Source organism: Leptosomus discolor, chromosome 19 (genome assembly GCF_034619465.1).
Source record: "Leptosomus discolor isolate bLepDis1 chromosome 19, bLepDis1.hap2, whole genome shotgun sequence".
Taxonomy (NCBI): domain Eukaryota; kingdom Metazoa; phylum Chordata; class Aves; order Leptosomiformes; family Leptosomidae; genus Leptosomus; species Leptosomus discolor.
In genome coordinates, this window is record NC_141409.1 from 12,446,108 (window position 1) to 12,587,157 (window position 141,050).

A 141,050-nucleotide genomic window follows, 5' to 3' on the forward strand; every position below is an offset into this window, starting at 1 on the left:
CTCCCTCACAGCAGTTTTTAGCCACGTAAGAACAGTTTACAGCCCACTCCCAAAGAGCCTACGGCGCAGCCAGGGAGTTAATTCTTAGTCACAATTTCAAGCTCACTTAAGATAAAAACTTTTACAACTAGAACTGCTTTGAGCTCACTAGTGCAGAATCACTTTATGCGTGTTCTCACTCACAGAGAATGAATTTTCTAACCATGATTCAGGAGTCTCACTCAGACAGCTCCATGAGGTTGATCTCCCAGTTATTGAAATTTAAGTTTCCAGTATTATTTGCATTATTTTAACAATGATTTATTTGAGCTGAAAAATGATCAATGTAATTTATCGAATTAAAACGTTCTGACCTTTATTCCTTTCCAGTCTTTCAGAGACAAGCTTCTATCAAAACCTGGAAGAAGAAATTTCAGATTATATTAGTTCAAATTCTCGAAGATAATCTCACAAAAACTTTTGCAGAAAGTTGGCACATTTAAATAATGGCAAGGAAGATAACCTAGAGAAAATGTAACCACCTTTACTGTTTAATAAAAAAGCTTACTCTCAAACAAAGAAAACATACTTTCTAAGTACTGAGACAGAACATATGAATGCTTAGTGCAGTCAGTGCTACAATTTCACAAATATCACTTCCAGACTAAGGAATAACACGTCAAAAGAAAGGTCTGCACATCTGTCATCTTTTCACCTGTCCACTGACCGCACTGGACATCTTCACAGAGGTCAACAGCATCCTGTTTGTACAGACAACACTGAAATGAGATGCTGACGCACTGATAAAGCGACTGTAACTACCCTAAAGATCCACCCTTTTCCCGGGTTAAATATTTTTTTAATGCAAAAATACCTTCTGCTAAGTAGAAATTACCAACAGCAGAATCCACCCTCTAAAGCTACTGACCGCGTCAGCACGTACGGGCTGTGTAAACGGCTCACAGCGGGAGAAGAGAAAGGTCAGGTGTTTCCAAGGGAGGGAAAGCTGAAGAACCAGGGAGCACCTTAAGAGTCTGGGGCTCGCTCTCCACTGACTCCTTCCACCACGATCCTCTAGAAGAGCTGTAGGTCGGATCTCATCCTGCCGGAGATGTAAAACGCCCAAGAATTACTGTTCTGTCCTGGGTGAGGGGTGAAGGCTGCAGACAGGGGCACCACTGGCGTCAGGGAAGTGGCTGATGGACCTGTGATGCACTACCTACGCCTGAATGTCCACAAAATTTCATTTAAAAAAAAAGCAATTTCAACCAAATCAGTTGATTTGGGCTCACATGTCATCCCGCAGGCTCTGCCAGCCACCCCCCGCAACGCACGGACACAGCGGGGCTCTGCTCCCCCCGCCACCCGCTGGCAGGTTCCGCAGGGGTTAAAACCAGACAACGCAGATGACGGAGGAGGTGGCCAGATGGCCCGGGATTACCGGGATTACCGCGATTACCTCTCAGGGCCCTGCAGAGCGACGCGGCAGAGCCGCCCCGACTCCAGGCGGGGACCCGCACGGCCGCGGCCCCGCCCGCCCCCGCAGGGCGCTACGCGCCGGCAGCCGCGGGCCCTCAGCCGGGCGGCGCTGAGGCAGGGAGCGAAGCGGCGCAACTTCAGCGGTAAAAGGGCAAAAAGCTCCGAACCCCCAGCGCCCCCCCCCACCCCCGCGGACCCACCGCCTCCTTCCCCGGCCCCCTCCCGCCGCCCAGCCCGGAGCCGCTGCCTTAGACCGCGCCCGCCGCCCTCAAGTCTGCCCCGGGCGGCGGCGGCGGCTCCGTGAGCGGGCGGGCCCCGCCATCCCCAGCGCGCCCTCCCGGCCCGGTCCCCCGCCGCCTCACCCGCTTCCCCGCCGCCTTCCGGGGCGGCCTCTCGCGGGGCGCGGCGGGAAGGAGGCGGCGCGGCGGGAGGAGAGACAACGGCGGCTGCCCCCGCCCCGCGTCCCGCCCCCGGTGGAAGGCAGAGAGGCGACGTTAAGGTGGACAAATAATTTTTATTCGTGCATGCAAATACATGTCAATACTGCAAACTTCTTCCATCACGTCTCTCAACACACGGAAAACCGGGATGCTCTACTCCGTGACCAGCCAAAGCTACAACCTCTTCACTTCAGTGCTACAGCAAACACACACGGCACCGCCCCGCCGCCGGGGCCCCCCTACCTCTAACACGAAGGGAAACATTACCAGTGGGAATCAAAACCGAAATAAACGGAATAGAATTTACTCCCCCATATATCCCCATTTCATTTTACAGATTATTTTTTTTTTTAAATTATAGTTTTAAATAGAAGCTGAGAATGCGCCATAAAAATGAGCATTAAATCCATCGTAGCGATGGTGCCTGCTTTATACATGATGGGTGTACACCATCTTTTATTTCATTTACATTTCAATCGAACAATAGATTTGCAAAGAAAATGTCTAATACAGACGTAAAAATATTCACACTAGAGCTTCACAATCGGTTGTACAATTGACAAACAGGCCTCTTTTCCCAAACTTTCCAGCTAAGCAAATTTATAAAATGTAATCAATGCAACAAGAAAAAAAAATTTTCTTTAAAACTTCCAGGGAAAAGAATACGCAGTAAACAGTATAAATGCGGACAGCAGATGCTGCAAGCTAACCACAATACTTCGGAGTGGCTGTACAGTGGGTATGTGCAGTACAAATAAAAGCCACATGTGTTGTATCACAACTACCGTATAATGTACTTGTTTGCCCAGCTAAGAAAATGCATGCATTTCCATGCCTTGGATTAACTGAGATCTACTCTGGATAAATCGATGGGCTATGTGCAAACGACCTTGGCTTTTGGCAGTAATAAATGCAGCCAGGCTCTGTTTTATTTCGGCTTTTACAGCAAAATCTTGAGTGATTAAAAGCTTCCACAAGCATCCTTCTTAAATAACGGGGTGCAGTATTATGTTGGGGCATTGGTCATTTTGATTATTAAGATTTGTTTCACCTCATCACTGACAGTTGTGGTTCGTCTTCTGTTTGTTTGTTGTTTTTTTTTTTTTTCCCCTTGTCGTGCTCCCTTGCCAGCAAAGAGATGCACGGTGATGACTACCGCCAAAGTCAGCTGTTCATTTACCCTGGAAAATTGGGTCATTTAAAAAAAAAAAAACAAACCACATTTATTGTGTTCTGCTTGCAGAAGAGGTCCCTCAATGAGAGGGAATTTCCTAACAAAGGGATTAAACTACAACATAAAGAATGGACTTTTACATACTATAGATAATCCGATCATTTCTCATTTTGTTACACTCAAATTCAACATCTTCCTTTAATAACAGTCTAATAGTGAAAAGTCTGTTCACAAATATGATCAAGGAGCTGCTGGCATACACTGTTTATGTACAGCAACAGGTACAACTTGACAACTTGTGCTTTAAAAAAGCAAACGAAAACAATGTTTGGAACTATTCTGAGTTTAGATCAAGTTATTTTAAGCATTCTTTCCTCAGCTGTTTCTGACCACTGTGCATTATTTTGTACCTCATCCAGCCTAGTACACTATTATACAAGAACAGCATTCAGCTCTTGAGTACAGGATAAATTAAAATTTCAATTGTGTTATCAAAGCACTAAAACCTTCCAAATTAGACTTCTACAAAGAGCAATTAAGAGCTTATTTAACATAATCTGCTGCGTACAACTTTTTTATTTTCCTAAATCAAACGTCAAACTTCAGTGTCCCTGTACTAGACTACCAAGAACCAACGCCAGTTTGCTTTGCAAAGAGTCTAACCTTTCCTTTGAAGGGTCTAGTATACATTCTACAATGCAAAATCTGCATAAACACTAAGATTCATTTCTTGTCACCTGTTTACAGGAACAAAATATCAGTAGCAGGGCAATCACTCTGCTATAAGTATATGTTAAGAATGTACAGATAATTACTTTCTCACACAAGCATTCTCCCAGCACAAGCATTAGTCTCTATTAAGACCTATGTGGGAAATGAGGCAAACCAAGGAATGAATCCAGGTAGTGAGGCAACACGATTAACTTAGATACTAATAATTCCTGTATCTCTTGCATGTGAAATCCCTGCTGTACCCCTAGTGGGGAAAAAAAAAATAAAATACCCAAACCAAAACAACCCAAAATGCTTGTCCAAGCAAAGCAAAAGAGCCAATCTCTTTCCCCAATCTGCAATGGGCCTTTTTTTCTGACAGCACAGGTAAGTTCAGCCAAAACCTAAGTGGGAATCACTGCTACGAACACACAAAGATAAGTCACTATATCTCAGTGTCAGAAAATAAGCCCTTACATAGCCCAAAGGCACCTGATTCACAACCAGACAAATGAATACATACTTGTTTGTATAGGGTCAAGGGCTGAAACTTCACCAAAGAAGAAAGCCAGAACTACGTTGCCACCTGCAGCTTCTCCTTGTCAGGGCACTGGAGGGCACAGTTTCATGGCAAAAACCACACAGTCAGTGTTAAAACCGTAGGACAAAGCTGGCATGCTGTTAAAACCCCCAGAGAATTCTTTCGCCTGTCATTCTAGATACTAAAAAAATTCAATTAAAAAAAAAACCCCAAACTAGCCTCAGTTAAGAACCAACTTTCCATATGAAGTGTATGGTCATCCTAGAGAACTGCTATATCATGGGACCTCCTGCTGCAGACAAGAGCATATAGATACATTTGTTCTTAAGTCGCCAATATGGTTGGCAGGAATATGTTAGGCTTATGTAATCTCACTGGACAAACAGGCAAATGTGTGTAAGCAGCTTATCCCAATCCCCCTCCAGCAGAGCACAACCAAGTTCTTAAAATTGCAATTTTAAAATTAAAAAGTTAAGGTAAATACACAATCAATTTATGTAGTATATATTCACCCTCAGATCATGCTGAAGATGTTCTGTGGAGTTCTGGTGCACAGAGGGCTCTTTCCCTGAGGGCAAATAAGGACTTCTCAAACCTTTATATTTTCTCTATTTTTGTAACAAAATAGCAATTTAAAATTTAAAAATCTTTTAAAAAAATTACATCACCTTCAACATGGAAGATCTCACTGTTTAAATATCCATGAAAGAGACATACTTGTTTGCATATCTGTTTTGGAATTACATTGTACAGCAAATAATAGTTTCTCAGAAGCATTTCAAAAGTAATATAAATTCGTATTTACAGAATGGTCTTGGTATAAAATATACAACAATCATATTTATGTCTAACATTCTAAGTTAAAGTTAACATCAATAGGAAATAAGTTAAGGTGACAAAGGTGGTCTGGTTCTTGTATCCATTCACTTCAAGTTGCGAGTGAAACGAAGCATCAGTCTAATGCTAGCTATGAGGTGGCACTGGCTATAAGGAAGGTACAGCAACAGCCAAAGGAAACTAAGAAAAGACTACTTGACTGCTTGTCTACATACATTCCTTTACATTTGAGTATTAAATAGATGCGTAAGATCTTCCATACTGACACCAGAATATCAAAACTAACCCTTGGATTTTCAGGTATATTTACAACATAATTATTTCATGGACAGGTTCATTAGGAGAGATATCAAACACCAATATTTACTTAGTCTAATCAGTAACCCTCAGGGAAATGCCAACCCCCACCCCCCAGAAGCGTGCACAAAACAGTTATCAAAATCTTACCCGACCACATAGCTGTGATTTTGTAAAATAACAACTCAGACGACCAGTAACATGATCCTCTTTAAGCATTTTGCTAGCAGGAAAAGCCCTTACATGCAGTACACCTGGTGAAAGATCAGCTTGGCTTAAAATATTCCAGTACAATTTTCAGAGTAAACAACTTCACAGAAGTTAATAAAAACATAAAAAAATGTAAAACTTGTCACAAAGAAAAGTAAGAGGACAAACAAGAAGATAGTAATCATCAGGAGGGAGAGTCTTGCTTTCTTTTTTTAAAAAAAAGTGGATTTTTAAGCTTCTCAAAAAAATATGCCCAGGGCTTTAGTTTGCGTGTGTTTATGAAAACGGATTTTCAGTTGGCATGTCTAACACGAGTCTCAATCACATCTCAACAGGGCATAAATTCATACACTTTTCAGTACTCTGAAGGTCAGATAATGCTATATTACTGTATTTTCAAGGTCTTTGAAAATAAGTTGCCACTGAACAAGCAAAAATTAAACCTGAATACAAAATCATGATTAACAACATTTAACAAAGGTAATACAACCACCTTAAATTCCCAATATTTAGTTTAAATTAAAAACAAAACAGTACAAAAAACAACAATACCATCTTGTTAGTCAGTGCAAACACTACATACAGGGTTTCCAAAGGAAAGCCAAGAGCACCTGATACTTTTTGCCAAGTCATCTGGATTCTATAATCTCCAAGTTGAGAACTATTAATAAAGAGAGAAAAAAACCCCAAAGACAGACCAAAATTGCAGTTACATTAGTGCATAACCTCTCAAAACGGTTGAAAATTGTTTCACGTATCACTTGGGGAAATCAATACCTAGTACATTAGCTGGAGGACTTAGGCACTTGGTTTACTTCTGATAACTTTACTTGGACAAGTAGCCTGTGTATGTGTACCTACAGTACTAAAGCAGAAACTGGCAGGGGGGGAATGGAAACAAAAAGCTGCAGCAAAGCACTGCACCACAGACCTGCAAATAACGTAACAGTGCAAAGCTAATGGTGTGTTAACCCTGTAAAAGTCTCAAGTCCAAATCTCCACCTCTCAGTCTTCAAACAGGAAACAATACTCCATGCGAAGTTCCACAACTAAAGAAAAAGCAGCTGCAACAAGACACAAGTTCTTCTCTCATGAAACAAAATAGAGACAAATAAGTTAGTCTTCCTTTCACTAGATGTATCATCGTAGGATCCTGCTAGTTTAAGTAACTGAGTTGTTAGTTTTCTACAGAAGCCATTTTAAACAAGAATGGCTCAGATACCGCACCGGATTGCTACAAACTCATAAAAAGCTGCTTTAAGCTTAAGTAAAACAATGTCCAAATTCCATTCATTTGTGGAAAGTGAACGCCTTACCCTAGTAAAGTAAGTTTTTTTTTTTTTCTTCAGAATGCTAATGCGAGAGGGGCTTGAAGTATCAAAGAGTCCACAGGAAATGCATGACCCCAATATTATTTTTTTTAAAAAAAATATACATTATATAATATATATTATATATATAAAAAGCTAGTGTAAATGCTTCCATAGTGTGGTCACAAGCTGGAAAGATGAATGCCTTTCAGCTGTTAACCATCCTGCCATTTGCAACAGGCTTTAAAAAGTCGTTTTTATCCTCAGACATAATGTGAGCAGTTTTCAAAATGAGGCTGCCAACACTGACTGATGTGCTGATGGGCAGGCAGCTTGCATTGCTAACAGATGTTGTGATCGGCTGACTGAAGCAAGAAGTTACGGGCAGGATTGTTTTCTGCTCCTCCCTGAGGAGAAAAATAAGTTACACAAATATTAAACAAGTACATGCACAAGTATCTGGAACTGAACTGTGTGCATTAAATAAATACTGACAAACTAATTTTTAGCAACAGGCTAAACATCTTACTACGGAACGGTACGCTCAAGATGTTAAATGTAGTCTGCCTCATTTTCAAAGGCTGCATTACACATTAAAGACTACAGAACATATAAACCTAAAATAGTGTATTTTAAAAACTACCTCTCTATGGAGATTTGTGCAAACAGTATGACATTTAACCTTTTGAAGTTTTTCTTAATTTCTGTTAACTATAAAAATACTTTTGCATTTTTTGCTTACTGAATGTGAAAGGTATTTTTAACAGCTGTGACATGGTTCGGTGTATACGATTACAACAACGCATATGAACAATGGTACCAGCCTGTGACCTTCGTATTTGTGACCTAATTCTATTTCTTAACAGGTTCTTCTCACTTCACCACGTATACACAATGCAGATGTCTAATCCCAGTCTGAGTAGGTACGTAGTTCATCCTTAAACAATCATGCTTCAACTATTCTGACGCTGCTCTTTGCCTAATACTGGCAGACACTGCTGTTTTGTCTAACACTCACAGAATCACAAGGTCTTCACCTAAACTTTGTCTCTTCTGTTCCATAGATTCTTTCTGGTGCTGCTTTAGCGGATGCCCATTCTCTACAGTTGTTCCATTGAGCAGCTGATCATCTTGAGAACTAATACCTAGCTGTATATCCAGAATCTCCTACAGGAGAAAAGGAGAAATGTCCATCAATATCGTCGCTCCCAGCTTTGCATTTTCCTATCATGTTCCACTACATAAAGCTGATGGAAACCCGAGTCATCATAAGACTATTTTTATTTCATACTATTGGAACGTCTACCACATTTTACTACAGGAAAAAGGAAAAAAAACCCAATTATTCAAAGATGGCAGTGAATGACAAACAGTGGTATAAACATCAGTTTCTAAAAAATGGTTTATCAGGTGAGATACGAAGGAGGCAATAAAGGCAGTGACAGCTGTTTTAGTAATTATGGGTAGAGGAAAGGCTAAAGTTAAAGGTCCTTCCACCCACGTAATGGTCATTCACAATTTGTACTACAGTGTGGCATTACATACCACAGGCAAAGCAAATAAAAGCTGTAGCCAGTACTGGAATGTATTACTGAATATGTTCCAGACAAGAACCTTCATTTCTTTTAAGTGTACGATGCTTTATAAAAAAAAAAAAGGGACCATTGATCCTAATGCTTGGAATTAGTACCAGAATGTTTTATGACTGCACAGCAAAGGAGGAAATAACATAGAAGAAACTGGGGCAGATGCACAGAATTACAAACAATGAAGCAGTAGTGGAAGCAAAAGAACACTGGATGACAATAATTTAAATGACTTTACTATTAGAATCAAATAAGCACAAAGTTTAAATTAAATGATCACATTTAAATGTAAACTTCAAGGTAAACCGTTCTTAACTATAGTTTCAACACTGGAGGGGAAGGGGAAAGGAACAGAGTGCCCATCATCACTAATGCTACCAAAAGATAAAGCCCAAAGAGCTGAAAGCTATGACAAAGAACACAATGAGCAGTTTTTAACTTTGACGATATAAACCACCAGATATCTGAACGAGAGAAGTACTGGACCCCTAGTGTTAAAATAAGGCAAGTGTCTGGTACCACTACAAAGACTAAAGGCGAAAGGCTTTGCTATCAACATAATCTCTTAACTCGCAAAGTGATTTTAGAAGTTTTTTAATAACTAATGAAAGGAGCCAGCGACCTCTTTAGACACACAGATTTTTGTACTTACTTCTATTTGTTCACCTTGCCCATCAGGTTCATCTGTATCAAGGGCTGACAGCTCTAATTCAATGTCTCGATCTGGCTTTGTGTCTGAGCAGTCTTCAGTATAATCAGTCTAAAAAATAATTAGTATGTTCCGTAAATACCACATCGGCTTTTCACCTGTTTCACACAACACTCAAGTATTCAAGTGAAAACAGAAGATGCATTTCTAGGACAACACAACACAAAATTTCTACAACACAAAAGAGCTAGTTAGACACAAATAGAACTTTGGCATCGACAATATCGGATACAAAGCTAAATACAATCACATTAAAGTACTGAAACACAGAGATAAAATGAATACTGAAGTAGAAATTTCTGTAGAGTTCACTGGCAGAATGTTTAAATTTCTAGCAGGTACAAAGAGAACAAAAAGTCACGCATGAAAATGGATCATCACATTCTTCCCATTTTGTAAATGGACGACTGGAGCAGCAGCATGGCTGGTGCTCCTACTTGATCTCAGGGAAACACCTAGGTGCAACAACAACACTGACTTAACGCGCACAGAATGTGCTATAAATATTTAGGAACATTAAAACTGAGAGTTTTAACTCTTAGTTGAAATGCATGCATCTATGTACATACAAAAAAACCCTCAAAGATTTGTTTCATCCCAATTACCCCTTTCTTTACCTCACCATTCCTCAAATCAATTTCCTTGCTTAAAAGATTTAAAGTAAGACGACTGCCTTCATCTAGAGAATTCCACTTCTGTTGCATGGCTAGTGCATTCGCCTCTCTCTGCAGTAATAATGAGTTACTTTTGGCCTAGGGAAAGAAACACATCAGTCACCAACAAGTAGACTTAAACCATGTATTGTCAAATGGCAAAATAAAGCAGCTTACAAAACCAACAGTTCTCTTGCTACACGGGTAACTATGTCTTCCTTTCATGCACAGCATCAGTTTTGTTCTGCATTTGCTGACACGTATCAGTTGTGGCGAAAATGGCCTTACTGATGTCAACGGAATAGCTCGTATTAGCAGCCTTTATGCATTGCAGTAACCTAAGTGTTGTAGGACTAGTACCTAGTTAACCCTTACTGATCATTTTGGCAATTGTTCGATTTTCTGCAGGCCACGCTAAGAAAATTTATTTTAAATCTGGTTTGTTTTTTTTTTTTGAAGTGAAAACCCCACATGGTATAGTATCTGATCTTACCTGCTGTAATTCAATGCTCAATAGATCTCCAGTGCTGGAATGCTTTCTGTGACCAGACAAATCTGTAACTATGAACCTGTCCCTTAAAGAGAAAGAAGGCAAAACTAGGAATTAAAAACAAGTTCTGTAAATCAAAGCTCCCCATAAACTTCAATAGTCTATCAAAGTTAGATTTTTGGACAGAAACTATGTGACTAAGATAACGTGCTCTTCATCTTCATTGGGGCTCACAATATCCCAAGGCTTTATGTGAAGCAAACATTTTTATTTTACATATGGGTAAGATGTGGCAAGAAAACTGGAGAAGAAACTTCTCAAGATCACAGATTTTGGCATGACAGCTTGGCAGTACCTGACCCCAATTCTTTGATTAGGTGTCTCAAGGGATACATCGCTAGTAATTGGGTATTGTTAGCTGCAGTACATATTAAAGACTTCACAAGTTTTAACCTAGTTTTTCCAAGACTTTTTGCTGGACAGGAAAAAACATTAAGAATGTCTGTTAATAGTTCCAGATATCCCACCCCCACCGGATTCAGAATTTCGAAGAACAGCAAGCTATAGAAAATGCTGTTAACCGAACACAGAAAAACCCTCCATACCGTTCTGCGTAACGTGCTGATGAAGTAGAATCTGATCCATAGGCACTCCACCTTGAGTCAACAGCATTGACATAAGGGACATAATCTGTAACAAATTAAGATACCACTCATTATCTCCTCCGGTCTTAAAGCGGGATAGACGGGTATTTTAGCTCTTTGCATCTTCACTGCTGCAGTAAGCACGAGCAGGATGAAAAGCGCACGATGTAAGCTATATTGTCACACGAAGTCTGTACTTGTACCTGATACGCTGATGGGCTTAGTAGCACTTCCTTGGGAAGCAGTGGCCTGAATAGGATCTGTCGTGTGATAACCTGTGCGGGATGACCTGGAGATTGCACCCCACTTGGAGATGATCGGTCCATCACTAAATGGGATTATAGGATCTTCTTCCTTTGCCCTTCTCTGAGTTTCAAATAAATGCACTCTCCTTTTAACATCCCCGCTGTCCAAATCCTATATATTTAGGAGACAGAAGACACATGGACTCACTTGAGGTCATTCAGATTCTTCAGTTGGCCAATAACTTTCTGATTATTGTTGCTGAATATAATGCTGAAAACTTCTCCTACTAGAGCGCCAAGATGGGCCTCAATGATTTAACTACTGCCCTTTAATGGCAAACTGACCACGAGAAAGCCATTACCAGTGCTAGAAGAAATAATTTTGCTTTTCCAAGCTTGTGCTTCCAGGCAGAAAGAGCTCCAGTATGCTTTAAGGTCCTTCAGTACCCTTTCCTCTACTTGAAGGAGGCAGCAAAGGCAGCTTGGGACGAGATTTGATTACACTTGTTTTGTAGAACAACCTGCTACACTATATAGCAGAAAGTCTCCAAAAAGCATGAGCTCTTACCCCTTCAGAGGTAAGCTGCATTCCATGACTCATAGTACGTATTTTTTGTTCCCTAAAGTCTTTGTTAAGTTTTTTTTCCCCCCCTTCATGGAAATTGGGTAATAAGAACCAAGTTGTATTTTATTTTCCCAGATTTGTTGCCATTAAACTATTTTAGAGGAGAATGTGCCTTCCAACCATGTAAGAGCTGTAGTCTAGGAAACTAGTTCATACGGATTCTCTGTGGGTACAAAGCAGCCAAGATTAAGTTCATGCTGATTATTCCGGGTCCATGGTGTCTCAAATTTTCTCTGTGAGTGTAAACTGCTCTTGGCATTAACTTCAAGTAAAGATTTTCTGAAACAATGGCAACATAAGAAACCGTAGAATCCCAAAAAGGCCAGTGATTCATTCAGACAGGACGGACTACCGTAAGCCAAGTAGGAAATGTGTTTCTGCGATGGAAACACCTGCTCTGAACTAGCCACAGTGACCCTGTAACAACCAGTCAAGCCTGTCACTACAATGTGTTCTGAGACTACTTTAGATGCCTCAGAAATTGTAAGGATGTATGTGTCCACATATGCATTTATGTAAGAACTCTGAAAAGAGACAAAATTAAGAAGTAAAAAAATTTGTATCCCACTAACAATCAAAGAACACATTTAAAATTAATGAATTCTTCTCAGTTTGCAGGGCATCTACTCAAAATATTTTGGCTACAAAATTTGATTTTCAGAGATCTGTTATTAAAATAGCTGTTTCTGACATCTGAGAATTTTATTCATGGCGCTACATTTGGTCACTGAAGTAAACACATTGTTTATTTACAAAACTGGGAAAAGATCTTCCAAATAACCTCAAATGGGCAGAACTACTTTAAAATACTAAGAACAGAAGCTATCAACTTTAAAATTAGAAGAAAAAAAGGCTCGTTTAACCAAACAGAAGACACTTCAGCATGTAAGTACTGTTACACTAGTGAGATAACATGCAGAAAACCCCTACCATTAACACGGCATTTGAATTGGCAATCACATCCTTGGGCTCTGAGTCGATAGCATTTATACAAGAGCCAATAGTGCCACAAGACCACGGTGAATAGTGAGAGAGATGGTCTTCCTCAAATTTAGTTCCACTCAAATCACTGACACTCTCTGAGAACTATGGAAAAGGGAATAAATAAGCAGTGAATAATAAAAACAGGGAATTCAGTCTTAAAATAAGAAAGACATTTACTGCTATTTAATTATCTCAGAAGTAAATCAAGGAGTTCTAGCTGTATTCAAGACTTGACTCAGGGACAACATGAGCCATTCTGTCAAATTTTAAACCAGTGCAGCTGACAGCTGGCAAAGAAGGGCAGGCTTTGCCACTACAAATAACTGCCCGGCCTGCCAAGATGCGAGACTGAAATCAGTGTCGCTGTATCAGTGGCAGGTTTCTTCAGGCAAATACCTACAGTAATTACACCGAGAGGAAGCCATGCAGTTTCCTTTAATGCATAAGCCAGTGGCAGATAGAAGTATGACTTGGAACCCGCCAACATGGATGAAAAGGACTAAATCCTGCTCTACCTTGAAGGCAGCCATAAGGGACTTCAGGTACGCCTACCTTACGAGGTCTTTTCTGAAAATGAGTCTAACACCTCAAATATCGTCAATGGAACTGTCAAACCACAGCAGAGGGCTTGGCACAATGGTTCTCAAACTAGTTTCTTGGATGCATTTAATTTACACATATAGAAATATATATCATAAGGTTTTTTTTTTTTTCTTCAAAAGCACACTACTCCTGCTCGTTGAGTTTGCGTTCTTGTTTACAGAACTCATCACATGAGCACGCAACGTTTGCCAAGGCGTTTTGCCCCTTGTGCTGGTACAGAGTTAAATTCCTGCCCAGCAGCCAGTGTGGGGCTGTGGTTGGGATTTGTGCTGGACGCAGCGCTGGTAACACAGAGACGGTTCAGCTGTGGCTGAGCAGCGCTCACGCAGCGCCAAGGCCTTTGCTGCTGCCCACACCACCCCACCAGCGAGTGGGCTGGGGGTGTCCACAGGGGACAGAAGCTGGGAGGGGGGACAGCCGGGACAGCTGACCAGAGGGATATTCCCTACCGTATGACATCATGCTCAGCATACAAAGCTGGGGGAGGAAGAAGAGAGGGGAGGACACTCAGTTACGGTGTTTGCCTTCCCAAGTAACCGTTACACGTGACGGAGCCCTGCTTCCCTGGAGACGGCTGCACACCTGCCCGCCGATGGGATGTAGTGGATTAATTCCTTGGTTTTGCTTTGCTTATTAAACTCTTTACCTCAACTCACAAGTTTTCTCACTTTTACTCTTCCGATCCTCTCCCCCATCCCACCAGTGGGGAGAGTGAGCGAGCAGCTGTGGGGGGCTTAGTTGTCGGCTGGGGTTAAACCACGACACCACTTCTAAGGGACATGTATTCTCTGGGACTTGACAAGCATTTGCAGCTTGATTCAGTCTACTCATCATGTCATAATGCCATCTGGAGTATAAAAGGGAAGGTCCTTCTTAATTGAAAAGAACTCCTGATCCCAGTACACAAACACCTGGACATTCCCAAAGCTAGTTTAATAAAATTACATTTCCTTTAGTGAGGGTAAATTGAATCACTTCACTTCTTGACCTTTTTTCCACAATCATGTTTAGCATCAACTTAATATCAAATTGAATGCATCCATTATTAGATATTACTTTGCTTTTCCTAGAAGATTAAATTAATTTTATGAACAATAGATGGCAGGTAGAAAATCTTTCCTGGAAATAGTAAATGGCGTCTTACAGAAATGGGAAGGGAAAATAAAGAAGTTGTTTGGCTTCCCACCTCTGTGCTGAAATCTACACTGAAGAGAGGAGAAGGTGGTGTTGGAGATGGTGTTGCCATAGGAAGGGTTGACGATACCAGAGGAGTTTTCTGCGTGTGGTACTGCGCCCACTGCTCCGGCTTCCGTCTTAGTTGCTCATCATAACCAGTCTTCAAATGACCACAAGGCTCCTAGCAATAATAAACACAGGACTGTATATCCTATCATACTCTAATCAGAAGGCAAATTGGACCCCCAAATTCCCTTGGGTCTGTAACCCTCCATTGATATCACCACAGGAATTTCACAAGGACTTGGAGAACCCGGCCCACGTATGGCAATTCAAGTCTTAAATACAGAATTAATTCAAGCAACACGCATGGGAATTAAAGAGGCTGGGGGGCTCTGGTCCTAATGCAGATTAGAGTGGGCTATTTTACAAGGCCATTTTATTAAGGTTAAAAACAAGAACTTTGTCCAGGTCACATGCCTCGATCACCGTAACCCCAAACAAGCAGAAGAGGCCTATGCTAATTATTTACCAACTTCTCAGTAATGACCTTCAGAACCAAGACGACATCCTTCCCTTTCCGGCTCTCACTTACCCTCGGTAAAGGCACAGTCCTCTGCTCATTTGGAGGTTGACAAGCCACAGAGTAATACCCATCCAAAGAGTTGTATCTCTCACGTAATGATGTCTGATAGACAGATGAGTGCATCACATCCATGGGAGGTAAAGAATTGCTCCTAATAATATCATCTCGTGGGTACATCTGTGGGCGCCAGATGCGCCTGCTGTCATAAACTGGAGCATACATTCCAGAAGGGACAGGAGGAACTGGTCCATACGGCTGCGGAGGAGGAGGTTGGTAAGGAGAATTCAGTCGATCTCGAGGGGGAAATGTACTGTAATGATCGGCATATGGCACGGAAGCAGGTGGGAGGGAGGATTCTGGAACGTTATTGGACCTCACAAAGCGAGGAACACAGGGAGCCACACCAGCTGGTACTGTTGGAGGTGGTGGATAATATCCTTAAAAATTGGAAAAAGGCATATTTAATGTAACCACAAACGACCCAGAATTTTACACCTTCTAAAACTGTAAATAGTGTTGATAAGTACCTTTAGAGAACGCAGTCACACTTTACAGACCTGTTACTGACCCCTATCATTTTTCTGTGGAATATAATTTCATGTATGACAACCATATTTGCAGATATAGTGCTGACCCTTTACCACTTTGATCCAATCTGGAAAATGGAGTTTCTCTGCCATTGCTCCTATGTACTATGGTACAACTATGCAACTGAAAAGACAGCATCTGAAGCACTTCTTTCTATACAAAGTTAAAATAGCAATCTCTAAAATAAAGAGCTGCATTCCTGAAAAATAGCAATTCCAAGGTCCATAAATAACCAATTCACACTTGGCTTACTCTTTTTCCTTTGGGGAGGATTGTCTTAGCACCTCTACCTTTTGTTTTGAGAACTTGTGAATGACCTGCTGCTATAACACCTCATGGCTTGCCTGAATAGAAACAGGCACAGCACAACCTAACAGGGTGACTGAAACCTTTCAAAACCATCTGAGCAAGCACAAAGATGTGCAAGTCCCACAGTAGAGGCATGCTACGCGTAGGGATGCCCTCACAGATGGGGCATGAGGTGAGCAAGCCTAAATAAATGCAATTAAATGCTAACGAAGGGAAAAGTAGATGAAAGACCTCGAGGTTCAAGTTTTTCTGGACGCTGAGGTACAAGCTTCATAACATACAGGACACAAAGACAAGAACTACCAACACTGGTGCCTCTCACTCAGCAATGGACCAGATTAGTATTTCATTAAGTGAAGATTCAGCTGATATTAAAAAAAAAAAATAAATCCACAGAACTGAGACAAAAGTTATTTCTCAGCATTCAGGCTTATCTAGAGAAAACTTCAGAGCTAGTTTTGATTCAGTGCCTCATCTCACTCACCTGTCTGCGGGTACTGTGGAACTTCATATGACAGCTGAGTCCTGGGATCTTGGAAATATTGAACATTATCAGAATGTGGAGGGTAGACAGGTACTCTGGGAACAAACGGGCTGGATTTTGGAGGCACAGAATTAACTTCTGCTCCAATATTAGGAGGACCAGCTGAGGTAGCTGCTGCCTGGCTTACAGGAGTCTTGGGTGGAGAACCAATTTTACTGAAAAGGATTACCAAGAAATCATTAAACAAAACTTTACTTATTTCAGTTAGTCATCTCTTCGTGTACACTCCTACGTAACGTGGAAATTTGGGCCATGTCATTTCCTCTGGAATTTTGTTTTTCATACCCCAAACTGATACTATTACTACATCTTAGACTTTCTCCTAAGAGAACTCAAAAGCAGATATAAATGTTTTTGTATGTACCCAGAAGCTTACATAGAACTTGTAAGTGTATTCTGGTAAAGACAAAGGCTTTGGAAAGTTGTTTAGAGGCTCAGTGCTTCCTGGAGAAGTATCTAAAAAGTTTAAAGGGAAAATGCCAAAACTAGAAGGTTTCCAGGATTATTAAGGGAGTGCACATTATGCGCACCCTTCTCAGTTTCAGGAAATGTCAAATTTTGAGTGCAAGTGTTTTGTTTCATTTGTATGTAACAGCCCAAAGTAAGAAATACACCAGGCTGAAAACAACAGAGTAAAAGAGAAAGGGAGAGCTTCACCATTTTATCTGTATTGCATGGGAGTACTCAGCAGCTAAAACAACCGATGCCGTCTCTGACAACTTGAATCCACAGACTTTGTGTAACAGTATCTGCACTGCAGTACAAGATCTTACACAACTCTGCAGCCAGTGAGCACCAGCAACAACTGCAAGCCAGGACCAGAATTCAGTGTCTACTATTGCCATCTACAAACTCCATGATAATCTAAAAGAAAAGTGTTGTGCTTCGTTATCTTTATGAAAAAAGTTACCTACTTTTCAGGTAGTGATTCTGTAGGGGATCCAGAAACATTCTGGCCATTGGCTCCAGTCTTCCCTCCCTTCTTGGTGCTCTCCAGAGCTCTCAAGGAGGTGTCCGCACAGCGAGGGATCAACTGGGGAACCCCACTCTCTAGATTAGCTATTCCATTAGTACTTGGCACCATCTTCCCTGTTGCCTCAGGGCTTCCTATGACAGAAATTACGTTTCCTGTTGTGGTTGAGACGGTGCTATTTACGCCAACTTTATTTAGAAGGGGAAATGTTCTCACTGTTGCACTGATTTTTTTGTTCCTCAAGCGGTATCTATGAACAAACACACACAAAAGACAGACAATTTAAAAAGTGCTTATTGTGAAGTTCAATGTACTTGTAAAACTAGCAAGAGGAAGGGATTGAGAGGAACACAAAACCCAAAAATTACAACTGGCACTTATTTCCAACAATCCGCAAATAGAACATCAATGTGTTCCTTGTAACCAAAGATCATCTCTCCTCTTAGAAGATCCACTTCTGCAGTTCTTTGAAAATGGATTTGGCTGAAAACAGCTTCAAGAATGCAGATGTTACATACTGTTCAAATAACTCGCTTTATTCCTTAATTAAAATGTAATTAACATTCTCTCTCTTGTATGTGATATAATCAATGCCTGACAGATACTGAGCCTAGACTCAGCCCAGGCTCAGTTTCAGGAAAGGAAATTTTTACTTCACATGGGGTAAAATAAAAAATAAAACTGGCATTAGTTTGCAGACATTGCTTTATTGTATCTTCAATTTCATGTACAGAGATGCCACTTCAAGGGACTCACAAATCCTTCCACGTGAATAAATGTATAGAAGAAATTGTTTTAAAAATTCTATGGAAATTGCTTGGATTTAAATAAATAAATAAACCCCCCAAACCACCAAAAAAGTCTCCCACACTCACTTTTCAAGCTCTTCCTGAGAATGAGCAAATGTACAGTTTGTTCCTCTTGGACATCCCCCTTGCTGTCGAAGGTCTCTGCACATACTTGTTTTATATTTGCTATTTGGTTGTGGCTTAAAAAAAAAAAAAAAAAAAACCACAAGACATTTGTCTTACAATCTAACAGACATAAAGATAGGCTTAAAATACACATCCATGATATGTTTTTACATTTTACACCTTTAATCAGAAAACTAAGTAAACTTCTTGTTGCTGGGCTAAGTACTACACCACGGCATGGATCTCACTACCGCAAGCTTTGCTGCATTCCATATTCAGAAACGCAAAGTTCTCAAAACCAGAATGCAGTAAATAACTGTATTATCAATTATTCCACAGAAAAGGCCACAAATATTTCAAATCAATAGTAATTTTTCACGATTGTATCTTTCAGGAAATGTACATTAAGATACATAATGCAACGACCTAATAAATTACCTGTGGAGTTTCATGGCCTTTTCTACTGTAATTCTGAATGAAATCCACCAGCCCATGTACCACAGTCTTTACAGCAACCATCGCATTTTCCAGTTGCTCCCATGTTGGAGATGCTGCATCTAAAATTATTAAAAGCAGGCTTGTCATTCTGTCAGTAACTCCAGCAGTATCACAAATAAGAGGCAACTCTTCTAATACTTCAAAACACCAAGTACTAGGACAGAACTCGGAGAGCCCTAAAGAAGAGTTTGTTATATACTATGTTAATTAACGGGAGTTTTGGAACCAGGAATGGAGGTCATCTTAGTAGTTTACTTCGCTAGATAAGAAAAAAATATCAAGAAATGTTTAAAAAGCTTCTGCATACCTGGATTTGGATCTATGTTTGCCAGGAGCTCTAAATGAGGCCTCAGCCTGTTTAAGTTTGCAGGATCCCCCGTGCGCTGCAAGACAATTGTCAATTCTTGTACACTCTTTGCAAAAGATTCTGGAGATTGGAGCTGAAAACAAAGCCAGTGTTAGTGTGTTTGTTGCATTTTACAACTGTGAACTATTAAATCTGAAAAGATTTTCGTTACGCTGGTCCCTCAACGCAATATGTAGTGTCTTCAGATGGCATATAGAGAGTATCAGTGGAGAGAAATTGTATTTCTCAGCTCAGAATCTGCCCTATGAAGCTTCATCATAAGACACAAAAAAGGGAATTAGTCTTAAACTACTGAAAAATCAAAATGTCTTCATATGGAGAATACACCACAGTGGAGAAAAAAACCTTCATTCTAGTTTTAATTAATATTTGACATGACTAAAGACAAAAAGTTAACTCAAGCAGTTCTCCGATTCTTGTTACAACATTTAATAGTCAAATCTAATCCTACAAAGATACTAAAATCATCCCTTTGACAAACCTTGTCAATAATGGATTGCATGTGTGATTTATGTGCCAAGTCACCATAAAGAAGGGAAGACCATTGTTCTGGCGATATTCGAAGTCCTGCTTCCATGGCAATGTGAACAATTTGGGCATCATGTTCTCTCCGCAAAGCCTCGTAACTCCGAAATTCTTCTTTAAGTTGCATCAGAGAAGAATCTTCATCCCTTTTAGTGACCTAATAAGTAGTAATAGTTAAATGCTCCTCCTTTAACAAAAAAAAAATCTCCAAGTCCATCAGAAAGTGACAGTTACATAGGACAAATCAAAGTATTACTTTTGTATATTTAGCATATACTTAATTTTATCCCACGTATTCATCCACTTTGCTAGCAGTGCAAGGCAGAAACACCAGCTCCTCCAGTTCTTACAGGATCACGGGTGCAAAACTATACACACTCACAACTTCCAATTATCAAAGTAATCAGATTCACTTAAGTGACAGAAGATATGGTTAGATATTTAGTAGTTCTACTAGTAGTTTTTGCTATGCAATATTAAAGGAGGACTTAAAAGAAACAAGAAGGTCTAGAAGTGACTTAAATAATACAAAGGAAGAAAAATTTTAAGACATTGAGACTTAAAGAGAATATTTAACTGAGATTCCATTATAAATGTTAAGTAAACCTCTTAGATTACAGAAGACATTTGTCATAAAGGAGAGCAACAGGTCTCATTATTTTAATGTTTAGTTCAGTAATGTGATAATCACGTTTTTAACTGTGATTCATAAAGAAAAGAGACCCGTGGAATTAATTTTTCATTCTTCTCCAACTGCGAACATTCAGCTCAAACAACCCACCCCTGTATATCAAAAATAAAGCACCTTTTCAGGGCGAGGCGGCTAGATACAGACAAAAGAAAAAGAAGAGAGCGTGACAAATGTGTGGGAACACAACGCTGGAGGCCAGGCTGACAGCATTCGCTGTGTATGGTGTCCCCCTCTCATGCCTGGTGTTGGGGCTAGGGAAGTTCCCAGGACTACAGCATTCCTAAAGTTTTCTTTAGAATGCTGGGATTGGGTTCTGGGCTTTGAGGGCATCCAGGCCAGTCAGGCATGTCTGGCCACTGCCAACTCTTATGAATCTAAATAAAGTCAAAAGTGATTATATTAAAACATTGCACTTCTTCCTGAAGCGGACTAGGAGTGCCTGCAGAGTCAGCTTTCATGCCTCCTTCAGAGCAGATGGGCAGCAGTTAATAATGAGGGCAGTAATTTCAGAATCTATTCTGGCTAATTCCACATGTGACCATTTGTTCCTTTTGCAGGGAGTTTTAAATATCAAACAACAAGTGAAAGATACTAATCCTAGGTCAGGTTCTCTGGAGCTGCACTAGTCCACAGTAACAAACTTCAAATACTGGTATTTTACCTTAAAGCATGATGCTCTATACAGTAGCTGCACAACATGACCAATGCTTGTTTTGGAGGCCTGAGGAAATCTTGGTTCTAGCCTTTGCACAACAAAAAGTACCAGAACTTTTCTTGAGAGTGCAGAGCCATCTTCCAGTGCCAGTAATACAAGTTTCAGTGCCTCCTCTTGCATAGCTTTAACACACAAAAATAAAAGATAGGAAGTGAAATACATTGCCAGAAAACAGCAAGGCTGTATCATACATTAACACGACAAGTAGGAGCATCTGAATCATCTTGAACATAATTCCTTATTACTTTTTATTTCGTCAATCATAAGGAAGTAAGATTTGTAAACATCTTGAGAAATTTGCCAGTTTAGAAGCAGCACTCTAAGCATAGGAAACTTAGAGCTAAGACTAATTTTTGGTAATAAACACATCAGTAGTGCAGCTTTTAGACTTTTCTCCACTATGCAGTCTTGTAGGCTTTGTCACTTTGGACACCTCATCAATGCTACACCATGAAACTGTGCAAAATAAATACAGGAACATTACAGGAAGGTTATCATCAGTTATGGGAATCAAGAGAGGACTACTTCCAGTTTAAACAGAATTTCCTTCTCATTTCTGTGCTTGATTCAGCAGCATTCTTAAGAAAGAATTTGCTGGCTTTGTCGAAGATATAAACACGATCGTTATAAATCTTAAAATCAAAGTATGCTGCAACTAAAGTTTGGCTGATTGTATTTACAGCTAAAGTATGAACAAGAGAGCACGTGCAGTTTCCTATCCCATTCTAGTCACAGGCAGCAGTATAACCAGCCTGCGTTACAGTCATACTGCATCACAAACTGTGCAGAAGGCACGCTCTTTACTCTTCTTTGCCAGCATTTTTAAATACCTCCCATAAATTCATAGAATAGTTAATAAGGAGGAAAAAAAACACCCCAAACTTTAAACCAGCAGAGTTTACTAACTTGTCTATTTTTTTTCCTTCTCCTTTCTTACTGGCAAAAAGTTGAAAACCAGAAGTAACTACATCTTCAAGTGAACAGAAAAAACTTCCAAAGAACTTTCTGTTAAGAAAAGGTACAGCGAAATATACTCTGTGCACATTCTACAGGTGCCTTACCTGGTCCTAGAAACTGGCATCCTCGTGCTCTGACAGCAGCCCAAAGATTGGCAGAAAGCTGCTGAGGATTTTGGTGCTGCAAGATCAGTTCTGTAACGGTTCTCTCTCCCAGTGACCGAGCCGCCCTCATAGCTCTAACCCGACCCTCTTCCTCCACCAGCTGACAATTCACCAGTGTCACAAGCTTCCTTTGCATTGGACGGCTCAGTGCACTCTGGTTCAAGCTTGCAACACCTGCAAAGAAAGGGAGAAAAGGCAAACTGTTGCTTCTAACCAGACCCATTCATCTGAGGACGACACACAGAAATGTCTAATAGTATGTGACCTTCTCTAGGACTCGGATTCTAGTCACAGGTATCTTAGGCAGCTCTATGTAATTCATTATCAAAAAGAATTTTCATTAAAGGCTTAAACTGACATCAAACTCATTCTTTAAGGAAAGTTCAACTTTGGCACAAAGTTAGCCCCAAGGTAATATTATTAAATAAAAAAGAATATTTCGTAAACTTAAAAAAAAAAAAACAAAAGATCAAGTGTCACAGGTATGAATGAGCTTTTAAAGACATAAGGGAAATTTTTATTACAAAAATGAGAGGATTATCCCACTGACATCTAAAATCAATGCTGAAAACACAATGCTTGTTAAAATCAAACACCAAAATTCCGCTGTTCAGCAGAGACTCACCTTTTCCACCACTTAACGGCTTTAAGTAGAGCGCCAAATCCTCAACACATTTCTTTGCTACTTCATAGTGTTTGTTCTCTCCTACATTACTCAACTTTACTGTCTGATGATCAGGTACCTAAGAAAAGGCAAGGAGGAGGAGGAGGGAGAAGAATCGTATAATCTCGGCTGACCTCTCTGATATGCCGACGATGGTACCAACACCACTATTAATTACATAACACTGCAGATGTTCCCTGCTTTTTAGAGAAGTGAGAGACCAGGCCCACCCAATGTATGTCGACTGTAATAAGGGTAACAAAAAGGACTCGAGATGAGAGATTATTTTTTGTTAGTACTCAACACATTAAGAACAAAAGTAGGATGGAAAACAACAACCAAGGTCTAAAGAGAAGGTACTTAAATGAAGAACGCAAGATCTGAAAGGATGATCAGTGTACAAGATCAGCGTGACTTACTACAGAGAGACAAGGGAAGTTATAAGACAAAATTAACTGGCAAGAAAATAACATGAAAAAATCAAAAGCAAAGTCGAAAATAATTTAAGCTTAATTTGGGTGTGCTGAAATCTTCAAAGAGAAGAACTAGCAAACTCAACCTGGTGGAGAAAACTCAAAGTAGAGCAACAAGGTCAGACAATGAAAATAGAGGTCGTATTAGTCACAATACATTAAATTGTTTGAAAGACATTGCAAGAAGTTAGGGGACCAGGAAAATGAATGTTGTAAGATCAAGGCAGTGATCTGACACAAACTTAGAAATAAAAACATGAAAGGAACATGTGAACTCGAGAAAAAACCCACTTTGACATAGACAGCGTTATTACCAACAGCTGTGCCAAGGCACGTGAGAAGACATTAAAAAGCACAGTAAAAAGCACCTTCTCACTGCATCACCCAGGTGTTACAGCGAGAGTGACATGGAAAAGCACAGGGTGAACAGATTATTTCGTCTCCATAAAGCGCAGCACTGATTATGTAATGGCTGTTTTGCCACTGCTGCGAGACAGCACAGGGAACACTCCTGGCCTGATTAGCCAGTGTCTGGAAACGCAACTGAAACACCATCATCATGCATATTTAAAAAAAAAATTACACACACACACACACTTCTGAAACGTGGTTAAACAGCTAGCTACTGTTGAACACGTGACTCGTAGAAATGAGATTCCTTGCAGGAATACGATGAATGAGAGCAATCTGCAGGTTCACTTCTCTAATGACAATTGTGACAGATAACTGTCTATCTCCTAACGGGTATTTTTCTCCAGTCACAGTCCAAGAGTCTTTTTAAACCAGAATTCAGCTCATGACTAGAACATGCTTTCATTTTATGAGAAGAGGATGGCCCTGCAAATAGTGTGGCTGCTTTTAGAGTAGGTATGGACTTCCAAATATTACAAAGTTAAAGTCTTACCGTATTTTTTTTTAGACTAAAACGAGGGAGAAAGATCAGCGGGCATATTGCAACTGGCACGTAAATGATAACAACATGAATGTCAAAACAAAGAGCTGCTTAAATCGTACCTGGGCTCCAACTAACTGGAGGAGTGCAAAGTTCACAGGAAGCACATCGATGTCTGTATTGATGGCAGTCTGGTCGAAAGGACATGCCTTGCGATGAAGCTTGTTCAGGCAGGTCTTACAGACAGTGTGAGAGCAACCTAAGCTGATGGGTTTGTGCACATTCTCATCAAACTCGTTGTAGCAGATTGGGCAGGACAGAAATTCTGTCCACTGAGCTGCCTGCACAGGCATTGTGGAAGCTGGACACTTGTTTAGCAGGCTAGCAGACCATTATTTCACTGTACTATGTTTTGGCAGCTGTAAGTGAATAACAGAGTATTTAAAACATGCTTTCTAGTAATTTAAAAATAATTTTTAATTAAAAAACCCCACCATTTTAGTATTTTACAGAATAAAACCAAATCTTTATGTTGAAGTACTCAAAAAACGCAAATTTGTGTTAGTTTAATAATTGTACCAAAAAAGGCTCATGAACTGCATTAATGCAGACTACCATAAACTGAGCCTATCCACAACAAATGGCATTAAAATTCTTCTCCCAGGATTAAATACACCTTTAGCATAGGAAGAGGAAGACCTCTATCGGCACAGAAAACGTAAAGGCACGAATCGCAGTGACCACCTCTGACACCATCTCATCTAACCTCGAGTTTTCAAAGCCCTGAAAACGCTCCCTGGTTGTAGAATGGGGCTGGGGTGGGGAGAATACACAGATTTTTTTTTTTTTTTTTTTAGCAGGGGGGGAGTTTAAAAGGTTATTTCCATTTCTGCAGATCTTATTCAGACATCAAACTAAAGAGCTTTTTTTTTTGTAAAAAAAGACACATTTTCTCATTCTGTAAAAGACAAATCAATTAACAACAGTTAACAATCAGAAGAAAACACTGAAAGAATGAGATTAGCTTTTAGTTTTATGATTCTCCTGCATTACTTCCCCCTTTTCTCCCAAGAAACCATTGGTGCACTAAAGGGCAAGTATCGCCATATCCGATTTTGCTTTTCACATCTCTACCTTACACAACGACGCAATGCCAGGTGTATGAACTCACAGCGAGTAAATCTCCAATGTGCTGAACATCCAGATATTTAGGACCAAGCTTACAACGTAAGCAATAACTTGAGCTGGCTTGCTGGTAAGTGTTTTCTCTTGAAACACCTCACCCTGTGCAGTTGTACCACGCAAATCGTTTACACAAACGTATTCCAAAGGAATATGGATTTATAGAAATTGTTCTGAAAGACATGCCACCCTACAAAGCTATGTTCTTGAAAAAGATAACAGGCCTAAGAAGTTTGTTGAAACCGTTTACATTCAAGCTTTCATCACTAAGATTTAATTCACGGCTTCACCTAAGAGCTAAACAGCCCCACCCTTTGCCGCAATGTGTAGTGATGTTGACTTTCTATGCAACCCAGAGACCAGTTAGTTCACTTCAAGGCTATGAACAAGCTTCTCCTAGCAGCTTGTTAGAAATGCAAATACACAAATGTTGTAATCACATGTTCAACATTCTATTTTCTTCCCTCCGATGATGGAAAAAAAGGTAATTGTTTTGAGGAAGCCGAGATCTCCCTTCCCCATTTGAATTTGGAAACTCTTTACTGCAATTCCATTGTTGGCTGAGCTACAGTTTAATTAAGGCTAAAGTATTGGACCATTGATATAATTACTAGAACACCAAATACACTCTATCTGTGGATGTATTTTATGTTAATCATGACCATCTGTTTAGAAATTCTATTTAGTGCTATGAACATTCAGTGCCCTTCAAGTAACAGGATACTTGTACAAGATGTCCTTATCTCAGCGAGCTTTTCAGTATCGTGCAGCAATTTCTCCCCCAAATGAATTCCCATAGTAAGTGTAAAACACAACAAACTGAAAGTCGAATCTGTCCTTTCAAAACCAAACGGCTGAGATTACACTTTCAACATAAGCCAGAATATTCACATGCACTGGAGAAAATAGATTTTCATCCAACTTCTAGGAAAGCACAATCAAACCTCATGCAGAGATGAAAAAAACCTGCAGTCCTCTTTAATCTGCTATTACTACATATGTGTTTTAACCAAGGAAATTCAAAGGCAAAACAAATAATAGCAAAACCAAACCATGAGCCAACACGCCCAGAAAGATTTTTAATTCCTCTATAAAGAACCCCACCATTTCCTTTAGCACCTCTACTTCAGCTTCCCCACCAAAGCAGCAGGATGAGAGACGCACAGAATTGCAGCGTAAAGCCTTGCAGTAAACACGTTACTTAAAGCTTTTTGCCAGCACTGACAGGAACATCATGATACTAACACCAACCTAGTGCTGACCTAGGAGCGATATCGGTGGGTTTTTCCCCATCTGGCTGCGTGACACAGGTAACAGCACAAACTAGACGAGGCTGGGAAGCGTGCTACCAGCCTGACTCACACAGGGAAGAGTTTAAGAAAAGGCTAGTGCACACACAGCTCAATTGCTAGTATGTCGTGTGTCACCAACAATCTCCTATTAAACAGACTCTACTTCCAAACCGCTGGTTAATTATCTCAAATGCAGGAATCTCTGCTCTCAGACAGTACCCACATTCTGTTTCCACAGATACTTCAGAGACTTGCAAGAAACAGCCACCTCTCTATTTACAAGCTTTCAAAATATAGTTGTTTGTTTTCCTGACCAGCATAGAAATGAACACAACAGATTCTTAAAGTGTGCACCACCGATTTTTAAAGATCTATCTCAGGGTATTTAATCTTCATAAATGACAGATTCTACTAAGCATGTGTTGACCTTCAGATTTCTTGACAGGAAAAAATCTAATTAAATCAGCAAACAGCTGGGGAAAGCTCTCAACTCCTAAAACTTCAAGCAGCCAAACGCAGAGGAAGCCTCCACCCTCTATTAAGCATGCCAGCTATCCTGCCATTCTTGCACTCCAGTGTGTTAAGAAAACAATCTCGCATCTCCTAATTATCATGTCAACTTCTACAAAAAGCATAAGCCAAATGTTTAACAGATTCTTGCTCCTTGTCAGAAACAATGTATTTCAGGGATGTCCTCTTGAAGAACAAATTGCTCCAGTGCTCTAAACCAAGCAAACACAAGGAGAGCATAATCAAGAAGGTGAACCAGAAATCATTTTGGGGTTGTTTTTAACAGGCAGTACACCCGGGGGGAACAACTACCCTTGGTCCACCTGTCCATGCAGGCAGCCAGGCTATCTATCTCCACGCATGGACTGGGCTTCTCTTCCCTGTCAAAGTAGAAGCACCCTACAAAAAAAAAATCTCAAAGAAATGGCTGATACAGAAGCTGGCCAAACCTACAAAGCAAAGAGTTTTGACAAGACATGGTAGTTTTTACTTAAAAGATCTTTACATAGCCTAGTCAAAATAAATTTTAGAGTCTTACTATTAGCAATACTTCAGATGACAAACTGAAAAATGCACAAGCCCAAGTTCAGAAAGCACATAATAAAAAACTATTACGGTTGAGTAATTTTCTGGTTTTGATACAAAAACATTTTTCCACTGCAGCAGCGGTTGCAATGGAGTGGAGCAATAACAATAAATCACTGATTTCTCATGATAATTTTAGGCCAGAATATTTGATGAAATTGGAAGGTCAGATGGAAGGGGAGAAAGGTGAAGCCTCAAAACGTTCCTCAAACGGCTGTACCATTTACAAACGATGGAAGCTGTAAGAGTTAGATGTTCTTATCTCACATTAACTTTTAGCTACCTAATCCCAGGACATTCGCTACAACTAATCTAAGCCATTGTACTTACTCAGCCACCTCTGGACATGACAAATACCATTTAATCCTGACTTCCTAAAGAAAGCAAGCGCAGGTGGCCATGCTGTTCTACTAGTCTGTTCCTCTCCCACATGATCCTCAAGACCCCTGGGCCATTTCTGAGCAAACCTGACAGAGAAGCATCATGTCCAAAAGGCATATGCATTCCATGAAAACTGGTATCTGGAAAAACTTCCAGAATTCACACGCTTCTCAGTAAAGGCTACAGCACGAGGCTCAGCAGTTACCTGTCTGCCTGCTTTTCTGATCTATCAGCATAGACACACCAGCCGACCAGAACCCAGCCAAAAAATACCACATTTTATTCGCACATAATAAAGGGCTATTTGGAAGGTAGAGATATGACACAAAGCTGCAGGATTCCAACAAACCTTTAAAAGACAGGGCTTGATCTGTGAAGAGAAATGTCAAACATTTGCTGCTTGGCCTCCTGAGTTCAGGATCAGCATTCGTTAAGCAAGGCAAGGAGAGGTTTCAGAACCCCCTGCAGGACACTGAGCCAGCACGTTGAGCTGAACGTTGCCTGGACTAGCTAATCAGAAATTCTGATGACAACGCTTTATCTTAAAGTCTACCTCTACCCAGGGCTGAGAGGCCTAACACCAGAAGGAGATGCTGATTTCTCCAGTGTTTCTAACCAGAAGTTAGTGACCTCAGGAGTTCAACAACTTCACCCCAAAACAAAGGAACTTCTTTAGTTAGCGGTGCTGGTGTTGCCTTACATCTTAATTCAGTGATTAGTTTCTCACCTACACCAAGCCATACAAATGCAATTACTTCCAAATACTTTTAACCCATGTTTTCATCTTAGAAAGAAGGATCCAAACACACACATTTAGAGATGGGGCAATTTCAGTCCCTCCCCTGGAAGCTACTCCTCACACATAAAAGGACTGACCGTTCACCATAGACAACTGCGGCCTCATCTTCAGCTGCCTGAGCAGACAACTTGGATTTTGCTTCATTTTTAAAGATAATTTGTGCATTTTTACCAATCAGTCACTGGATCAAATCTAGGTATAGTTCTTCGAGCAAGGAAGAAAAAAAATTCAGTGCCTCCTCCCCAGCTACATGCCCCAGTTCCCAGGCAGCCTCAAACTTGGAAAACTTCCTTCTCTTCAAAGGGAAACAGGTTCAACACGAGGAAGGGAGCGAGCCCCTTCAGAGCCGCAGTGCCTGGAGTCAGGGCATTTGCTAAAACGTGAGACATCCAAGTCTCATCCCCCTCCAAAGGAAGGGCTGAAGGCTTGAACTCAGTTCCCCCATAACCTGGGCAAATGCCTGGGGGGAAAAAACCAACCAACCAACCAAAAAAACCAAAAAGCAGCAGCAGTGTCACCAGCAGCCCCGTTTCTGAACAGAAGTGGCAGCCTTGCAGCTCCACGTTAGGTCTGCTCTGCTCAGGCCTACTCGACCAGGTCCCTTGTGGGACACAGGCAAAGGGAAGTCTAATAAGCAGAGCTCGTACGAGAACCAGACATGGACTAATTCTGTCCGTGCTGAACAAAGGGAAGTCTTCTCTACAGATGAAGGAAAATTATGAAAAACTTCTGAAATTATATGGCATTTTTACAAATGAAGGTAGCCCAATTACGATCTCACTATGGATTTAAGCCTAAATCTTAGAATTCAACTGATTTTTTAATCACTAAATTAAAGAGTCCTTGATATTGGCTTGCTCTTTATGTCGGCTGCAGAGATGGTGGTATTTTCTTCTTTTTTTAAGTGACCGCCATTATAATTTTCCATTTATGCAGATTAATCGTTTATTTGCACTACAATGAGGTAGCTTTTTCAAGCTTTCCATCCTAAGTTATGTAGTTCTGAAAGCATCCTGATTGGGTCAAAAACTTAAGTGTCTGTGTAATCAAATTATCAGTATCAAATTACTCTCTGAAAAGGCTAGAATCTTTTATTAATTTCTCTTCAACAGCCACCATCTACAGATCTAAAAAACTAGCTTCATTAAAGGCTTAGAAAAGGGCCATCCCCATAATAGCTTTGCATCATTTAGCTATGACGGCTTGAAATTAAAATAAATCCTCTTTACAGAGCGGACTTGCTTATTTCTGCATTCCATAATATCGGTCACACGTAAATCTCTTTATATCATGTGCAAATTCTATATATAAAGCAGAGTCTTTAATGAACATTAAAGACAGTATTTCAATGCAATTTTCTCACTGAACATTAATGCTACCGAGAGTATCCACAGCCCAATTTAAATTCCAGTAAAGTTATCAAGAGAAGTCTTGCTCACTACCAGAATACAGATGTTTATCCAGACTACGTTTCGCCAAAACACCTACAGAATGCTTCACTTGCTATCTTCTTAAAAAATTAAAGCTTGGATCCCCTCTGCCTCCTTAACACATGTGGCTGAGGAATAATTCCCTATGAACAGAGGTACAATTCACGAATAGAAATGTAAGTTCACAGTGGCTCAGTGACTGCCCAAGTTCACTCAATTCAGAGGTAAATCCCCCCAAACCAACACTAGCGTCAGTGTGTCCTCAGCAGTTCACACCTGCTCTTTCCTGTCCAAGCGCTCCTAGCAGAAATCCTGTCACTGGCTTTTAAAAGTTTCCTATATACTTATGTAATGCCACTGTGGGGTTTTTTGTGTTTCATAGGTGTCACTGAAAGGAGTCCTTGCCCTTGCCACAAGCCCGGTACAAATTCAGCTCCTGTAACAGTATTGACTTTTCAGGACTAACCAAAGGGCAATTAAATTCAAAATTTTCTTTGCCACTAAAATTAGTTGAACTTATACTGAATGCACAGAGAGGGAATCTCCTTCTAAGCAGATCTATTTTGACACAATTACTTCAAGAAGAGATACACTGAAGAATTCTTTACACCTCATGAATATTTTCAGAGAATAAGGACTCTCATGTATGGCTTAGTTCCGCATGCTTTTTTTTTTTTTTTTTAAACATAACCTCCTGCTTAAACCATACATTTTACAAAAGAGAAATTCCATATACTAACATTTTCCAAATAATTTTAATGAAACACTAATTCCATTCTGAGACACAGGCAAGAAAACAGAGGGTTCCATAGAAGTTGGAAAGCCTTTTTAAAGTTTGTCCAGAATAGCTCAACATGCCCACGGATATAGATTTTTCCCTTCCATTAGGACTGTCCAGTCAGTAAGGAGAGACCCCTCCTGTTCATCCCATTGAGAGACACAACTTCTTACCAACCAAAACACATCACACCCCTAACAAAACCAATGCTACCAGCTCTTACCCTCTGGATACTGTAACTATTCTATCTACTGTAAATCAACAAAGCCTTAAATAAAAGGGATCATACTCAAGACTAGGACTTAACTTTGAGATATCTCAAGCACTGACACTAAAATTGTTGGAATTTAATATTTTTGAGAGAAACGGCCATGACCTCAAATGAGACAGGGACATGAGTTAATAAGAAACCTTTTCTCGCGGAAAGCTTTGCTTACACTGCAGAAACAAGAAACAGTTCATTAAAAAGGCATGCAGGTCTTGGGAAAGTGATTAATTACAAAAATTAAGAATTCAGTGTTCCACAGAGTAATACTGAGACTAACAACACAAGCTTCAATTTCTAGAATTTCCACAGATGTTTAACACAGACCAAAGGTCAAATAACAGTACTTTGACTTAGAGGATTTACAGTTGTACTTGTTGGTTCTCATTTAAAATGAGAAGATCTTTCCTACCGTAATTAGAAATTTACACCTTTCTAATCTGAAAGGCTGTTTTTAATTTTTGTTTCAACTTTATGATACAGCTGGAAGAGGCGTGGAAGAACAATCACAAGAGTAGCTACAGGAATCACACTTAAACCCAAACAAAATCCTAAGTTTGGACTTAAACAGCTACATCAGAAATTCTCCTGGTTGTCAGCCTAAACTTTGTTGTTGTCTTCTCTCATTAAAGATACATGCCATTCCACTTTGAACCCTGACTGTAACCCAATACTCATCGCTCTCCAGTCTCGCTGCTGCCCTTTCCTACGCTTTGTGCTGACTTCTATGCTTAACTTAAAACCCTCAGTGCACCTCAAGCATCAGCAGAACCAAGACACGCTTTTCCTGCTCATTTGTTTCGTTTTTTTTTTGTTTAAGACACTTTAAACGTGCCGTGCCGGGTGCAGTTCTAGGGCCTATTTTTCCCCATCCCTCCTCTCCACCATTACCCTGAAGCACAGCTCCGCACGAGTGGGAGTACTCGTGATACCGGTGCCATTCTCCTCCGTACTGGAGGACGCCAAGGAAAAGGCTGCTTGGTGCTGCGGCCTCCCGGCGAGAAAACCGGGAGCCTCACCGCCCAGCCCCCGCCGGTGCTAGCGCGGAGACCGCGGAGCAGCCCCGGCGGGTCCCCTCGCAGCCTCGCCCCCCTCCGCCAGGCCGCTGTCAGCAGCCACCGGCCCCGCCGCGCACCTGTGCCCGGCCCTGGCTCTCGCCGTCATTTCGGAGCCGCCACCAAATGGCTGCCCCACGTCCCCTGGCTGGCCCAGCGGCCTAGCGGCGGGGGCGGCGGGCCGGCAGCCCCCTCCCCCGCGCCGCAGCGGCGGCCGGTACCCGGCGGGGCGGGGGCGCGCTGACAGGCCGCGTTCGGCGGGCGGGGCCCGGCCCCGCTCCCTGCCCGGATTCCGCAGCGCCGGGAGCTCGCAGGGCGCCGGGAGGCGGGGGAAGGTGGCGGGGAAGAGGAAGGGGGGGGGGGGGAGGGGGGGGGGAGGCGCGGGCGGGGCCCCGCCGGGTCACCGCGTCCCCCGCGCCGGCCGCCCCCGCCCAGCCCGCTCCTACCTGCGAGGCGCGGGCGGCGGGGCCGGGAGCAGGCGGCGGCCCCGGCCTCTCACACGCCATGGGGCGGGCAGCGCGGCGCGGCCCGGCGGAGGCAGCGGCGGGGGCCTCGGCGGCGCCTCCTCATCGCGCTGACAGCCGGGAGCGCCGCCCCGCCCCCTCTCGCGAGACCCGCCCGCCGCCGCGCGAGAGCCCAACGGCCGCGCCGCGCCCGCCACCGCCCCGCACGTGACCGCCGCGGTGGGCGGGGGTGGGGGACGTCGCGGGGCATTGTGGGAGCTGGCTGGGGGGAGCTTACCATCGAGACGGCGGTGCAGACGCGCCCTTCGGACGTGCGCCGCCGCTATGCGGAAGGGGCGGCTACAGAGACGGCGCGGCAAGAGCGGCGGCCGCCTCCGGCAGCGCCTCCCCACGGCGCGCCCGGCCTCCGTGGCGCCTCAGAGGCTCCTCGACGGGCAGCGCCCCGTCTTCACGGCTACTGCCGATTATTTATGTTCCTCTTTAAATTTTAATTAATAATTTCATCATTACTACCGTTCAGGAGGCTGAGGCGATTGGAGGCCGTCTCTGGCCCACGTCGCTTCTCCCGCCACGGCCTCCTGAGGAGGTGAGAGGCGAAGCCGCCGCAGGCGCCGCGGGCCCGGCGAGGCCGCCTCTGGGCCGGCACGGTACGAAGGCGGTGTCGGGAGCGCCCGGGTTGCCGCCTTACCACAGGCCATCCCAGAGAAAAGCCCGGGAGCGGCAGCTCGTTTCTGTGGTTCCTTAACGGAGGCTGAGGCGGTGTAGACTATGATTTCTGAGGAGAAAGCGTTCCCCAGACCCTTCTGAAGGGCAGAAAAAACGTGTTGCTGAATGACTCCCACTTGAACACCGTATTTGGTTTACAACATCTTGTTCACTCACCATAGCAAGCCAAACTACTAAGGTATGCCCAGAATTATTTATCTGTGGGTAGAAGAAAGCATATGTATTTCTGAGACAAGGTCTTGTTTGCGTTTCATTTATTGTGTTGCGATAGGATGAGTGGCTACATGTATAGAAAGGGGAAAGGAAACACCTTTAATGTGAACATGTGCACAGAATTGGGTTTCGTTCACAAAGCTCACCAAGACTTTCTAGCCACTGAACAGAACACGCTGTTGGCCCTTTACACAACACAACTCCCTCTCATGTTTACATGCGATACAACAGCAGACCAAAATAATTCTCAATCCTGCTCCCACAGAAGATGCACTTCAAAAAATCAGCCTCTCTTTCCCCTTGGATACACAGGGAGATGTCCATGCATACACCTATAAAAACCAGTTGAACAAAAAACAAGGAATGATCTTTCGAGTCTTATCAATGATAATCATACACCTGCCAAAAACGCGTATTAACTGAAGAAACTGAAGCACAGTTGAACCAAATCTGTCCCATAAATACACAATACATTTATTTATTGTGAACATGAACTATAGTAATAGCAGCTCAATGTAAAAAGGACAGGGGAAGTAAAATTTTTCCTTGTTTTATGACCTCTTCCAAGGATGAAGGAGATTATTTTAGGTAACAAAGTCTGTAGACACAAATGGAAAGCTATACAAACCTGTACGTATACCCAGGTTAACATCTGTAAATAGAGTAAGGGCAAGGGCAGGTATCAGCATGCTTTTGAAAATCAGACTTTTGATTTTTATGCAATTAAGAACACAAAATCAATGGTATTCTGTGAAAAACAAAGCAAAAAATACTAATCACATGGTCAAAAAGGCTGTAAATGGTGACAGACTAAAGAATGCAAACAGAAGACAATACCATAAAATGCATTTTTTTTTTGGCAAAGTGTCAGGCGGTCACATCATATGTGACTCACAAGCCTTTTAACTACAGTAATTGTCATGACAATTGGAATAGTTAAAAATCATCAAAATAAAGCAAATAGTCAACTTATAATACGAAGTAATAGCAGAGATTGGGAAAGGTTGGGGCTTATGCTCAAAGTACTGGATAAAACAGGTGATTTTAATTCAGTTACTTACTCGGGGGGTGTCATTTCTGTCATTATTCAGAGGGACACCCCGGTACGCAGACCTGGCACGCACGGTCTTCCAGTGATCCAACACAATGGGGTCCTTCACAAGTCAACTGGCTATGTAAAGTCAGACATCTTTGTGCATTTGGGGGGAATACGGCACTAGGGGCGTGCTCAGCTTCAGAGCACCCTATTTCAATACATGGCTTTGAGGAAGACGTATGCTGCCTCCCACAAACAGGCCTAGTATGAAATGGGACCTGCAAATATTGCTGGAATCCAAGCATGCACTTTAAGGGTTAATAATATCAGGTGAAGAGCTTAACAAACCCCTCATGAACCCGGTTTTTAAAAACTCTTCAACTGCAGTTTCCAAGAGATGAAGACAGTCATACCGGCACAGCTGACCCTGCCTGTTGCAGACAGCAACAGGGACCTGCACGGTAGATACTGTACACACCTAACCCCTCATGTAGCTGACAAATAAACCCCAACCACTCACAGACACAAGGAAGGAAAGTAAGTGAAACCTGTTAACTGACATTAAAAGCTATTGTCTTGGATTTTAAAACCAGGCAGGTTACGGAGCACAGAGGCCAGACTCCTGGACTCAGAGCAAGAACGTCGTAACAGCACTTCTGAAACGGGCAGGGAAGTGTACCCTCTGATCCAGACAGGACTAAGAACTACTGCTTTTTGCTAACTGGAGAGAATCTAATGTAAGTACCGTTACCTCATATTAACAACTGAATAGACTCTTTATTCACACCACGTTAAGTGGAAGAAACACACAGCAGTCAAAGACAGGTACAGGATAAAGATCCTGCGTTACAGGGCTTGCGATGCTCGTGGTGAAACTGAAACGACCTTTGACAAAGTACAAACACACCTATCCAAACACACCTAGTTACTGTTTTACTGTATCACAGAATTAGAGTATGAGAAGACCTCTATGTTTAAGCTGTTCCTAATAAGATATAAAGGATTGTTTTTCAAAATTTATGTAGAAACTGCTATTATGTAACAGCACACAGCTTAATTTTTCACATTAGTGTATGTATCTAAGATTAGTAACAAAACGAAGGGAAATGTTACAACTCAACAAACAGGACTAAATCAGAATTAGACACAGGTGCAAAACACTAGTATGACAGGAAAAAAAATCAGAAGAAAGTTTAGAAAAATCCAGAACTCATTCATAAAACTGAAAGCAAATCCTTCTAATGAGACTATCCAGTTAAAAATGAACTGCAAGGCAATACTATTCGTGTTGTTCTCTTTTACCAATTCTCTCTTTGCAAGAGGCAATTTGAAAGCTTCCTTCATTATTTTTTGTTTGTTGTGTGTTCTTTCTTAAATGTCACAGACTTGAGCATGAAAACATGTCTTCTTTCTGTTCAAAGTTTGGGCAAGTAAGGAGATGATTTCATCATAAATGATACGTGATCTGGGTGGGAATGACTGACTCGTTGAATAAATACAAACATCCTCTTTCCTTAGCCGTTACACATCAGGAACATCACGGCTCGGGCTTCAGCTTATTGAAATATCAGTAACAGTTTGAAAATCAGCACTGCCTGCCCTTGAAACAGGGGAGTGTAAAACATAATTGGAGGGGCAGGGGGGAGATCAGAAGACATCTGGAGTAATAGAAGAGAAGCAGGAAATAACTGCCTGTATTTTGCATTTACCTTCAACTCGTAAACACCTTTTTTGCACTTACAGCAATAGCAACCTTAATGCAGCAGGCAAGTCTGCTGCTCCCAAGGCCTGTCTTTGATCACCGGTCACGTATTTGTGCCTCTCTCCATTACACAGGGATCTGTAACTAGAATTCAATCTAGAATTTCACTAGGCAGGAGCTTTTTGAGCAGCCTGGCTCCACAACCCCCCATCCGTCAATCATAGTCCACTTTAACTTTCGTAATAGCGTTCGGGTTGGGTTTCTCGCTGCTGCTCCTCCCATGAACAGAAGTTAAATGCTTCTTAAGCGCAGACTTGTGTTTAAAGTCCATGTCGCAGCAATGGCACTTGTAGGGCCTGTCACCGCTGTGGATGTTCAGGTGATCCTGAAGCGTACTTTTGGCGGTGAAGGTCTTCAGGCACACCATGCACTGGAAGGGGCGGATGCCCATGTGCCCCCGGATGTGCCTGTTGAGATTCTTTTTCTGCGTAAATGTTTTGCCACACTGCAAACACAGGAAGAGTTTGTGCATTTTAAGATGTCTGAGATAGTTCTCAAGATGCAGAAATCCCCTCGGACACTTTGGGCACTGGTGCCGCCAGGAATTGCCAGAATCATCCAGGCTCTGGAACCCGTTCATCAGACTGGAAGTTCCTTCTGGATTGTCACTGACAAAAGCCTGAAAGTGATTTCCTGACATTTCTGTATTTCTGCTTTCAACTGTAGAATTTATCAAGGAGTGCTGGGTCTCTGGGAAATATAAATTAGTTTTAGAGGAAGTGCACGGCTGAGGGAAGTGATCGGTTTCTACATTGGCTACGCTCATAGAGTCCATTCTGAAGATACAGATTTCATCATCCTTGTACCCGATTTCAACTGTTGATATTTCTGGGGTTTTTGTGTCCGTCCTTTGTGAGATCAGGCTCTGCGCAGCAGGCTCCGAGGCGTCCCCCTTCTCCTCCTTCACAGGGAATTCTACACTCGCCGGGCTGTCCTCAGAGATCTCGATTATTTCACAGTCTTTATCCAAAACCTCATCCCCGTTTCTCAGTTCAGCGTCTGAGGAGTGACACCTCTCTGCAGCCTGATTACTGCTCTCCATGGAAGCGTCGATTTCCAGGTACTTGGACAAAGCCTCGGTACACTTCTCCACAATGTGAACCATCTGGAGGTAACTCGCCGCGGTGAGGTATTTCAGCAGCTCCTTCTTTTTGACTTCCAGAGCGCCCGTGTAACAGGACAGCAGCAGCTTTCTGCCCACCTCGGCGCTCTGCAGGATGGTGATCCTCACCTGCTTCGACTGATTGAGCAGGAACTGATCCCTCATGAAGGTGGAGCAGGCGGCGAAGATCACCTTGTGCCCCTGGAACTCCGTGTCGTTGATGTAAATGGAGACGTCGCAGAAGAGGTTCTGCTGCCGCAGCAGGTTCATCTTCTGCAGCACGGCATCCCCCTGCTGCTCGAACTGGAAGTGCAGCACCTCCGAGTCCGCAGCCATGGCGCCGCTCCCCCGGGGGAAGGCACCGGCACCACCGGAGAGACTCACGCCGAGCCCAGGCCACCCCCGCCGGCAGGGCCCAGCCGCGGCCTCGTTCCCCAGCCCACCCCCCCCCCCCCCCGCAGCGGCTGACGGGCCCTGCCCTCCCCCCCCCCGGCCCTCCGCCCCACTCACCGGCCGCGGCCCGGCCGGTCCCTGCAGCCGGTGCGCGCTCCGCCGCCGGTGCCGCAGCGCCCCGGAAGCGCTTCCCCCCGCCCCTTCCGGGAGCGGCGCCGGAAGCGGCTCCAGCGCGGCCTCCCGCCCCCCAGCCCTCCCGGGGCGCCGTTACCGCGGCGGGAAATGAGAGGCGGCGGGAGACAGAGTTAGCAGCACGTTTATTAGAAGACTTGGCACTGCTACAGCGGCTGCCGCCGGGGTCACCGCGCCGCCCACGGGACGCGCCTCGCCAAACGTCCGGTAGAGGTAGCAACGTCTCGGCGCGGACCGCCGGCCCCGTAAGGCATCTCGGAGAGCGGCTGCCCGGGGGCTCCCTCCGCGCCCCGCCGCGGGGGTGGGTGCCGTCGAACGGCAGGAACACGCCGGGGGGGGGGGGGGAAAGACGCACCTGCAGGGCCGGGCGGCTGGGTTCTCCCCGGCCACCGGCCCCGGAGGAGGGTACCCGGCAGCCGCCGACCCGCCTGCTTTGGTAACGATTCGTAGTGTAAGACTTTTGCCCAGTCACTGAAGAGGTAGCTAATGCTCAGTCCGTCGGTTATTCAGTCTCAAAGGAAAAACGTCCATTCTGCCTTCTCAACCCTCACCAAGTCAGGAGGGCCGGCTGCTCCCCCTGCTTCGTTTTTAGAAAAGCCAAGATTGAACGTGACTTTTAGAATTCTCTCAGCAGTTTCAGTTCGTATCACATTTTGATTCTCCCTCCTCACCTTTACTCCTCCCAATGACTCCAGAACCAAAATCAGCCCCACACAATGTAACTTATTTCAACAAAAATTCAGCGGCAGCTATCGTGAGTTTTGCCGAAAAGTCTAGGGGAGAAAAAGACTGACAATTCAGTTTTATCAGTTACTAACTTGCAAAACATGTCTTCTAAAAGAAAAATAAATTAAGGAAAGACTCATCCCTGATCTATACAGGAAGCTGTGCAGCTGCACCGTATGCTGCAGAAACATGCTACACAAGCTACCACCACTCAGAAAAGTAGTGAGCCTAAACCTCTGGTAAACCTAAGAGTTCTAAGATTTTCTTCTTCTATATAAAATTAATAAATAAAATGCCAACATTACAAAAAAATCCTAATATATTCAAGGAGTTATTAAAATATTTTTGTAATAGACTTCAGTTATTTTTAGGATATGCAGGAAGTTGTACAGCACATTAAGTTGTGAGACTATCCACTTACCAGCAAATAGTATTCTACACATTAACACACAGATTATGATAACTGCCATAGTCCTCATCTGAATATGCAGCATCAGTAGCAACAACCAATGGATCTAGTCTTTCACTAATTGGAACACTGCAATGAAGACAACATTTTACATACATGGACAATTAAGTTCATCTTATTCTATAATTGAGCTGCCTCTGTATATTCCATTTATAGTAATTCTCACTCCATATTAATCTGTAACTCAGAGAAGAAGCATCAGCCAGATTTTTCTTTTCTAATACCTCTTCTATACTCTTCACTTGTCTGTTCCATGTAGGGGCAAATCTCAGATGAACTCTACCACCAGTGCACTCTGCACCATGCCATCACCGTATTGCCCTCTTAGCTCTCCAGTGCTTCTGGAGTCACGCAGCTGTTTCCTGCATCAATCTTTTGGTCTGCACCCTTTTGCCAGGCCAAAAATCACAGACATTAGTAAGAAGTCACTTTTCATCCAACAGATGTGTCCGTTTGCATTGAAGAAGCAGTCTTCTGCATTTCTGCTTTTTCCTATTTATTTCTGCCGTGGTCTCACCAACTGACCACGAGCAGCCTTTTAACGGAGCAGCCAGCAGTCTCAGCCTTCTCAGACGTTGACATCACCACAGCACAGAGTGCAATGAAAACCTATACATCTTGACCAAATCATTTTTTTTGTTTGTTTCTTAGGAAATCCCTTGTCTCTTCATATCATCACAGCTACTTCAACAAGCTGTATTCTCCTTACAGTAACATTACAGCTTCATAATTCCACAAAAAAGCTTCCCAGATAGACAAAGCTTTCAATACTGTCCATTTTGCTGCCACTTTTTCTAGCATTTGTACAGTTTTATTCCTTTCTCTGGCAGAAGACCATTTTCTTTATCGTGTCCGTATTCATATCTGGTTAGACTGTTCACTAGTTCCTTAGAGCACGCTGACCTGGCTCTGCAAGCTCGTATTCTCCATGTCTATCTTCGTTTTGACGTTAGCGCTGTAATTTATTTCCATGTAGTGAATAATATATTATCAAAATGTTTGAACAACACAGAAGATTCTGCCTGAAGACAGAATGCAAGTGTCAGATGCAACTGTCATGGTCAGTTTTAGCTCAAAACGATTCTGAAAGCGGGTGGCTTTAAGAGGAAAACCAGTTTTTCTTCCCATGCAAACCTATTTTTTGCCCCAGGAACCTGAACAATAATTTTTAAAAGTTCCAAATAGTTAGATTTTAAGCCTAAATATATTTGCTACAATGTGAAAGATGTAATGCCCTGACTCCACTTCCATTGCTTACTTCATAGCTGTCCGTGTAATAGTTCATGTAACAGTCAAGTACAGTAGTTTAAGAACTCAATTGCAAAACCTGATTCACAGAATCACTTTGCTTTCCTACTTGAAAGTACGTGGATTTCTGAAAACGTTCTGCAACATTAACGCTTTTTGTCGTCCATCAGTGTGATGTCTGCGTAAGGAAATCCTGGCTTTACACACACGTCTGAAGATCAAGACCAACTTTTGATAACTACATACAAAACATTTTTTGCTCTAACACAGCTTTGGTCATACCTGTTTAGCATTTTTAACCACACAATAGCAGCCTTTCACCCCCGCCCCCTCACTCAAACACACTCACACAGTACTGCTTTTAGGTAGGAAGCATAATCTCAGCCTCATGGCCAACCTTGTGGAAAAGAGCTGCATTGGAAGAAATACTTACTCCAAATACAAACAGCAGTTCTCTACCGAGGATCAGCCATTTGATTATTAGTCTATGCTACACTTCAACGTATTAAGAGTGCTGTTCTACTGGGAATGGTGTTCCTCAGATCAATTAGTTTCTTTCAGCCTGACTGGGATGCTGATAATTCCACGGCACTTTTGAGAAGCAATACGGTATAATCCCAGAATCCCAATTAACATGCCATTCCCGCTACATTTGATGTTTAAGGCGGTGTACAAGAGGTATTGCTGAGTACAGTCAATAGCTGATATATTAACCTACGGGAATTGTGCTACCTACACCTCATCCAAGGCTCTGTAAAACACTAATGGTCATGAACTATGCAGGCCACTTAAAAAAAAGTATTCTTTGAATGTCCAAGAAATCAAAAAACTTAATGTTCTTATGGCAGGTATTTTTGTTTCTTTTTTTCAAGTTAACTGACATGTGGCCCTTACTAGCTATCAAGGAGAGATACAGAAGAGCTAAAGGGAAAAACGAAAAAAAAAAAAAAAAGCCTGGAGTTGTTAATACATTGCAGCTTTTAAAACAGATTCTTTTCACAGTGTCAAAAAGCAGTATTTCTCCACACCAGCTTTGCTCTAAAAGCAACAACTGTTGTGGCTTACGTGATGCAAAATTTATGGAAGATGGATGATAATTTTTAGTTTTGAAGCGTTTAGCTTGTCTCAGTACATACACTGGTAGGTGCCCTTAAAAATCCCAGGTATGACAGTGTAAGAAATAGGTCATACTTGCACTCCAGGCACCGGCCTCTCGCATTCCAGAGCTGCAATTTCTTCTCATTTTGAACAGTTCTATGCAATGATCAGCTAAACCTGCCAAATCATTTAGGGTTTTATCTTTTCATAATGCATGTCGAGGTTAAAAACCCTGAGAGCTTTGAAGATAGCACTGACTGGCAGCAGAAGTTTCTTGAAATAGTTTAGAAAGGGCAAAAAAGTGACACAAAAATACTTCATTTCAACTGTAGGGGTCTAGGGGTAAGATCAGAGAAAGGTAACTTTAAGAGGTAAGTTTAAATTTAACTATATGGAGTGCTTTCAGTTATCCAGTGCTTTTTAAAAAAAAAAAAATCAGGTTATCTCACAGACTTGTCCTCTGTGCTCTTTCCTCCACCTGCCCAGACACAGAGAGGCCTCTAACTGTACAGCAGATGGTTTACTTGCAGCCCACAGCAACAGTCTTTCAAAAGGTGTTAGTCTGGAGTCTCCTAATCAGAGAGAAATGAAACAATTAACCCCGTAATCCACAGTAGAGACACAGACAGAAACCTGAAGGAAGATTGCTATTCACAGAAAATACCCAGTAAGACTAAGGACGATGGCTGAAGGCCTGCCAGGTTTTGCACTCCAACCCACCATCCATCCCTAGCCTTGCAGGGCACACTACTGCTTTCGGGAAAAGCCCGAACCAACCGTTTGCTCCTCTCAGTCACGATGCCTACGAAGGGCTGCTTTTAATTGCTTAATTGACGCAGGTACTATCATTTCTCAAACTGAGCACAGCCTGAGGCAGCTTCCCTGCATCCAGTACCTGGCTTGCATCAGCTTGCTGACAGACCTTACTGTCTGTAGCAGCGCTACACGTGAATGAATCGAAGTCCACTGTTATGTCTTGAACGTTCCTTTCATTGGCATTGTCAAAGCTATTTTTACCGTGTAGCTGCTTAAGGTGTTTCCTCAGAACGGGTTTATGCGCAAAAACCATGTCACAGTAGTTACACTTATGGGGCTTGTCCCCACTGTGCAGGTTGAGATGGTCCTGTAAGGAACATTTCTGAGAGAAGGTTTTCCCACAGATCTTACATTGGAACGGTTTGATGCCTGCGTGTACTCGCATGTGCCGGTGGAGGTTGCCTTTCTGAGTGAATGTCTTGCCACAGAGGAGACACATAAATAGTTTGTGCATCTTTAAGTGATTAGCATAGTTTTCCAGATGCCGAAATACCCTTGTGCACTTTGGACACTGATGGTGCCACTGGAGGCCTTTGTCTATACCTCGGTTGTTAGGCCCAAACATATCTTTAGAGGCCAGAATGATGTTATCGCTGCCAGCATATGAAAGGGCATAGTTGTGGAGGTGGTTTTGCTCTATTTCACTCGCTCTGTTTTCAACAGTGGAGTTGATAAGAAAGTGTTGAGGCTCTGAGGAATGCAGTGCAGTTTGTTCAGAAGAAATAAACTGGTTCTGATCCTTCTTATTCCTAACTTCTGTTACCTCCCCAATGGACTCCACCTTGATGATCTGAATATCACTATCCTCCATGTCCATACTGTCCTCTGAAGGTTGAATACAAGGTGAATCTTGCTGCAGAGAGTCGTCATCTCCTTGATGTTCCTTCAGCTCAGAGGAGTCGCTTTGCTGTTCACACTCCTTGCTCTCCAACGGCTGCTTCGGCTTTATAAACTTCCAGAGGGCCTGCGTGCACCGTTCAACGATGTGGCTCATCTGCAGGAAGCTGGCGGCAGTCAAGTAGTTGACCAGTTCCATTTCAGGAAACTCCAGAATGCCGCTGTAACAGGACAGAAGCAGCTGCCTCCCCACTTCCGAGCTCTGCAGTATAGAGATTTTTACATCTCTGGAATCATTTAGCAAGAACTGGTCTCTTAAAAAGGGAGAGCCCGCAGCAAATACAATTTTATGCCCGTGAACTTCAACGTCATCGATGTGGACCACGACATCACAAAATTTGTTTTCTTCCCTCAGTTTGTTCATCTTTTGTAACATCGAATCCCCATAATTGTCAAACTTGAAGTGAAGAATATCTGATCTTTCTGACATTTTGGCACACCTACGGCAAAGCAGCAAGAAAAAAAAACAAGTGAGAACTTTTTTGGTTTCTGAAATGCAAGTTAAAAGGTCTAAAGTAATAAAGTGTGTTTAATCAGATGTTTTATCCTATACAAATACTAAAGTCCATTACAAGTTAAAAGTAAAAAGAAAAAATTCAAGTTTACACCTCGCTTTACAATACCTTTCACCTTTTTTTTTAACTTAATGCAGCTTGAATATAAAGTAGAGGTGATACAACAGAAATTCTCCTGAAGCAGCACCCTGAAGAGTGAAGATGTTTTCCACATTACTTGTCTGGAATTCAAAGGGAAACCATGGGAGAATCTTTAGCAGCCTTAACTCTCGTTAAGCTTTGCTGCCACATTCAAACTCCTCAGAGATTTTGCTTTACCAAGTAACAATGACGTTCCTTTTGATTCTCGATCTCGTTTCCTGCCTAAAGAGCTCTCGTAACAAACCAATTCAAGGCGAGACAGAACCCGGCACTTGCCAGACATACAAACATCCCTCTCGGCCTTCTGCACCTGCCATATGCTGCTCCCGAGAGGCACAGTCCTCCAACACCGGCTGCAGTTCCTGTAGGGACACTCGGCAGGTTGCAGGAACAGCGCTCTAGGACACGCCTCGTCGGCAGGAGCTGTAACTTTGACAGGCCAGTCTTCCAGCTGGAAGGACTATGCAAGCTCTGCCCTGTCTGCAGCACTGGGATTAACACATGGTTTCAGATTGTCTTCTAAGGTTTTTTTTGGCGGGGGTTGGTTTGCTGTCTGTTGTTTTGGTTTTTTATTTATTTATTTATTTTTAAAATCTTCCGTATGCGCCCTCGTTATATACATCATGTTTTAAGTAACTGGGGAATGCAGGAAGTCTTGTTTCTTGGCCTTGTCTTTGGAAGATCACTCCCCTGGGAAGTCTGTTCTTTGATAGTATTTAGAACGAAGAACAGCGGATCTTCCATAAAAAAACAATCTTTTGTCTTTCAACAGTGCTTTTAGAATTTACAAGACTACACTGATTCTCGACGAGACACTGTTCACGCAATCCTGCCAGAGAACTGGGATTGCAGGAAGTGAAGAAATCACAGGAGACTAAATGATGCAAGATTTGGTGAGACAAAATAACAAACCAAACCAAAACTTACACCTCACAACTATTACAAACACCACACAAAGCTTGAAAGGAAGCTTTGAAGTTTGTAGATAAAAACAGATTCTGCTCTCTTGGGGCGTGAAGTATCAGCCCAGTGTACACGGCAGGAAATGGAGTCATTCCTAGTGTAAACGACTGACTACGCAAGACATGTTCAATGAAGAACATTTTTAGAAGTATCTGTTGATGATCAAGTTTGTTTCAATTTGCTGATCAGACATGGCCTCCTCGCTACCTGAGCCCACCAAGTAGATCTTCCAGTGTATGGCACGTGAAAATTAGAAGAAGATTTCAGAAGCCTTCAGCAACAAGGACCCACAGAAAGCTCGGAAACAGAGGCAGCGTCAGTGTGCAGTACAACCAGTTCTGCTGAATCTACAGAAAGTAGAGCCGCCAGTCTCTTAGTCAGCCTGTCTTCAGTGCTGCCTGACTCATCCCCATTTCTAGGGCAAAACGTTTAATTTTATGAGGCAATACCCTTTGGGAAATATAAAGGGTAGCAACAGATCACCATGAAGTATCTTCAGTGAATTTCAGGCATTATCAAACTGTTTCTTTTTGCGGTTTCTCTTGGAAATGATGAAGGAAGTCTACTTGTGAGCCTGTTTTATCCCACTTCGGGATACTACAAGATAAATGTAGTTAAAGTGCCCCTGCCAAAGTAGCGCTATGTTGTGCTGCTCACCAGACACAACTATTCCAGCCACGCAGCGTTCCTCAGGCAGACTACAAGAGTCACGTCATGAGCCACTGGAAACAAGCGACTTCCCTTGACACACGCTCAGTTTCCACTGCTACTGATCTCCAGGGGAAAAAGAACACAAAAGCCATCAAACGAACCCCAAACCCTCTTTCTCGAGAGCGTGGCAGACCAAGCCTACCTGCTGCTCCGCCGCAATCCCCCAGGCCGAGCGGGGCGGGCAGGGCTCCCCGCGCAACACCCCCCGCTCTGGAAGCACGTACTTCCCCGGATTTTTACCACAGCCACCGGCTCCGGAGCACGTACTTCCCGAAAACCGGAGAAACGATGTTCCAGGACAGCTCAAGCGAGAGCCTGCGTGGCTCAAAACAACGCGCAAAAGTGAAGCTCTTTGCAAAAGCAGGGGAGGCCGCTGCCTGCGCCCGCACCGGCCCGTCCCGGCCCCGCCGCCCCGTTCCCCGGCCCCGCGGGAGGGAGGGAAGGAGCAAGTACCTGTAGCGCCGGGCCGCGTCCCCCTGCTGGCACCCGCGGCCACTCCTACTGCAGCGCACGCCGCGGCCTCCGGCTACGGACCTAGAGAGGGGAGGAGAGCCGCCGTGAGCCGCCGCCCGGGCCTGAGGTCGCGCCGCCCCAGCGCCGGGCCGGGCCCGGCCGCCAGCCGCGCCCCCCGGGCGGCCCCGCGACCCGCCGCGCCCCCGGCCGGGCCGGGCCGCCCTCCGAACCCGGCCCGCGGGGGAAGCGGGAACCGAGGCCCGTTCCGGACCGCGCTCCGGGGCCGCCGCCCGCGCCCCGCCAGCCCGCCGGGACCTACAGCCGCCACCGCAGCCCAGGACGGCGACTCGGAACCGCATTGTTCGGGCGCCGGAAGCGTTCCCGCGCTCTCCGCCCCGCACCCGGAAGCGCCTGGTGGGGCGCCCGCCCCCTCCGCCCGGTCACGTGGTTGGGCGGCAGCGGCGGCCCAGGCCCGGCACCGGGAGGAGGCGGCGGCGGCGGCGGCGGCCGGGGTAGGTGGGGCTCGCGCTGCCGGCGGGGTCTCATCCGGCCCGTCCCTCCGCCCTCGGGCCGCCCCTCTCCCGCCGCCGCCCCTACCGCCGTCACGGCGGCCCCGGCCCGCTTCTGCGGCGCCTGCCAGGTGCGTGCGGGCGCTGCCCCGGCGCCGCTCCGGGGCTTCGCCGCCGCTCCTCACCGCTGACCGGCGAGAGGCGTGCGGGAGCTGCGGGCCTTCCTGCGCCCCGTTACCGGCGCGTCCCTCCCCTGCCCCTTGGGCCGTGTCTCCCTCCCGGTGCGGTGCCCTCCTGCCCTCGTCCCCTCCGTCCGGCGGGGGCCGCGGCCCTCGGCGCGGAGCCGCCCGGTAGCAGGCGCGGGTGGCGGCGGGAGCGGGGCTGTGAGGCCGCCCCGGCTCGCACAGGGCTGGGCGCTGACGGGTCCGTGGGTCGAGTCCCGGGCCAGGCGGGGGGCGCCGGGCCGGGCCCCTCCTCGCCAGCTCCCCTGGCTCCGGGGTAGGGGGACAGGGGGGACCCGCCTCGCTCCTCCAGCCCTTCCAGCCTGGAAACCCGTCGGTGTTCCCGGGACCCCTCCGAGCGCGTCCCGGAGCCGCTGGGTTTCACTCTCGCGGGGGGTCCGTCCTGTGCCGTGCTCCTTTGGGACTGCCGCCGGTCCACCGGCCGGGCCCCGCTTTCCCTCCCCGTGGCCCGGCTGTGTTGGTTGTTGCCTGTTGCTTCCAGGTGGATCCTAAAGTGTGGCATTTCATTGCGTCCAGACATCTTTATTTGGTTTATGTACCGTAACCTCGGTGTTTCTCTCGGGTTTTTTTTTTTCCTTCCTGTTGGCAAGGACGTGTTTGTTTTACTTGAAACATCCCCAGAAGATAATTTTTAAGGGCTGATTGTGTCAGTTAGGGATGAAAATGAAGTATAAACAAACAGGCAGTGCAGCGTTGGTTTAAAAACTTGCATCAGCAAAAATTAAGTGAAAATTAAACTAGTAGAGGTAGACTTTGTGGTTTTCGCCTGTGTAGTTTTTCCTGTTCAAGGCATTTTGGTCGAGAGGAGGAGAAGGAGAAAAAATACTCGGGTTTGGAGAGAGGAAAAAGATAATTTCTTAAATACAAGTTGGAGATCAAGTACTGCTTACCTGTGTTGTTTTACAGATATAGCCTGATATGTATTCCCAATTTTATTCAACTTAGAGGTTTCATTAAAGCACAACTTGATGGGATTTCTGAGATTTTTGGCTGCTTTATTAGAAAAATGCATAGCTGCATGGAGTTTCCCATTGCTGATTAAGTTACAGAAACACTGTATTCTTTTTGAAGGCTTCCACTTAACATTAAAAGGTCAAGTACCTGAGCAAACTTATTTCTGTGTACACAGTAAACAAATTAACAAATGGAGCTTGGCAGAGGGGTTTCCTTTAGTTTTCCAAACCCAGGTGCAGACAGCTTTTAGTAGCATGCACTGAATGTAACGCTCCTTTTTTCACTCCGTTTGCAGCATGTTTCTAAAGTGCTATGTTTGTCTGGTGCCCGTAACTCTCTGTTTCTGTTTGAATCCTAATGAGGGAGGAACTCCAGAAGAATATAGAGCATCATTTTGGGGGTTGTTTAGCCTCTGGCTGCACTGCCTTTATCCCAGCCTCTCACCGGTATTGTGTCCTGCGTGTCCCAGCTCCCCCATGCAGGCAGTGCGTGGATGTGCCTGATGCTGCTGGAGTGTCAGCCGTGGAGCGTGGATGAACCAACAGTGAATTCATTCCAGTGACATTTTTGTGATGGGCTAGTTAAGGCAGTGTCAGCATTTCTTTTATAATCCAACGTTTCCCAGGATCTGCTGCATGTTTCTGGGGTTGGGGAATTTGCTTGTTAGAAGAGTTTAAAATTAGATTTTTTTCCTCTGAGCAGATAGTTCAAATTAAGATTAAAAGCAAAATTATGTTGGCAATAACTATGAATCTGTTAAGGATTGTTAGCAAAGATTGCCTTAGCTGAACTCTCGTGTTTGGTGTGATTCTTGGTTTTGCATACAATGTCTAATGATTCACTCAGCTTCCTGAGATCTGTGCTTCTCTGCTCTTGAGGAGAGGAGAGGGGGGTGAAATTTGGCGCAGCATTATCTCCACGTAGTGATATCTTTTTTCTGTCTGGCTTTTGAGGTTAGTGGGAACAAGTGTGGCTGTAGTGTTTCAAAATGAACAGAAAAGTTAGTGCTTGCAACAGCAAGTAGTTGCAGGTTTTTAGTAATTACTCTCTTCAGCCATCCTAAATCTTTATTTTCACGCGCAGTATTCCGCTGGCTTTCATGCTTCATTTTGAGTGCAAAACACTTCTCATTGCGTTTGAGAGTGTGTTGCACAGGGAAGGTGGGTAAAGATCAAACATATGATTATGCAGACTAATCACATGGTATGCGAGAAGAAAAAGGTTGGTAGTGATTGATCTTTCCGGTATGGGTGGCTTTTTCTTCCCAAAGCTGCAGTGAAATACAGGTGGCGTGTATGTGCTCAGAAAAAGTCAAACCACAGCTCCTTTCCCACGTGTCTGTCCGTGTGACATCACTTTTGCTCTTACCTTTCTTGTGCTGCTCAGACTGGAATGCCTGGCGCGACCGCCTGCGATGCCGGCATTGTGCTGTAGTGTTTTCCAGGCTTTTTTCAGGAGTCACTGGGTGTTTGTAAAACAACAGGCACACACTGTGTGAACTGTGAAGGTAAAAGAGTCACCGATGTCAAAGACTGCAAAGAGCGAAGAGTCCTAAAGAATGCTGGCGTGTTTGTCCTGACGCAGCTTTGCAACGTACGTTGTAAAGCTTCTGAACTTTGCTACAAATTCCACTTTTCACCCACGCTAGGATGTTAGCGACAACAACTAGGAGGGTAGAACTTTCTAGGTTTAAATTAAGCCATACTGGGTATTATTGTTAAGCTATGCATAAAGCCAGGGGAGTAGAAACAGGAAATACGTTATTTCCAGTGAATCCATTTGCATCGAATTGGTCACCCCAGTGTCTTGGTGCATGCTGCCTCCTTTTTTTTCCCCCCATTTTTTTTTAACATTATACCTAGTGTATTTGCATTTTAGGGGGTGGAGGATATAAGTTTATTTTTCATGGTGAGCTTTCTGACTTTTCTGTTCAAGGTAGCTTCTTGAATTATACTATTCTGAAGTAATTTAGTTAATATTGCTGTATTGTTCTTTATATCTGGTGCGTTCTTCATCAGATATACAGTAACTTTGTGAAATCGCTGTAGGAGCTGCAGCTAAAGTACAAAAGCTGAGGAAGATATGAATGGGGAAAAAAATCTTTTCCTTTCTAGTTTGCATACCTGTTCTTGTGCTTATTCTCCTTTCTGCCCTGAAAACCCAAAACTTGGGTATGTTTTGTGTTGTAGTCCCCTCTAAATTCAGTGCTAAGGGCGCTACATCTACTGTTGACTTAAGGTAGCTGCTGTTTTAAGCTGTCCAAGAAGTTAACAGCTGAAACACTGATATTTTTTCTGCTCACCCTCTGGCTTTCTGTGTGGCTGTGGGTGTTCTAAACACCAGAAAATGGGCTCCCCTTGGAAATGGGCAGAGACCAGCCATGGTTACGAGCGCATTCCTTCACTTGCTACATGTGTCTTGAGGTGGCATTCAAGCCTCAGTCTCTTACAGTAATGTAAGATGGAAGGTTTTCTGTTTTTTCTTTTTTATATGTACTGTTTGCTTTAAGCTCTCTTCAATTCATTCTGGCAGTACATACAAGGAAAATTCTGATCACAAGTTGCAGGTCAAGCGCCAAATGCTTGCAAGAGGATAGGAAAGTAAAGGATAAATGGTTTATAAATCTATGTAACTAATCTTGAGCTTGAATAGGTTGGTTTTCCAGTTGTTTGGAATTTTAGCGTGGTGAATGGTGTCTTTGCTGTTCCTTTGCATGTTACCTTGAATAGAGAGAGTAAGGTAGGTTGCTGCTGTTGTGTGGCTGCTTTAAAGAGAAACGAGAACATTTTTTAAAAAGATAGTTTGATTCTTGGTCTCGTGTTGTAGCATTGTGTAACAACAGCAGTGACGGTGAATTGCGTTGAGAATTAGAATTTTAAATAGAACTGAGCAGTGACCCAAGAGCCAGCTGTGTTGACTTTCTCATTTTTGTAGCTTTTTCCGATGGTCTTTAGTGTGAGGAGAGGCCAGGATGCCCATTTAATTACACAGGTGAGCAGAGAAATAAGTTGGTAAAAATGTACCTCTTGGTGTAGAGGTAAATTTACACCTGTAGAGGTGTAAAGACACCTTCAGGCAAATACTGATTATTGTGTAGTTTTGTGTCAGGAGCTAAACTATGCTGAATTCAAAAGCTTGGATGTTATTTAAGTTGAAACAAACCAAAGTCTCTTTTCTTGTGAGGGGTAGGACATTGGCTTTTCCTGAGAAACATTAAAACCTGAGATCTGCACTTGGCTGGGGTCTTTTCTCCTGCCTCTAAACTGTGAGAGCAGAAAGCTTCAGTTCCCAGGCAAGTTGCAGGTACTACTAAAGAGCACTGTCGCTGCTGCTGTTTGTTCTTGCTTTTTGATTCCGGAGGAGTCATCAGCCTGCCACGCTTAATTGCTGTCCTGTCTTTGATGTGTGCCCTTCTAGGCTGGCCCATATTTTAATGAGCTCGTAGGCTTTTCTGTTGTTGATTCTGCTGTTGCGAGTTTTCTGAATCAGGTAAAATCATCCGTGCGGTAATCTGCGTGGAACAAAGCGATAGCAAGGAACAGAGGAAATAAAAGGCATGCAAAGCTAAGTATGGGGATGTGGAAATTTTGGTGAATTTCAGGCAATGATTTAGCATTTTTAGTATTTTAAGGCTGTGCTTTTGCACCTCAGCTGTTTGAGCGTTAATCTGGTGAACCTCTGTGGCTGATCCCGGTGCAGTTGGGTAATTGAGCCTTGCTTGCTCATACATCACTAATAAACAAAAGCTTCTTACAGTAGTCTACAACATTGTCCCCTTTCCTGTGCTCTCTTGTGTAATTTCAGTGAGGCCTTTGCTTGATGTAAGCTGGCAAAGTTGGGCTAATTGGGACCTTCTGCTGTTGCAATTCTGTATTGTGAAACTACGGTGGGGTTAGGCGAAGCCAGCTGTGCTCCAGGATCCAGTGTGGTGTCTGCTTACACCACGCTACAGAGAAAAGGAGTATACAAAAGCAAAGTGTACTTTAATTGGGGTTAATGTTGGTGAAAGGTGTCAAATTGAAAGACTTTGGAAATAGGTGAAATTAACACTTCAAGACGGATGCCCTGTACCAAAATCAATAGCTAAATTGATCCTGGCCTAGGTGATCTTTACAGCTGCTTGTGATCAAAGCCCACTCTTCCACTTGTACTGTCTTAGTGTGGCAAATGAGTTTGCGCTGTTTGAATGCAAACAGTAAAACCAAAGGATATTTAGTGTTTGAAGCTTATTTTTATTCTGTGTTTCAGTACATTGGTTTAGTTATTTTCAGATGATCCGTGTATTATCTAGATGGTGCAATAAGGAACTTCTATAGAAATACTTTAATATGAATTCTTTAAACAAAAGCATCTTTAAACATGAGAACTCTGCCCTGCCTTTAAGATCTATGTGAGCAATACCAGATAGACACATAAGTGAGTAAAACTTTTCGAGATATTTAAACTTCTCAGATAGTAATTCTCATTGAAAGTCAGTGGATCTTAAAATGTTTTTGAAAAGGATATCTAAATACTTTACATGCCTTTGAAAATGAAACCAAATAATCATAGGTATATTGTTATTCATGAGCAACCCACATCTGTTCTTCCTCTTATGCACTGCTTCACTTGGCCAGTGGGACATGTTTCAGGGCCATGAAGCGACTCGATTGGTAAAGTAATCAGGTTAAAAATAACCCAGAGGAAAAAAAAAAAAGTTGTCCTCCTGGCAGATTTCATGTCATGCTGGTGGTTGTGAAGAGAAGGGTATTGACAGAAAAAAAAAGCAGGCTTTGCTGTTTTTGCTGCATTGTTCTAGGTTCAGCGAGGAATGCGATGAGCTGTGCTTGTGGATGTGCCAGGTTTGCCCATTGTTTGGCTGCTCTGTTGGAAGCCAGGTTGGGGCAGTGCTCCACCAGATGGAAGGCAGAACTTGAGGCTGAAAAAGTGCTTGGGTTTGCTCATGCTTGGGAGTATGTAAAGACCCGAGCCGTTGTGATGAGGTATATTTGGGTTTCTGGGAAGTTCAATCACCCATTTTTATCACAGCAGTCTGTTTGGAGCCGTGGATTCTGAGAATCTGTACTGTGGAGTTCAAGGTGTGCAGCTGAACTTCACTTTTTGTTCCTTTCTTCAAGTGCCTCGCAGTGCCAATTCCAGCTTTTTAAAATCCTCTGTTGGCTCTGATTCTCAGTACTGATCCAGCCTACGCTGTTCTTCCTGCTTCTTGGAAGTCTTTTCTTTTATTGTTCCTTACAGTACAGAAGATTCAGCATAGATTCATAAAATGCTGTATGTCCCAAGGTTTTAGAGCATCCTTACCACAAAATATGGACAGTTAGATTTAACTCTTGTTTGGGGGGAAAAGAATGGGACTGCAGCATACAGTGAACTGATAGCTACAAAGGTAGTTTTGCATGAACACAGGTGAAGGCAGACAGATTATCTGAAGGAAGTAAATGGGCTTTGTAGTTCTGGCTTTAATATGAGTCCTTTGTCAGCAGGTGTAGGGTATGTTCCGAGGGCCTGCTCTGTGCTATGCGTAGAAAATGGTGCCTGACATAATCGTGAAATACTGCAAAAAAGATTTATTAACTTCCCTTTTGTGAGCTATGGAAACCAGTGCTCTAATAGCAGCTTCTGTTAGTGCTTCTTTGCAAAATCAAAGCAGGGCCATGAGCGTACTGGCAGAAGAGATGTAACTTGGTTGTGCTGTCAGATGTGTTACGTTTTATGACTAGTCAGCAGGCTTCTGAAAAGAAACATTTGAGCATTTTAGCATGAAGTTTTATATAAGTATTTTTATGATTTTTGTTTTTCAGGAGTTTATAACATATTTAATCTCATTCATGAATCGAACTTCCTTTTTAAGTCATGGATGACAAGGCTTCTGTTGGAAAAATCAGTGTCTCTTCAGACTCGGTATCCACTCTTAACAGTGAAGATTTTGTCTTGGTTTCCAGGCAAGGGGATGAAACACCATCTACAAATAATGGTAGTGATGATGAAAAAACAGGACTGAAGGTAAGAATCAATAACCTGAGTTTGTTCCCTATTCTTCTAACTCAAACTAACCATAGAGAGCTTAAAGAGGGACTTCTTTATTGTGGAAAACTTGACAGAAGGGAGAACTTATTCAAGAATCGATTTTGCCAGTGATTTCTGCGTTACTGTTGCTGGTGCCAGAGGTGATAAATAGGTTTTGAGTAAGAGCTCTCTCCATCGCTACCTGTGGGTTTTTTCCCACTTTGCAGAATCTTTCGTGAAGTGTTTAGGATGAGACAGACTGACTGTCAAGAACTTGAAGCTGTGATTTTTGTCACAGCTTTCAGATAGAAACCAATATTAACATACTTGATTTGACCATATCTGTTAATCCAAACGTATATTAAAGTTTTCCCCAATGTGAAATGTTCTCTTTAAGAAACGTAGAAGTGTAGTTATAATTAACAACTTGGCAAGAATCTGAGAATACAAGCCTATGTGGTAGGCTTGTGTGAATTGGAAGGGCAGTGACATCTTCTCACTTTAAAAAGTGCTGCTCTGAAAAGAGACCCTTGTCACTCTTTTTTTTTTTTTTTTTGGCTACTCAAAGAAAAATCTTTCTTCTCAATTTGTATTTCAACAGTCTTTAAGCAAAGTGACACAAGTAAGGTGGTCACTCCAAATTCCATCATTTTAATGTGTTGAAAACTGGATCTTTCCTAGAGTGAGTCAAGCAAGCGTGTTCTTTGTGGGAGATGGAAAGAGATATTCCACCATTGCAAGGGACTGATGTCTACAAGTCACATCTATGTCTTCAAAATAATGTCTTTAAAGATGATCAGAAATCACGTGTTCTGCCTGTTGCACTGGGTTTTCCTCTTTTCCTTAGCAGCAGTTGTAACAGAGACTTTATTGAACGTTTCTTGATGCTTTTGCTCATCTTGCTTTTACCTCCCGACTGCTTTGTTTGTTTTCTTTGTGTTCCTTTGCGTCCTGGACAGGACATGCCATTATAGTGGCTATTCCTTTTACATAGGACTTCAAGCTAATTTCTGTAACTTAAGAGTCTCAAGATCTTACTTTTACTTAACCTGACAAAAATGTTCACTTACATTTCATTGCTGTTACAGAAGATGGCCACTTCACATCACAGGGCAGTCTAAAAAGAAATTGACATTTTCTTGAACAATCAGCCCGGTGGTCTATGAAACCTGCTGGAAGACTGTAACCTCGTGCTTGTCTTTCTCGATGCTGCAGATACCAGCAGCTGTAAATACTGATGAATTCAGAATAGTCTCCATCGTGGTGCTTACCTTGAGAGTGCGTATGTGGCCGTGTATGGAATTAGCTCCCATGGTTGTGACGCATCATTTGAGACCCCTGGAGACAGACACAGTCAACCAGATTTTTCCGTTCCATCCTGTTATTCCCAAGAAAATTTGGAAACCTGAAATGCTGTAGTCTGCAACACTTCTTGCTCCACATGGGAGCTATTTGTATTGCTAGTCTAACGATGGCCTTGTGGCTGTCCTGCAGTGTCTGTATGACAAGCTATGTCTCGTTTCGTACAAAGAAATTGAACAGACCTGTAGATAAAGTCATCTGCGTAAAACTTGCAAATATTTTGGAGAATATCATTAATCAATTTCAAACTGACTCCTGAAACTTCTTAAATCTTCCGCATGTGTTTACTTCCGAAGTGGTTGATGAAATGCTGGCTGCAGGTATGCTGTTTCTCTTGATGAGGAAAGAAGAACATGAGCGCTGCTGCCTCCTGATCACCAGTGATTGCAAAATAAAGTTGTGCTGTTCCCTGATTTGGCACTGAATATCACAGAGCTTTGCAGGTCTTAAAGATAAGCTTCTTTATGATTTTGGTGCCAAGACTGAGCACAATCCTTGAACAAAAGTGATTCATCTTGAGCCTTTCAGTGTTGCAACGTTTGAGAGTATGTGCTGTTTGGTTATTGGCTGCAGTCTGAGTGATTAATGGAAGCGTTATACCTTAGATAAGCAGTCAGAATGCAGTCTAAATTCTCCCATACAGGGATCTTCCTTCTGCTTAAGGAGGTGAAAGCTTTTAACAGAAGAAATGGGAAGACTTTTTAGTGGTTCTTAGGGACAGAAATTGTCTTTTGTTCCGGAAGAGACATACTGCCCCAGAATATGGCTTTGTTCTTGTATCTTTTTTTTCCAGCTTGCAAATAGTCATTCAGTAGCCGGTTTTACTGTATTATGATGAACCTGTTTATTGTATGCATGGGTGAGTGGAGTTGGGAAGGCTGTCAGCAGTATATTTAAAGTGCTGTCACCGTTGATATCTAAAAGTGTTTAAGTAGTATATGGAAAATTAATATTAAGGGTACAACATGAGAACTGAGGTTATGTATTTCATAGGAACAAAGGGGATTACTTTTTTCAGGGAGAAGCAGTTGCTTTGGTACTTAGAACTAAGCTAGTTTCTTTATAGGGGTCAAAACCCATTTGCTTTGATGTGCCCATTAAGAAAAGCAGAAAATAAGTTCAGGTTTATATTTGAGCAGGTGTCTTTTTGTCGTGTTCTCTTTCTTTAGAAAAGCAATCTGAGAATCTTTCATTTGCTAAACACAGTCTGAGGATGGTGCTAGAAGTTGAGGCTTGCGTTTGCTGAACGTGACAGGCTGTGAAGTGTGTACATCAAACCTCAGGCTCTCGTTTCAAATTTGTTGATACGCTATAGTGTTCTAGTGCTGCGGACGGAATTAATGCATGTTTTTACTTTTGTTCTTTCTCAAGTCCAGACAAAGAAATATTTCTTCTGAGTACAATCAGGAACTGTATAGTTAGTCATAATTCATGAATGTGTGTTTGCTTTTTGTCTATGCTGAAATACTTGGTTCAATTTAAAAAGGGGTTGTCAGCGACTGTTTTCCAGAAATATAATTTGCTAGCTGTCCCTGCTTGCTTTTGCCCACTGCCAGTGGGACTGAACTGGATTTACGAAAGCCCTGCTCCTGGAGCACACTGTAGAGCAGGAGTTCTTGAACTACAGGGTACAACGAGACCTCTCACAGCAGAGGCCAGCAGCACGTGCGTCAGGAGAAGGGAATAAACTGCAGTTCTAATAAATCCCCCGTGTTGCTGAAAGGAAGTTTGCTACGTCCTGTTTAAAGGTTGAGTAAAATTAGTTTTCAGTTTTGTGAGAAATGGAGAAAACGATGATGAAGGTTAATGGTTTCTTTCTTCCATCTCAAACAAACGTACATGAAGCATTTATTAGGTACAGCTTGTGTGTTATTCCCTTCTGCCCTTAGTTCTGCTGTGCTCTGTCATGTGGCCTCTTACTGGTTTTTGGGTTGCAGTGAAGGTTCAAGCATGTTTACATCTTAGTGTGCTCTGTCCACGTGATGTGGTGAATTTATACAGTTGCATGAGAGACTTTGGTTGACGTGAAGTTAGTCTTGGTTTGTATTTTAGGCCTTGCTTCTCATGCAGCTGCTTTGTTGCACTTGACTGTTAGGGCTGTGAGAACAGCAGAGCTCCTCCAGTCCAGAAGTATATTTACTGTGTCTTTTAGAATTCTTCTCTGAGGGTAGTCTGGGCTGAGAAGGCAGGCTTTCTTGGAGGGATTATTTTAAATTACTTTTTAAATGAAGGTTTTGATGATGAAGTTTTGGAGTTTTTACAAGCCAGATTTTTTTTTTTTTCTTCTTCTTTTTACGTGCCTATTTCCTGTCACACTATAAACAGCTTGGACTTGTGTTTTACCTGTCACTAGTATTTTTAGGAACTTTTATTTTCATGTTTTATAGGGCAATATCTAGGTATAAGTTATTGATACTGATGATTTTACTAAATATAGTAGATCACCTATCAGACTTTTTTGGCTTGTAATCTTGTTGGAATAGAACATTTTTCATGTGCATTTTATATTAATACCATTACAACATTTAATTCTCACTGGATATAAATTCCTCACCTTCCTTTCCCAGACCCAAACTCAAGTCTATTTAATCACTGTGAGAAAAAGCATATGAGCTGCAGGTTTTTGCCAAAGTGAATTTTAACTTCAAGTTTCATAGGAAACAGGTCCCGTAAACTAGGAGTTACTTTAGGGTTTTTAATATATAGACATTAACAGGGCTGGCAGGACATTATAATTGATTCATTGTATTTTGTTGCAAAATATATAGGCAGTGTACAGTAAAGTAACGTGGCGCATCTTCCATCATCATCATCATAATCTTTCTGGCAAATGCCTGCAAAGACCTGAATAATGAAATGATAATTAAAAGGATTAGGCCTTTGATGGCCACAACCTTGTGCAAGATTTTTCATTGCTTCCGTGATGAACCATGCAAATGAATACTAAAACCATTGGGAGGAAAGTGCAAATCTGTGGATTCCTGTAACTAGTTGCAGGTTGCTGATAGTTCTGTGGATGTACAGCTGAGTAAGGCAGTTACTCTGTCCTGCCCCTGGCAGATGATCCCAGAAAGCACGTGAATGTATTTTAGTCCATACTAAAAAATTACTTTCTGGTTGAGCATGAGTTTCAAGACTGTAATCATCTCACAGATTTTGTGGTGGTGGTGTTTAGATTCTGTAGTAAAACACTCACTAGGTTATTACTTTTTTTTTTTTTATGTCCCTGTTGCCTCCAGGATCTTGTGTGCTTGCTGGTTTTTTTTCTCATTACCTGTGAATTTCGTTTTTTTGCCTACTTGCTTCTGAAGAACAGGGATCTGGGACTTTTCTTAAAGTAATTGTATTCTGCTCTATTCTAGAGTAATGCCAGGTCGGAAGTTTCTGTTCTTTGTTAATATTCTGGTACATTAAATAGTTATTTTTTTACTGGAAAACGAATATGCAGTTTACACCTTTAGTGCAGTGTAGATAGATGCTGCAGATACAGATAATTATTTGGAGATCGTGGGTCTGAGGGTGAGAGAGAAGACAGTAAGTAAACTTTTGTGTTTCTTCCTTCTCCCTCTGAACTGAGGAGTTTGTCTTTGGGGATGCAATGGAAATGACCATATGTCAGAATTCGCCTTGGCTGAGAAACCTCTGATCTTGCTGTAATTATTCCTGAGACACGCCTGGTGGAAATGCACATACAACTATTTAGGTGACATCTGATGTTTTGCTTATAGTGTATTTAGTTCACTGCAAGACTTATCCATGTGCATGGAGGTGTTCTATTATCTGTTCCAGTGTTATTTCAGCAATCTTAACTGGAGTTTAGGTTATTTATTTACTGTTAAGTAAGGTGAGAGCCTTGGCCATTGCTTCAGGTACTTCCAAGATAATTTAATTTTCTACTATGAGATGCTAGTTTGGAGACAAATGGAATTTTCTTCAATACTGAGGTTGTGTTGTGGGCAGATTTCTGTCCGCTCTGTGTTCTTCCTCCTGTTTTTAATCACTTCCTTTCTTTACTTTCTTACTTTACAGATTAAAAACAAAGAAATTTTTCTTTGACAAGATTTCAATTACACTCTTAAGAACTTGGAGTAGTTGAGCAGTTTGGATTTTATTAGCTCGCATGTAGCATCTTAAGTCAGTAAGCTTGCAGGGATGTGAGGATACAGAAATGTGTATCTGCTCTTGAGATTGAGTTTTGGTGCCAACTGTAATAACCAGCAGCAGATGAAGTGTTGGAATCAAGTACCCTTCCCTGACTGCCATCTGGTAACATACTTCTGTAAACTCCATTTCTGTGCTTGATTTCTGTTGTACTGTGTACAGTTCGTTTTCTGTGAGCTATGCAGAGCATCAGTGACTTCCCTGTTAATTGCAAAAGAATGGACAAAGAGTTTCCTTAGATACAGTATCTAAGAGTTTCCTGAAGTTAATGTCTTCATTCTCTTTCAAGTTTAGGACCTAATTTCACACCATTTAGGTTGCTTCATGCTTTCATGTTGACTTCAGTGAGTGCAAAGTCAGGCTTTAGATGAGTGTTAGGAAATAAAAAACACTGCCTTTTCTCAGCATGATGGCATAATCCTGTTCCAGATCCTTCTCTTCCCATGAAACCTTGCTATCTTACCATGAACCATGTAGCATATTTAATTGTATTTGGCTCTTTCTGCTACTGTTCTGGGAATTATTATAGACCACTGTACCGCGAAGGTCTGTAAGTTTCTTCTGTCATAACCTAGTCTTTGTGGTTGGTGATTAAAGACTAGTTTGAAAGTAACCTCCTCGCTTTTTCCAGTGCTAGAAAGTTCCTGCTTTGAGCTTGTTGATTTGTTAAAGCAGGGAGGATGTAACCCGTACTGGTGAGCACTTGCACATAGGTTAAATTTGTTAACTGCCGCTTTGGTTGGCAGAAAAAGCCATATGAATGACCCTGTGTCCAAGGGGTAGGGTTTTTTTTCATTTGAACAGTCTTTTTTTTTTTGTGTCCCATCTCCGTTTGTGGCTCTTAGATTGTGGGGAATGGAAGCGAGCAGCAGCTGCAGCGGGAGCTTGAAGACGTGCTGATGGACCCACCCATGGAAGATCTGTCAAGTGAGCGGGACCATGGAGAAGAAGTTAGAACTGATGGAGATGGGGAAGAACCTGTTGTCCTTGAAGCTTCAGCGTCCTCTACCATTAACCCAGTGTCGGTGGCAGGACTCCAGAAACCAGAAATGAGTTTGCCAGTGAAACCATCCCAGGGAGGTTAGAAAAAAAATGGGGAATGCCTGGTGGTATCTTACAAGTTAGCTTTTTGTGGGGAAAGAAAGGAGGATTTGGGTACAGTGTATCCACCAACCTTTCCCTGTTTCTCCCATTATGATCATCTAGTGCAGTAAATGCCAGGTTACGTGATTCAAGAATTAACATATCCTGAACTGTCCTCTCTTCTGAGAACACTTGCTATGCTAGCCTTGAGGTGTGTGCAGAAAGATTATGCTTACTTGCCTGGCTGTATAAAATACTGGTCTGTTAGCTTGTCTGAGCATCTTACTGCTGTGATGAAAATTGGTGCATGCTTACATTTAAAAGAAGCCCTCTGAGTGAACTGGTGGTAGAGTTGGGATAGCCAAGTTGCGCTCTGCCGTCAGTAACTCACTTTCAGACAGGGTTTTCCTGTAGTGTTTTGGCCTGACGTGACTTTCTGTGATGTGTTTCTTGGTCACTTTTGTTATTTAGTTAGTGATGAGTCAGTCTCTGATAATTTACTTACCTGTGCCTGGTCTCGCTTCTTATGTTCAACTTTGTGTCTCACCCTAGACTGTGAGGATTTGAGCCCTTTTACACCGCTGACAGACGAGGACAGCGTGGTGTTTAGCAAGCTCACCTACTTAGGCTGTGCCTCTGTGAACGCTCCCCGGAGTGAAGTGGAAGCCCTCAGAATGATGTCCATCTTACGAAGCCAGTGCCAGATTTCTTTAGATGTGACTCTGTCAGTGCCTAATGTCTCTGAAGGAACCGTGAGGTATGACGCTGACTCGGGTGTACTCTGTGACGGTGTGCATTTAATCTTGCTTCCTTTTAGCAAAGGAAACAAGCTGCCAGTTCACTGGCGAGGAGACGTGAGCAACTTGGGGTTTCATTTAGTGGAAAAAGTGGGTTTTAAGGAGATCTGAGAAAAGGGATGCTTTGAGTTTGTTTGCCAGAGACATTTTATGTCCGAGGATCAGTGATGATCCACGGTGTCCCCAAAACCACAGAGGGAGAGGTTATTGATGAACACTTTGGAAATAGCCTGGGAAGTATTTACCTTGTAGGGCTGGAAAATGGCTGATACATGAGGCTTAACAGGGATGAGGCTATCCGCTGCTGCGTATTAGTGTAGCTTTTTGAAGGCCAAGCCTTGAAAACTATTGGGAAATTATTGGTGGGAATGTATGTTGCGTTGTACTTTGTTGTGCTGTTCAATAAAAATATATTTGCAGTAAATGCAAGTCAGGAGCTGGTTTCTTTGTGATGTACTTTCTCCAGTAGCTATGAAATTGTGAATGCTTGCAAGTTAATATCTGGCAAGTTAATAATTCTTCTAAAGGTGCAAGCTTTGTTTTTTTTCCTCTCTCTCTTCTAACAGACTTTTAGATCCTCAGACAAACACAGAAATAGCAAATTATCCAATCTATAAAATCCTCTTCTGTGTACGAGGACATGATGGAACCCCTGAAAGTGATTGCTTTGCTTTCACTGAAAGCCACTACAATGCAGAACTCTTCAGGATTCATGTCTTTCGGTGTGAAATCCAAGAGGCTGTAAGTTGAATCTTTCTGTCAAATGATAATTATGTACATGTAAATGTTATTGCTGAAATGAAACTGAAGTATTTCAGGCACTTTAGAAGCAATGTAATTCATCACTTTTGGCTTTTTTCTACCCCAAAGTTAACATAATTATAGAAACCTCAGATATAAGAATGCACATTTAATAGTTTATCCTTTTAAGAAGTGTAGAAACCCAGTAATTAGATGCTAAAACTGAGTTATTTTCGTACAATTACTTCTCATTCTATTCTTTAGTGAAAATTGAGGTAGGTTTCAACTGCGGCATTCTGTATGTCAGTAGCTTTCTGATCCTTCTTCGGTGCCGTGTAAATGCAGGTGAGCCGAATACTGTACAGCTTTGCCACTGCCTTCCGTCGTTCTGCCAAACAAACTCCGCTCTCAGCCATTGCCACCCCGCAGACTCCGGACAGTGATATTTTCACCTTCTCCGTGTCACTGGAAATCAAAGAAGATGATGGAAAAGGTTATTTCAGGTATAGATCCTTTATTCCTGGGTGTACAGCATCTGGTTCTGTTGGAAAGTGAGTGAATAGAGAGTGTGAGTCTGAGATGGTCCCCAAATTCCCTTTCTGAAAGTTTCCTGTTCTGGTTTAAATGATCCCAGACATAAACATTTTTGGCAAGTGAAACAGTGATAACCCTCAGGACCAACCTTCATCTTGGTTGTTGGACTGAGCCTGGTGCTACTGGCAAAGTGCCTTTTCTTCTGTCTTTAAACCCTCTTCTATGCAAAGTGTTTTAAGTTCCGTTCAGCTGAACTGCTGCTGAAGCTGAATATGCGTGAGTGTGACTGTGCTCTCAGATCCAGAGTTGTGCACGTTTTCAGCCAGGTTTTCGGAGGTGCTGAGGCTGTGTGAATGCTGCAGGAGGTGTAAGGATGCATAGTTTTAATAAGGTCTCATGAAAGAAGGCAGAGAAAATTAAAACCTCTGAAAACCTCAATTTTTTAAATCGTTTTCCTAATCCCCAAGAGATAAATTACTCTCCAGAGAAGTATTCGGCCGAATCTGTTTGTCACAAGACACATTCACTTTTCATATGTAGTACAGGGCTGTTTCTGCTTCATTGAGATCTCAGACTTGTTCCCACATTGCTCATCCAGAACTAAAGAAGGGCTTCGCTGTCCGTAATGTGGTTTTCATTTCCAGAAACCTGGCTCTGTATGCAACCTGGTGTCAGAAAACAGCCGTACAGTCATCAATTTGTGATCAGCAAGTGTCTGGAATTTACAGTAATAATATTATTTATAGCCCTTTCTTAAATAGTTGTTTACTTACAGTTGTAGGGAAGAAGTTTGTGTAGAGGCAGAAGGTTCAAATATATAGGAATGTAGACCACTTGGTGTTTTAACTTTGGTCGTTAGGTTTGCTTTTGCGCTATGAATGGGATAAATTTAATTCAATCTTTCTTAAATATGTTGAACAGAGAGAATTCTCTAGGGAAGTTTGAGAGCAGCTGGACTTCTTCCTCTTTACATCATAGTGCTTTGGTAGTTACAGGAGTTGTACAGTTCAAGCTGAAAACTTCCAGTGCTGCTCAGGAAAGGTAAATTTCTTGAATGGCGTTGCCTCTGTAGACATGCTGTTATTTTTATCCTAGTAAAAACCCAGCTTTCCTTGTTTCCCCCATGACTGCAACTTCTAGTTACATCGTACATTTTGAGAACATGAAGGAGAAGTCCTTCATCTGTACTCATTTCCCTGTGATTTCTTAGAACTGATCTCTGTATTAGTTATTGAAAGCAGAAAAGAAGTCAGAATTCAAATTTTTTATCAAAGATCATCAATATAAGTTCTCCTTGGTTTTGCTATGATCTGTTTGATTAAAATAATCACCTGCTCTGATCTGTAGAGTTTCTTTATCAAAAAACTTTATGACCAAAGCTTGCACCTGAGTTCTCAAATTTTAATTTAATTTCTCCTCCTTTTTTTTTTTTCCCCTGAACCAGGTGTGGTGGTGTAGGGTGAGAGTGTTAGAGCAGCTTTTCAGATTGTATCGGCTAATGCTGTTTTCACGTTAGGTCTGATGGTGGATAACCTTGGCGTCTAAAAAGACCTTTTTTAGTTTATGCTAAAAAGTGTTTTTTCTGCTTAGCCTATACAGAGTGCCCTTAGATGTTTTATGTAACCATTTATAGTGTTCTGTAATTGCCAAAGTGTCTTTATTTCTGTATAGCATGTCTGCCAAATGCTCTGACTTGTTGAGCACGTTGGCTCCCTACCACGGCTTCAGGGATGTTTCTCTTGGATTTACATCCAGCTCAAGTTTTATTTATTAAACAAACAAATAAGCCCCATTTAATAATCTAGTATTTATTCAGCACTGCAAAGCACTGCTCAAGTGTCGAAACTGAAAAATGGTTTAGCTCAGGGCCTGAGCCTGAAAGATACTGGTGGTTCTTGGGCTTGGGTGCAGCGGTGGGCGCTGGGGTGCAGCACGCAGTGACCCGCCGGGTGAAGGTCAGTCTTGCTGGCTTGGCACCAGTGTCAGCGTGGCCCCAGCAGGGCGGGGGGTGTCAGCCAGCCGAGGGGTTGATGCTTATGTGCTTTCCAGAGGTGGGGCTGGTAAGAGCTGTTTCAGTCCTAGCCAGCTCAGGGACATCAGCGCGGACTGTAGACTGAACCTCTGCCTTTGCGGTGCAGATGTATCTAAAGATCTTTTCAGCCACAAAAATACAGTTGCTTTCGGGGTGGAAAAGGGCATTTGTTTAAAAGCTCCGTACCTGCTCAGTACAAGGTGAAGAAGGGTGGATTTTTACCTCCAGCTAAGCAGAATCCTGCCTACGCTGGGCGTACAGTACAGGTTTTAGTTCAAATGGCAAGCTTCATCAGTTGGACAGTAATCCTCATGTGACCCTTCGCGTGCAGACCCGTGCTCACCTGGAAGTTGAGAGAACACTTTCCACGTACGCCGTCTCTGATCTCAATCTTTAATGTACCTGAACCTGTCTTGGCTCATCTACCTTCACTTGTCACCCTGGGTCGCCAGTGGGGCATTTCTGTCATGCTGGGGAAATAAGGTCTGACTGCACGTACTGGCTCTGAGTCTGTAAATCCACTGTCCTGGCCCCGGAGACAAAACTCCTGCTGACAGTGAGAGGCAGTCTGCCATTCCCGGGCCTGGTAAGCACCTGCTGTCAGAAAATAAACTCAGATTTTCTTGGAGGTGTGAAACTGGGAAAGAATCCCCAGTCAGTTTTGCAACTCCTGGGGGTAACAATGCGTAGTTTGAAAGTCTGAAATAAAATAAGGTTTATTTTTATACCCAAGGGAAAAGCGAACACGTGGTTGACTTAAAAAGAAAGTCAAAACCCGACAGTCTTAATTTGTCCTGTTTAGTGCAATTGTGCTCCTCGACAGGGAATACTGATGCTAATACATGATGCTTTAGTGTATGGCTTGGCATTGAAGTGTAATTTTAGGTTTTTCCACCACAGCACAGTGTCCCCTCTTTTTGCAGCATTTTGGAGAAGGTGCTTTCTGGAGAAAGGATAAGGGAAATAGTCGAGATGATTGGTGCACTCTGTTGGCTTATCAGGTGCCCCAGCAGTCACCTCCTTTGTGAAAGAAAGTGACAGGCAGTTTCTTACAAGTAGTTGCTTGATGGATAATACTTGGTGTACATGGGAAATCAATATTTAGAAACTTTCTTGAAATGCTGCTGGAAGTCTCACAACACCAAGCCATGCAGAAAAAAAACACAGTTTTTATTTTGAAAGTGTCCTCGGTTTTCACCTAATGATGATAAAATAACATCACCTAATTACGTTGCCATTTCTTTCATGTTACTAATTGCAGTGTGCAAGGAAGGAAGGTCTTGAGTGCTTTTGTGTAAGAAGCTGGCTTCACCGAGTGTCTGATGCTGGTTTTCATACATGCAAGGAATACAGATAAATGACGCTCTTGAGTTTTTTTTTTCCTTTCCTGGTAAATAACAGTGCGGTTCCCAAAGACAAGGACAGGCAGTGCTTTAAACTCCGCCAAGGAATTGATAAGAAGATAGTGATTTATGTCCAACAGACAACTAATAAAGAACTTGCTATTGAGAGGTAATGTCATCAATTTTTTAAAAATTCTGTATCTGTTTGATGTTTTGTGTTCTCTCCTCTGAGGCAGCAGTTAGTTATTGTTCTGCGAACGCTCCAGTGGTGTGGTTTAACGCCGCACCTCTCTGGGGGGGGATTGTGCAGAAGGCCAGGTTAGTTTGTTCAGTGTGTGACAGGCGCAGTCAAGCCTTGCGCAGATCTGGTTGTGGACTCAGTGGCCGCATCCCCTCGAAGTAACCAACTCAAAACCTTTTTAAAAAACATACTGCTGCTATTTTCAGTGGCCAGTTTGTTTTAAATGCTGAGGCTGTCATCAGTGGCTGAGTTATTTCAATTTGCTTTCATCTCTGTTGCAACTGAAAATATTGTTGTATGTATGCTTTGTATCTGACACAGTCTGGAATTCCAGACTATGAAGTGTCTGTGTAGGGAGCGGGAGAGCTCAGACATCAGATCTTTCACTGCTTGGAAATAAAGTAGCGGTGGCTGACTACTGACTGAGTTTAATGCTGTTCAGACTAGAGAGGAAAGACAGAGCTTCTGCCAGCCTTTGCGGTCCGAAATGAAGTGCAGGACAGTGTGTAAACCAGAGGATGGAGTGGAATAGCCTGTGTGGGCCAAAAGTCTTTGTGAAATGAACGATAAAAGACAGGTCCTTGCACTTCATCTGGAATTTCCTGATTCTTGTCTGTATCAAAGGGTGAATTCTACGCAAATATGTCCCCCCCAAAAAAAAAAGAAAAGATGCAGGATAGGGAACCCTTGTCAGCAGTGTCTGTATTACACTGGTCTTGCAAACAAAGATAATTGAACAACTTTCTAGGCTATGTAGGCAGGGTAAAATCATATTGTAAGTATGCTTATGAAATCTTGCTTGACATTTTTAATATTGGCTTGACATCGTTTTGCTTGACATGCTGGATGCTGCTTTCAAATGTCAAGGTTTGTTGACATTTGTTATTGGATTCATGAGCTGCTTGTGATGTATGACAGTGAATATTTAGATAAGGAATGTTAATGGTTTGTTTATGAGTAAGTCTAATTTTTGCAGTTTAATTTTTTGCCTGGCTTTGCAGATGTTTTGGCCTTCTCCTTAGCCGTGGGAAAGATGTTCGGAGTGGTGACATGCACCTTTTAGACTTGGTAAGAATCTTTTATTAACAAAATTCAGTAATAATTTTGATTATGATTGTGTGCAATCTCAGGATAGACAGAAAAGATTTAGATGCTTATGCACACTTGTTGGTGGGGATTGATGCTGTGGCTTCTGCTGTTGAGTGTGAGGCTCTGGGCAAGTGGGTTGAGTCCCTGCCTCTGCGACAGAGTTAGAATGTGACCAGTTGCCCAGTTCTACAGTCCATTGTGACTGTTCTCAGTTAGGGGCCCAAAATAAGAAACATGGAACCTTATTTTTGGAAGTGCTGGATATTAAAGAGCCTGTGCTGTGAACGTAAAGTTTTATAGCATACTTATCACTGTAAAAATTGAGGCCTAAACGGCTTCAAGTATAACACTGAGAATTAGGGAGTGCTTTATTTTTGTGGCTCACTTTCCGTCTCTAAAATGATGATAGAGATCATCTGACTTCACAAGCGTGTTCTGAAAACAGACTTGCTAGTATTTGTGAAGTACGTGCTTGTTACAGTAGTGAGTGCCCGAAAAGGTCTTATACTACGTGAATAATTTTGCTTTATACCAGGCTTTGGATTGTCCAGAAAATAAGGTTGGTGGGAAGACAGACACACTGAACACTAAAGATATGTATTGACTTAGTTCTTAGCTGAGTAACATGTGTTTTGTTTGCTGAATAAAGCTGATCTCAAGATGTTTGAGAGTAAAATTTATTTTATAAAATAGCTACTTAGGGTAAAATAAAACACATCTGGTGTATAAAAATGTTGTAGGGAAGTAGAAGGTGTGCTAATGTGAAACATCTGCCAAGTTTTTTCTGGGTGTTTTTTTTTTTTTCCTCCTTCCTTCCCTCAAACAGCAACACAAGCAAAGCCTTTGCACCTTGGAGTCGTGTCTTTCCAAGTACTTGGCTGTGACCTCACCTGCGTGTGCTGAAAGCTGCTGTCAAACGGCCACCTCCAAAATGAGCTGTTGGTCTTCAGGTCTCGCTAGACAGCTGTTCATACCACTTACATATTTAACAATTAGTATTAATTGGCCTTTGTGTTGTGAGCAAGGAGACCAAAGACTGCATGGGAACCCTGTTCTTCAGAGATGACTCTGTTGCAGGACTATGTCACGCAGACTTCAGATGCTTGCCCTTCTTTTGCCAGTGCAGTAGCTGTTACATGGGGCTGAGACTTCATATATAAATATGAGATATAGAGATTTCTTTAATTTAAATAAAAATACAGAGACTTCCCTTGTTTCTAGGAGTCCATGGGTAAAAGTTCTGATGGGAAATCATACGTGATCACTGGGAGCTGGAATCAAAAATCTCCGCACTTCCAGTTTGTAAATGAAGAAACACCAAAAGGTATGAACTCTGCCAGATGTTATCCCTAGCCAGGGCCAACGACTTGCATAGTGGGCATCGGATCAGCTTCTTTTCGAATGAATCCTGCAAAAAGACTTTCATAGTATGGGATATATTCTGAGAAAATAGGGTACCAGATGTAGCATAAAAATCAAAACAAAACAGAAGGCTAGAAGAAAACTCCCGTGTTCAGTGTAGTACCTTGTAAGAATAACGGTATCCTAGTAGGAAGCTGTACAGGTGTGGGGACAGGATGCAGGTGCGTTGCTGACCATTAGAGCTGCTTAAGAATCCCATTGAGAATTGGACTAAATGACTGTGGCAGATTTCTTCTTTGCTTAGTTTCTGTGGTCAGTTCAAATATTTCTGAATCCAAGTTTTTAATTAAAAAAGAAAAAGGATTCCTGTACCTTTGAAAATGAAAGTAAAACACTCCCAAGTGTAATCTGAAAATAGCTGATGCTTCATTGGTCTCTTGAGTCCTGAAACAGATCTGTCGTTACTTCTTTTAAGATGTCAGCTGAATTATCGTCTTTTCAGTCTCTCGTCACAGCTGCGTGCCAAAGGTTGGGGAAGTTAATGGGAATGGGCTGGGCGAAGTCATAAAAGTCAGCTGCTGGGTGCAGCTGGGTACAGCCTGCTGTAGATTGAATGCCATCCTACCTAAAGGACACAATTTATCATCTAGTGCCAGAAGAGATCTCATAGGTCACTGGGTCCAGTTGCCTCCTTTTGGAGCATCACACTGTATAGTCAATTTTCTGCATCTCACGGCTGAGATGGTCTTAAGTGCCACCTTTAATGTGGTGGGACTTCAGTGAAAACAAAAGCGACTAAAATGTGATTAGGCTAGACGGCAAGAGATCCGCACTGCGGAGTTCAGGATGCAGATCCTTTATAATGTTTAATGAAGATCTTTAATACGTTGCAGTGGGATTTGAAAAAACAAAATTTTTGTTCTCTTTTAACAAGACTACTTTCTTGGCTTGAAAACTTTAAGTTTCCTTACTCTCCAGTGGATAATGCACAGTTATCTTATTTTCCTATTTGATACTTCTAGGTTTTTGAGACGTTAAATTAAGGGAAAAAATTGAATTCTGCAGAAAAGTTTCTTTTGTTCTTTCATGTTACGAGGAAAGAGGTTATGGAATATTTTGTTTGAAATATTTCTTTTCATACTGTTGCTTTGGTTTTTCTCTCTAGATAAAGTGTTGTTCATGACTACCGCTGTGGATTTGGTGATAACTGAGGTTCAGGAGCCTGTTCGATTCATTCTGGAGACTAAAGTCAGAGTTTGCTCACCTAACGAGAGATTGTTCTGGCCCTTCAGCAAACGTAGCTCTACTGAAAATTTTTTCCTGAAATTGAAACAGGTAACACTTTAAAAAAAAAAACAAACTACCCTTCGTTTGGGATTTGGCAAGGTTGTTTTTCAGATATAACTGTGGAATGGCCAGTTATATTGTTTCGAGACTTAAGGTGTAGGTTTATGGTATAATGCTGAATAAATACAAATGCACTGGAGGTAAACACGAATTGTAGTTGTTGCTGCCTGTTGGCAGATCAGAATTTCACTATGGTTGTTTCTCCCTGGGATTGGTAAAACCTTTCCTAATGTAATATTGCATATTTCAACATTTTGCTGCTGAATCAAAGAGGTACAATAAATGCTCTTCAATTTTTGAAAAGCTCTCCTTCATTATGCTAATTGCTGCTGGCTATCTAAAGTTCCCATAAAAAGCTGGATGTCCTCATTTCAAAGCAAATTTTGATAGCTTTGATGAGGCTGCGAAGTTACATAGAGGCTTATGGATTTTCCAGCCAGACCACAGAAATAAAAGGAACAAAGGATCTATCTGCAAACCAGGGCTATGCTGGGAGTTGCTTGCATAAGAGTATGGTAAGGTAAGCATGTCAAATTAAGCGTTAAGAGAAAAAAGGCTTTAATATAATCCTGGTGACATGCTATCTGCTATGTCACTAACTTGATTTTGTCATACAAATCCAACATAGTTGTTTTGGTTTTTTTTTTTTAGATAAGCAAACATCCACCTGAAATTAGAAAAAAAATATTTTTTGTGAAAGTCTGTTTTCCCCCTTGTACAGGGTTGGAAGCAGAGATTTCACACATACCCTGAGTTTCCCCTGGGGGAAAAAAAATCCAAGCAACCACAAAAAAATCCCTAGAACTTGTTAAAAACTTTTACTGTTTTTTCCAACTTACTTTTATACCCTGTCTACTAAAAAGGAAAGGATTATTTCTCTCCAGGATATTGATAATAACAGTACAAGGCAATAACTTAGTCTCAAAATAAGGCTGGAAAGTTGAAGGTCCAAGTCGCTGAAGAGATTATGTACTTGTAGTAGCTGCCATTCTCCTGCTTTAGAAATTATTGTTCTGAAATGAAAGTCCTGTTTAAAGAAATGGAAATGTATAGCAGCAAAAACCAGTATGTGTGTATGTGCTTTCTCGAGGTTTAGTGATTCTTGGTGCAGCCCAAAAACGCAAGGTTGGAGTCTCTATTTCTTGATAAGTGTTGGTTTGGGGGGGGGTTGAATTAAATAAGAGGGGTTTTTTAGTTCTTTTTGCACTTGTCTTAAAGCACTATCAAGTAATGGTATCCTGGTAGTAACAAAGATGGGGTTCGCTAAGGATTCTTTTGTGTGTGTGTCCGTGTCCTATTTTTTATGTAAAATAGGAATAAACATTTTGGAAACTTTCCTTTGAAATTTAAAGTGGAAAAATTCTTCATGGATGAGATCAGTCTTTTTATTTAGCATACTTTTGAGGTGGAGCATGGAGATGTTGAACAGTTAAGTCTGTTGGGCTATAAATATTCTACAACCTCCAGAAGGTGCCTTTTCTGTTTGGCAGTTTAAAGGAAGCTTATCTTACTTAGCTAATTCTGTATCTTTTGTCTTACCAAGTTCACAGGCATTGTGACTTGACTTAGCTAATTCTCTTTTTTCCACAGGCACTGTCAGGTTATCCAGCTTCCAGTGTTTACTAATGGAAGATTATCAGAATTCGTAGTGGAAGCAACAAATATAGAATGTACTGCCTGATAAGCCTGGAAGGGAAACCTGTTTCTATGGAGTCATGATTAGCCTATTAAAAATACAGCTGTGTAGAATTGGCTTATCTTACTTTGGCAGTGTTTCTTTATTCGGAAATGGTGAAAGCAGAGGGATTTTATTTGCTCAGATTACATTTATTTAGTCATTTTTAGTTTTGATGCATTTCTCTTCATTTTTTAATACTCCAAAGGATAAAATTGAGCACTGGGAGCTTAGTATAGAGTATAATTATATATCTTATTTCCCTCTTTTCTTCACCTTTTCATTTTCCACTCTCTATTTTTATTCATATGTGGGAAAAAAACCGTTCTAAATCCTTAAGACTGTATTAAAATTTTAGAACCACTTCATAAAGAAAAGTCTTCCTTTAAGGGAAAGGAAGGTGTCAAAGCATTGAAAATTATGGAGAAAGCAGAGCCCCATAACAGACGTTGGGACTCAACAATTTGTGTTTCTGCAGCAATGTATACACAGATATATGACTTGGAAGCATGGCTAAAGACAGTTGCCGTGGTGGAAAAAGAAATGTGAAGAATTTTTATTATAACTCTCCTTTTGCCACCGTCAGTATCCCTAGAAAGTTAAAGAAGGAAATGGGACATAATTTTAAAGGTTTTCCTTTTAACTTTCCACTATCTTTAAATAAAGGCAGAGTTGCTTCACGTGAAGGAACCTTCCCCTCTTAGAGGGTTTGTTGGACAGATGCTTTTACAGCTTTAAAAATCTGTGCGTTTGTGTCCAGTCCATTTATGGTTTAAAAGATGAGCTACCTGTGTGTGGCAGACCCGAATGACACTTCTGCTGTAACAGATTGGTGCCTTTTGGGTGCGGTGTGCTCACGGCTCGTTCTGCGGCACTGGGGGCAGAAGCGCTTGCAGGCCGGCATGGTGCGTTAGGCACGCTGCGAGGATTGAACATTCCTCACTGCAGAATGTGACGAAAATTCTCAGCTCTCCTATTCCAGAAAGAGAAGGTAGACCCTTAGGAAGTAATCTGGATATTTGTGTAGCTTTTCTGAGTAAAATGAAACTTGTTGTTTCTTAGATAAAGCAAAAGGACAGAAAGAATAACTCGGACACGTTATATGAAGTTGTGTGCCTAGAAAGTGAATCAGAAAGGGAGAGAAGAAAAACTACAGCGAGCCCCTCTCTTCGTCTGCCCCAGTCTGGGTCACAGGGCTCGATGATTCCTTCTCCTCCAGAGGATGATGAAGAGGAAGGTAAGAAGTGGGTTGTACGCTTCGCAGCCTTTGAGCGAAGGGGCAATCGGTAAATAATATAGTTATGAAACATGTCGAATCCTTTCCAATCAGAATCTGGCCTACTGATGCTTTGGTTTTTTCTTGCTTTAATGCTGTGAGTACTCAATAACCAGTACCCCTGCATTCCTGGATCAGCCTCTCCCTTGTCTGACACTTCTGTGCCCGTACTTTTCTCGGCCCAGGCCTCGTGAAGCCTCCAGTGTGAAATATTTGGAACAATGTGAAAAGAGGCTCCTAAAAATTTGGGGTTATCATGTAGTTTCTGCCCCTCCCCGACCAGCTGTGAACATATTCGACAGTAAAAATGAGAAGCTGATATTATTTGGAAATACAGGCAAGCAGCATGTTTTAGTGAGGAGGCGAGTGTAGACATCTGTAATACATAAAACTGTGCCAGGACCTGCCCAGCTTGAAACTTAACGCTGCTTCAAGATCTTTTTTCTGCTTTTTAAAAATTCTCTTAAACCAAAATATGGACTAGTTCTGAGTGTATGGACATCTGGCCTTACAGCTCTGAGCTGAAATGTAGATGACTTGAGCTTCTGTTTTTTCACTTCTTCTGCTGGCCTTCTATGTGGCCTTGGGTGAATTGTTTCGCTTTTGTCCTTTAATTTCCCTTTTTGGGGCAGGGCAGGAAGGAGGGGAAAGTTGGTGTGAAGGTTAACTGCTTTGGAAAGTGTTACTCATTAGCAACCTCTAACCACTACGCTGAGCCACGTGCTGTTCTTTTCTAGACCAGGAAGGTACGTGTGTTTGGTTGACAATTGATACGACTTGCAGCATTGCCAGAGTTGACTGACAATTTCAGGTGTCAGCTGAGAAAGCATAGGTTTAATGAAAAAGAATGTATTTCCTCAATAATGCAAAACCAGTGTTGACTACTGATCGGTGAAATGTAGCTTTTGTGTATGATACTTGCTGTGAGTGCTTAAAAATATCTGGGAGTACATCAGTAGGGGTTTCAAAAAGCGTTACTGTGATTAAGCTGATCCTCCTCCTCCACCGCATTTTTGAATGCATTTCATTCAAAAACCTGTTTAATTTAAGCCAAGGAAGTTATCAAAAAGTACTAGCTTTCAAAGTAAAAGTACAAAAGAGCTGAAGTAAAATACCTCGTGTGTTTTCGTGGATCTGCAACAACATGGCAAGTCTGCAGCTGCTCAGTGGAACCACGTTGCTTTTATTGTCTTTTTTGCTTTTATAGTGTTGTAGCTTTTCACGTACAGGAAATGGTGCTCTTTGAAAATTTTTGTAGTCTTCCAAAAGTTTAGGGTAGAATAACAGAATTACTTCGGTGGGAAGGGACCTCTGGAGGTCTCTAATCCTGCCTCCCACTCAGTGTGAATCCAGCCAGATAGGTTGTTCGAGGCCTCGTCCTCTTGTGTTTTGACTTGTCTCCAAAGATGAAGTTTCCGTAAGCTCTCTGGGCCCTTGTATTGGTTTGACCACCCTTGTGGTAACTTGTTTTCCTGGGTTGGTTTTTTTTTTTTTTTTAATCCAGAATTTCACATGCTGCTGCTTGTCTTCTGCCTCTTGTTACATCACTGCACAGCTCCAAGAAGAGTCTACTTCTGCCTTCTCGGTGTTGAGCACACAAGCACTGCGGCCTCAAATGAGGGGGGAGTTCTTGCCACACACTGATGCAGTTAAAAAGATCAACATTTAAATCTGTAGAGGTAGAGTAATGGCTATTGATCTCATAGCATCTTCTCTGCTCTGTTGGCAGACAATGATGAACCACTCTTAAGTGGTTCTGGAGATGTTTCCAAAGAGTGTGCAGAAAAAATTCTTGAGACGTGGGGAGAGCTGCTGTCCAAATGGTAAGTGGCAGAATCGCGTTTTGAAAATCACAATTCTGAATGTTCTCATTCTGTTTGCTCCTTCTGCTTGGAGTTTTTGTTGTTTCCAGGAGCCAGTTGAGGTGAGATTAGTATGGATTTAGTCGTCTTTCATCCCCATAACACCCTTTATTCTCTGGCTTTGTGTTTTCTGATTTTTTCAGAGGGTGTTTTAAGTATTTTCCTTTTTGAGTGCATGCTTAAATACTGTATAGAAATTCACTCATGCTGTGTCTTTAGGTGGTTATCTTTTAAGATGAGTATTTTACATATCTGCGAGTTTCACTGGGATTTTGTTAAAGAAAAACCTAAACTAAGTAGTGTAGAGAAAATTCCGCACTCTGTCTTTATTTTGCACAGATCACTTCCATTCCTCTTTGTAATTCTGATGTTGTTCACAGCCAATTTTTCCTGCAGCTGTCATATCTTACTAGCTGTAGCTTAAGAATATGGGAGATTTGTACTTGGATAGTGAAGCTGCTTCTCCTCCCTTATCTAAAGGAAGATGGCTCCAGAGCCTGCCAAGAAGGAAGTACATGAGCTCTTCTGGTTTTTTTCCTAGAAAATGCCAATTTAAAAGAAGAGTTTTTCTTGACAGTCAAGTTGCTAATGCAACACCTGTCCTTCTTTCATGAAGGATCTTTTATTCGTGTTGAAGTAGTCTGAGCAGTTCTAAGAAAGTGATGCTGATTATTGCAAAATTCAGTATTTTTTAATTTTTTTATTTTTTTTCACAAAGGGGAGGATGACAGGCACAACATCAGATTGAGCTCAAATATGCTACATTTTTACTCTGGCTTTAGTTGTTGCTTCTGCTTCTTAATGTTATGGAGGAGCAGGGTAAGGGGTGCACAGCGAATCGAAGATCTGAATAGAATGTTGGATGTAAGGAGTAGGGCAGCAGAGATTAGAGTAAGTCACGCACTTTAGGTGAGGAAAAGTGTTGCTGTGACCACTTAGCCAGGATTCTGTTTAAATTAAGGTTATAACAATTTGGCGTTATTTTCTGCAATTACTTAGTACTTACTTGAATAGATACTTTTACTTCCAGTGCGGTTTTGCACCGATATATTGCACTGATTTGGTAAGAAAGCGGGTATTGGAAATGGACACACTCATCAGAAGGGGAAGGCTGTGGTAAAATACCGTATGATCCCTTTTCTCTCCCTCTCCTAGACTTGTAGAAGTATCTTTAACAGATGAGCTCTATGCATCTGCTGCTATGAGAAAAGGTTCTTTCAACTTGAATTTTTTTGTAATTCTTCCAAGGGCTCAAAGATAATTAAGCCACCTGACTCCCATTGAAAGTGTTTTGGCAGCTCTAAGAGGATATGAAGTGCTTCTGTGCTAATGCTGGCAACAACTTTAATATGTGTTAAAGGGCTTTCCTTCTTAACTAAAAACGAGTATTTGGAAGTAATGATCCTTTAGCTTTTAACATAAGAGGATTGAAAATCAAAAAAATCAGAGTTCAGGTAGTTTCATGCCAGTTTCTTTAGAATCCTGTAATCAGATTTTATGGTAATTAAATATGCATTGGTATTTTGTGATTTCTAAATAATATTTGGCTTATATTTCATAACTGCTGAGTCACATAATTTTCTCATTTCAAAATAGTTTGGAAGAATCTAGTAGTGTGTGGCTTTTAGCCTACAGCCTTTACAGTTCATGGCTGTATTCACTGGAATTACTGTTGTACTCTGGTCTGAGATTAAGGCAAAGCAGTTTTATAGGCCTTTACAAAGAATTTGAATGTTTTGTATATAACAAGTATTTTGTATAAATGTTTTATATATTTATATATTATAAAGGTGTAATAAAAGTTCTATAAGTACATGATACATAAGTCTGTAGATATGCCTGTATAGAGATATAAATGTAATTATTATGTAAATATTATTTTTGTTATAGTTGATTTTGTTTAGAGAAAGCAAAGTGAAGGAGGACATTATGGTACTAGGTTCTGTGCAATATCTCCTGATTTCAGTGTCCGCGTTGCTGGTCTCCAGATTGCTGTGTTGGAACACTGTAGACTGCAGAAAGGCAACAAGGAGTCCCAGTCTGTGTGAAATGATCATCTACATATCTGTTAGACTGTAAACAAACATTGTTAAATGCCAGGTTATTGTTAATAAGCTGATGCACTCAGTAGGACAGAAGCTGAGTTTTTTGCCTGGCTATGTCTATCAGCCCTCTGAATCATTGTACCTAGAAGTTTGTTTCTTAGTCACTGCAGAAAATTTGTGATTTCTTTGATGGAAGGCCTCTGCCTTTTGGGGATTTTATGTATAAGCCACGAATAGATTGTTCATCTTAACTCTCTGTAACTGCATAAGTTATACGTAGGTTTAGTTTTTACGACTTACAGTGCCGTAATTTATGAGCTGTCACCGGTCTCACTGGAAAAAACTGTTTAAATGGGACTAGCTTGTACCATGGAAGCTGCTCAAATACATGGATGTAGTTAGATCATCATGTGAGGGTTGGGTTTTTTTACAGCTCTGTTTGTCTGTTTTCTCTCCCTCCCTCACCTAGAAGGTTACCTGCCTGCTTGGGTGTAGGAAGTCTAGAGAACAGTATATGCTTGTGCAAACTAATTCTTATTTTGGTGTAGTTTGAGCTTGGAATCTTACAGTGTGGTGTCTGTCCTCTAGCTCTAGCTTTGCTGGAGTGTTTTAGCTTGTTGAGTGCTTTATGTATTTATATTATATTTAAATTTAATAGGAATCAAGGAAATAGTTTTGCTTTTCCAAATCTGGTTTTGTTTGGTTTATTGTTTTTTTTTTTTTTTTTTCCATAACTTGCATTTCACTCTGGCAACATACGGACTGTCTTGAAATTCCCGTCACTTGACATGTTTGATGTTACGCATCAGTTGTGGCTCATGTACTTGTTTATTTGTATTTGGATAATAGTAACAATGCCTTCACCTGCACCCAGGCACCTCAATTTGAGTGTGAGGCCAAAGACCTTGTCGGCGTTGGTGAGAAGCGGTGTCCCTGAGGCCCTGAGAGGAGAAGTGTGGCAGTTGCTGGCAGGGTGTCACAATAACGATCACCTGGTGGAGAAGTACCGAATTCTCATCACAAAGGTAGAATGCTTTTTTTCATCTTTTTCCCCTGCATATCTTGAGGAATGGAAATAGACTTCCAAGTGTGCACCTTTTTTTGCTTTAAAGGTTCATGAGTGTGTCTGAATATAGTATCAACTAATGAGTATAATTCAATCTTCCCTCCAACAAAAAACCCTAGCGTGCGCTGCTAGTTGTGCCATTATCTCTGCTTAGAGTGCTTTCTTTTTAATAGTCCTACTTCTGTTTCGCTCATCTGAGTTCTGAGTTTCTCAAAAATTAGTATTCTATTAATTGCTTTCATAATTGACAGATTCAGGGAGCTCATTTCCTTTGCTTGTTTGGCTTTCCTGAATGAAAGCTGAATTTTGCTGTATTGTCAATATTTATGCTAAAAATCCAACGCTAGTTGAAATTGCAGCCTTTCTTTGGTAGAACAAACAGAACACTTTGGACATTTTTGCACTAGACGGCAGTTTTTTAGTGTCTCATCTTGAATACTGACCTCAGTAACCTAGGAAAATAAATAAAAATCATATATACAACCATCATTTGTTTTTTCTCAGTTCTAGATTTACAAATGTCAGTTCCTTATCCAGAGAACTGGTGTGTTAATTTGGAGTTGACTATTATCTGTATACATACGTTGCATTTTACTGCTTGCATCAAACATGCATGTCTAGAAGGACTGTATTAGAAATTATTAATGATGAAACTTTAGTACAAATAGAAATTAATTATTCACCAGTTAAAAAAGCAAAACAACTGAATCAGCCTTTGTGTATCTACGTTCTGATGGCACAGATTGGTGAGGAGCAATTAAAGACCTTGTTCTGAGGGCAAGAGGGTTTCTGAAATTAAACTCTGTTTCTGCTGGAATCATGCAGGAAGGATCCTACGTGATTTGAATGAATCATGTTAGATTAGCTAAAAATGTTCTGCCGTAAGTAGTTTCACATACTTACTGGATGTAGAAGAAACTTGATCTGAATTCCTTAATATTGGCACATGCATTGTAGAACTGTAACTTGGGTTTTATGGTGAATAAATCATACAAATAACATGGAGGTTGAGTGCTCTGGCAAGGCGTGTATCACAGTTACCCTGTTGTGTTATTTTAATTGCCTGGTGAGTAGTTGACAGTGTCGCTTGTTTCTCTGTTTCAATCTTTTGGTATCAGAATGGAAGCGATGATCTCTTTGTGGCACAGTCGGTGACACGTACTGCTGCTGTCTTTGTGAGCTAGAAAGGAATGGTGTGACATTTCATTTTTAAATCTGTGAAACCTTTCTGCTCGCTCACATTTGGCAGAGACAAAGGGAATAACGTGGATCTAATGTGTTGGAAGCATCTCTAGCGTCCAAGTAAAAGGGAGAGTGGGCTGATCCAGCACTGTGTTCTGCAGTAAAGGGACAGGCTCTCCCTGCAGTGGTCATTCAGCGTGGAAACTAATTAAGAAATTAAGCAATGAAAGAAAATGAGTGCCAAAAGACTGTTTTCAGGCTCTGCTGTAGCCATATGAGGTCTGTAGTATGCTACCAGCATGCCACAATAACCAGCTCAAGCAAATGAAAATGAAGTCTCCTTTCATCTGGAAGTGCTGTATTAGACCACTGCTGTGGCCGTTTGCCTTGCTGTGGCTTAAATATGAACGTGGGCTGTGACTGTTTCTGTAGAACGGCCAAAGGTTGGCGCTTTGGGAGCAGAAGCGGCCAGTTGGTTCACAGTGGAACTGTGATTTCTTCAGTCTGCAGGCGGTGGAAGAAGTGTGAGCTTTCAGAAAAGGTTATCGGTGGCCGTGTGGCAGTACGGAAGGTGAGAGTAGGCAAAGAATGCAAAGATTGTTTGGGAGGCCGATGAGAACATGAATTCGAGACCCAACGGTTGTAGACCCATTCTATATAGTATATGCGAACAGTATAATAATGCTGGACAGCACTTCGGCCTTAATTTCTTATTTTCATGCCTTTCACTGATTATTTGAAAATTTCAGAGTTATAATGTGACTAATCCTTACTGCCCTTAAAATAGCAGCTCAGTTACAGTCAACGTGCAGCAGCGCACAGGAGCAAAAGTGTCTGGGGGGAGAAAAAAATTGTTAATTATGTTGCAGCAAGTGTCTCCTAATATATTGCTTTACTGTCCTTGTAAATGCTTCGCCATGTTTTGCGTGTCACTAACACAAATTCTTCCCTGGCAAGAATGCGATTATTTGCATAACCATGCATTGAAAATGGCTTATCTGAGGAGAGCTGCTGTGGCGTAGTGCAGGAGCCCAAGGAGTTGATGTAAAACCTTTGCTCTTCAGTGCAAGTAGGAGATGCAGTAAGCCTGTTTGGGTACTCATAATCCAGTGCCCCTTCTCTCTTAATGTTGACCTCTATTCCTGTAGCTGTGTTTGATTTCTGTCAGGCTTCTCGTGACCCCATGCGGCAGCACAGTCCCAAATTAATAAGGATCTGTGGTGACAGCTGCTTCAAAAGCTTCTGGCCTCTTTCAGGGTTTTTTTTTTTTTTCCCTTGTGCACAGGGTGTCGGATGCAGGCGCCCCAGTATTTCTTCTGATGTTTGCTTTCCTGTGCAGTTCTGGCCCCTGGTGCTCAGCATAGCTGTGGTTTTTGCTTTCTTTTGCAAATTAACTGCTGCAAGGGTATTTTTTTGTTTACAGTTGATGTGTGGCTACTGAATGATTGAAAAGGAAACGTCTTCTGTTGTGTTCAACCCATGAAGGCTGTGTCTAGGTCTGTTCTCGAGTCCGACTTGTACGTTACAAATGGCGTTGAAACCGTGCCTCAAGGTGTGCTCGTTCTAGTCATCCTGACAGTGTTTATTAATGATTTGCTCCTTACTTCTTTGATAAACACGAGCTGGGCTTTTGTACTCTGGGCTTTTGTTACTGTGGTAGTGTCTTAAGTTTCACCATTGTGGTGCTTCCATAAATTACTTTTGAGAATTTGCACACCATCTGTGTGCAGTAATAAAGCTTTTAGGATCTCCAGATTGCCGTGCTTGTGGTAGGGAGTGTGGATGAAAGCCAGCCCAGTGAATTAAGGTCATGTCCCTACTGGGGACAGAAAGCAAACTCTAGGTAAAATGATCTAGACAATCCTTTTGAGAGGCATCTGTTCCTGGTAGGACTTTTGGCAATCATGGCTATGGCTGTTAATCTTAGGCTTCCAGCCACGGCAAGGTAGCAGAAGAGACATGGGGACTCGTTGCAGGTGGTAATGGATACCTGCAGGAAAACTGCTTCATGTTTTAGACAGTCATAGGTGGATGGAAAATATTGTTGAGTAGAAAACTTAAAATGATACAAAGCAAAATAGACAATAGCCATTTTTCAGACAAGGTTTTTAAAAAGCATAATACAACTACTGAATCTCGCAGATCAGTGGTGATCTCTCAGTGAAGTACGTCCTAATACCAAAATTTTAAGAACCTGACATTTACAATATTGAGTAGAAAAAAGCTTTTGGATGTAGGTCTGTGTGGGAGGAACTAATGTCGAAAGGGAAAACCCATGAACTGTTGTACCAGATAAATACTCTATATTAAGAAAATTACGATGTGAGAGGGACATCTTGTGGCACAAATAAAATCATTTAAAAAAAAAGAAAATAAATCCAGTGTCAGGGGGAGTATTCTGGAATGTTACCCCGGGGTCACCATTTCTGGTAGAAATTTTAGGCCTGGTAAGAGATTAATTTGTTCTAGGCTTTTTATAGCAGGACTCTTGCTACACACTTTCTCATCTTCCCACTTTTTTGTCTCCCCGAGTAGAGGATTACAGTACGCAGAAGTTCTACCAAATATACTCATCTGTCTTGGTGCAAATGATACTTGTTTTTAATAAAGAAATAGATTAAAATGTCACTATCATTAGTTGACTGAATGTGTTGCTTCATCAGTGGCATAAAATGTCACAGTACTTTAGCTGTGGGTGGTTAACACTTATTTTCCACTTGTATCACAATCACATTTCCATATGTTCATATAAATTAAGAATGCATTTTATTTTCAGGAGTACAAAGGGCCACAACTGTGTATGATCAGCTGAAATTAAACCTAACGTTTATCTGTGAATCATGGTGTAAGAAGAATGATGTAGCCTTGCTGTCAGTGTGCCTGAACCTCTAGATCCCTTGTTTGATTAGTTTTGATCACATGGTGATAAAAGTGTAATTATCTTTTACAAGCAGTCGTTTTCCCAAGAGTTCTTGTTGTAACTTTGAATGATTTCTTGAATACCGTTTAGTAGTCTTAGATGAGGTTGTATTGTATCGCTGTATGGAGATGTTTTCAGTCTCTCTCAGACCTCAGCCACCTGAACCCCGCGTTTTATTGTCTCGTAGGAGTGGTTCTCGGGAGGCTGGTGGTGCACTTGGCCAGAGAGCTGGGGGGGCAGGCAGGTCTGTCTCCAGCCCAGTTACCTTCCAGTTGTGGTTTACACCCTTGGGCCGCTGCAGCCTGGCTTCTGGTGCAGGGGTGCCTGAGAGAATTAACTTCAGATATTGCTGGTTTGGGCTTGGGTGTTTTAAGCAAGCAGGAGTGAGTTGGGGTGAACTTGGAATAGGGTTACTACTCACAGCTTTTGAGAAACAATAAAATGTCAGTTCAGGGAAAAAACAGATATCTCCCTTCTACAGAAATACCTGTCAGCTGTACAGGAGTTAAGCTGGTACTTTTAATAAAAAAATCTAAATGTTGAAGGGTGTTTTGATTTGGTGGAGCATCTTTCGTTTTGAAATTTCAGCAACCAGATGTTGTTTTGGTCGGTCGCACCATGTCCAGTGCTACCTTGCTTTTATGTATCTGAGATATATTTAAAATTCAATGTCTGTTGTCTTCTTAAGGATGTTTATAATGTGTCCTTTCATGCCTACGGATCCAGAAATACTGTTTGAATCAATTGGTATGTAAATTATTCTCTGCTTTGGAAAGATAGGAGATCATTTCTACAGCAGTAATTCAATCATAGCTTGTTTTTTGTGTAACCACAATAACATTGCCTAAATTTAATTCAAAGTTTGTTTCCTAGCTACAGTTCTAGTACTTCAATTGCCATGAGTAGAAATGCCATAAATTGTAACAAAAATGAAGGACAATAGTAAAGGGATCTTTTTTGGGGTAAAGATAGGGCAGAAACCCCACGTTTTTGTTTTCAGGCTTTTGCACAAGACTAACTAAAAATCTGCCAAGTCATCCTGTTGTCCAGCACGGCTTTTGACCAATACATCGTAAAATGGTTTTTTCCTACTTACAGGTTAGCTAAAATCCCAAGTGTTGCAGTGACTGCTTTAAGGTCTATCCCTTTGGCTGCGATTCATTTTCCATTAGATATTCCACAGAATGACAAATGTTTAGCTTAGGGTAACTGAAACCTTTGGATTTTTGGTGTCAGTTGCATTCCGTGTGTGGACTTATGCTTGTAAGGATGCCAGCTGCACGCTTTCGTTTTTGACAAAAGGACTTTAATTGCTGAAGAGCCTCATTCCAGTCTCTTACTGGTTTGATCAGTTTAAAGACCGATTCCGGTAGCGATGGGCCTGTCCTAAGCCGTGGCAGTGGAGCAGTCTGGTATCCAGGTCAGAGAATGAGTTCGCACATACCACAGAAAGGTGTTTTCTGGCATGTCAAGTGAGTAAAACACTCTTGACAAACAACAAGATACTGGTACCCTGTTATGACGTCTTCACCTCATACGCTTCGAAGAGGTTTTTCTGGTTAAATGTGCGGGATGGTATTAACTTGTGGTGTGGGTACAAGTGAAGTGCTTTGTTGTGATTCTCTTGCCTGTTTGCCTTCTGGAATGTCGTTGGTTTTTCTAGTTTGGTGTAGGTTGTGTCGAGGGCTGTCGGGGTTAGCGATGCCGTGTGGTGCACACGTATGCAGGAGGTGCTTACCTGCCTGGAGCAGCGTCGGGATTGATGGTGGGACACATTCCCAACTTGGCCTGTGGTTTCAAGTGTCTCCGAAGCAACGCAAACTACACCTAGGAAAGACGCGTTTATTCCAGAATAAGCATTTCCCCAAAAGGGCTGGGATGGAAAAGCCTCAGATTACGCCTAAACGTTAGAATCCACGTCCTTGCTTTGGGCGGCTGTCATTTGCCGTGCAGAGAGAGGTGCTGAGAGGAGGAGCAGGGGTGTGCGGTGGGTGTCTGTCTGTCTGTCTGTCTGTCTGCAGGACCAGGGCGTGGGTGTGCGTCTGTCTGCAGGACCAGGCGTGCGAGGGCAGAGCCTGCCGCCGCCGCCCGGTGCGGGGCGCGGGGACCCACTCGTTCTCCCGGAGGCTGCGGGGTCGCGCCGGGTGAGGCACCCACCGCCATCGGCCACCCGTGAAATCCGTTTGGAGTGGAAACCCCGCGTTTCCCAGGCTGCGGCCGGCGCTGCCGGGTTCCCCCTTCCCCACCCTCCGGCTACGGCCCGGGGCCGGGCCCGGCGCTGGGGCGGGCCGAGGGGGAGCGGCCCGGGGGGCTGCGGCCCCGCTCCCCGCCGGGTCCCCGCCGGCGCCGCGCCCTCCTCCGCGCTCCTGCCCGCCTCCCTCCCCTTCCTCCCCGCCGTCCCCTCCCCCCGGCTCCGCATCGCCGCGGCCGGAGCACACGCCGCCCGTGCCGGCGCTCGGCCGAGGATGCTCCCGGGCTTTTGTTCGCCCCCTGCGGCAGGTAGGGGCCGGGGCGGCGGGGCAGGGCTGAGCCCCGGGCCGGGCGGGGCGGGGGGGGGGGGGGGGGGGCGGCGGCTGAGCGGCCGCGGAGCGGGGGGGGGGGGGGGGGGGTCGGAGCGGCGCGGTCCGGGAGGAGGCGGTGAACAAAAGCGATCGTGCAAAATGGAGCCAGGAGAGAAAGGCTGGACCCCCCCCCCCCTCCCCTCCCCGCCGCCCAGCCCTCCGCCTGGATGGCCGGCGGCAGGAATTTTTCGGGGAAGGCTGCTTGGCCCGCCTGAGCCTCCCCGCCCTGCCCTGCCCTCCGGCCGGAGCCCGGCGCCCCGGGGCCGAGAGCGTGGGGAAGGGACAAGGGACCGGGGGGGAAGGATGCGCAGCGGGAGCCAGGCAGGGAGCGGGGGCAGGCGGCGGCGGGGAAGCGCTGTAGCAGGGCGTGGGGAAGGAGGGGTGGCGATGGAGGTGGCAGGGAGCGCGGCGGGAGAGGCGGTTCTGTAAAACACTTTCCCCTTCTCTTCTGTCAGCCTTTGGGAGGACTCTCGTCCTGACTCGGTGAAGGTACCTTCTCCCTCTTCCCCCCCCAATCCCTCATCCCTCCTCGGCGAGGCAGCCCACCCAGGAGGGCTTTAATATCAGCCCTCTGTCTCCCGTGTGCGTGTGTGAAGTTGGTGACATGACTGCTGCTGGGTCCCGGTGCAGCGGTAGCGGCGGGGAGCCGGATTTAAAGGGGAATTGTGCTGCAGACAATGCACAGCAGCAGCATCTGGAGCAGCCCTGGGGACTGGAGCTCCAGTTTTGACATTGCTACACACACACAGCACCAGCCGCAATGACAGCAGCTGCCTGGAGTGGCTGCAGGCAGCAGGCAGGAGCATGAAGTAGAGAGATCACTGCAGTGCTCAAGATGAACTCCTCCTTGGTTGGCAACCAGAGTGGCCGGCCGTTCTGTCTCCTGGCCATTAGCTATTTGGAGACCATCAATTTTTGCCTCCTGGAAGTGGTTATTATTGTGTTCCTCATGGTGCTGATTATTTCGGGCAACATTATTGTCATATTTGTCTTCCACTGTGCACCTCTGCTGAACCACCACACCACCAGCTACTTCATCCAGACTATGGCGTATGCTGACCTCCTGGTGGGCGTGAGCTGTCTGGTGCCTTCTTTGTCTCTGCTGCACTACCCTATTGTTTTAAGTGAGTCCTTGGTTTGCCAAATCTTTGGTTACGTGGTGTCGGTGCTGAAAAGCGTCTCCATGGCCTCTTTGGCGTGCATTAGTATTGACAGATACATTGCCATCACGAAGCCACTGACCTACAACACGCTCGTTACCCCATGGAGACTTCGAATCTGCATACTGATCATTTGGCTGTACTCCTGCCTGGTGTTCTTACCCTCCTTTCACTGGGGAAAGCCTGGATATCACGGGGATGTGTTTCAGTGGTGTGCCAGTTCCTGGAACACCGATCCCTATTTTACCCTCTTCATCGTGGTGATGCTGTATGCCCCGGCTGCTTTCATCGTCTGCTTCACTTACTTCAACATCTTCCGCATCTGCCAGCAGCACACCAAGGAGATCAACGAGAGGCGAGTGCGCTTCAGCTCTCAGGACGGGGAGGCCGGGGAGGCGCAGCCCTGCCCGGACAAGCGCTATGCCATGGTTCTTTTCCGCATCACCAGTGTCTTCTACATCCTCTGGTTGCCCTACATAATCTATTTTCTGCTGGAGAGCTCCAATGTCTACAGTAACCGCGTTGCGTCCTTCTTGACCACTTGGCTTGCCATTAGCAACAGTTTCTGCAACTGTGTCATTTACAGTCTCTCCAACAGTGTCTTTCAGAAGGGGCTTAAGCGTCTCTCGGGGGCTATTTGCGCCTCTTGCGCTAGACAGAGGGTAGCTAAGGACTCCTCTACCTCTAGGAGCAAAAGATCTTCCAATGGATGTCATGTCTAAGACCCTATCAGTTGGACTGGAAAGTGCAGGGACAAATTGCAAAATAAGTTAAATATGATTTTAAGATGTCCAGATTTGCAAAAAGGTTTCTGAGAAATGCTGCTGACACAGAAGAATCAGGAGCACATATCATTGTGATTTCACTTTAAAAAATTGTTGCTGTGGAGGAGGCTGTGGAGTTTCACCTCCATCTTCATTTTCAAGAATAAAGCTGTATCTTGACACTTACCTCTCCAGCTGGTGTGACTGAATGGAGTGGGTGTCTGAGAGCTCCGGCAAAATGTAGTCTTTCTTACAGCTTTACTGGGTTCTTTCAAGATTCGTGCTTCACATGTAAATGATAGATCTGAAGTGGAAATGTCACAGTATATGGTATATTACAGGGATTTTTTAATATATGCCAAAGTATATTGACACAATGTTCCAGCATCGTAACAGAAGGGGCCAAACAATTTGTTTTTCAGTGCTACCTAGACAGGACTTCTAGGGCAGTAGTGAACAATGTGAACATTTTAGTGTGAACTTAGAGTCTTACTGAGCCGTGAGTGCAGCGATGTGATCTGAACAGTCGTACGCTTAGGAGGACTGATCTGGCTTCCGTGCCCCATTTCTCTGGTAGGATGCGTGTGTGTGATCAGAATATGGCATCTGCATTTTCCTGTTTGTTGTGAAGTTAGAAGAAAAACTTGGATCAGACCAAATTTAGCAGTTAAATAAAATGTGTTTTGATAAGCTAAGAGAAAATACATGTCGCTTTATGATACCAGAGTTGTGGCAGCTACTTGAAGATGATGCCAACATGTGAAAATTATTCTGAAACCAGTGGAGAAATGCCACGGTTTTGTATGTGGAAATTTTCTCAAGAACAACTTTAAAAATAACGTCCCCCCCTTTTTTTTTTTTAATTCTAAATTCTTCTGATATTTTACATACTAGAACTTAAGGGGAAAGGAAAGAAAACAATTGTCTTCTAAACAGCTAAGGGAACTATGTCGTAAATTTAACTGTAGTATTTGAGTTATTCATAAGTGCACAGAGCTAAATCAGAGACATTTTTCTTTAGCCTTCATGGGATTAAAGATGGTTTGAATATAGCAGGAGCTAAATCCTGTTGGCAAACGCATATCTAACTGGCCAAACAAAGTCTCATTGACCACAGCTTTTTCAAGCTAGCTTAGATTAAATGCTTTTGAGTACTGTAGTGCTGTTAAGAAGGCAGTATGGCCCTCAAATTGATTAGTTTTTCCTAAAGAATATCCTTGTCTTTTTACTGATGCTATATTGGAAAATGAAAGCGAACTAAAGCGAACTAAAGCGAACTATTCCTGTAATAATGGGTTACGGTCTGCATCATCTTCTCTCACCCCATCCCTGGTACAGGGCTATCCCTCCATCACACCTCTGGTCTGAGAGCAGGTTACGCACCGTGACCGGCCGCAGTTCGCTTCCTTCGTTGTGCTTCCAGTCGGTGCATTGCACTGCTGTGAGCCTGGGGGGTTCTGGGGGCTCCTGTGTTACAGTTGGCGTGTACTGTTAGTCATACTGGGAATGAAAAAATAGTAGGGAAAAGTCATTTGATTTGTTTATAATTGGGGTAATTCTCTTGGCCAGAGGGAGGACTGCTTTTGTTAAATGGTTTTGGGTGTACTGTTGTTAGAGATCAAGATCATCCTCTCTTGAGTGCTCTCCCCTGTCCCTCCCGCAAGCACACCCATACCCTCCTCCCTGGTCTGCTGTGAGCCCCAGCCCTGGAGCAGAACAGCTTGTGTTGTGTCTCTGCCCTGTCACGCGCAGCGATTGCCACAGACCCTCCTGCTTGCTGCCCGTCCACATTTACTCCAGTCAAGTCTTGTGATGCTGCCCCGGAGGAAACAGTGGAGAAAAGGGCGCGCAGCAGGATGGGGCACTCCTGGCATGGCTTGTACTTGTCCGCCCTCATTGCTGATAGACATCAGTTCCTCATAGGGGTGTGTGCGTGTACCTGCTCCTGGGGAGGATGGGGAAGAATCCTCTGCTGTGGCTGCCTGGTTTTGGGTTGAGAGCCCTGTTACAAAGCGCGTTTCAGTCCTATCTTGGTCTGCTTCAATGCGTTTCTTCCACAGTCTGAACCTCTCAAGATAAACTTAGTTCATCTGAAATTGTAAGAACGAAGGTGATCTAAACCCTGTTGCCGTCGCGATGACATTTCTTATTACCTTTTGTACTGAGTGTCTAGAGCCAGGGCTTACGCTGCGATCCTTGCACAGGCGCGGTAGAGGTGATTTGTTCTGCAGAGCTCTTGCAGTCTGAAGTTTGGTTAGAGACAGACAGCCGTGGGGGGAGTGGAGTGTGAGGGTGTAGCAAGTCGTTTATAAATGGTATAAGAAGCTTACAGCACATCAGCTGGCTAATTGTTCTCAAGAATTTTGTAGGTATTATGGCAAAGATGGGCTTTGGGGAACAATTTAAGGGCTTTAGTCGCTAATATCAAAGCGTGCATGTGTGGTATTTTTGGAACAGCCTCTCAGGTAAACTCCCAATAGCTTTTCTCTGACTCTTCACCTTATCTAACATTTCCAAGTCTTTGAAGCGATGCAATCTATCATGGAAATAGCACTTGATTTAATTTAATAGAAGAAAAGAATCTGCTAGGGCCTAAAACCCTAAAAATGGCAGTTTGAGGTTTAAGTGGAAGCTGGAGAGGAAAGATTATTGCTATTTTTTTCATGACATAAATAGAGGGTTTAAACAGGAGCATTGTATGCTAGTTCTGAGAATACAGGAAATTTTTAAAAGTGGGAAGGGGTCTAAATGATGGTGTAGAGGTTTAACTTGAGATGAAGCAGTTGCTACTTCAGCTCTAAGCCTGGAATTGTACTTAAAGTGTAGTGGTTGTTACAGATGCAGATGCATGCTTGCAGCTGTTGTTGCTTTGCAGCTGAGGTTCAGTTATAACATTCCTAACAGCCAGGCTTTTGGTAAGTTGCCTTACTCATCTCAAAGTCTTCATCAGCTCCGATGATTTCCATGAGAGGTGAAAATCAGAATCTGGAAGCCTTCAAGAGATGAGGACAGAGAGGAGTTGCAGCCAATTGGTGCATTCAAGTTTCATCCTGTGCTTTTACAGACACTTTTAAACGTTGCCTCAGTAGCTTAGTTTTAGTGTCAAATATTTCTATTTTTGTCTGTGTTAATTTATTGTTGAGGGTTTTTTTTAATTTAAATTACCTTTTTTTTCTCTAAGTTAATTTAATGTTGATCTAGGTTTGTATGTGGTTAGATGTTTTAAATATTCATAACATTTGAGTCTATTGTCTTCAGTGAAATTGCATTGGGGTGAATCTTGTTCACTGTGCCAACTGTGGAAGAAGTAATTTTGAAATATATTACCTTGTTTGCTCAGCAGTCCATTTAACATCCTTTTGCCGTATAGTTAACATGAGGCACAGTAGTCCTTCTCATCACAGTCTGTGCTATGAATTTAGGCAGCAAAGTTTCCAGTTGGATCACTTTCCTCATTGTAAATAGGGAACTAATCCTTTCTCGGCTATATTTGTATCCAAGTGTGCCTGGTGCTTTAGAAATTGGTATCACGAGCATTGCACAGATAAACGCCACACGGAGGAGAATACAGGAATCAAATTACATTTTCATAAAAATTGTGTTGTGGTATGATTAAATGAACTAATTGTGAGGTTCCACCTTTATTTTTATTATTAGGGTTATCTGCCTCACTTTCAAATTAAGCTGCTAGAAGGTTCACTTTACAGGATGCAATTCAGTGGCGTTTTTTAGTACCATGGGAAGGATTTCTATACGCACAACTTGTCAGAAGGTGATAATTTGCTTCATCTAGAACTCTGGGTTTTTTTAAAAAAAGTTTACTGGAAGTTTAGGTTGTGATTATATTGTCATTTTGCAAATAGACTAGGAGAAAATCTGTGAAATAGTATTTTTTTATAATCTCCAGTCAAGTGACAGTATTTTTCACTCAACAGATATCTTTTGTGTGAAACAAAAGTTTTGCTGTTATCTACTATTAGATTTTTTTAATTAAACGTTACTAATTTCTATAGTCTTTATTTGGTGTTAGGGGTTTTGTACTTACTTTTAAGCTTCTTATCACTCAGAAATTTGTTTCTCTAGTTGGAATTCTGACATGGCTTAGTGTCAGCGTGCCAAGGGGCAATCTTGAATGTTTGTCACAAATCTTTGACAAGAAGAAAGTGGTACAAAGTACCAAGGCACAGAGAATCGCAAGAGTAGCGTGAGGTTGTGCCAAGAGTCTTTATTACAGCAGACTCAAATGAGAGTTTCCAGATTTCAGTCTCACGCTGTGTCTCTATGGCCTTCTTCCTTTCCCACTCACGTAAAGTTTTACCTGTAAGAAATCCTTCCTTGCAGCAGTTGGTCTGTTCTGAAAAAGACACTTCCAAGGCCTGTATGTGATGCGAGATGGAAACATTCAGTATGCAAGTTTAATAAGCAGATTTTTCCATATTATTACGAGCCTCCGTGATGATAACGGATGTACTGAACCTTCATGAGCCAGGAAGTCTGGAACACTTCAGTTTGATCTTACTCCACATCAGGGTTTGAAGTTGAGAGAACTTCTACTCCTAATTCAGGTTGGTGCTTTAAAAAACCCGAGTTCTTAGGAGCTAATATTGGAGCATAGGAGTCTACCTTTAGACATTACAAACAAAAGGCCCATTTAAATTTTTTTCCAATTACATGATTCATCTACTGTAGGTAATTCTAATTTAATAAGAGGAGGCGGAGGTTTTGGAGGGCTTTTTTCATTGTTTTAACACACTTTTGGTTCTGGGTACTTGAAGCACCTGCTAACACATTTGCCAGACCTGGCCCTTATTTTGTTGTTTAGTTTAGAAACCTTCTTCTTCCCTTCTGTGACTTTGCAGAAGATGACTACGCATCCTTTCCATGGTGTCGTTCAAGATAAACTTGGATTTTACCTCACTACCAACACTATCTGAGGTTGGCAAAGCACGTGGTTGCAACTGATGTTCTGCTGAGATCCAGGGGATGTAAAGGCCTCCGTGGTTCTTACACTTAGACGGGGGAAGAGCAGCTGTCTTCCCATATGCAACTTAAAGGACTGGACACTTTGCCAGTGCTGGGGTTGTTCTGTTGAGGCTTCCCGGGGGCAGAGGCTGGGGCATAACGGGGGCAGAGAAATGCCCGTGCCAAGTCCATTTGTTGTGGTGAAGCTCTGCTTCCCTGCTGTCTCAGCCGACCTTTTCCTTTCAGTCCCTTTTCTGCTCTTCTCTTTCCGTTCCTGTTGCTGAAATTCGGAGCTCTAGGGAGCACGGTTAACATAGGGCTGTTTGTCTTCCATATTCGTTGTACTGTGAGCGCTGTTGTTTGTGTGTGGCTGTGGTCTCAGGTCAATACATTAGATCTGTTAGTCACTTGGGGAGCCCTAAGACTTCGTAGTCGTGTGTGCTTGAAATACATTAGGCTGAGGTCAGGTTAGACCTTGGGATAAGCTGCAGCTGCTGAGACCTCTGGGCCATCAGGTTTTACAGACTGTCTCCATCAAAGTAAACAGCCCCTCCTTCAGGATGATGGGAGAATCCCCCGTCGTGACAACAACTGTTTTGCACTAGAAGAGAAGTGTTGTGTTCTCCTCACTTCTAGAGGCTGATGTCTTAAAGCTTCTCAGTTATTTTCCTTCTTGCCTGTGCATTGCAGAGGTACCACTTTGAAAGACATTTGCTGCAGATAAGCAAAGGCAGAGAATTTAATACTAAAATCATGTATGTAAAATGTTTTTGGAAGAGGATAGATCTTCAAAATTAAAATTCAGTATGTGTAAGACTAGATGCAGTTGTATTTAGAGAAAGAAACTGAAAGTTGTGGCCAGTTGAAACAACAAAGGAAACCCACCGGACAGCTGCGCCTGCACTGATGGTAGGATGTGAATTGCAGTTCTGTCAGAACAATGGAGTGTTTAATTTGCATCATGTTCTTTACAATACATTTTTTTTAAAAGATGGAGCTTAACCTTCTTGCTTTTGCTTTGCTGCAATTCAAAGGCAGCTCGTCTGAGCCTTGGGGCTCCCACGCCCGTAGCAAACGGATTCCATTCAGACCCGGACTGGTGATCCAGCCCCTCCGTTTCAGTTCAGGTAAAATGGGATAATACCAGTCTGTGTCGTGGTTGACCGTCTGAGGTGTTCTAGCAATAGGGAAATAATTTGATGTGGTATAGTTTGTTCAATCGGCTTTTCAGCGTGGTTTTTTCTGACACAACGCTTTTGAGACGGGTGAAATGTTTTGCCTGTGCAGGCAGCTTTGCCGATGGTTCTCCACTCAGTATTGACATCTGCCACCTTTCAGTTTTTATTCCCGTGGCAGAGTGTAAAACACGCCGCAGTCTGTGTCGGCTCTACGTGCGTTCAGTGGTGGTAGCAAATGGAAGTGTTCGCAGATTTCACCCGTATCGCGTTTGCATCTCTTGAGCTTCAGCAGTGAGTGAAAACGTTAACGCAAGTCGCCTTCCTGCGTCCTGATCCAGGTTGTTCGCTTGCAGCCTCTGGTATCTGTCCAGTCAGAACCGATTCTCTAGGTAGTGAATTTGTGGTTATTTAAACTGAGAAACAGAAGTTGTTGAAGTCATCTTTGTTTTGTCCTGAAGACTTTGCGGGGCGGGGGGGGAGTGTCACAGTCACTGACCTGATCGAAGGAGGTGCCGGCTCTGCCCCGGGGAGAGCCCAGGAGGCCAGGTCGCTGTGGGACTGTTACCTGCGGATCACCAGTAGCTTTATTTGCTAAGAAGATTTTAGAAATGCCGAGCGGATGCACATGACATTAGGTTGAATTTAGTCTGAGTTCAGTAGGCAGACACGTTGCGCGGTCAGCGGTGGCTGCCGGTGCGGAGCAGCGCTGGGCCAGGGCAGCTCCTTCGCGTGAGGCGGCGCCTGAGACACGCAGCATGCGGGTGCCCTTGGGTGGCTGGGGAGGGGGAAGAGAGCCCGAACTTTCTGTTCCGACTGCTTTCTTCTTATCAATTTGTAAGATGAGGATAGCAATTTTGTAATTCAAAGCTTTGGCTTCTCTCTGGTCATTACTGGAGATCCTTTAATTGAAAAGTTAAGTAAATTCAAGTAACTCCTTGTAAAGATGAACTCAAATCTTGCTGTGCATATGCAAGTCATTCTTAAATGTTAGGAAGATCATGTGATACAAGCAATCAAATGCTTAATAAACCAAGTCATTACTTTTATGGTAAATTGAAAAAAGTTCTTCTGGGATTTCAACTGTAAATGAATCCTTGAAAATCAATAATTAGATTAGTAAAGGATGACATTTTAATATGCTGGCAGGAATATAGAGGGATTTGTCAGGGGAAGCAAAAACAGACTTTGCACTAAAGTGGCTTAGGTATATTTATAGTGCTAGTGATTTTGTGTGTGTGTGTGTGAAATCTTTGGACTATTTTAATATAATGTAAGGCTTTGAGCTTTAGCTAACTCAAGTTGCTCGTTTTATGAAGTTACATTAGTACCACACTGTGAAGTATTTTTAAATATTAGCATTGCTGCGTATTAAAAGTATTTCATAAAAACATTTTTTAAAACACTTTCTGTAGATGCTGTCAAAGGAATTGATGTTTAGTGTAAAAAGAAATAAAACCCTGAGGGCTGTAAGGTACCTGTATGTTTCTGATCACCTCGGTTTTTGAGGGGTTAGGTATTGAGGTTATATATCTTGAGGTTAAATTGCTGTCATTAAAACCTACCAAAAATAATGGTGCAGTTAATCCTTTCAGATAACAGGAAGCAGCATTACCTCCAGCCACGCTTTTGAACTGTCTGAAGGGATTTGCAATCGCATATATTGTCTTCACAGACTGGTCTTTGGAAATGCTGTACAGCACAGTGTTTTGCAAGTTCCTATGCTGATCAATTTCTCTCCATATGTAACCTTTGAAATCTAGTTTCTGTTGTAATTCTAGCATGTAAACACTAGATTCAATTTTGTATTCCTCTAATGAATGCAACAGGATGGAAACGAGTTTGCAGTTGCTAATGATGAGCTTTTTTACTGTTCTTAATACTCGTGGGTATGTCTTTTCTTCAGGGATTTCAAAATTGTATTAGTACCTTTTTTAATTGTTTTTTTTCCACATGCTGTTTACAATTAAGATGCAAGCATGGGAGGCTCTGCGTGCATGCGCATTTGGGTTGCTTTGCTGAACGAAATACAGTGGAGCAATCTTACTTTAAAGGATGCTCGCTTTTCCTCGTGTCCTACCTGTCTCCTCGCGCCTTCACAGTCACTGGGACAGAGAAGCCGCTGGTGAGATTGTTTCAGTGTGTTCTGTGGAGATTTGGCATTTGTCAGAGGGTCGTTAGGAGGAGTTTTGTGTGGGAGACAGTCCAGCTCCTTACACAAGTAGTGTTACAACTGGTAGTTTTTTCCTGAGTGTCAGTGAAAAGGCGGAGAATAGACAAAATCACAGGTAAGAATGCGTATGTGTGTGTTTGTAAGAACTTTGTGCACCTTTTAATGCTGGAAATTGTTTTGTATTAAAAAAGGTGAAAGAGATGTGAGTGTGAAACCCCTGCTATGAAGAACTACAGAAAAAAATCCACCAAAGCAGATTAGAAAAGCAAACGGGCTAATTGGAGCCAGTCCGACCCTTAAGACTCTGTAATGCTGTATTTAATTCTGACACAGTGGGGGAGTAGCAGGGTGTCTGTCTGGGCTCCTCGATTTTCCTCACCTCTGCCTGGGTTTGCTCGGTTTTGTACCCTGTGAGGGAAGGGGGAGGTGGTAAAGATGGATGTGCTGATACGCAAGGCAGCTGAGGAAGAGTTTCTGTTGTGGCTCCGGAATTACGTGTTTTGTGCCAACTCAGAATTGTTGTTAAAATACAGGGGAAGAGGGGTACTTCTACCCATCATTTTAATAGACATTTCTGTAGCTGATTTTTCAACTAAGACTAATAAGAAAAAATACAGTTGAGCCAAAAATGACAAAAGCTACTGATTTAAAATAATACTTGCATATTTTTAGATATTACATGGAAGTAGATAGATCGGAAGCATGTAAATATCTGATTCTAGACCTTTGCATAATTATTTCCAAGAGGTAATTTTGCTATGAGCTATTAAAACTCAAAGAAATGTATTATTCCCTTTGAGATGATCTGTACCCCAGCTGTGTCATACATCTCTTGGCTTGTTTCCTTTTTGCTGTAGATGTACATACATATATATATGTGTACTGTGTGACCGTGCAATTGCTGCCGGGTTAAAGTGATTGTTTTAAAATACATATATATATATGTATATATGTATTTTACATATATATGTGAGTATGTATGTGTTTTAAAACTAGGAATGTAACACGGCAGTAATTGTATGGTCGCACAGTTTAGGGCTTTGTACAATATGTAATTTTAAGAATGTCAGTGTGGTTCTTAGCGAATTTTATAAACACTTTTTTCTGAATCTGTTATCAGCACTTCCCATCCTAAGAGAAACTGCACATTTTTTAGTGATTGTTCCACTGGTTACATTTTTGTCTGCCATTTGTTCTGGATTGATGTAATCTTGATACTACTAAAATTTCAAGGGCTGTTGACGCATTTCACATAGCCTAGGATTGCCTGTTCTCCAAATATATGGATCATGCATCAACAGTACTAAGTAGCCTTACTGTTTTGCCTAAAAGCCTAGCTAATTTATTTAATATTCTCTCTTTAAAGAGAGGTCTCTGGAAGGGGTAGCATATTTTAGGATACTCCTTCTCTTTAAAGGGAAACTCAGAATTGAATAGCAGTACTTGTTGATCAGTGATATTATTGTAGCCAAAGGATGCATGGGTGGTTTAATAGGAAGTTTTTGCTTCGAGTTCCTTGATGAAATGTAGTGTTCTACAGAGCTGTGTGAAGAGTGTAGTTTTTTATTCTGAAATGCACTTGTACACTTTATTTGAAAGGTCTGAATGGATCATAAATACATTTAAGAAATAAATGATACGTCACATGTTTTCACGTCTTGTCTCGGGTGACTTTTATCTAACTGTGCTGATAAAGGTGTGTTCCTCTGGGAGTGGGTGGGGGTTTTTCCTCTTATCTTGATTGCTCTAGATAGTCTGGTTTGTACGTACTGCTGAGAGCAGGAAAACCTTCCAGCGTGCGTTTTGTGTTTGTGCTTTATCCATACATGATGTAGGGCGCTGTAGGCAAACTCCTCTCTATAATTTTCCTGTGGGAAACTTGAGCCCTAAAAGGAAACGAACACAGCAAAAGGGCTGGATATCACAAGGGATTCACTTTTATTTTTAGAATTGCACTATATTGCCTTATTTGGACTGAAAGTATGCTGTATCAATGCACTATTGTATCAAATTGCAGCTGTCTTACCGTTCCGAATTTGACTAAATTATTCAGGTTTTTTCCACAAATACTGTTTATTTGTGAGCGTTCTCAGTACGTGCTAAGTCCAGGTAACACTTGCATTCTGCAGGCAGCATTTCTTGTGAGAAGTCAACAAGTACGTTGCTTTGGAAGTGGGTTTTGTGCTATTTCCTTAAGGTCTCGGTAACAGGTGTAATTCTTCTTGCTGAAACCTTCTCACAGTGGGTTGGTCGAAGACAAACGCAGCAAATGCACTCTGTGTAAAAAAAGAGTGTGAATACTGCTTATTAAATACTGCTTATTAAAAGTAATACTGGGAATGCCATCAACCTGCAGAATAGACCTGGTGACATGGTATCCTACTGACATTGAAAATAGCTATTGAAAGACCTTCTCATACGTTTGGATGTGTAGATCTGCGCAAAGTAACTTATCCCCATCGTAGAATTTTACCCTGGTGGCTGCCCATGAAAGTTGCAGAGAGTTTTGGCTTTTTCTTTTTTTGAAAGCTGTCAGCTGGCTTGGTGCTCGCCTGAATGGCTTGTGGGACCTTCCTAAGAAATATTTGCGATGTGAAAATCGATCCCATTGTGGCAAGGGTGAGAGCCAAGTAGAGCTTGGTTGTTGTGGTGGATGTGTCAGGTAACTCACCCCCATGAGCAAACTTCCATATTTTGAATCATTCTGGGGCAGGGAGGCATCTAAAGTTTGGACCTCCCCATTTTTCCTTTTTTGCGTTGTTTTTGAAGTCAACCTAGGTAAAGGCTTCGTGGTTCATGCCCCCGTTGGATTTCTCCAGTAGCCAGGTGCAACAGGAGTTGATCTTTGGGTGGCAAGCCACTTCCAGCAGGCCACATCCTCTGCTTCTCTGCAGATTTCTTATTTCAGGTTTTTTTCCATCACAGACCTTGTCCCTTCAGTAATTCTTTGCTGCTGCTTCTTCATCCTCTTGGGTTTATGTAGGGCATTAGGAGGAATAAACCTGAGCTGCTGAAAACTGCAAGTATGTCAGCCCCATGAAGAGGTGCTAGGAACTCCAGCTCTTCCATGTGTTTAATTGTGGCTTAAGCTACAGAAAAAGCTTTTGAAGTAACACAGTCTCAGTCTGAAGACATTGATTGAGGTTGTAACTGCGTGATATGGTCTGCAGATCCTGGGATGGTCCCTGGAAGGTCATGAAAATACGAGGAAAATATCACAGTTTGGGGGGTGGGAACCAATATGCTTTTATATACGGGCTAATACAATAGATGAGCTTTTATCTGCTGGACTGTGTCCTGGTTTCCATAATTACTCACGTAGTTTCTTTTTAAATCAACTAGAGAGGAAGGTTTCGGTATATAGCTCCCCTAATATTTTAAAGTGTGTAAAAGTGGGGGAGGAAGGGTATGTTCTTAGTCTGAGCATCTACATTTTCCTGCTTTCCTTTGGAGCAGTGAACTGTTGTGAGAATTTTAATCTTCACTACACTTGCCTCAGTTCTCATGGCTGTTTTCCATTCTGTTTTCTTTATTACTTTCTTTTTCTTCCTGTCATTCTTAGCTTTCTATTTTTCAGTCCCAGTTTGTGAAGGGTGTGGGTTCAGAAGGGTTTCCTTCAGTTCCCAGTCCTCTGAAAGCATGAGAAATTGCCCATTGAGCCAATTCTCACAGCAAGGTATAAAAATAGGAGTAAAGAAAAGGTTACACAATGCTTGGATTGCAGCAGTTTGTACTAATGGGGAGATTTCAAAGCCATGGTTTGAAAAACATTTTTTAAACCTTATCATTTCCGTTAATTTTTCTCTCCCCAAGCTGTGTTTCAGCTGCAGGAACTAGCGTTACAGATTACTTGAAGAATTGTACTGAAACACAGGAGTCAAGTGCTGAACAAGTCACGCAAAGCCAGAGAGAGACCACTAATTAGTTCTGTTTAGCCATAATGAGTGGTTTGTTTGAGAAGCCTATCCTAAGAGTTTCCAGCCAGATGCTCTGGTCTCTGCTATTAAATCAGTGGATTAAAAGGCGAGTGGATTTAAGATTATTTTACCATTGCAGCAGGACACAGGTTAACGCTCGGGAAACCCGCTTGTTTGGGACCACAGGTTGCTGTTAGCAGGGAGCAGCACCCGTGCTCCCGCAGAGCAGAGGAACTCGCTGTAATTCAGTCTTGCAGACTTGGAGGAAACCGAAAGTTATCACTAAGACTGTATTCACGGGCTTCAAAGTTTTCAGAATTGTTTCTGAGCGTTGCCTTTCTCTACTTGCAGAACTAGCTGAAGCTAACTGTTGCCAGCTGTTACCGTAATTTGTTGACTTAAAAGGCTGGTATTTATATGAAATTTATTTAGCATTGGGTTTTGTTTGTTTCTGATTTCCTTATAATGAGACAGACCTCTTTGGCATGTTAATTATTATCAAATTGAAATGCTGAGCAGTACTTTTGTGATAAATTCCAAAACAATCCAGTAACTTGATTCTAATAGCAGTGTAATGCTTTCCTAATGAAATGTCTGTATTAAGCCACAGACAGGAGCATTAACCTTGGATTAAAATCAGAAGAGAAAATCAAGCACACTGTGGTAATTTTGTTCTTGTTGTTTGCAAAATCATTTTATGAAGAAAAAGATCAACTAAAAGCTGTATTTAATGATCTTCACACTGGTTACATCCTGTACTTTTTTACTATCTATTTGACTTCTAACCTTTTTTTCTGTTTGTCTAACAGAAACATGGGTTATTTGGATATAGTAGAACTTTTTTAAAAACAAACCAACCAACCAACCTCTTCTGTTTTGCTTCCACAGAGCAATTGTATGTTTGCAGTGTTAGCCGGGGCAGTGTTACTGGTAATCCCACAGGTGAAGACAACTGGCTTTTTTGTGTGGTCAGTCATTGCCAGGGAAGCCACCTAACAGGGAACCCTCGACCCTTTTCTTAGCAATGGTTGGTTAATGATTATTGTGGCGTCTTTTCAGGTGATTCCCACTAACAAGGAGCTCTTGCTCTCATTAGCTGCCCAGGAAAGTCATCTTTTCAATAGTAGGAAGAAGGACCCATCGTAGGCGAAAACAAATAACTACAGACAAACAGAGGGCTTTTGTTTCTGTTTTATTTTGGCAATCTCTGCAATAGCAATGGTTATAGTAATCAGCTACGTAACAGCTGGGTCGTGACTGACTCAAAAGGTACAAGACGTTATGGTGAAACACATCCATAGAAAATTTGAAATCTGATTAATCCAAAATCATGAAATATGGCATGAAGTTGTAGAAATAGTTCTGAAATTGTAGAGGTCAATTCAGTTTTTTTTTTTAATTCAGTATGGTGAGCACAATTTCGGGTTCAAAAGACACACTAAAATGCCTATTGCATGCTGGTTAAATGAAGTGTTTTAAAGACAGCTTGAGCGAGTGATCTCTGTTGTATGCTAATCCTAGAATAACTTCGGTTGGAAGGGATTTGCGGAGGCCATCTAGGATCCAGGACCCTCTGCTCAGGTCTTACCAGATCAGGTTGCTCACAGCCCTGTTGAGTTGAGTCTTGAACACCTGATGATGGGGACTTGACAGACTCTTTCAGCAACCTTTTCCATCCACATGGAAGAAGCTGATTAATCTTCTGATTTGCCCAAGTGTTCCTTGGAAAGTGAAAGTTTCGGGAACTGCGTCAAATCCGTTGACAGCTGTTTTCTGTGAACCCAGTTAGTAATTTTTTCATTTGGGTCACTGGTGTGTGGTTTTAAAATATATATTTTGTTGTTGTTGTTTTCTGTATTAAAGGAGGACGTATGATGTGTATGAGCTGTTTCCATTGGCTTCCTAAATAAGCAAATTACTTCATTTACTAATGAGGAGGGGTAGTTTTTTCTATTTTCAAAGGATACTTCTCCTTGCAGTGCTATGAGCTCTGTCTTAAGTGACTACGCTAGAATTCATTTCAAACTGAACTGAGTGAGATGGGTCGTTCTGATCTCAGTCACATGTCTGATACGGACAGAGACCCAGGAAGGTCTTAGTGAGGGAATGGCACCTGCTTATTTTCCCCATTCAGGACGTGAATCTGTTGTAGAGGCAAATTACGTTAAGCTGGACATTGCTCGTAAATGCTTATGGTTTCTTGTGATGTGCCTGACACAAACCTCTTCCTTCCATATTCTGGAAACTTCTTTTCTGGAGAATTCTCCAAGGTAGGACTAGGATTCCTTCTAAGCCACCCTCAGCAATACTAACAATTCCTAGCGGGGTGGGCCATTTGAGGCCAGTATTGCCAACTAATTTAATGGAGATAGTTTTAAATCACTCAGTTAAAAGTTGGGAGGAGAAGATCTTGAGATTCCCTTTCAGTGTTTACTTTATTTAATTATTATGCTTTGTCAAATTCCTTTCGTCTCTACCGGGAGTTTTCACTGCCTTTTGTGTAGGACTCGTCCTTAGTTCAGACTTCCTTGGCGATTCTTCCAATTGGCTGTTGCGCTCCATGGCTCACGTTTACTGGTTTTCTTAACCGTATGCTGTTTGTTATTGTTCAGCTTTTCAAACGGCAAGGCATCTGAAACTGATTGCATCAGAGCAATGTAGAGAGCAAAGTTCCACCTTCCTCACGCTGAAATGCCGAGCCCATACGGGCATCCGGCCCTGCGTCGTGTAACGTTTAACTGTACGGTCCGGTCCTTCTTGGGCTCGTGCTCAGTTTTGTGCTTTTCTATTGTCTAATCCCATGGAGAGGATGAAGAGTGGTTTCTCTGACTGAACCTGAGGGACAGAACTTTTGGACAGCAGCACAGAGCTGCTTCCAGTCTCCGCAGCTGAGAGATAAAAGAAACACAACTGGGCAGTATTTGCATTCAGAAGTCTCCGAGGGAAGGCTGCTATCTGCATTGCAATGTCCTGGAACACTTCGGTGTCTGTGCTTTTTCTGCCACTCACTGACTGTTCCCAGATGTGCTTAGGTAACCAAATCTATCAAGATTGTGATCTGGAGCTGCCAGCCTGCAGGCAGCCTGTTCTGGTTGAGTAGACTGTGTTTTGTTAAATTTAGAGCAGTGCACAAAACACAATGCCAATCTTCGAGCTCTCAGTCCTAGCATATTGTAATTTATTTTCTTTTGAGGTGTTTTAATTTACATTTTTATTTTTTTCTAATAGGAGTCTCCGCAAGACAGTGCCATCACCCGAGACATCAATCGAACGTTCCCTGCTCATGATTATTTTAAAGATACTGGGGGAGATGGCCAGGACTCCCTGTACAAAATATGCAAGGTATTCTTTAAATTCTGCTCAGCTGGTTTTGGTAGCTTGTATTACCGATACACTGTAAAGTCTTGATTCTTTTTTTAGGCCTACTCTGTCTATGATGAAGAGATTGGCTACTGTCAAGGCCAGTCGTTTCTTGCTGCTGTGCTGCTTCTACATGTAAGTGTGGGGGGTTTTCCCCATTTGTTTTGAGCTTAAGCATAAATATTGCTCTACTTGCTTCGAACAAACGTTGGTGACTCCTGAACTAGTAGGGTTGCAGGCCGCATACCCGCTTATGTGTTGGTCAATAATAATGTGATTTTAGACAGAAGAGTACGCTGTTTGAAAGTTACTGTGGTATTCGTAGTGCCTTTTGTCTACAGTCAGCGTTCATTTCCCTGTGTTTCTGTTTCAGGACCCCTTCCATTCAAACCTCTGCAGGCTTGTACTCGTGCTCACTAGTAGGCATGGAATTTGTGTACAAGACAACACTGTAAATGTTTCTGTTAAAGGGTTTCAAGGTCGGATTTAAGTTTTCTAGAGACATTTCAGTCAGTAATATGGATGGTAATTGCCATATGTCTTGTATACACAGAAGTGTATTGATGACACTGATGGGATGTCAGTTGATTAGGTCTCAGTGCTTTGAACAACGTGCTGCCTACGTGGGCTACTGTATTGTGGGCCTCTGTGCTGCTGCTTTTAATATTTTTAAAAGATACCAAGTTACGCTTTTTTGAACTTAATTGTGGTTGTTAGAAGTGATCTCATCAGAGTAATATCCTTTAATTGCTTGTGTGTTCAGAAGCTGGAGAGATTTATGGTATATCAGCAGCAAAAGTTTTAGATTCACACTTGGGAAATAGGAGAGGATTAGAAAGCTGCACAAATTATTTCTACAGTGTGCTTTTTTGAAGTAACATCTGTTTTTTATCAGTGTTTCCATTGCAAGCATGGGTAGTTGAAACTGAACAGAGTTCCTAAGCCCAGTAGTGCTTGGAGATTTCTTTTCCCCAGCTGCTCTTTAGTGATCGTTGCTACCATCGAGAACTAAGTATGAGTGAATGCCTCTCTGGGGTTTCCAGTGGAAGAGGAAGTCTGGTCTTCAGCGGAGGATTTTCCATAATGTTGTAAAGTCAGTGGAGGCTATAGAAGAGATTGTAAACTCCATTCTTCTGAAACAAAATCAAAATGATTCATAATGAGCTTTTAGTTCTTTGTAACTGTAATCTGAAGTATTTACTTCAGGGACAATTAATTCTTTATTGCTACACTGAATCAGATCAAGAAGGGTGATACTTTCTTATAGAACCGAACACTTTTACTGAAATATATATGCTTTCCTTTGGCTTTTTCATTGTCATTTGTCCATTTTTTTTTTAATATCTATTGCATTAGAGAGACTCACTGTCAAGAATGAACCATGTGTTATTCTAGAGTTCTTTCTTTAATAATAGCTGTTGCTTCTGGGAATAATGTATGCATTTAAAAAGGCTAAATTTCAAGTAAGTTTCTTTTTATTTGATTCTCTTTGAAGTCAGCCTTTGGAGTGTGGCTGCTGGGGAAAAAAAAAAATATTAAAAAGAAATGTTGCAGAAAAGGAAATTAAGTTTCTGCAAGTCCTTCACTACCAGTTTGGAATATCTCAGCAAAGTTTTCAGTTTTAACAGACTCCATCTGCAGATTAATAAGAGAATATTTGAGATGGATGTTCTGCCTTTTACAGGAACAAGTGATTGACTTGAAGACAGACTTTACTATGGAAATATGAAAACTGAATTCTGGTATCAGGGAAAAATGTCTAAACACTGATGAGCTTTGATGAGCGTTTCTTCAGTTTTTGGCAGGAAAGGGATACTGAATTTTCCCAAACCAGTGCAGAGTTGTGATGTAGAACTTCTGTTAGCAGTTACTGGTCTCTTATTCATGCCATCTAATAAATAAACATCGAATGTGATAATGTCATTTAAAAAGGTAAATATATCGTTAAGAATAAGGGAAAGATCCTGTTTCACCTCCTCTAGTAATACTGCTTTTGTCTTAGTTACATAGGTGACAAAGGGTCAGGCTGTTCAAAATCTGTAAGATTCTGATTCTGACATGATTTGGAACAAAACCACCAAGAAACTGCTTTGGTCTTGATATCTGAAAGATCTGATTTCAGTCGAGTGATTGAGAGGTGGTTTATTCCACAGAACAAGAATGAAATGCCATTTGCAACACTAGACCTCATTTTGTGTGTTAATATTCTTGGTTACTTTTGAACTGGATAGGGCCAGATTCAAAAGTGGTGACGATTTAGTCTTTCTGTAAGAGGGAGGAGAAGGAAGGCAAGAGCAAATGGAACTGATATGAAAGATTGAAATGCTCTGTGGTAAATACACTTTCCTCTCTCACAGATGCCCGAGGAGCAAGCTTTTAGTGTTCTGGTCAAAATCATGTTTGATTATGGACTCAGGGAACTTTTCAAACAAAACTTTGAAGATTTGCACTGCAAGTTCTATCAGCTGGAGCGCCTCATGCAGGTGGGTGTTCAAACCTGTGTGAAGCGAGTGGATCAGAGCCTGCAAGTCCAAACTAGCCATTTATCTCTTACGTCAGTAGTGTTTGTGACCTCGCGGTAAGGGTGAAGGGTGAGGACTGTCCATATTGGAGGGTTTTTAGGAATAGAGAATGTTGACCCGAGACCAGCCTGAAGCCGCTGGCAGCGTGCGGTGGGTTTGAAGGCAGACGCGTCTGGCCAGCGGAGTGGCTGGCGTCGGGGCTGGCACAGCAGTGCCGTCCGAGCTCGCTGCAGGCCCGTCGCAGAGTGGCTTTGCAGTGTCAGCACATCCACTGCCTGGGTTTCCTGTGAGGTGAGAGCTCGGAGGGTGGGCTCCTTGGGCATGTGGTGCAGTGTCCTTCTGAGCATCCGCATCGCGGCAAGCCTTCAGCACCCGTGGTAGGTCCTCTGGCGTGTCAGGCATGGCTGGATACAGAAGCCTGCCTTGCTGCACTGATTGCCACTCTACCCTGCTTCCTTCTCTCACTTTGGGATTTCAGCTACAGTTCTGAAACAGTATAAATTAACTCTCAGTACTTCTGTGTTTTTTTTGTCACTAGGAATACATTCCTGATCTGTATAACCACTTTCTGGACATTAGCCTTGAAGCGCACATGTATGCTTCCCAGTGGTTCCTTACCCTGTTCACTGCAAAATTCCCTCTCTACATGGTCTTCCATATTATTGACTTACTCCTATGTGAGGTATGTGTTATAATTGGAGACTTGTACTGCTAGCAACTTTTGACAGGTTCTCACTATCTTGATCCATGTCCTTGTTACTATCTGTTCTTTTAGAGCTAGGCATGTGATAATTATTTTTATGTAGAAGTGTTATGTTTCTGTGATGAGAAAGAGTTCTCAGCGTTTTAAAGATATAAATTGAGTCTATATATATATATACAGGATTATAATCTCCTATTTCTTATTACACTGTTGAATCTATGTGAGATTCTGTACAGTGCTCATGGGATGAGAGTTAATTTACAAACATGTGGATTCCTCTGTTGTTAAATTGTATTATACGCAATGATAACTTAATTTTTTTCTAGGATGTTATTGCATGGAGGCCATTGTGTATAAAATTGCCCAGCTAACTCCTGCTGGTAATCTAACAAGCTTGGAACTCTTTCTCCTGGAAACCTGAAGTCTCTTTACACTTCACAGCATATATTTAGAGAGCAAAATTCTTTACGTTGAGATTTCGTATGTAATCATGTTTAGAACAGTACGTTTGGCAGCATGCTGATTAGTAGCGTAATTTGAGTCAGAGCTTATTAATGTAAGTGAACAAATCACATTTTGTACTGAAATATCCTTGAATTATTTAATGATTTGCTTTTTTACCTGCTGGTTAACATTATGCATCCATTCTTCATTGGATCTGCAGTTGTTACCGTGAAGTAGCCGTTTGTCTGCATTTCCTTTAATGAAGGGTTTCAGCGTTTGTAAATCTCCTGGTCAACGGTTTTACCCTTTCTCTGTATCTGTCTGCTGCTGGCTTTGTCCATGTGCCCATGTAATAGAAAGGAACAGATGGTATCGAGAAAATCAGTTCTATTTGTTTAGAAACACATTTTCAATTCATAAATAGTAATTGTGTTCATAGTGAAGTTTTAAGGGGTTTTTATCATTTTGAAGTAAAAGTGAAAGAATAATTTAGTGTGAAAAGGAAAGAAAGAATCTTGAAATAAGATGAGCAACGTGTCTTGATTATCAAAGTTACCCCTTAAGAAGGTATGTGCTACTACTGACTAGAGGAACTCTTCGTAATTAATTGGACAGTATAAATAAAACACTTCTAGTGAGTAGTGGCAGAATAGATGATGAGGGACTCTGTCCTAAAGTGAGTCACTTTCTTTTTCATTACACAAATTATCCCAGGTTTTTAATACCTTAATATAACTTCAATAGAGCTCAATATATTGATGTATATATTGCTGCATTTGAATCCAGTGTTTTCAGAAGTTGTTATATGAAAATGAAATTTTCTTGAGCTGGCCAACTAGCCATTATAAAATAAAGTGCACCACAGTGCCTTCATCATTTCAGACTACTAAGGAGATGGGAAAACCTGTGTTGAAACACTGTGTTGCTATCTGTAATGGCTGTACAGTGAAGATAGTTTCCTAATTGCTTGCAAAGTCATTCTCTGGGCCTGTGATTTAATATAGCACCTGGTTACACTTGTATCCTGCTTTTCCTTTTCACAGAAACTAGACAAACAACAAAACCCACCAAATAAATTAATATCCAGGCTTGTAAATACTGAGAAATTAATTTATTTTGTCATTATTTTTCTCTCTAGGGAATAAGCGTTATCTTCAACGTTGCACTGGGATTATTAAAAGTGAGTGTTACTTTGTGGTTTATGCATCCTCATGCACTATATACAAAATGAAGATGCCTGTTACAAAAATACTGTGCTTTTTCTTTGAAAAGCTAACAGCTTCCTGTACTACGTGTGCTGCTGTCTGGCGTGCCCTGTACAGCACAGTGCTTTTGGGGGGGGTGGGGGGGAATAGACAGTTGCAGAAGGTCACAAAGTGGTTTTGTCCTTGGAGCTTTACAAAACTGTTGTTGCTTTATTGTCTCTGGGAATTCAGTAATTGTACAAAACCTGCTTTGCAGTTACTGGCTTTTCTTTCCTTGTCTCCAGACTACGAGGGATGATTTGTTACTGACTGACTTTGAAGGGGCTTTAAAATTCTTCCGTGTACAGCTGCCCAAGAGGTATCGTTCAGAAGAAAATGCAAAAAAGCTGATGGAATTAGCATGTAATATGAAGGTAAGGATGTGGTAAAAGCAACTGCACGCCTGTCTGTAATGGGTACAAGTTCTGTCTCCACGCGTAACTTTGCAACTCGCTTATCCAAATGCAAATGCATTGCAGCTGCTTTACAATAAAGCCCTAAGATGCTGAGTGATACAGGCCCACCCAGAGAACTCAAAACCAGAGTGGCTTTCAGAAACCCATATTCAGTGCTAATAAAAATCAGACTACTTAAAAAAAAAAAGTTAAATGATTAGTGGCACTAATATAAAATAATTGCTGACATTTCTGCAGTTCTTTCGCCGGTAGTAGCTGCAAACAGGGTAGTACCTTTCATCAAGAGACAGTGAGGAGGTTTCATTCAAAACAGAGTAGATAATGCAGAAACAGAATGTAACCTTTCAGACAGAAAATGGCCAGTTTTAATTGTGGATGCATGTGTTTACCTGCTGCATTAGGGAGCTCATTAAAAATGCATTGGTAGATTTACAGATGTTCTAGGAGCATGAAGGAATATGATTTGGCATTTAAAATTTCTTACAAGTCAAGGTAGGGAAATGACCCTGAGGTTTGTGTATTCCCTGTGTGAGGTTTTGATTTGTCACTGCTTTATGGTGGGGGATGTATGCTGCTGCTTCAAAAAGTGGTTTAGTTTCCCGTTCAAGACTCTTTCACTTGTACTTTAGGTAGCTGACAGTAACAGGTCAATCTGTTACGATCTTTGTAGTCTAAAGAGGGTCTACTTTGTATGAAGTGGAACAAAGTGCTGGCTGAGTTGTGTGTTGTCTACAGCTGCCACAGGTAGCTGAAGTTTTTTTAATAATGCAGAAAGGCATTGTTTTGCATGAGCAGCCTGTGTGGGAGGTTTACAGTATTGGCTGCCACCTTGGCTTTTCTTTTGGGCATTGGAAACAAGTGCTAAGACACTGTAAGTACCTACTGCTTTCTGCCAGGGTGTGGGAGACCAGCAGGCTAATCTAGACAGGCTTTTAATGTGGTCGTCACAGCTCTTTGACTTCTCCCCCAAATCACTGATTAACTGTTCGTACAGTCAATGTTTAGGAAGTACTAGACTTCTGTCATATACAGACCAGTAAAATGTCATTTCTGGTCCTTATAGGAGCCTTCTTTTGAACAGGATAGAAACACAGAAACTAGAGTTCGGTGTGTACTGTAGGCTGGAGAGATGCTGTCCCATAAGTGAATTAATGTCAGTAATTCCTGTTTTCTTAATAGAATTTATTCAGAGCACTCTATGAGCGCTCCTGCGTGTTTGAACTACCGAGGTAAACAGTGGAGGGATATTTTGCTTGATTGTGGAGGTTTTTTAGATTTCAGTTGCCCACTAAGCCCTGTCTCTTAAATATAACTATATGAAATAAAAGTTCTAGCCTTTGACATTAAGACTTCAGTTATATATAGCAAATACTGCGTTACCTCGCAGCTGAAAGTCAATTGCTTTTCTAATCAGTAAATATTGTAACTAAGGCTTTATACGGGCACTTTGGAATAATTATGCCCTTGAAGTGAAATTTCCAAAAAAAGTTACAGTTAGGAAGTTATTGATTCCTCTTTATAATTGTAGCAATTGAGTTCTAAAATGGAACTTTAATAATTTATTTAGTGTATTTTAAGGAAGCTGTGATTCTTTCTTTACAGTTCCATCTAGATTAATTTTTAGTCAGATACACTGGTGTGGCTCAAAATATCCTTTTTCCTTAAAATTCACCAGAGGAATTCTTTGTTGCATCAGAGCATAGGTACACAACCTCCCTAGTACGTTAGCAGCCAAGGCATCCTGTACTGCTGGCGTAGCAGCGGGACGTGTAACAGTATTCTGCATGGAGCTCAAGCATCTTATATGAAACTAGCGTGGAAATTACGGAATAACCATGAATAAAGCAAGCTATTTTAGCTCTCCAGTTATTTAACATTAGTCACATGTTGCACATGCATCTGGTTAAGATCATGTGTGATGAGCGCGTTTGCCTTTCATGTTTCTGAGTAACAACTTGCTCCTCTTCCCGCTCCGCCAAAAGTCCCTGCGCTCCCAGTGAGGTGGTTAACGCCAACAGTCTTCCCTGAGCGGTACACGGCAAGGCTGTCCCCTGCTTCCTTGCGTGCTGTGTGTTTTCGGGGGGATTCAGTGGGAGGTTATGGAGGAAGTACAGACTGCGGTACTGAGCTCTGCACAGGTGCTGGACACCTCTGTATCGCAGCCGTGTGCGTTGCCCTTGGTGGGAGCGCCGCACAGAATTGCTTGCTTTGACCTAAAATGGAAGTTGGTTTTTGTCAGTAGAAATCTCTGGCTCTGCATGTGGAAGTGTTTTTGAGCAGAAAAGGGCCTGATGTCAAAATAAATCATTTATAGGAAGGGAGAAGTAGCCTGACTAAGGCATTGTGATTACAACAGCATTCTGCGGGAAAGGAGGTCAGTAAATGATCGGCTTGAGACAGCACTACATTCTTAAAGTCGCTCCTCAATGTTGCCATCCAATGCTAACAGGGTTGCTGCTGCCTCCTCTGCTCCTGAAAAATTGTGGTGGGACTTCAGTGTTCATTTCTGCTTTCTGTCACCATGCAGACTCAAAGGCCGTGCTGACTTCCCCAGGGCACTCCTAGGGCTCCAGAGTCCAGAATCGGTGACACTAGCAAATCTTCTCAGGATCACCTCGTTATTGGTATCTAAAGGCAAAAATGGTTTAATGCACTTGGAGAAGTAGAAGATGAAAATATAACAGCGTGCCTGCCTTCCTTTCCTCTCACATGCCTCGCTTCTCAAGATCTAACCTTTACGTAGCTTGAGATTTGGTGTATGAAACCCAGCAATTTGGGCAGCGTTTGAGCAGGGGAAGAGCTGTGCAATAACCTACTCAAGTTATTGGATTCATTGTCAGTAAAGGGTTAATACTCTGAGTATTTGTCTGGAGTGCTTAGTAAGAATAACTTCTGCAGTTGTGATGTGGCTGGACTGACTCCAGATAAATGGGCTGGCATCTCCAAAAAAATGTCAGCTGAAGTACGGTGAAATGTTTCCGGGCAGCTCTCACTAGAGGGAGCCTAGCGACCAGTTTTCCGCAGTTTATTTCGAGGTTGTTAACGATAAAACTAAAGATAAAAGAAGCTAAGCACGGTTTCCATTCTGCCTGTTGTTTGTGCGTGTAAAATTTGTTTAATGTGTTTCTCAGATGAGGCTTTTTTAAGGAGAAAAACATAGCTATAGCTTTTTCATTTATTTGGTTTACTGAAATAGTAATAAAGGTTCAACGGCAACTTTTAATACTAGAGATTTAGTTTAGATGCATAGTAACTGGCAAGTGAAACACTCAGGGATCTCGGCACAGTCTGTGGTGTTAAACCATTGTAGCATATGGCACAGGTGACACCAGGAAAGATGCTGGTCAGGGTCTGCTACAGGTTCTCTTGTGTTCTGTGTCCCCGTAGGACTTGAACACTGTGCAAAATACTGAATTCATCACCGCTTTTCTCTCCCTTCTCACAGAAGGGGAAACCTGGACCCTGAGAGAGTCACTTTCCTGGTGTTCTGTGTCTGTCAGAGCCCAGGACAAAATTCCAGCCTTCCGAATCCCAGAGCAGCAGGGGACCAGAGCATACGTGCTTCTGAGTTGCTGCTGCTTGTCGGGACACCTAGGCAGCTCTGGGACTGGCCTGTTTTCTACCGAGCTTGACTGACACTAGCAGAAATGTCAGCTGAGCCTGCCCTTGCCCTTTCAGCATTTGCAGTCTCATGTAAAGTAAACCAAATACTTCTGCGTGATGATAAATGTTACAGCTGAAGAAGCAGCTGAAGAAACCTCAGCATCGTGCTAGTTCAAAAATTAAACACATCTTGTGGGTTTTGAGGCAATCTGTTATGCCAAGCCACTGTAGTATCTGGAGCATCAGATAGCTGTGCAGCACCGAGGAAAACTCGGGCAGGATGCTCCTGTGGTGCCTTTCAAAAACTTTTCTATGTTCCACAAAAAGACAAGAGGAAGAAACGCTTCTGTCGCTATATTGAGTGGAAGAGAATTTTTTACCATCTCTAAGGGTTTGATACGCAAATCTGAGTGAAGATATTAGCTGTGTTTTGTAGAAGGCAGGAGTTGCCTAAAGCTTTTACCATAACCCGTTGTGAATTGTGTTCTTTTATTGATGTTCTGGGCAGGAACTAATGGGCTGCTTTAATTTAGATTAGCCAGAAGAAGCTGAAGAAATATGAAAAGGAGTATCATACCATGAGAGAGCAGCAAGCTCAACAGGAGGATCCTATAGAAAGATTTGAGGTAACGCTTACCTACTCCAGCCTGATGTAACACACAGTACCTGCAGGGAGTTCCGACCTTGACTCTTTTGCTTTGAGCTGTTTTTGCTTTGTGACCAGTTTTGGATACAACAGGGGAATCGGCTACATGAAGATGAAGCGAATCTCTGTATATTGGCAGTGTTAATCAGGATGGCGTGGTGGTGAGCCCAGCTTCACCAAGAAAAAAAGGAGTAGTATGAATTTGTATCTGGGCTTACACAACTGTTTCACTAGAGCCTGTTTCTAGCACTTGCGTAACATGCTGATTGCACCAAAAGCCGTGAACAGAAGGAAAATGCCTAACTGATTATAACTCTGCCTTCCACTGATTATAATCCTGCCTTCACTCCTCTCCCTAATTTCGAATTATGTATGTTAGGGTTAAGTAATATTTTATTTATTACTTAAATATAATATAGGAATAAATTTTATATGTAAAATTACGTATGCATATATGTAACACAATCACACACACATAAATTCGTGTATTTTAAGCTGAGGAGTTTTATGTAAACTTTCTTTAATGTCTGCCTGTATGGTGGGAGTTGTAACAGGAGGGAGAAGAGAAGGTGGTTTTCCCAGGATCCTCCTCTTATCACTTGTTTTCAGCATGCAAATTCTATTTTGAGCCAAGAAAATCAGTAATTGTAGGAACCTCCTGGCAAGGGATTGATGGCAGAATGATACTTCTACTATTGCAGTCTTCAAAAACATTTCTGTAGCTCAACAAGTAATAGCTGAGCAGAGTTATTTATACGTGGTTTCTTCTCAAGGCTAATATTTTGTTTACTTCATGTTTACAATATGGCTGGCTAGTTCTGTCCTCATTGAATTTCATGCAGGTAGAGTTCTCTTTGCATACTTAAGATATAAGGTAGGCATTTGTGCTTAGGCACAGCAGGTGTTGTGTTTCATAGACCTGGGGGGACCTTTTACTTGATTTCTTTTGTTTCCCACAGCGTGAGAACCGGCGCCTACAAGAAGCAAACATGAGGCTTGAGCAAGAAAACGATGATCTTGCCCATGAGCTGGTGACCAGCAAGATTGCTCTGCGAAAAGATTTAGACAACGTAAGACATGTCTTTATGTGCCTATGGAGACAAGGTACTAGGGCTAATTCCTTGTTACTCCTCTCATTGGAGAGGAAACACATAGAGTGGTTTTTATTTGGGTGGAATGGGTGCTTTCCTCCATGTCCTGATTGCAGACTGATGGTATGTAGGCCTGTGTCGGAGGTCTGTGGGAAACGGGACTGGTGATTGAAGTAGTAATTACCCTGAAAAGCGTTCAGAGTAATTTGAGGCAGAGGAGAGGTTCTGAGCCTGTACTTGAGTAGTCACTTTCTTCTCCATGTTTATTAGAAGTCTAACAGGAGCTAGAATGGAATTGTCACCGAGGTAATGACATGGATGCTGTATTCGGTTTTCCTTCAACTGGTATTTCTTATGAATAAGATTTCACAGCAGACAGGCTTTTGTAAAGTGCCTAATAGACTTGAAAGTCTGAGTCTGTCTGGCTCTCGGTAGAATCAGATTCTCAGGTGCCTTAGGCAACTCTGAAAATGTTATTGTGGTTTCCATTTGGCTTGTTGAAATCTGCCCATGTGAACTCATCATCCTGGGTTGTTTCCCCTATCAGTAGAGCTCCCGGGAGGAAACTTCAGGTTTGCTTTGTTACAGGAATTTTTTTTTTTTAAGCTTGCTGTCCCATTCCCTTCTTTACATACTCATGCTTGGGAGATTTTATTAGGATATGCTTTTTTTAACAGGACATGCAGAGACAGAAAGAGACTGGCATTTGGTGTGTGTGTGGCAGGCTAGAACGCACTTAGTCTGTGTGCTTGGGGACACGAGGGGAAGAGTTCAAGTGCTCATGTTTTGCCATTCTTGTTCTGTACCAAGATAAGTGCATTTCTGAAATCTCAAAGGAGAAAGACTTCTAAAAATCATACAGTGCAGGAGTTGACAGGCTTTGAAATGTTTCAGCTTATCTGCTTCAGAGAATTTAAGGTTTCCCACGGTCTCCTGGAAACTTGCTGTTGGAAAAATATTCATAGTAAATGTTGATGCTGATGGGTGGCTGTTGCTCTTAATGAGGTTTGGTTTATGACTTTCAGGTTTATTACGTTTACTGCTCTTTAGTGTTAAAACCTGTGGATCACAGCCATATGTTCTGGAAGCAGGGTTTTCACAACGCATTGGCGTGTCCACTTCCTCTTGCCAGCGCCTTTTCCCTTCATTACAAACAGCTCATGGAAGGCTGTGCACACTGCCCAGCGCTTGCACTCGGGCTGGACTGCAGCAAAAAACGTACTGAAGAAGCTTTTTGTATCAGCTATTAACTGGTGTTTGTGGCTGCTTGAGCCTGTGTGAGACACAGGAATGCTTTTACATTGATCGGTTTAAATGGAGAGCTGGGACAGGAGCAAAATTAAACAAAACCTTTGAGATACCTCATTGGGTGTATAATAGTCATGCCTTCAAAGAGGGTAAATGATGTTGGCAGCATTGGGGTTATCCCCCAGGAGGAGATAGGTAGGTCTGATCCTGCTTTAGGACCCTGATTAATTCTTCTAATTGGATCCTGAAATGATAAGTTTCATTCTACTAGCCAGTGTCCTGAAAGAAAAGTACCAAAGGACATTGTTTAACACACCTTTTCTAATACCTTCATGGCATGTCTGAAATCTTGCAACCTAAAAGATCAAAGCAAAGCATTTGGAAATACAAGAATTTCCGTAATAGCCTTTGCATTAGACCAGAAAATAGGCTTCATTTTTCTACTGTTGTTGCACTCCCACATCCCAGTTTTCTTTAACTTTAAAACAGCTTAAAAACCATGTATAATGAAAAGATGTTCTCTTTGCCTTTGCCATCTGTTTTAAAGGATCAGCAGGACTTTAAGGGACTAAAATTCACTTTTTGATTTTCTTCCTTTGAAGGGAATTGGTACAGCTACTTTCTGAAGATTTTAGATATCAGTTGAGTTATTGATCTATTTTTACGTAGAATTCATACACCTATTGGGAAGTACTGCATTGCCACGTGTAAGACAGGAAAAGGTGTCTTAACTTTGCAGAGAGAGTTTTTAGAGGTTTATAAAGAGCCCAAGATTTTTCATCAATTACATCCTTATTCTTAAAAAACTGCAGTGAAAGAGGATTATATCGTTTCTGGTGGGACATCTCTTTCCTTTAAGGAGGAAAGGAGAGAGAGGTCTGACTGTTAGGTTTGTTTTGGCAGTTTTTTCATGCAGTATTTTCTGGGTGACATAATAAAGATGGTATCACATCCATTGGTAGGTGTCACAGAATTCTGGGGGTTTTTTTTAAATGTTCTAGAGGCATTTTTCATTAATTCTGTTTTCATCGCGTGTTTGCAAATTGAACTTAGGTCTAAGCTGGTTATAGTCTTTTTACCGATCCTGCACATTGCGAGCTGTTCAGTGCCTTTTGTTGTCTTCAATATATTGGTCGGCTTCCAGTCTGGATGAGAAAACGAAACATATTTCTGTTACTGGGTTTCTTCGGTGCAATCCCTACTCCAGTTTTGCTAAAACTAATCACGGAATTCGAGGAGGAGGTTTGGAGTGATGGGAGTGTTATGGTATACGGCCTTCATTTTGCTGCTTTGCCGTTGCAGATGGTAATTTTTAGAAAAATAATTTTCAGAATAAAGTTTTATCGTCATTAGTAACAATGAACAGACCCTTATTAATAAGACTGAAAAGACCGCAGTCTTGGCTGCGTCCTGCGGGAGCCTGTGCCCGTGGCTGCCCACCAGCCCTGGCACAGCAAGAACGCCTCTCTTCAGCGCCGCACTCCCCTCTTTGTCTTTCAGGCGGAGGAAAAGGCAGATGCTCTGAATAAGGAACTGCTAATGACCAAACAGAAGTTGATTGATGCAGAAGAAGAAAAGAGGCGCCTAGAAGAAGAGTCAGCTCAGGTTAGGGGCATTTCTGTCATTGTCACGTTTCTGTGCAGTACAGAAATTTAAAAAAAAAAAAGAAAAAAAGTGGTAAGTGTGGGAAGGGTTTAGTGTTCTAAGTCATGTTTGTCCCTCTTCTGTAGTGTAAAGGACGTCAGCAAAGCAGAATTCTTCGCTTTCCTGCCAGGTGCTTCATAGGGTAGTGAATTTATAACTTGAAATCACAAAGGCACAGACTGTGCCAGAGATTGCTGCACAGAGAGGCAGTATAGGACGTCAGCTGTCAGCACTTTTTTTTAATACTTTCTTCTCGCAGCTAGTCAGTTTTTTCTAACAATGATGGCCATCAAAGTCCAGCTTTTCCTTGTCTGCACAGAGCTGAGCTAGACCACTGTTCCCTGGTGTAGAGTACAGCAGTGAGCTTAAGGAGGAGAAGGAAATATCACCTGGTTGTTTTTCAGGTTTTACAAATATATAAACCCTTTACTTTTTTTTTTTTTTTTCCTGCAGCTGAAGGAAATGTGTCGTAGGGAACTCGATAAGGCAGAGTCAGAGATCAAAAAGAACAGCTCTATTATTGGTGACTACAAACAGGTAAGTACAACTTGATGACAATGTGGTTTGCTGTCACATTGCAAGACTTTCTCAGGGTTTTTTAGGAGATTTCTGGAAATAAATGTAATCTGTGCCATGCATTTGAGGAGACATTTTAGCTGTTTTTAATGGGAAGCTTGTGGTTGGTTTTGTGTTTTCTTTTGTTGAGATTCTGATGCTGGGTGGTCAGTTCTGTTTGCCCCTGATGTGGGTATTTGTAGATCATCAGTCACCACAGCCTCGATTACAGCCTGACATTGTTCAAAAGGGCTCTTGTACAGCAAAAGTTCACTTCATTCCCAAAAAGTGTTCTCTCCCAGCTTCCCTTCTTCAATCAAATGGTAACTGCACTTAAATAAAAAAGGTGCCTTTTTCTTTTCAAAGAGTTTGCTTTGGAATTCAAGCTCCTGATCATAAGGTATCAAGGGAGCAAATTCGTGCATCTTTTTAGTGGGCACGTAACCTTCAAAACACTCTTAAGTCTGCATCACACAGGTCTCGAGCAATCAACTGGGTTGGTTTTTTCTACTCTGGCTGTCTTGCCTGGCTCTTTTATCCCAAAGGTGACAAAAGAGCGCCGTGCTATTCCCAACCTTTTCTGGTTCCTTTAGCAAGGCCAAACTGCTAATAACTTATGTTGAAACTGCACTTTTTCCAGTGGCATAGAAGAATATGTAGAGAATGAGAATATGTACAATGAGACAAGTTAATGCAGCGTCCCCATTTTCCTGGCTTTCTAAGAGCCCTCAGACTATCCATGTTAATATTCCTGTAGCATTTATTTGTGCTTTAGCATTTGTTTGAGAGGAAATTTACATTTATAAATGGTCTGGTAACATAATTTTGCTTGTCAGATTTGTTCCCAGCTGAGTGAGCGACTGGAAAAGCAACAAACAGCAAATAAAGCTGAAATTGAGAAAATACGGGTAAGAGACCAGATAGATCCGCAGTCTACAATGTTTAAATATCTTAGCAAAATCATAACAATAAGCACACGTTTATTTCACTACTAAAATGGTGGCTGAAGGAGTTCCTTAGTGACTTACAGTTTTGGAAAGAAGATTGTAAGGGGGAGATCTTGGAGAAGAGGTGAATAACTGCCAGCTCTCTCCCATGGTATATTGGTTACGTACTAGTGCCGATGCTGGGCAATAACAATTGTTAATTTTTTTGAGGGGTGGTCGTTTCTGGAGGAGATTTCTCTGGCTGTCTCTTGCCATAAAGTAACATGTGGGCAGTACAGAGCCCATTACTGTAGCAACACGGTTTGACCAAAACTACAGCAGCGTTTTCCAGAGCCCGTAAATCTGGGGGTGGCAGGAGTTCCTGCTTGGCTGTGCTTCCCTGAGTTTGCAAGTCATTAGTGGTCCCTCTCGTGTTGTGCTGCTCTTCCAGAGCAGAGGCAGGAAAAGGCTTTGATCAGATCACCAGCCCTTCAATGCGAGCATTCACAATCAGGTATTTACTTTAGCAAAAAGTGGATGACTGCGAGCATTGCCGGGAGTTCTTCAATAAAGAAGGCCGTGTGAAGGTTACCAGTTCTGCCAAGGATGGTTCAGATGAGGACACAGATGAGGAGAAGGAAACGCTGAAAAACCAGCTGAGGGAAATGGAGCTTGAGCTGGCCCAGACCAAGTTGCAACTTGTGGAGGCAGAATGTAAAATACAGGTAATGCTGTGGAGGTTCATTTTGTGGCTGTATGGTATGTCTGCCTTCTTAGAAACATGGGTGCGTTGTAGAGGGATTGGAACAGATCCTGTTGGTTGAAACTGTAACCTGCTATTTCCTGCATGGGTTATTTAACCAAACGTGGTTAAATAAGGTTTAAGTTAAGGTTTGAAACTTAGTGTATGCGGACAAAATAATTGAAATGGCATGAACTGTATTTACCAGCTGCCACAACTTCCAGGCATCTGCCTGGCTGCAGAGCAGTATTACTGACTGATCTGCTGCAACTTCTTGGAAGAAATCCAAGCTCTGACAAAGTACTGAATCATGCATTTCCTTATCTCACAATGTTAAATGAAGTAGTAACATGTGACAAATGTTAGACATGTTTCTTAAAACATGATTGGAAAGCACTCCAGGTATTTGAGGTATTTGTGTAAAACATGCCAACATTGTTCTTTCAGCCTAGAACGGGTATGTCAGCGTTTTGTGTTCACAGAAAGGTAAAAATTAGTTTGTAGAAAGTCCACTTCCTGTGGGAATAGCTCCTTCTCAGATGGGAAAGAATTAAAGGGTTTGGATGTACTGAAGAAAGCTGAATGTTTCACCAAGGGCAATGACACAAGTCTTGTTTTGCTTTTCAAAGCTTTTTTTTTTTAATTCATTAGCTTGTTGTGCGACTTTTAATTTATGTAAGACTTGTTTAACTTCTAAAGTGGCCAAGAGATTGTAGATGTCCTAGAGCCTTCTAAATTTAACTCCTGTAACCTTCTGCTGGGAATACATAACGAATTAATGAAGTTACTCTTCTCTTTGCAGGATTTGGAGCACCATTTGGGTCTGGCATTGAATGAAGTACAGGCTGCAAAGAAAACATGGTTCAACAGAACAATAAGCTCTATAAAAACAGTGACTGGAGTCCAAGGAAAAGAGACTTGTTGAAAAGCAGTTCTGTCAAACACACCTTCTTAACACAACACCTTTTGTTGCCTTCCTTGGCCAGATGTTTAATTCTGTGACATGAGAGGACCAGAATGTAAATAAAATAGAAACACAGCATGTCAGGATTTCAATAGGTCAGTGATAAAGAGGATGGAAACACAAGAAAGGTTTTATTGCTAGACATGGGATCTTCATACTACTGATATTTAACAGGTGATGTAGCTAGATTGAAGCTCTTCAGAGAAACACTCCATTCTGCGGTCTGGCTGGAGGCTTTTCACAGACTAGGTACGAGAACTTACCAAACCCTAATTGTTAAGTTTACATATGATAGGTTTTTTTACAGTTATAACCTTTTTTAATATTTTATTTGAAAGGAAAAGTGTCACTAACAAAGTCAAAGAAAAAAAAAAGAAAAAAAAAAAAAAGAAAAAAAGGAAAAGACAACAAAAAAAGACAACTTTAGCAAGAGCTACATCAGTGCCAGAAAGCAGTCCCCAGAGGTAGGATATGGAGAGTAGGAGGTGACATGTTTTGCTTTATGAATGGGGATGATTTCAGCATTCCTGTCGAGCAACCCCACTTTGTTTTAGTAGATGCAGCATCCATCTCTCTGTGTTTGGCATTTCTTTCTGTTACTAATCAATTCTATGCAACTCTGGGCTTTTTTGGCATGGGCTGCCAAACAAATTCACAACCTGAGGCTGGGAGACTTGTCGAAGTGCTAGACAAGAATAATGAGAATTTTTCGCAAATTTCCGTTTCACTTCTGTGTCATATTGTTTGATCCACATATCAACAGCGTTAAAATCCCCAACACCAGGACTGCTATTAAGTACTGATTATGTGGATTGTCTGACATTCAATTGAGTCTGTTTGTTTGGGGTTTTGTCAGTTTTTTTGTTTTGTTTTTGTTTGTTTGTTTTTACCCGGCTGTAGCAGGCCTTCTGTGAAGCTTTGAGAAAGCTTCCAGGATTTAGTTTTGCACATAGGTATGAATGGGACAAAGAAACAATAAACTGAGATATATACGAGGCAAAAATCACTGCGTGAGCGTAGCTGCGAGCATCTATAGCTATCCAACTCGCTTCCCTGGTAACGTGTTCAGAGGTTGTGTAGGTCATTTTTCACGCTCGATGCGGTTGCACTAATAGGTGCTAAACGTGCTTGGATTTCTTACTCATTGGATTCTCTTGAGTTCTCACCAGAAAGCTGTAGAATGGAGTTTTGCACCTTGTATTTTTTTTTAATTTATAATGGTTTGTGTTATGCTGAAGTATCTATTGCATCAGTGGATAAATTTTGTGTGCAGTGTGAGTATAAGCTGGTAACAATAAGAGGCACTGGTTTGTATATAAAGATATTTGGTTTATTTTGTATTTCTACCTTTTTCTTGTTTACTGTACTAATGCTAGCTAATGTACTCTGTAACTACGGAATAGAACATGCTATGTCCAAGCTTTTTTCCTTAACTGCATACATTATCTCTGTTGTTTAATACCAAAAAAAAATACTGTAACTCCATCAATATTAGATGCGTGGACATTGTGGTAGCATAGTTGCAGTGTGTATACTTTATGAATTGAAATATAAACTAGTAAAATTGTATAACTATTTTGTTGTTTCTTTTCATTTTAACAGGAAATTAATTAAATATTTTGCAACATAAAGCTATTTCTCTTCTTAAAGTAGAAGCAGTAGCATCTGCAAGCTTCTCTAAGACCGAACCGATAGTCATGCCACAAAGGGCTTTGCTAGAAAAGACTGCATATTCTAAGTGTTGCCAATGGTGCTTTATATAATAAAATCTAGGGTTTGCTTTGAAAAAAAAGAAATTGAAAAAATGACCTTGTGCCACTTGAGGCTTGTGACTCAGTATTTCTCAGACATGTCCAATTTGGAACAATTTTTTACCATGGCCCTCCAAATTCTGCTTGGATCTGCAAAATAAACGTAGGCTAGCTCTGCTTATCATCATCAGTAACAAATTCTGTGGGGTCAAGTGTCGTTCACGTCATCTTCACTAGGATTTTCTAGTCATTGCTGAACGTAGGATTTAGCTCTGTGACTGGATGACTGCACTAATTGGGTCACAGTGCAGCGCTGGCTCCCCTAGCTGTGTGCTCTGCAGAGATAACAAGGAGTAAAAATGTGGGTTTTGTCACCAAAATGACTAAAGGTGACTCCGAAAGCAGCCTGCTCTAGGAGGCTGTTACCACACTGTCACTTCCCTAACCATGCTTTTGCTTTAAGAGAATGGCATTACAAGGTTGTGCATAGTCTTTGCTGCTTTGTCTTTCACAGACGTGCATCCGTTGATAGCTTCAGCTCTGCAATTTCTAAATAATTACAACTTTTGGAGAAAGTTTGAAGGTAAATAGGGGAGAGGAAGGAACAACCCAAGCTCAAAGCACTTCATCCACCTGTCTTCCCCAAAGGGACTGGGAAATAGTGTAATAGTGTACTTTCCTCCAAAAATGAGGCACTTAAAGGGAGAGGAAAAGTTGCTTTATTGTTCAGATCTCTTCCACTGCTTAAGTAAACATTATCTCAAAATTGCATGCAGCATATGCTCCCCATTTCAGCATGGACATGGAACATATATAGTAAGAAACTAATTGCTTCACAGCATTTTATAAGAAACATTTTATAGCCAGTTTCCAGTCATTATGGATTATTTTAGATATCTACCTGAAGGATTTTGATGCTTGAAAATAAATAATACCAATGTATTTCACATCCATCTGACTCCATCTAAAATATCCACAGCTAATTAAGAAAAATGGATCCTGTGCTGAGGTGCACATCTTTTGAAGCGCAGTTACACATGAAACACAAGGAAGCAGGTAATTTTTAAGATGAGGAAGATGAATTTGCAGATGTTCAAGACTATGAATAAGCAAGGTAAAAAAAAAGACATTGAATCAGAGCTGCTGTAAGCACGACTGTTTTACAGACCTGTAAGCGAAGAGGAATGAGCGAGTGAGTGTATGTGGTAGCATTTTTGGCATTAATAAGATGGTTAGTTATTTGCTGGCAGTCAACCACCTTTCTGTTCCCACATGCCTCTCAGCTGGGTTTGTGCACTGAACTCAAGATAAGTGTCACTGCTGATGCTGGGTTTGAGGTCTGGTGTGCTCCAGGCTCCAGCTTCCTAACGCTTTGCATGTTTGTGCTGCACCGTTCAGTTCCTATGGTCTCGTAGTGCGGTAGCTCTAGTGTTACGATCTCATTTTTGTTGCAGAACTTCTTGGCTGCTCAGGGTCTGCAGCTGGAAGTGGATATTCAAGATCTATCAGACAATTTTACCTTTAAGCATTGCTGGTAAGCTTTCTTGAAATTTATATAACTACCTCCCTGACTTTTTTTAGCTGCCCTTCTTATCCATGGCAGTGATACAAAGTTCCTGTTATCAAGAGAAGGATTTCACTCCATCTGTTCAACAGCTTGGCTCGTGTTCATCCAGCCTAACTTTAGACACTTCAGAGGTGCCTAACGTTAAGAGCTTAATCCGGCGAGGTTTTTCAGCCCTCGGTGGGAGAGGGGATGGTGCTGCGGGGCGGGTGGCTCACCCCAGCCACGTGCCCAGTGCCCTCATTGAACGAGGAAACTAGCGTGCACCCATGAACTGAACTGAAGGTCCTTCTTAAATAAAAAACCAGCAAAAATATGTGTCTGTGTACACAGTGAGGGTTGCTTTCTATTTTAAATTTTTCCTCTTCCCCACCCCCCTTTTTTTTTTTAATTGTGCAGTGTTATTCCTTCTGTGTTACCAAAGGCGAACAAGGACTCTGCGTTCAAAAACCTTTAAAATTTTGCTACAATTTACTGCTGCGTGTCCATAATGACTTTGAGGAATGAGAATTCGGTTTTGCTGCATTTTATGCATGCTAATGAAGGAGGACAAAGTGTAATCCTGTACTGAAGGCTTTTTCTTGGGATAATCTGGTCTCACAGCAGCAGTCCAGTTACAGGAATGTCAGGAAAGCAGCGGCTGGGAGAAAAGCACGATTGCCCCGTTAAGAAACCATATTTGTTGCCTGACGCGTGGGTGTAAGATTTAAAGTCGAGTGTTTTCTCAGATGAGGTGACTGGAACTGAGCTGACTTTTGAAGTTTAACGTGTGGATGATTGTCTGAGATTGATTTAGTTGAGGAGGGGCAGCGCGGCCCACTCCCAATTCGTCAGGCCCCTCGTTGTACGGCTGCAAGGACAAAAACCCCGCCGGGGGCACCTCCCCGCCCCAGGGACCGCCGGGCCGCGGCAGCCGCCGCCTCAGCGCCACTCATGGCTCCCTTGTTCCTGAGGAGAGGGGGGCATAGCCCGCGAGTCCCAGAGCGATCTCTGATAGGCTGGCGCGCTGATTGGCAGCACGAGCAGCCCTTGAGAGACGGCGGCTCGTGGGGCTGGTATAGGACGTCACTCGCGGCGGCCTCTCTACGGCGCCATTTTGTTTGCTGGAAACTTCGTGGTAGGTAAGGCCGTGAGCCGGGGCGGTGAGGGAACGGGGCCGCGGAGCAGGGCGGTGGCGAGAGGAAAGGCTGGGTCTGCCCGGCCGGGAAGGCGGGGCCGAGTGTGGGCACTGCGGGTGGCGGCCGGGCAGCCTGCCCGGAGCTGCTGGGCCACCCTGATCCTGAGGCCTAGAGGGGAGCGGAGGCCTTTCAGCGTGGCGCTCCCCTCCCTGACCATGGTGCCTGCGGGGGATCTCCTCTGCACAACAGGCTGCTCTCCTCGAGCTCTCCCCAGCATCTGCACTGCCGTGTGCTGGTGTCTGGAGGGCGCTAGGGCAGGGGAAGACGGTGGAGGTTTAGAAGAAAATGTTGGTCGCTGGAGATTGGTAACACTTTGGGGGGAACTTGGGCTGAACTTGGTAGTGCGTTAATGGTCTTTGTGGAGAAGATGTAAAATTGTCCTTATTTTGCATGGGATATAGATTGCCTGGTCTTTTTTTTTTTTTCTCTTTTGCCCTTTGTAGACAATACTGTAGGCCCCTTAGGCTGAGGAAGGTGGCAAGTTCTTTCCCTGTGTAGCATCAGCACCTGCTATTCTTGGGGGGTAATTTTTATGCCAGCTTGTCACAGTCATAGACAGGTTTGTTCCTTTCTTGCGCCAACTTTGCTGAGACGTGAATTGAGGCCTCCTGAAGTGGAAAGCTTTGAAATAGGATGTGAGAACTAATAAAGCACTATGCGCTTGAACCGTTTGATCTATAATGTGATGAGTGGCTGCCTTGTACTCTTCTCCCCACGGAGACACCCTGCACAACAAGAAGCCAATCAAATCACTGACTGCTGAGCAGGTTGAGGCAGTTCATGGTTTTACTCCTCCCTGTTATAGGCTCTGCTGAATGTTGGTTGTATTCTGATGCTGGAAGTACAGAAAGCTTGAATAAGGAAAAAAATCCGCTTCTGTAAATCTTAGAATCACTGAGGTAATACTTGTATTGATGTGTAAAAAGAAGCTATTTCTGTGCGGTAGCTAATGTGCATAGAAATAAATTACTCCAGCTTATGCATGTAATGCATACAAATGTATTTATAGAGGGTAAAAACTATTGTTTATGGAACTTTTCTGATTTCTGTTCCCTGAAGTAACGGGAGGAGAATATGATTTATCTGATCTCCCCCTGAAGACTGCAGCAGCAGTTTGCTAACCAATTTTGCACATTATCTTGTATTTTTAATTGAGTAATTATATTACAGTGTTTGGTCCAAATTGGCATAGATTAAATAGCCACAGATGGCAAATGTAAAAGTCCTGGACCCTGCAAGACTCCTAAAGAGCAATGTTAAATAGCAAGGTTCTTAACAGAAATCATCTTTGTTGAATGATCTTTTAATGTTAAATTAAATGTTCTCTATACTTTTAGGGAGCTAAAATCTATTTTAATAAAATTCAGCAATTAGATAATTCAAACAGTGAACTAATAAAGACAGAGTCTGTCAGGATGCCAAATAGCCAGCCAGAATTGCAGATTTTAAGATAATATTTCTCTTTGTACTGTCTTATCCTTGATACATGTATTATTGAGTCTGTTTGACGTGCCATATTAATTCTACATATGTCAGAGAAGAAGTAAAGAAATGAAACACTTGCAGGTGCTTTCTTGCAGGTGCATTTCTCATGCTGTACTTGATTTTTATTTTTATTTTTTTTTGCCTCAGGACACTCAGATCTGTGGTGAGTTTATGCTTGTCTGATGACTGACTCTACAAGACCTAAACCCTCAAGTTTTGCTAAAAAGCATGCTTTTTGATGACTATGTTCCATCTTACTAGGTGCAGGTTTACAGTGTGGTAGAACTGACAGAATGACCAGACTGCAGCTTCAAGGGCATTCCTCTCGCAGCTGAACATTCCTGCTGGCTTCCTGGTGACATCATGCACCCAGGCGTACTAGTGCTGGTGTGAGAGAGGGGACATACCTGCAGCCAGCCTGATGGTCATTTGCTGTGGAGCCATACCCTTGGTTTGCAAGTTGGGACAGACCAGTAAAGTTTTCACGTATGCTTAGGCTCTGCTCAATCCATTAGGATTAACTCGAGTATCTTAAAACGGTTTTACAGTAAAGACGTCCTGTAGCACTGTTCTTCTGACTTTTTGCTATAGATAACTCTGGTGTTTTAATGCTGCTTTTCACTTTTTGTAGTGAAAAGTTTTAGTGGTAACTGTGCCAGGAGCTTGATGTTCTATAGGTGGGTGATGTAGGAAAGAAGCCAGCTGTTTCTTTGGAGGTACACTATTGCTGATGGAGCTTTTCTAAGAGAAGGGTGTGCCATAGGCTCTGTCCTGAAAGGTCCTGTGAACTCGATGTAGGGGGCACATGACACATAATGCAGTGCTCTGAATGAAATACGTGTTCCAGATATGCTTCGCAGTTTGAGTTTACGATTTCCCCTTGCTTCGGGGTGGAGGAGGGAGGAGCACATTCTAGCAGTCTGGATAGGTGCTGTCTTCCAGATGCAGGGCTGACATCAGAGGTGTTTGCTCTTGGATGCCAGTGGCCGTGGGCTGTTAGAATAATGACTCACGCTGATTTGTCAGCCCAGCAGAGCAGTTGGTAGTGTTTCCTAATTTTCTTATAAAATGAGCAGTGGTTAGTTCAGACCAGCAACAAAACTGCTTAAACTGCCCCAGCTGATCTTGCCTGGTACAGGCAGGGAGCACTTTCACAAACAGTGTGGCTAGGAAGTCCATGGTCGTGATAGGGTCTGCGAGGATGACAGTGAGAAAGCTTCCAGGGACCTGTTGCTTTGATACAGCTGGATCTGGGAGACACCTTCACGAAAGCCTTCAGCTTTCAGCATGCTGAGCCTTGTCACGAAACTTTGTTATAGACTGCTCGTTCGAATAAATCATTCAGAAATGTTCGAATCATTAAGCCTGGAGTTTTCCAAGGAATCTTATTACATTAGGTGCCCAGCATTAGCAAAAACCTCTGTGTGATCCCTCATTTCCGTGTAGCTAATCCAAAATCTACAGTCTGAGTGATAACCTGGAGTAGTTACAAGACCAGAACATTCCGTATTATTCTCTCACGAGCCTGTTCTGAAATTTGTGTTACAACCTTGTACAAAAAGGATCTGCTAGGAGGAAGTGTAGTAAAATTGAAGTGTGTTGGAAGTAAATCTATGGGATGCATTTCTAATACATCTTTAACGTGGCTGTTACTCTCTTGCTTTACTAACACTGGTTGATAGATGAGTTATAGCAAACTATAGCAAGAGTGTATCACATAATAGTGAGAAATTTTTCAGGATATGAAAAACTTTAAATGTACATTAATAAAAATACTTTTGCCCTAACATTTTAAATTAGCTTCAGTGACTTGAGTTACAGTTGGAGGTGATATCACCTTAGTTGTTCGCTTGCTGTGTGATGATCTCGCATTACGGGCCTTTGGTGTGCAGCTTGACTTGTACACAACTGTCTCTGGAGGTGGTAACTATTCAGAGTACAGGGGGTTTTCCAGAAGTGATCACGCTGGTTTAGCTATGGTGGTGCAGAGGGTCGCCTCAATCAACAGCTTGTATGACAAAAGTCATGATTTTGGGAAGGTTCTGCAGCGCTTCAGATGGACTCTCAGACTCCAGAAGGTGCCGAAGTGATGCGACTTGCAGGCTGCCAGATCTGAGCAGAAGCCCTCATCGTGCAGAGCGTACAGTTGGTGTATACAGTGAATACATCAAAGCTGTGTGTTGAAACTCCCTGCTGTGAGCATCTGTTAATGTATAGAGTTGTCTGTGTGATCCAAGGTAAAGGGTGGCCTTAGAGCCACATTCATAAATAAATTTTGGGAGGTGACACTAGAATGATTCCTGATGAGATTTTCTAATCTATTTGGCCAGTTTATCCCACGCAGGCAGAAGAAAACTGCTGCGCAGATTTCATTTCGTCTCTGGGCCCGAGAAAAGGCAGCACAGTACTTGCTGAGATGAGACTGAGTGCTGTGCCGCGCTCAGCTTTCCTGGTGTGAGCAAAGGGGCTTTATCAATTCTCTTAAGAATACCACGGAATACCGCTGGGGCTTTGACTTCGTTCTTGGCTGGTAAGAAAAGAGGGAAGTGACTTAATGTCTTCTGTGCCCTGAAGGCTTATGCTGGTTTAAAGGAGTGGGTTTATGGTAAATCAATACTGGTGCATCAGAGTGAATGGATGGGAAGGAAGAGGAGGATGAAGGCTTGTTGCTTACAGAGTATGTATGTCTGAGCTCTCCACCTACCCAGGGCATGGTAGGACCGCTGCATAAGCCCACTGAGAATCACTTGTGGAACAAGATCCCATCTAGCATGGAGGGGAAAGGATAGTGTTTCTACGAGATGACGGCTGTGCGTCTCCCTAAGGTGTTTTTTGCATGGTACAGTGAAAACCCAGCGTGCCAGAGGGGCTATGGAAGCCTGTGCCAGACTTCTATGAATTATGGATGAGGTGTCTGCTGCTAGCAGAGACACGAACAGCAAACTGTGGAGCTCCTGGGTGCATTCACTCTCGGCATTACAGTAATAGGCTGTTTTTAGAATCCACTAGCAGCTCAGCAGCCTGCTCTGATCTCTTAATGCCTTTAGAAGTTACAGGTGCTGCTCATTTGCGTGGTTAGGACAGAGTGAGGAGGCAAGTAATAAATAGTGTAACTGGGAAGTTCCAAATTTTGTCCGAGTCTTCATTCATTTGTTCTCGGTAAGAATAATTTAATGTACCTGAACTTAGTTTGTTTGTCATCTTTCACCTGAACGCTGCTGGGTTTTTCTAATCTGGGTATGTGCTAGTCTGGCCTTGGTGGTTTCTTTGGGGTTTTTTTAATTGTTATTTTTTGCAAGGGATGGTGTTGTCTTTTGCTTCAGCTGTGTAATTTTTAATTTGTTCCAGTATTAAAATAAGCCAGTTCATTGTTCCAGACAACCCTGAATAGTCCATGTGCCCTTCACACACAGGAAGCAAGGTGAGAGATTAAACAGCGTATAAAATGTCTTGAGATACCTGCTTGGACCTGCAGCCTGATCTTAGTGGACCAGTTCTGTTGGGCTTCTATCAGATGCTTTAGAGAGATGCCTCCTTTAAGGAGCTCTGTGGTTTTTACCCTCAGCTCTATGCAGAACAAAATTTGCAGAACAAAAGATTGGAATAATGACAAAGAATCTGTGATCCTGCCCTTTCTCTACAGGTCAGCCAGAGCTGTGAGGGACAGATCCTTTTTCATAACTGTGGCATCACTGGAATGGTTTATTGATTTTCTGCGCCGCCCATCTCCAAAAGCTGCTGTGTAGGAACTGTCCACCCCTCAGCCAGGCGGGGTGCAGGCAGGGCTCTGCCTTCACTGTTGCCAAGATGAAATGAGATTGCCCAGAATGAGGTCTGCCAGTTGAGATGGAGGCTTGCAAACTGCCTCTTGGCTTTCTCTGCAAGAGCACTTTTCTTCTCAGACCACATGGAAATGGAGCCCTCAAGGAGCAGTTTCTTGCAATTTGGTTTAATTTTCTGGGGATTTAAGCCTTTAATCTTAACCAGCATAAGGAAGATTTTTGGAGTAACTGTGTTAATAGAAGATGGAGAAAGCTCTCCTCCCCGTTCCTCCAGTCACTGGGATTTGGTCTCATCTTTGTCTTTCAGGTTTGTTTATTCACAGTCTAAACTGAGGCACCCACAGATCTCTGTAGTTCCCGAGCTGCAGACAGAAGAAGTTACATCTTCAACATGTCACAGCATCTTTCTCAAAACCACGTTGTTCATTAAAAGCAGGATAACTCCAATCCCTCTCCACACGCTTGCTTTGTTCTGTATGTAAAAATCCTGTTGATTCAAGACCTGCAGTGTCAGTAATACAGGAGTTTGTGTGGAACTGCTTTGCAGGGCAACATAGTTTGATGTACTGAGCTATAGTTTGTCATCTCGCCTCGTTTTAGTCTTCCCTCTTCTACCATAATCAGAAGTTACCCACATTTTCAAAAAAAAAATCCTTTTGAATAAATCATAACCAGCAGAGGGCTGAGTCTGCTTTTACTGCAGGCAGGAAATCCCATCTTTGGTACGTGTCAGCACCTAAGCAGAGGGTAAGAGGGAAGTGTTATGTGTGCTAGGGTATGTGACCCTTTTTTGAGATCCAAAGGCCTTTGTAGGTTTTTGCACCGTGTTCATGCCTGGAGCAAGAAAGGGCCTTTTTGTATTACTGTAACAAGAGTACACACAGGCTTTTTATAGCTTTACAAATAAACATGCTGGAATGTATAGGCCAAAGTGAAGATGAATTCAAGGCCCTGAAAGCATTAGCAGCTCTAGTTTCTTTCAGCTGAGTGTCCCAAGGATTGGGGTCACAAAAGGGAAGGATAATTTACAGATTAGCGAATGGGAAAGAGAAGACGTCTTTCTAGCTGACTTGCTGGAACTCAATCCCGGAGCAAACAAAGTCAGCATTATGTCGTGAGCAATTCAGTGAGGTGGCACTTCTGTTCTTGCAGAAAGGGTGGTGTTGATGAAGAATTTGTGCTGGCTCAGCAGAGGGGACAGTTGTGGTGAAGAAATTACTCTTGTCTTTTATTGAAGACCTGCCCTGTAAGGATGGGTAATGCTCAAGGAGTTTGGCAGCAGAGACAGCGATTCCTCAGGCATGGGGGAGACTAGGTGCTTGATGGAGAGACTGAAGGAGAGGTGAAATTTCCACCACTACAGCTGGCATCCAGTGGACAGTTTTGTAATAATGGCTTCTTACATGCTTTTTGTGGAACAATGGGAATTGATCCCATACTTAAGTCTTTGCTCTGAGCAGGAACTAATAGGTGTCGCCCCAGTTACCGGCCTGCTGGCAAGTAGGGTGTGGCTCAGGCTGTCATGTGCCTAAGTTTTCAGAAACCTAAGTGCTGAAACGTGTGCTTCTGGGGTTTTTTGCACGGAAACCTGGCATCATCAACTGTCTCGCAGCCTTGTGGAAGGTGTCTGTGAGCCTGGGGAACATAGGTGTCCTTGTCTGAGATACTATTAAGTATCCTGCTTTGCTTTTGAAAGCAAACCTCTACTTTCAGTCTGCATTAACTGCTTTTCCTTACCATTTTGGAAATCTCTTAAAGCAGATCAGCATTGAAGTAGACCAGCATGAGGGATGGCTTAGTGTTTGCTGTACGTAGGCTGTAAGTGTGCTTTTGAATCAATAGGAGCTTTTGTCAGTCCTTCGTGTCCCAAATGCCTGTTACAAAACCTTACATTTGGGATCTGCTGTTTATTCATGAGAAAAGGGAACTGGCATCCAGATAAATCAGGCTGCTGAAATTAAGACAGTAGGACATGGAATGTCCGTTGTTTGGTATTGTGTGGTTATTGTGAAGTGGGACTAGGGCTAGTTCTCTGATTTTTTTGGGCAGGTTTATAGAGGCAGCAGTTCTTTGCATGTGGAAGTGACAGGCTGGTTTGTTAGTTGCAGGGACATCAGTCAATAGTTTTTTCCTGTTTCTTCTGTAATCAAATACACTTTTTCAAGGTGATGTTGATTGCAGCAAGATAAACTGGGTGTCCTGCTTGTTAAGCAGATGGTTCTGTCTGCATGGATCCCTTCAGTGCTGTGCCAGCAAGGGATGGGGCTAGAGTGGTCAAGCCACATTGGGGAGGGCCTGAAAATCATGAAGGAGCTTTCTGTTGCGATCTCACTGCATGCATTCAGCTGCAGGTTGATAGTGAGAGATGTTGCAGTGTGCTGAGAAAAAGACAATACTTGGGTATTGTTTGTTGGGTTGGGGGGGTGGGTGCAGGGGAGAGTGATAGTGATGGGTACAAGGGGCCACAAATCCCAGCAGCCCTGTTCTCCCAAGCAAGACACTGTAATTGCCTGGGCAAGTTTAGGTTAGCTACAGCAGGACAGGAATAAAATAAGTAGAGATAGCAGGCAGCTTCACAGTGAAGAAAGAAGGGCGTGCCAACCTCCTTTATCAATCTAGACTGAGTATTGTATTAGTCCTCCTATGCACCACTCCCTTATCTGCCCCTTGGCTCATTCCTGTGAGGCCACAGAATGTCAGCCAGCTCCTGGAATGGGCCCAGCTCCTTTCACTAGCTGTCACTGACCAGCGACTGCTAGGCTACTGCTGAAGAGCCGTTGGCCTTCTCAGCACCTCCGAGATGATAATCCTGAGGGAGCTTTCTGAATGACCGCTTCATAAGCTGGCATTAAGCTTGTGCATAGGTACAGTGTTATGCTGATATGTAGGGTAAAACCGACCTTGGTTTCAGCCAAGTGTTAATGATGTTTCCTAACTGACTGTGTTCAGTTCTTTGTGGATCTTACTTGCTAAATATTTGATGGCAGCTCTGAATTTTAAGTGATGCATGGTTTAGTTGGGTCTGGTACAGTGGTCCCTCAGTAGCGCTTGTGTGCATAACTGACTTGTTTGCTGCACACCAGCAGACTCAGCTGGCTGCACACTGTTTTGGGGCGTGCAAAAGTCTCACACCAAGTCTTATCCAGTTATCATACATGCTAAGCTGTGGGTTCCATACATCTCATTTTACTAAGAGCAGTCTCAGCTTTAGTCAGCTCACAGCATTTTTTTTTTAAATCCTTCTTCAAGGTTGATCTCCTTTGAATTTGATTAATGACCTCTGCACTTAAACTTGAAATGCTGAATTAGACAAGAAAGAACACTTCTAAGAAAAGGTAAGAGCGTATGCTAAAATGACTTCTCTGTCTTCCCTTCTAGAGTAAAACTGTGTTCTGTAACGCCAGGCAACTGGACATACTTGTATATTGCAGTAAATCTGACTGTGAGCTGCAGCCTCACACAAACAACCACCACACAATTCTCATGGTATCTTCAACTCCTGCCCTCGATGGCTCTGGACGAGGAAATTGCTTGGATTTGCTTCAGACCTCAGAGGACGAACTGGGACCACAGGAATTTAATGTTTAGGAAATACAGTGAAATGAGAGGGGCAGAAGAGGAAAAACGTTTAACAGAGAACCTCGTTCTTTATATATGTAATTTATCTTCTAAGAAAATAGACATCCAGGTTTTCTAATTAGCTAAATACTAGGCAATGCCCAGTTTTGATTCTGAAGTAAAACTTGCTTTCCTGGCTAGTCTCATCACAGCCTTCTCTGGGCTTTTCTGTTACTGCTTGCATTGGCTAACCCCCAGCGCTATGTGTGCGCAGCAGCCCTTGCACAATTTCAGTCCTGTGTACTCTGTTCACTGCCACCTTTGTGAAGGAATGCATTCTGCTTGTTACAGCATAAACGTGCTTTATGTCACACCTTTGCTAATAACCATTTCTGCCAAAACTGCAGCCTTAGGAAGCCTCTCTCCCCTCTCTGCTGAGCCTGTTAGCTGACTGCAGTAGAATGGACTGCCGTGGTTTGGCTTCCCAGGCTTCAAAAAGCCATAAAGCCACTTTCCTGACTGTAAACAAAACCCCCGAACCAATCACAAGTCCTGTTTACAGAGATAAGCCTTTATTGTATGCTATTGGAAGCGAATGGGACATGGTTACGGTGTTATATACAGAGAAGCCTGTAGCGCTGGGTTACAATCAGTGGCAAATGAACCGAGGTTACAGTGCAGATCGGAGTGTTGTGTACAGTAATACCCGTGGCTGGCGTACGGACCACAACACAGAAGCCAAAGGAAGCCAAGTGTACAGGGTACAGCATCGCATGAGGAAGCAACTTAATGTACAAAGAGCATTCCGTTTACTTTACATTTGCAGGCTTTTTTGGCTAGTGAGTAGAAACAGCTCAGTTTAAAATTCAGTGTGCAGTTATTTTTCTTCCCACGCAATTGCTACCGAATTAAGACAATTTGAATGTTCAGATTACACTTTTAATGCTATAAATAGCTAAGGTTGTTGCCGAATTACTTTATTTGAAATTGGTTTATTCACAGTATAGTCAGGAACTGTTTGATCGTCATTGTTTTCTAGAGATTACAAATTGGGAGAAATCTTACATGTTTTGAAAGTAGTCCGTAATTAGACCACAAGGATCTCTTGTACTTCATTTGGAAGTTGAATTCTGGGTAACTTCTTTTGAGAGAGACATTTATCGGGAAGAAAGATGGAATTGTCCACCATATTACTCATTTGTGGAATTTGTTCATAGTATTTAAGGTTTAGATAGGTGGAAGGTCATACTTCTCTTTATTCAATGCCATATCCAATCTTAGTGTAAAAATAAACACTCTGGCCTCTGTGGATAAATAAATCCATCTGTTGGCTGCAGGTCAGACCTCTATTGGTGAAAGAGATTTAGAAAAATAGACCTTTAATGTTTACTATGCTGACCCACAAAGGAAAAGTGAAATTCATTCAAGTCTAGAAACAGAAATACAGTACAAGTGATTTATAGAATTGCATTCCTTCCCTCTACAAACTTGCTGAGCATGAAACACTGCCCCAAAGCACTGCCTCTGTCATTTCCTTGTCTTGTAGAAGTAATTGTCATCAGAAAAGTCACATTATACTGCACTGCCAGATTTTCCGTCTGCTTTCTAGCATGCAGACTCTTAGCAGGGCTCTGCCTCCTGAGGATTCTTTGCTTAAGAATTCTTTAGATGGATGGGTGGTGGTAGTTTGAGTTATACAAGGGGGATGTTTTAGCCCAAATTAGCAGTAATTGTTTTGATTTGACTACTGGTGATTTTTGGTGGGTGGACACTCAACCATTTTAAAAAAACAAAACAAAAAAAACCAAAAAAAGCTTATGAGTTGGACTTGGAAAACACCAGCCTTTCCTCAAAACCTCCACTGCTGCGACTGCTTCCCATGGATGTCCTTCTCACTGAGGGGCTGGTACGTTTGGCAGCACAGGTTTCATGCTCAACTTTGTCACTAAGAACTGGACAGGACTGAAAAAAGCCTACAGCCCACAGGGACTTGCACTGCTGCAGTATTTCAGTGCTTTTGACAGTCCCCCCACAGCAGCGTTGCTCTCAGAAATGCAAGTGTCCCAGACTGGCTCTGGGACAGCTGGAGGACGGGTGACATTCTGGAGTGGAAGCAGTAGTTAAGCACCAGTTGCTGGCCCCTGCAGAGGCTTGAAAGAACAGAATTGCTTCGTAGAGAGCTTTCTCAACCTAAAAAGCTTAGTCAGTTTGATCAATAAATATTGACTTAGGGTTAGGATCAGAAATAAGACACTGCATTTTGGAACTGGAAGACAGAGTCAACTTCCTCCCTTATCTCTCCAAAAGGAGGCCAGCTTTAAAACACTTGTCCTTAAGGACCTTTGTGATAGCTGATGTATAACTTACTAAGCGCATATGAATGTACCTGTCCCTTTTCAGGGAAGAAGAAATGTATGACTGGACAAAGCCTTAAGGCTTTTTTTCTGTGCTTTTTTTTTTTTTTAACATCTGTTCTGTGTTGTGTTGTCCCTGAAGGCATATTTACCCACTCTTAAATTATGCAGCATTGCCCAGAGAATGGCTCTGTAGTTGAATATGCTCTCTGCAGTACAGTCTCCATTTTCTTCCAGTATACGTATATTTCCATGCCAGAGATATTGTTAGAAAACTACACTTGTCTTTATCCTGTTACTTTGAGCAGTGAAGCAGTGATACTGGCTTGAAAACATGGGAAATAATCTGTACAGCGAATTGGAATTTTCATCAGTAAATTAATATAATCACTAATTTTTCAGAAGCTGTACTGCTCCGAATGCTGTTCTTCAGCCCACCGTTACTCTGCTTGGAGCAGTACCACTTTTTGTCTGTTTATAAACAGTTCTTTGTGGAAATCATGAAAGCACAATCTCTCTCCTACACTGACTATATTTCACTTTGTTAGTGTACAGGATGCCCTTACAGAACTACACGTTCTATTGGGAATGCAGCAATACACACATTTCCATATGCATAGATCATTAAATTGTAACAGTGCCAGTAGTAAAGCAAAACCTGCCAAGATGTTCTGTTCCTCTTAATTATGCTTGATTTATATGTGCCTGTTGACTTAAGATGCAGTTAGTGTCCACTGCCGAGCTGACACAGTACCCTGAGTAACTTTGTATTGATTACGCTTACACAAGCTTGTGCTTTTCTAACAACATAGAAATGAGCACAAAGAAAATAAGTCAGTACAGCGGGTTGTTTCCCTGGAACACTGTTAATCAACTTGCTCATAGCAGCTTCGCAGTATGAAGTTACAACTTACCTTCTGCTCTACTCCTTTCGAAACAGATGAGTGCTATAATTAACTCCCCTCTAGCTTAAAAAACCAGAAGTGGATAGAATGTCAAAATACACTTTTCTGGTAAGGTGAACCTACTTTGTCATAACTAGTTACACCAATATTGGTGACCTGAAATAGGTACATTACAGCCTGTAGTTGTGGAAGCAGTATCTGCTTTCCCTTGTCATGCTGTTCTGTGCAAAGGCAAGTTCTCTAGAATACTGTGGGCACTGTAGAAATAAGTTACTAGTACTCCTTTAGGGGAAATGACTGTTAACTTCTTTCCCTCCCAAAATTCAGTTGGATGCTATTATATACACTGCCTGGAGCAGGCTCCCTATTTTGGATAGGGCTGCATTGAGAAATAGAATTGTTCATTGAATTTCTCCTGTTCGTCTTCCTCCTCTGAAAAACCTTCCCTCCTGGACTTGTTTACTGAACAGGAGAAAAAATAGTCTCCTGTAGCAACATCACTAGCAGCTTTTAGCCTGCTATAGGGATAGCTTTAACCTCTTACCTAATTTCTTATAAACTACTGAAAAAAAAAACCCCAAACCATCTCCCCCTGCTTGTAGTATGCTAAGGCTGCTAGTTTACCACAGTAGACATAAACCTCCTGGTTTTACCACAGACTCTATTAATGGACTTGGAAAAGGCAGGGCAGCTTTCCCTCCAAGTTCCTATCGATGATGCTCAACCTCTAAGACTGGAGAGGGGCATTCCAGCTTCATTTTTTTCTTTTCTCTCTCTCTCTTGCCTCAGGCCGTTCTACCAGGACCAGATGCATTCAGCAGGCGTGTGTTCAAGTAGAAGCTGCGCTACACCTTGCAAACCGCAAAGCAGCGTAAGGCACCTGGAGCTTCTAGATCCAGGTAAGAGGCAGGAATGAGGCTTAAGTCCACGTGCTGTTTTGGAATTAAAACTTAATTGCGACTGTTAACTCATTCCAACTCCTCTGTACCAATGAACGAAGGATAACCAATTACATTCAATTAATGCCTTTTAGAATTAATTGGTTCCAGTAGAGATAACAGTCCAGAGGCCTCCACAAACGTGCTTCTGGCTAGCTATAAAGCATTTTGATGATGTTTACTTACATAGCATAGAAGAGACTGTACCTTTGGTTATCTTACTGCCACAAACCTTTCAAGTTGGAAATCAGATAAATTCAGTCGCAGTCTGTGGTTACAATTTTTATATGCTCTTTAAATTCTTGCAGCTCTTGTTTATCAATGGATTATTAATTAAACATGGAAGAGAACTCTCCCACTGAGAAGGCTTTAGACTTTGCAACAGTTTCTGTAGAGGAGATTTGATGGGTTCTTTTGAAGTACATTTAACCATTAAACTACCTGTGGTACGGTATACATGACCTTAGATTGTACAGAGTTAAGGCACCAAATACAAGATAAAACAACATCCAAAATAAGAAATTTGCTTTAGAACTGCACATCTCCACATACCATTATTGGACATTCAGCTCCTCTCAGACATCAAGGTAAACACGTGGTCTGAATGTTCCATGCAGCCACAGGAACTGGAGACAAAAACCACTTCACTGAATTTAAATCTTATACTATGATGAACTTTTCTCTTACAAAACGCACAGAGCTACTTTAATAAGGCATTGCATTGCCTACACAGTATCAGACAGGCCTAGCCGAAAAAGCACCCTTTCTCCTAGAAGACCCCAGGTTAGAGGAACAGGCATATTGTCCTACTCATGCTTCTGTATTGTCTCAAACATCAGTTACAAACAAACAACTGAATCAGTCTGGTTTCTGTGAGCAGAATGGGAAAAAAAGGAAGATGTTTCAGGAGCACTAGAAAACCTGGACATAAATAGGCCTGGATTTAGATGACACAGATAAAGCTAAGGATGTAACTTCTGGGGTTAAGTAATAAAACAGCTTTGTGATGACAATTCTCTTAATGTCAAATGCTTAATTACTAGCTTCAGTGGTCAATGTTCAAAAGAAAGTGCGGGTGAAAACTGCTGCCACGATCCATAGGCACAGGACTTCAGTGCTGAGTTTCTCCAGTTAATTGCTCTAAAATGACTATAACTGAGTTTCCACTGTACAGTAAGGATCAGATTCACAGCAAGCTAGATGTGCTAGAACAGAAGAATGAAACCAATGAGCTGTTAGACAAGCTGTCTCATATGCTATAGATAGCGATGCAACTACAGTATCCCTTTGCTTTGCTTTAAACAAGTCAATAAAGTATCTCATTTTTCAATAGATTTATCCAGCAGGAAGCCCGAGAGGGTCTGTGTCCTGAGTTACTGCTTTGTAAGGCAGTACAACCGTTCTTAACGGAACTCCTCAGCGAGTCCAGCAGAGAGCTCATTTTCATTCTTTTGATGCCAGAGAGGAGAGGGCTTAGTCAGCTTCACGGCTGAGAACAACGATCTGAACTTCCTATTTACATATCTCATCGTGTGTCCTAAAGGATCCACTGCAGCAGAGTTCTTGTGCTGTTTCCCAGAGGCACCAGAAATAGAAGCTGTTTTCGTAAGCTGCTTCTGTGACTTGGAACTCATCTGAAGCTGGGACATACTTGTCCCTTGATTAAGTAACAGGCAGCTGTCTGCAGAGAATTCAGCTAAAGGCAAGATGTCCTAATACCGAATGATTGTGTCTCAGCCTACAAAGCGCAAGAGAGTAAGGGAAACTTGCAATTTTGTCCAAGTAAAGACTGAAGTACTATATTGTCTGCTTGTTCTTCATTTATACAGTTCTGGAGAGAGGTTCAGGAGCCCCACCTCTGCACTGCGATGATCTACAGGCTCTTGGCAGTGCAGATGCAGAATTACAGATGAAGCAAGGGACACTGTTTCTTTCAGGGGATCGGTGACTGAAAGGACAGGGCCTGCCAGGCTCGCTCTCCAAGGACATTGCTGGGACTGGATCAGGGACCTGATGATCTTAAAGGTCTTTTCCAGCCAAAATGATTCTATGATTTATGGCTACCTTGGAGTTACAGAAGAAGTGCCAAGAGATTGATGCCCAATAGTTGAACAGCCAACAAACAGGACTTTTTTTTTTTCCTAGACCACTTGAAAAATCTTCATGCTACTCGTCCTTCATTTTCTACTTTCTAATAACATGAGGAACTTGTAGTCAGGGAAATTTTTCTCAGTAGTTCACTGGAAACAAAAAGCCTCAGATAATTTCAGATTTCTGCACTTTTCCCCCGTTCAGTTTTTTCAGTGGCTACAGGGCGTAGTCTTTTATTGAGTAAGACACACTTTAAATCCTTTTTCCTACTAGAAGGCAAGTGTTCTCAAAGAAAGAGTCCTAGTCACCAGAGATCAGAGATACCAGAGTAGTTTCCACAGATCTTTGTAAATGCGTAGAAATAGTCCCTTGGCACATGAAGAAGTTGAAATATTTGCAGGAAAACTTGTTTCTCTGAAGGTCTCCATAGGCTGATTAAAAGTTTTTAAGAATCTAAAAACTTCTATGTAACAATTCCGTAATTTGAGAAAATTGGTTATTTACTGGCATGCTAGAAGGTGATCAGAAAAGGCAAGGAAGGACAGAATTCACAGAAGCAAAGGTATTTAACTGCAGGGAAAGTCACAGCAGCAGGGTTTAGAGCACATTAAGTGGGAGCCATGACAATTGCTGAATCATCTAATCAGCTCATGTTGGCTACGTGACAGCAAATTAGACAGATTAGGAACCACCTACCCAGGCACTAAATTGCCTTTGTGAGGGCTGGATTGTGCACCGTGTCCAACAGAAATTGCTTGGGCAACAGAGGCTGCCTGTTACACATTCCCTTCATGAGTATGGGCTGGCCTCCCTCCACCCGACCGGCACAATGCCCAGGACTGAGGTGACCGTGTTCCAACTCCTGAATGCGTGCCTAAGGAAGACAGCAAGCACTGGCAGAGAGGACATGATGGCAGGAAGCATCATGTACCATGCTTTCAGCTAGCCAAGCCCTCCAAACCAGTCTGGTTGCCTTAAAGCCTTCTCTACACAGAACGTGCCTGGAGAAATCTCGTACGGCTGGCAAAGCAGGGCTGAAGTCCTACTGCATGAAATACCTTTGTTCTTCAGAATTCACAGCTGCCCGTCTGGGACAATGACATGCATTCCAGCTGCCACTCACCCATCAGGAGGAGAAATGCTGAGGTGTGGTTAGCAGGACCCAGTACTTGGGGGTTTCCATCTGCAAAGAGTGCTGTTTAAAGCTCGACTTGGTGAGATGGAGGTGCTGAGCCCTTGGGGAGCTACGCGCTTTTGGAGAGGAGCTACCAGCTGATTTGTAGCATCTGTTTAACCCCACCGGGTGCTCCTGAAGTCATGTGCTGACAGATTGCTAAACAATACTTCTGTCTAGCTTTCACCTATTTCAAAATGCTGCCCTTAGAAGTCAACTGGGAATAAATTCTCTGAAGAGGACATGGGCCAGAGACCTGCTGTCCCGCACAGGCCCTGCAGACACCAGTCAGGGCAGTAGCCTGGTTACACACACATTTCTCCCTCACGTGGTGCCACGAAACCCAAACTGGTAGAGGGGGAAAGCACGTACCTGCGTGGTGACGGGTTTGGATGCAGGCGTGGCTACGGGCAAACCAGTGCTGTTTGGACAGCGGGACAGTCTGTATTTTAACCTCCCCGTTCTGTAAACAGCCTGACTTCCCTCAGTGTTAGCCGAGGAGACCACTGAAGCTCACAGTTGTTCTGCCAGAGTCAACGGGTAATGCCATTCACTTCCAATTCCAATAACACATTAAACAGGTCAGTGTTGTAAATCTCTGGCTGCTTTAGTCCTTCAAGTGCCAGACGCCATCTCCCAAAATACACACTATCATCTGGTTAGCTAAAACTAGAGTGAAGGTGGGTAGTGTACAGGCACAGACTTTCCCTGGTGTCCTACTTAGAGATGTACTAATCGAAAGGAACATTTCCAGAATTCTTTTCCATGAACCAGAACTTCAAACTATAAAATAACCTCTGTGCTTCACGAAAAAGCTGCTACACAACAGGCAACGACACTGGCAGCTGTGCAAAGTGTACGGGACC

At 42.4% G+C, this 141,050-nt stretch overlaps 5 protein-coding genes and 1 non-coding gene across 9 annotated transcripts; 2 read left to right on the plus strand and 4 right to left on the minus strand.

Annotated features, from left to right (window-relative positions):
* Positions 1 to 7,146: 7,146 nt before the first annotated feature.
* Positions 7,147 to 24,912, minus strand: RC3H2 (ring finger and CCCH-type domains 2). Of its 4 annotated transcripts, none has more exons than XM_086475931.1 (20): positions 24,676 to 24,912; positions 23,150 to 23,267; positions 22,465 to 22,698; positions 21,350 to 21,525; positions 19,954 to 20,154; positions 19,413 to 19,545; positions 19,046 to 19,164; positions 18,569 to 18,681; positions 17,635 to 17,943; positions 16,661 to 16,875; positions 15,289 to 15,716; positions 14,704 to 14,874; positions 12,861 to 13,016; positions 11,264 to 11,477; positions 11,022 to 11,106; positions 10,420 to 10,501; positions 9,891 to 10,025; positions 9,217 to 9,324; positions 7,997 to 8,145; positions 7,147 to 7,385 (listed from the first exon to the last, which is right to left on the minus strand). In XM_086475931.1, the coding sequence occupies exons 1-20, from the start codon at positions 24,904 to 24,906 to the stop codon at positions 7,187 to 7,189; spliced, it is 3,576 nt and encodes a 1,191-aa protein (XP_086332057.1). In that variant the 5' UTR covers positions 24,907 to 24,912; the 3' UTR covers positions 7,147 to 7,186. The 4 variants fall into 4 exon arrangements, with proteins under 4 accessions (XP_086332057.1, XP_086332059.1, XP_086332061.1 ...); XM_086475933.1 differs by having other exon boundaries at positions 9,879 to 10,025; XM_086475935.1 differs by lacking the exon at positions 14,704 to 14,874 and having other exon boundaries at positions 9,879 to 10,025.
* On the minus strand, positions 19,638 to 19,751 carry LOC147414126 (small nucleolar RNA SNORD90). The gene has a single exon (XR_015183973.1). It is a non-coding gene; the product is annotated as a small nucleolar RNA SNORD90 (small nucleolar RNA).
* An 11,114-nt stretch (positions 24,913 to 36,026) lies between the features above and the next one.
* Positions 36,027 to 38,503, minus strand: ZBTB6 (zinc finger and BTB domain containing 6). The gene has a single exon (XM_009955248.2). The coding sequence runs from the start codon at positions 38,467 to 38,469 to the stop codon at positions 37,186 to 37,188; it is 1,284 nt and encodes a 427-aa protein (XP_009953550.1). The 5' UTR covers positions 38,470 to 38,503; the 3' UTR covers positions 36,027 to 37,185.
* A 4,507-nt stretch (positions 38,504 to 43,010) lies between these two features.
* Positions 43,011 to 47,114, minus strand: ZBTB26 (zinc finger and BTB domain containing 26). Its single transcript, XM_086475723.1, has 2 exons — positions 46,756 to 47,114; positions 43,011 to 44,412 (listed from the first exon to the last, which is right to left on the minus strand). The coding sequence occupies exons 1-2, from the start codon at positions 47,112 to 47,114 to the stop codon at positions 43,086 to 43,088; spliced, it is 1,686 nt and encodes a 561-aa protein (XP_086331849.1). The 3' UTR covers positions 43,011 to 43,085.
* Positions 47,115 to 54,313: 7,199 nt separating this feature from the next.
* RABGAP1 (RAB GTPase activating protein 1) lies at positions 54,314 to 120,976 on the plus strand. Its single transcript, XM_086475802.1, has 25 exons — positions 54,314 to 54,463; positions 60,835 to 61,069; positions 61,625 to 61,829; positions 62,436 to 62,610; positions 62,956 to 63,113; positions 66,578 to 66,688; positions 67,762 to 67,828; positions 69,071 to 69,173; positions 70,377 to 70,546; positions 73,296 to 73,470; positions 75,239 to 75,332; positions 78,291 to 78,441; positions 102,525 to 102,638; positions 102,717 to 102,791; positions 105,014 to 105,139; positions 105,717 to 105,860; positions 107,464 to 107,505; positions 107,815 to 107,943; positions 112,122 to 112,214; positions 113,194 to 113,304; positions 116,074 to 116,178; positions 116,671 to 116,754; positions 117,609 to 117,680; positions 118,226 to 118,423; positions 119,243 to 120,976. Exons 1-25 carry the CDS (start codon positions 54,314 to 54,316, stop codon positions 119,363 to 119,365), a joined length of 3,210 nt encoding a protein of 1,069 aa, XP_086331928.1. The 3' UTR covers positions 119,366 to 120,976.
* On the plus strand, positions 85,981 to 87,027 carry GPR21 (G protein-coupled receptor 21). Its single transcript, XM_009945911.2, has one exon. It carries the CDS (start codon positions 85,981 to 85,983, stop codon positions 87,025 to 87,027), a length of 1,047 nt encoding a protein of 348 aa, XP_009944213.2.
* Positions 120,977 to 141,050: the final 20,074 nt, after the last annotated feature.

What these genes read in the sequence shown, in the direction of transcription:
- RC3H2 (XM_086475933.1), bottom strand. Translation starts at nt 24,906, where the DNA reads ATGCCTGTGCAGGCAGCTCAGTGGACAGAATTTCTGTCCTGCCCAATC. An exon ending in TAAGCCCATCAGCGTATCAG is followed by an intron (nt 11,107 to 11,263) that starts GTACAAGTACAG and finishes AATTTGTTACAG; the next exon opens with ATTATGTCCCTTATGTCAAT. An exon ending in GGCAAGGTGAACAAATAGAA is followed by an intron (nt 8,146 to 9,216) that starts GTAAGTACAAAA and finishes TTTCTCCTGTAG; the next exon opens with GAGATTCTGGATATACAGCT.
- ZBTB6 (XM_009955248.2), bottom strand. Translation starts at nt 38,469, where the DNA reads ATGGCTGCGGACTCGGAGGTGCTGCACTTCCAGTTCGAGCAGCAGGGG.
- ZBTB26 (XM_086475723.1), bottom strand. Translation starts at nt 47,114, where the DNA reads ATGCGGTTCCGAGTCGCCGTCCTGGGCTGCGGTGGCGGCTGTAGGTCC. An exon ending in GACGCGGCCCGGCGCTACAG is followed by an intron (nt 44,413 to 46,755) that starts GTACTTGCTCCT and finishes GCTTTGCCGTAG; the next exon opens with GTGTGCCAAAATGTCAGAAA.
- RABGAP1 (XM_086475802.1), top strand. Translation starts at nt 54,314, where the DNA reads ATGGATGACAAGGCTTCTGTTGGAAAAATCAGTGTCTCTTCAGACTCG. An exon ending in TTGACTTACTCCTATGTGAG is followed by an intron (nt 105,861 to 107,463) that starts GTATGTGTTATA and finishes TTTTCTCTCTAG; the next exon opens with GGAATAAGCGTTATCTTCAA. An exon ending in TTATTGGTGACTACAAACAG is followed by an intron (nt 116,755 to 117,608) that starts GTAAGTACAACT and finishes TTTGCTTGTCAG; the next exon opens with ATTTGTTCCCAGCTGAGTGA.
- GPR21 (XM_009945911.2), top strand. Translation starts at nt 85,981, where the DNA reads ATGAACTCCTCCTTGGTTGGCAACCAGAGTGGCCGGCCGTTCTGTCTC.